Here is a 118,120-nt window from a genome sequence, read left to right on the forward strand (position 1 = left end):
CATCATCATCATCATCATCATCATCATCATCATCATCATCATCATCACCTCCCACTAAATTATAAGCTCTTTGATGACAGGGACTAGCTTTTGCCTCTTTTTTGATCCTCAGCACTTATCACAGTGCCTGGGATATAGTTGGTATTCCATAAATGTTTGTTGATTGATTGACTATATAATAAAACTCGAGTACAGTTGTGAAGAGCTTTAAATCTCAAACACAGGAATTTGTTTTGCCCCTGAGATGTAACAGGGAGCCAATGAACTTTATTGATCAGAGAAGTGGTATGGTCAGAGTTTAGGAATATTAGTTTGGCAACTCTGTGAAGGATGTGTTAGAGTAGGGAGAGATTTGAAATAGGCCAGTTAAGGTGCTATTTCAGACAGATGTGAGGAGGGCCATTTTTTTAGGTATAAGAAACAACACTTGTGCAAGTCATGAAGACGAAAAATGGAACGTTGTAGGAAACAAACATTGTGTTTACTATTGCTGCCTGGTGTCTACAAAAACGCTCAGGTTTCCATTCCTAAAACATGCATACTCAACACAACTCTCTTCTCAAGCTATCATCCCATATCTCTCCTCCTTTTCATAGCCAACCTCCTACAAAAAGCAGCCTACACTCCCTACCTCCACTTTTTTCCCTTCTCTTTTACTCACTTTTCAATTTCTTACAATTTCACTTCTCACTTCATTGCTCAACCATAACTGCTCTCTCCAAAAATATGTCACTTACTTGCCCGATCTAATTGGCCCTTTCGAAATCCATATCCTTCTTTTTCGCTCTGTAGCATCTGACTCTGTTGACCACCCTTTTCTCATGACTGCTCTCTCCTCTTTGGATTTTTATACTACCCCTCTCTTGGTTCTCCTCCTACCAGCCTGCTGGCCCATTCTTTCTCATTCTCCTTTGATGGATCAACAGCCATATCCAATGGTTTGTGGGTGCTGGCTTATTTTGGATCTCTCAAGAGCTAATTGTTAAATTTTTCAGTGTGAGCATTTGTGCCTAGGAAATCAGCAAATGCTACAAATCAGGGCTAGGCTCATCATCTTGTTGATTACCTAGATTTAAGTGATGGGGGAAGTATTAGACATGAAGATTAAACTTAAAAGTGGGTCATGTGTACATTTTTTCCTTGGGGGAGAAGTGTTACATCTTTTCTCTTATCCCACCCCTTAACTGTGAGTATACCCCAAGGCTCTTTCTAGGACTCTCTTCTTTTTTCTCTCTCTATATTCTCTCTTGGTGACCTCATCAGATTGCATAAGTTCAATTATCTCTATATAGATGACTCTCAGATGCATATATCAAGCCCCAGTATCTGTCCTGAGTTCCAGTCCCACATCAGCAACTGCTTACCAAATGTTTCAAACTCAGTTTGTCCAAAAGAAAACTCATCATATGCCCCCCCCAACCTCCATATTTAGCTGAGTTCTGAACTTGCCTGTTTCTGTTGAAGGCACCACCATTGTAGTCATGTAAGTTGGAATCCTTGACTCCCCATTTTCCCTCATCCCATAGAGAATCTCGTTGATTCCACTTCTTCCATATACACTGTCTTCCTTTACTTCAGGTCTTGATCACCTCTCAGTCAGACTATTGTAAATTCAGCTCAAATGCCTCTGGCCTTTCCCTTATCTCCCTCTTAGTGAGTACCTTTACCTTAATGACTTTGTGCATAACACACATATACATTATTTCCCCTCAATACAAGGTAAGCTTCTCAATGGTGGAGAGTTTTGCTTCTCATCTTTGCACTCCCAGGGCCTAAGTCTAGTGAGGCTCATCATTAGGATGACTGCAGGGTGATGAATTTTTTGGCCATAGCAATTCGCAAAGTCTGGTATAGGCTCAGGCATAGAAGGGCTTCGATCTGTGTCAATGGAGACAGAGAGAGGAAACAGCACTGATAAAATCATGGAGTTCTAAAATACTGAAATAAGGCACTACCAAAAAACAAATGAGATAGCTCTTGCCCAGAGGCAATTTTTACAATCCTGGTGATATCAGAGCTACGGCAACTCTTCCTAAGAACCAACAGGCACTGTTTGGTAGACAGAGAAAGAGTTTGTTTTTTACACTTGCCAATGTTTGATCCAGAGGCCATGCCTACCATAACCTGCATTCCCATTTTTAAAAATCTACATGATGTTTAGAATGATTTCAACTTTTCCCATCTGCTTAAGTTTTTCCATAGAACCTTCCCACAGGCTCTCAACTATTTTCTTCTCTTTTGATTCGGTCCTGGGCACATGATAAATGTTAATAGAGATGGGCGCTGGAAGGGAAAAACATTCATTAAGTGCCTACTACCTGCCAGATACAGTGCTAAGTGTTTTACAAATATGATTTTATTTGATATGATGAAGTAGGTGCTATTATTATGCCCACTTTATAGCAGAGAAATTGAGGCAGAGATTAAAACACTTGCCCGGGTTTATACAATTAGTGAGTGTGTGAGGCTAGATTTGAAAATAGGACTTTCTGACTTGAGGTCTGGTGCTCTGAGTGCTCTTTGTAAAGTCATGATGTCATGAAAAAAGCATTGGATTCTGGGGGTTAGAAACCCTGAGTTCTAGTCCCAACCATACCAGTAGGGTAGTTACCCAACCTTTCTAGTCCTGTGGTTTTTGTTTTTTTTTTTTTCACCTAATTTGGAGTTAAAAGACCAAGGTTTTGAAACCCCACTGGGCTCCTTAGCACTATGTCAGTGTAAGCTTTTGTTACTATGAAAGAATACTGACAATTTTTTTTTTGATGATTTTTATTTTTTCCTGGGAGTGGTGGAGACAAAACTTTTGGTACTATCTTTTCATGCTCCATACCCCAACTCTGACCAAGCTCTGCCAACACCCACATCCCAAAAGGCACTCATACACCATCCTGACATATTGTATAAGGACAAAACAGTTCTGTATTTTGTGATCCTTTATTGAAGGATCAAGAAATAACATCACTTAATTTATGTTAAAGTTTCTTCAGTCCTTCATACTCTTCCAATTTTAAATCTGATAATTAAATGTGGAGGGATGAGAAGTTAGGATAATACTAAAAATGATCTTGACATAGCAACAAAAATATCAATTATGTGTTCAGCAAGAATAGAAATCCACTAAAAAAACTCTCTTATCAATTAGGCCAGCATAAGGCCTCATGATCAGGTGATACTTATTCAGACTAACTGTGGCCCAGTTTATCATTTAATACTGAGGAAAGCCTGATTTGTTTAGGAGTAACCAAACAAGGATTCCCAACTGAAAGCCATCTCTCTCTCTTCAAATTCTTGATGATTCCTTTGCCCCTCCCATCATATCTAGGTGTATACACAAGCCATCATTTTTCATGTTTGTGTCTCTATCATCTGGCACAGTGGTTAACACATAGTCGTTGCTCAATGAATATTTGCTTCATTGAATGGAACAGAAATGCCCCCAACATGTTGGAGATTGCATGGGCAGAGACTGTTCCATGGACAAACCACTATCTTCCCAAATGGGAAGTCTCCCTTCAATGTACCTTTGCAATCTGAAGGTTCTAGGCAACTGTTCATGAGCCTTTTACCCAAAGAACACTGGGATACCTGGAATGTTTTTATTGCTGCTTTTCAGGAGAAATGAGAACTTGTTTTAGACACACAGCCAGAAAAAAAAGTGTTTCATACAAATGATAGCAAGTAGGCACAGCACTGACTGAACAAAAGTTTAACTTACCCTGAAATTAGCCAAATATATTTGTGGGCACTTGTGCGTACAGAATCTCACACCAGAGTTTCCTTATAATCGATATTCCTCAAAGGTTAGTTACCATTAACAGAATGGATACTTATATGAAGGCCTTTGAGAAGGAAATGAATGAAAGAAATAGCAGCACCCCTTTGGGGTAAAGGACTTTTTACTCCTCAGCATCTCCCTGGTAAGTGAGTGATACAAACACTGTGATGATGTCATGGCCACTGAAGTTCATGGGAAAATGCTATCCTTTATGGACAGTGGAGATTCAGGTATTGGATCAACAGGACCTCCCATAAAACCCTCCCCATTGACATCAGGTGATGCTGTCACACTCCAGAGGAGGGCAGGTTTATTCTGGAAGGCTCTTCTCCTTGAAATGGCAGAAGGATCTTGATTAGATTCCCCAAACCCCAAGGAAATCCCTTGGGACTCTGTAATTCAGGGATCTGAGCCAGGATCATCCAAGGCACCTGTAGGAGCAGGGGCTAAGAAAATGAAAATGACTCTGAGGATCACCATGGCTTCTTCTTTTGGGAACTGGAGATAGAGGTGGGAAGAAACCCTCAACCTGTCAATGTTCTTTACTCCACAGCCACTACAGCCATAGCAGTTTCAGGCACAGTGAGAAGAGAAATGGTCCTGAATAGCTTAAAATATAATTGGCAGGTTTAAAAGGCTTTAAGAAAAATACAGAAATAGTGTAACTTAATGTTGTGCAAACTAAGCACCTCTATGTTGATGGACCAAGGCAAGGGGTGGGTAGTGTGGGTCTGAGGGGACAGAGTTTTTTTTAGCCTTTTCTGTGTCATGTACCCCTTTGGTAAAGCCTATAGGTCCATTCTCAGAATCATGTTTTTAAATACATAAAATAAAATAAAATACACAGCAGAAGACATCAAGTATACTGAAATAAAGATGGAATTAATTTACTTCTCATTTAAGTTCATTGACCCCCTGAAATCTTCCCGAGTTAATAACCTCTATTCTAGGATTTTCCTAGGGCTCAGGGGGACATAGTGAATGGAAGGCATGGTTGTAGGGGATTCCTGTCTTCACTCCTATGAAATGTCCTAGCAATGCCATGGTTTTCAGAGAAAACAGTGACATTTTCTCCTTCACAAAAGCCATCTAACTCAACACTGTACATGTAGACTTTAAAATAGAAAGAGTCAACACATAGTGTCTCTCGAGGTGTGCTAGAGAAAGCAATCTTTGCAGGTCAACATTGATATTTTCAAAGGGAGAGCATTCAGGGAACTCAGAACCATTCAGGTTGGCTCCTAGGACAGTGGAAGCACTATGTCATTCTACAAACTTTGATTTCCTATGAACTTCTAATGGCATCTGGCAAAATAGCCAGGAACTATGGAAGGCAGAAGCCAGGAAGGTAAGGTCTGAGCCCACCAATCAGCAACACAGAATAAGGTTAAAACAAGCTGACGACAAAGTGCCGGACAGAGATCCCACGCCATCTGCATCCGTGTGCCAGCAGCATCTATCCTTTTTTAGCAACTTCTCCTAAGGAAAGCTGGGTGCTTTCCTTAATGAGGCCTATAAGGGTCTAGCTCCCTTTATGCATATTTTTTGGGGCCCTACAGTCCAAAGAAGATTCTCTGGCTGCTCCTAATACCACAGACTCAGAACAGAACATCATTCCACAGAATGAGAAAGATTTTGGGGGGATGAAAAAACATTGGAGATACTCCTTCAGAACAGACGTGTCAAACATATGGCACAGGGACTACATGCAGCCCACAACCCTCCTGAAGGTGATTTAACAAAATAAATTAAAATACAATAGAACATTTGTTGTTCAGTCATATCTTGATGCTTTGTGACCCCATTTGGGGTTTTCTTGGCAAAGATACTGGAGTAGTTTAGCATTTCCTTCTCCAGCTCATTTTACAGATGAGGAAACTGAGGCAAACAGAGTTAAGTGACTTGCCCAGGGTCACACAGCTAGTAAGTGTCTGAGGTCTAATTTACACTCAGGAAGATGAGTCTTCCTGATTAGAGACCCAGTGCGTCATCCAGTGGGCCACCTAGCTGCATTACATAAGTAATGTTAATATGTGGTTTTCTAAGTCATTATGTGACCCCCCCCCACAGACCCTTTTAAATGATTTAGTGGTCCTCCTTCCAATTTGAGTTTGACACCACTGCTCTACAGGTTCAACCTCCTCATTTGACAAATCAAAAAACTCAGTCCCAGAAATGTCAAATGACTTATCTAAGGTAATACAGCAAAAATGTGAAAAAAGGTACACAATTCCATCATCAATGGAACCAAACCTCTAAACCTTCAGAAAGCTTCTTCTGGTAGGTTAATTTTTATTAAACTCACATCTCTCGGATTAAAGGCACATGTAACTAAGGTAAATCTATACTTAACCTTTGTTTTGGGTCATGGACCCCTTTGGCTATCTGGTGAAGCCTATGGACCCCTTCTCAGAGTCATGTTTTCTTGTCTACATTCATAATGGAAGGAAATGTTAAATTCCATTTAGAGGTTAGTGAAAATAAAGATGCAATTTGTTTTCCATCCAGATTCATAGATCCCCTAGAATCTATCCAAGGACACCTTGGGGGTCCATGGACCCCAAGTTAAGGTTTGGACCTCAGCTGGAAGCTCAAAATTTGAGCTTTTTTTGCTAAAAAATTAAGAGCCTTCAGGCAAATCATTTACTCTCCTGGCACTTTGTCTCTGATACCCACTGGAAATGGAAATACTTATCTGCCTCACAAGGAAGGAATGGTAGCAAGAATAAACATTAAATACTGTTCATTTTTAAATTACAATAAGGGTATACCCATTAGCCCACCAAAATGTTTAGACAAATTCATACTTCTGCCATTAGGTCATATTCAGGCTCCAAACAAAATCTACTTCAAGGCACCCCTAGACTCAACTTCCAGAAATGTCTTCTGTCATTTGGGAGTATACATTGAGTCTCTTTGACTGGGGGTGGGAGAGGGAGGTAGGGTAGTGGTCACAGTTCTGAGCTAATCTCAAGTGCGAGAAAAGTTTGGGATGTTCCTCCAATGAGAATGCCAGAATCTTCTTTGCTGCGGGAATGTCACTTGTATTGTCTTTCTGCCCCAGAGAAGATTTCAGAGTCAAGAGGAGCAGTGTTTACCTTCATCTCATTGCCACTGACTGCTGCCTTCCAGGTTCATGGAAGAATCTGGATGAAGCCAGAGGCCTGAAAGAGGATTGGATGACTATGCAGAGAACCTCAGGTCTTATTTGATCATCTGCGTCTCTTCATCAGCATCATAGAACTCATCTTCATTACTTTCACTTTCAAATGGACTCTCCTTGTCTTCAGACTAAAACAGGAAATAAAAAGAGGAGAGTAGCAAAATAATGAGATGGAGTTTCAGAAATGAAAATTAATATCCAAGCCACCCAACAAATAATATGTTTAATGGCATCCTCACTCACTAACCCAGGAATTGGCCTTGAGAAAGCTAACAAATCATCCGTCATCTTTATTTCCCTGAAAATTCATAGCTCTGAGGGCCCAAATAATATTTCTAGATAATCTATCTCAGTTACAAATAATAGGGTTATAGAATGCTTCTTTTTCAAAGTCTACAATTGCATTTAGTGGACTGAAATTATTAAGAAAAATATTAATATACCTGTTCATGATCCAGTACTTGCAAAGATAATGCTTCATCCCCCAGCCTCCGATATGAATACATCTGGAGATCAGACAGTGTTTCCAGCAAAGGTCTGTTTAGGGTTTCTGGCAACAATAAACTGAGAAGCCCAGAAGACAGGCCAGCCACACCAAATACAATGAAAGGTAAAGACCACTGCACATATCTCTGTAACAGGGAAGAAGAATCCCAGTGTGAATTTCCTTTCTAAGCTATTATTGAGCATTAACACTAATTACCATTTATTTTATTACTCCCCACCATAACCAAGGTTGTGGGATCCTTTTGGCCCTTATGGAAAGCATGGGTAAACTACGTGAGTCTTCTTCAGGCATCCGGAGGTATTATTTAATCAGAAAGATCATGTGAGTGCAATCAGGCAGAAGTAGGAGGTTGTTCAGCATAGCTGTGACACACCTGAGGGCAGTTTGGGGGATTCTGAGTCTGTGGTAGAGATGGACGCCTAAGTGTCCTCCTGACACTTTGGTTACCGTTGCAGGAATGTGGGTCTGATCTCAATGGTAGGAAGCACTTACAAGTGTTTTCTACTGAACTATGTTGGCTAGAAGGTAGGTACTTGAGTAATTATTAACTTCTGGCTGCTGGGATAAGCCAATTGCTCCACCTAAGGATACACCTTAACCACATCCTGCCACAGCCCCACCCCCAACATTCAGCCCTTGACAGGACCACACTGGCTGGGCCGAGTGTCATTTCAGCACTGAGTCAAGACTCAGTTAGTAAAATGTGATATTAGGAAATGGATGGGGCTAGTAATAAGGAGCTGGGAACAACTTGAATTAGATAGGGACTGCAAGTGGGTATTTCAGGTCTCAAATTATTCTCTGGGGGAAAAAAATCCCTCCTCCCAAACAAAAAAAAAAAATGGTTCAAACGTCAAAAAGCATTAGTGGCTAAATCTCTGATGGGCATTTCTGGTAAATAGACTAAACTTCCCTTACACGGTGCTTTAAGACTTTGTTGGTTCTGTCTTTTTGTGTTACATCTAAACCTTCCCATAGATCTCACCATTATTAGCTCAGGTCATCCATTCTGATGACTTTTCCTGATGTTTTCCAATTTGAAGGATTATTCCCTCCAAAAAAACCCCAAAACCTCCCTCTATCACCCAGCACACACACCTCCATAAATATACTCTAAGTGCCTGGTGCCACAAGACTGGTATGAATCTTATTTGGCCAGATCAAGAGAAAGATGTTACAAGTATTTTCTTTCTCCTAAAATCAAAAGAAATAAATAGAAATACACGGGTAGATATTAAAATATTCTAGGATATCCATCCAAAGAGAAAGACAACATTAATCAATAGGTAGCTAGTGTCTGGTCCAGCTTTTGAACAAGACATGGTATTTTATGTTAATTTTGAATGTATTTATTTATTTGTGTACATGAGATGTTTCCTCCACCCCCAGTAAGGCACATAAATAAATGCCTTTCTGAAATCAATTGAATTAGTTATGATTCCTTTATAGGGAGGGTCAAAACATGGAAAAATCCATAATGGAGAAGAATATAATGAATGAGATGGGTTCTTGCTCTAAGTTTTTCTGTATTTGGTAATGCCTCATATAAGTCGTTGTTTTTCAAGCATTTTTTTTTTTTCTGGCAGAAGAAATAAACAGCTGCCTTATCCTTCAGGTCCATGTTACACATTGAGTACATTTTCTAAAAGGGACTCTTTGAATCCCTGTAGTGGAGACCCTAGACATGAGACATACCAAAATTCTATTATACAGATTTTCACTGGAGTTTTACTTTGAGTTAGGAACAGAGAAAGGAGAAGAGAGGAGAGGAGAGAAGAGGAGAGGGAGCACTTATTGTTCTTTTTGGAGTCAGGTATGACCTATCTTCAGGATGAACAGAGACTCTTATGTTTGAGGGTCCCCTGGGCTTTGGGTTACATCTTGGAGGGGCAGCATGGTGCTTGGAGTCCGGAAGACCTGGGTTCAAAATGTGCCTCAAATACTTATTAGTTGTGTAAGTCACTTAACATTTTTGGGACTCAGTTTCCTCATTTGTAAAATGAGGAGGTTTAGATTCATTGTCCTTTAAGATTCTTTCCAGCTGTAAATCATTGATCATATGTACTCAGGGAAAGATGACATAATAAAACCATAAAACCAAAAGATGCTGGATTATTTTATTGACATGACCAAACAAAGGAGTGGTTCAAAGAGGTTGTTTTAGAATTAACTGGATTCATAGGATTCAAATAATCAAACAGAGCTCAGTTAGTACCACTAGGAAAAACACTGAAGCGAAGTGACTAGACTTCCGGCCATAGAACAGTTGGTTAGAAAATAAATCACAGGTAGGAAAGAAGAGAACAGGCTCTGACATGAAATCACTTTTTAGAGTTGAAAGGGATCTGAAAATCCTAGTCTAACTTCCTCATTATGACTCAGAAATTTGGAGATGTAACACAATGCTGTGAACTCACCTCTACTTGCCCTAGCTGAATTGGTCAGTCCACAAGAACAGGAAGAGCTTTTTGGTCTATTTCAGCCAAATCCCCAAGGCTGCTTCCCTATCAAATTCAGGCTGTAAACAGACAGAATTTGGAACTGGAAAAGAAAGTTCTTCCTCCAATCTCCATTTTTTAGAAATGAAACCCAGAGACTTGCTCAGTGTCATGCAGCTAGTGAGTGGTGGAAAGTGGGACACATCTGGGTTTCCAGACTCTCAATTTATATCTCTCTCCTCTATAACAGGAGGCTCCTCATCCTTGTAGAGATAATAGATATGGAGATAAGGAGGCTAGGGTAGGTAAAAGACAGGAAGAGTTCATCATCTTTAAAGCAATCCTGGTCACATAGGATAAAACTACTCACTTTTTAAAATATTTATCAACTTAACACAAAAGTCAAGTAAAGCTGAACATAGTTTATCCAGTGAGCTGAAGATATTTGCTAACAACTTCCTGCTAAACAAACAATAGTGTCAAACAGGTAATGCTGGGGTCACAGGAGGAAGGGATTGACTTGAAATAGATGTGGTCTCAATGGTAAATCCAGAAATAAATATAAAATGGCCGCCTAAGGGAAGAATACCTATGATTTAATGAAAATACTACCAAGCCATCACTGACAGGACACATATGTTTGAATTACTTTTTCTTCATTGATCCACTAACATTCTCTTTGGATTATGGGCTATGAAGCTGGGGAGGGCCTTGGACATCATTTAGTCCAACCCCTTCTTTTTTGAGGTCTAGAAAAGAGAAATGAATTTTTCAAGGTCATAAAGTAGTAAACAAGAGTTAAGATTTGAATCCAGGGCCTTTGACTGTAAACCCAGTGTTCTTTTCAAGAGTGTTGTTCCTCCTCACCTCTGAAGAGGAAAGGCTGGCAGGAATCAGGGGTCCTTTTGGGTGACATGCAACAGAATGAAGATGAAACCCTTGAGGAGAGGGGGTTGGCTAATGGCTGCCATAGCACAGAGCTCACTGGTCCCAGTCACAAAAATTGAACTAAGATTTAAAACAAGTACATAATCAATGCCCCAAAAGAAAAAACAGGTCTGGGGGGACACATGATAGCTCATTTATGTAGATTTATTAAGAGTATCTCTTTAATGACTTCTTCAGGCTCATGGCACAGAGAAAACTACTACTAAAGCAAAAAAATCTGGAAAGAGAAAGCCAAAAGGTACAAACCAACCAGTGAGGGAATGAAGGGAGCGATAATCCCACCAACTCTGGAAAACATCGAACACATACCTAGTCCAACATTCCTGAAATGAAAGACAAAAGATCAATGGCACTTTCAAGGAAAGATTTAGAGAGTTTGTTTGTTTGTTTGTTTTTTTTTAAGCAACACAATAAATACATAGGAGCATCCAAAACCAAGACAAAACCCTTAGAAATTACATTAACCATGGTGTTCACAAATCCTGCAAACTTTATAGCTACTGTCATCTATAATGTTTTGGAAATATTTATCATAGTCAAGAAGTAGATAAGGCAGTAAGAAAAATTGGTACCTAAAAGTCCTGAACAGAAATTTTTTTAAAAAATGAATTGGAAGATGACATGACTTTCAATGATTCAAGGAACAAAGAAAAACCACCAAGATAAAGTAAACCAACTGGAAAACCTTGATCTCTGCATAATTTCTCTTGGTCTAGACAAATAAACCACATTACAAGTGTATTCTTAGCTCCTCAGTGTTCCCTAAATGTTGCCCTACTACCTCCCTACCAGAGATCAGGCCTAGAACTTATTTTCATTGTATTAATACTGATCCTATGCTTACTTGCTGTGTTCTTTCACCACAAACCAAAGGATCCTCCCCATCAGCAACTTTCAGAAATCCTAAAAACTAGAGCTGTCTTACAATGGAATGGGCTACCTTGGAAGGAAGAGCTAACTGAAAACCTCCAAGAAAAGAGCAGTAGATCTACAATCCAAAGAACTGCATTTGAATCCCCACTCTGCCACCGCCTCTGTGATTTTGCTAAGTCATTCAAATAAATCCTCTGGGCCTCAGTTTCATTTGTACAATGGTATGAAAAAACAAAGTGAGACAAGGTTATCCCTATCCCTATGATCCTTTCTTTTTTTTTAAAAAAAAAGTTATTTTTCTCAATTACATGTAAAAACTATTTTTAACATTTGTTTTTTTTTTAATTTTGATTTCCAAATTCTTTCCCTTCTTCTCCTCCTTGAGAAAGTGGACAATTTGATATAGATTATACATGTGCAGTCATGCAAAACATTTTTACATTAGCCACGTGCAAAAGAAAACACAGACCAAAACAAAACACAAAAACCAAGAAAAATAAATAAAGTAAAAAAAGTATACTTTGATCTGCATTCAGACTCCATCATTTCTTTCTCTGGAGGTGGATAGCATCATAAGTACTTCTGAATTGTCTTGTATCATTATATTGCTGAGAATAGCTAAGTCATTCGTAGCTGATCATCATACAAAATTGCTGTTATTGTCTACAGTGATCTCGGTTCTGTTCACCTCACTTTGCATCCATTCATGTAAGTCTCCCAGGTTTTTCTGAAAGCACCCTGCTTGTCATTTCTTATAGCACAATAGTATTCCATCACAATCATTACCACAACTTATTCAGCCATTCCCCAATTGATGAGTATTGTCTCAATTTCAAAAAGAAAAAAATAAAAAATTCACAAAAAAGCTGCTATAAATATTTTTGTACAGATATATCCTTTCCCTTTTTCTTTAATTTCTTTGGGATATAGACCTAGCAGTGCTATTGCTGGATCAAAGGGTAATGCACCGTTTTATAACTCTTTGAGCATAGTTCCAGATTGCTCTCCAGAATGATTGGATCAGTTCACAACTCTACCAACAGTGCATTAGTGTCCCAATTTTCCCATATCCCCTCCAACATTTGTCATTATCTTTTTCTGTCATATTGGCCAATCTGGTACCTCTGAGGTAGTACCTCAGAGTTGTTTTAATTTGCATTCCTCTAATCAATAGTGATTTAGAGCATTTTTTCCTGTGATCTTTTCAAACAAAAGAAAATCCAAGAACCATTTATGAACTAATAAGGTCCTTGGTCACTGGGCCTGTACCCATGATTTTCCTAAATGATGGTAATAGCAGGGCTGTAAGGTTGTCATATACTTTTACTCATTTGATCCCCACAAAAGTTCTGTGACATAGGTAATGTGAATGTTATTATCCTTATTTTAAAAATGGGAAAACTGAGGCATGGAACAGATTGGATAGTTTGCCCATAATCATACAGCAAGTGAAGGTTAAAAGTAGGGTTTGAGCTCAGGGATCTCCTAACTTCTGGTCCAGTTCTATGTCCCCTCCATCATGCTGTTTCTCTTATTGGGACTTCAGGGGCAATATCACCCGCAGCAGGGAAGGTAGAAGTATCTGGTATTATTTATGAGACCACTAGAAGGGACAGAAGACATGCCTGAAGACTGAGAGAGGTAAGGTAATGTATCGTTCATATTTGGAACAGACGATATAATTTTAAAAGGCTAATCCTGAAGAGTGCGGACCAGTCTGTTTGCCTTCACTGACTCGAATAATAGACTTAATTAAAAAAATCAAGAATTCAGTGGTAGCTTGTTGGTGTTGTTCAGTTGTTTTTCAGTTGTGTTCATCTCTTCACGACCCCATTTGGGGTTTGGTTGGCTAAGATGCTGGAGTGGGTTGCCATTTCCTTCTCCAGCTCATTTCACAGATGAGGAAACTGAGGCAAACAGGGTGAAGTGACTTGCCCAGGGTCACACAGCTAGTAAGTGTCTGAGGCTGGACTTGGATTCAGAAAGAGAAGTCTTCCTGACTCCAGGCCGGTGCTCTGTCCACTACACCACCTAGCTGCCCAGTGGCAGCTTAGACATGAGCTACCAAGTGTCGAAAAGAATGGTGGGTCATTGTGGACTACAAAGTGAATACATAACAGTAATGATTTTTAAAAAGTGAATAACATATTTGGGTTTATTAAAATTAGTAGCTACTGAAAAGATTAATAATAATAAACATGTATCTAGTACCTACTATATGCCAGGCACTGGGCTAAATGCTTTTTATAAATATCATCTCATTTTCTCTTCCCAACAACCCTGGGAGGCAGGTGCTGTTACTATCCTCATTTTATAGATGAGAAAATTTAAGTAAACAGAGGTTAAGTGACTTGCCCAGGGTCATACAGCTGGTTAAATATGTGGGGCTAGATTTGAACTCAGATCTTCTTGACTCCAGACCTGTTGCTCTATCCACTGAACCACCTAGATGCCCTCTCTTTTTCTTCTGGTGCTGGATAGGACCTCATTTTAATACTGAGTCTAGATTAGAGCTCTGGACTTTAAGAGGGACATAGAGAAAGCAGAAGAAGACACAGCGGTCATTGGAATGCACTCCGTGCTCACCTCTGCCTCTTGCAATCCCTCGCTTTCCTCAAGGCTCAGCGCAAACATAACTTCCTGCATGAAGTCTTTTTTGACCTCCCCATTTGCTAGTGCTACCCCCACCAACCAACTCACGTTACTTTCGATATATTTTGCATATACTTATATGTATACAAAATTTTTTTTGCCCTGCTAAGATATAAGATCCTTGAAGCTAGGGAATATTTGCTTTTCATCATTGCATTACTAGAACCTAACACTACGTATTTTGCACATAGTAGGTGCTTAATAAAGCTTGTTGAATTGAATCTAATAGGTAAGGCCAGATAGTACAAAGCAAAAAAACAAAAACAAAAACAAACAAACAACCATTCCCTTTTCCCCATTTATATCAGGACACTTAGTCCATAACACCCATGGGATCCAAGCAAAAACTGTTTTCCCCACACCAGTGACAACCTTTTCAAGCCAGTTTTACAGGTTTAAAAATGCTGGAGTGTCAGCTATAAGACAGGGAGGTATTTACCTGAAGCTTAAGGATCTTGAAAGAAGACTTTGCAACCAACACAGACTGCCTAGATAAGGGTTTTTTGATGGTTACGTACCTGATGACTGTTGGATAGAGTTCCGATGTATAGATGTAAACAATGTTAAAAGCAGCACTGATGGTCAGTTTCCCTAATAAAGACAAGGAATGGCTATTCACCACTGCAAACACTCCTGTGTCTGGAAAAGAAAAGGCAGTGCGACGTAGGAGATCATTAGCAGAGATGAAAATCCTTAAGTTACATAGTTACTTAGGAAAAGAATAGGAGGCTTTAAAGGCAATCCCAAAGGGTAGGATGGCTGTAGTCTCTAATTTAGGGAGAAGATTCAGAAATCAAGAGGTGGACATTTGCCTGTCTTCCAGTTACAGGCATCATAGCTTCCCCAGAGCATGACAGTTACTAAATGTGTCCAGCCTCCAGTTCTGACCACCTGCAGTAGCCACCTGCAACCTCCATATATGCAGTCTATCAAGCTAGTCAAGGCCAAAAAGTATTTGATTTAAGGAACTAATCCATACCACCTTTATATCTTGTAGTATACTTAAGAATGGTAAAAGAATTGCAGTCTCACAATTGAAAGGGAAGGAAAAGAATGGGGGAAGGGAGTAAGCATTTACGTAGCACCTACACAGCACTACATAGTGCCTTGTTCAATTGTTCCAGTCGTGTCCAACCCTTCATGACCCCATTTGGGGTTTTCTTGGCAAAGATACTGGAGTGGGTTTGCCAATTCCTTCTCCAGCTCATTTTACAGATGAAGAAACTGAGACAAACAGGTGATTTGCCCAGTATCTGAGGCCAAATTTGAACTCAGGTCTTCCTGACTCCAGGCCTAGTATTTTATCCACTATGCCACCTACCTACCCATATAATGCTGATAAAGCTTCAGGAGGAAGTGTTAATAATCATAATCAGAGCTACTATTTACATAGTACTTACTATGTGCCAAGCCCTGTGCTAAGAGCTTTTAACAAATATTAACTCATTTGATCTTCACAACAATCTGGGGAGGTAGGTACTATTATGACCTCCATTATAGAGTTGAGGAAACTGAGGCAGACAGCAATTAAGTGACTTGTCCAGGGTCATGAATATGGTAAGTGTCTAAGGCAGGATTTGAACACAGTTTTTCCTGACCCCAAGCCCAATGCCCTATCCACTGCACCACTAGCTGCCTCAGGGACTGATTAGTACCACCTCTACCTACCCAAGAAAAATCTCCCCTACAACATCCCCATCCGGTGATCACGCAACTTTTGCTCCATATCAAGACTTCCAGTTGGGGGAGAGGTTTGGGAGACTTACTCCTTCCCAGGATGGCCTATTTTATTGCATTCAGTAGCCACCACTCCTGAAGACCCTGAAAAGGAAGTTTTCCATGCCAAAGTCCTTGGCAGTATCAGATGATTCAATGTCAGAAACAGAGTTTTCTCAGTGAAAATGTCACTTAAGAAGATGCATTACCATCCGCCTTGCTTCTGTATCTTAAGGACCAATGAGCCTTTCCATTTTCCCTGCAGCTGAGGCTTCCTATATAAACTGTCTTCCCGTAGTCAAACGTGAACTTCTTGAGAGTAGAGACTATCTTATTTTTTCTATCTTGGACCCCATCACTTAGCACAGTGCCTAGCACACCATGGACGTTACGTAAATGTTGTTGTTGTTTAGTCGTGCCCAACTCTTCGTAACCTCATTTGGGGTTTTCTTGGCAAAGACACTGGAGGGGTTTGCCATTTCCTTCTCCAGATCATTTTACAGATGAGAAAACTGAGGCAAACAGGGTTAAGTGATTTGTCCAGGGTCACCCAGCTAATGAGTGTCTGAGGCCAAATTTGAACTCATGAAAATGAGTCTTCCTGATTCTAGGCCCAGTTCTAGGGTGCCACCAAGCTGTCTGAGATATTATTAATGCTTCCTCCTAAACTAATTCTGCCCACTGTGATAACTTCTATACACCTATGATCCCATAGGCTCGTATATAACAATTTTCCCTACAGCAAACCATCCCAAATTTTTGGAAAAGAATCCTGGCCCTTGCTTTACATGCCTCGTGAAAAAACAAACAAACAAAAAAACAAAACAAACAAACAAACAAACAAAAACCCACAAAACCCATTATGGGGAATCCACTGAACAAGCACTGACTCATGTCTTTTTTTTTTTTTTTTTTTTTAGGCAATTGGGGTTAAGTGACTTGCCCCAGGGTCACACAGCTAGTAAGTGTCAAGTGTTTCGTCTGAGGCTGGATTTGAACTCAGGTCCTCCTGACTTCAGGGCTGGTGCTCTATCCACTGCACTGCTTAGCTGCCCAGACTCATGTCTTTTAGCCTTTGCTCTCCAGGATATTTGGTTGGGCTTTAAACTGTTTCTTTTTTTCTGAGCTAAAAAGAGAACAAACCAACTTTAACCATTATTCCCCCAAAAAACTAGTGAGTCAGTATAATGAGTTGGGGCAGAAAGGTAGCCCAGAGAGGTGCATTCACCTGCTGGGTTCTGGAAATGATCTTTGGAAATGACGTACAATGAAGTCTTCTAGACAGCACCTGAGTGGAGGTACTGCACATTTTTGGCAGCATGTTAAGGGCTCACCGCCCCATAGTTTGGATTCTTAAGCAAAATCCTTACTGAAAAAATAGCATCAAAACATCCCCAATAGGACCCACATAATGATAGCTAAGTCTGGAAATGGTCACAAATGTCACAAATGACATTTGGGACCATTAAGCTAAAGCCAGGAGCAGACCCCTAGAATTATGATCACAGAGATTTACAGCAGGGAAGGACCTCAGAAGCCATAATGTCCACTCCCCTCATTTTACAGAAGAAGCAATCTCCAGCATTCTTGAACGAATATTATCGGATGTGGTTCTCCCCCTGCCCACAATCTGGGCTTGGCGGTAACATAATGTATGGTCTAGGAGTGCTTTGCATGTCACCCATAGGCTTGCTTCTTTTAATTCCTCTGCTTCATTTCTCACTTGCAAATGAAGTCCTTGCTGTCAGCAGCTCTTACTGGGTGTGTAACTTGTGGCTATTAAATAGTGACCTAGAACTTGATTTCCCAGAAACTATTGCACTCTTCTATGTTGTCACTCTGGGAGGCTTTGCACTTTCAGATCTCTTCTTTGGAAGTTGCCAGCAGAGTCCATTTACAAGCCAAGAACTAAAATAAAGTTCATTGTTTTCTACTTTCAGTTTTTACCTTAACTGCTTCACCAAGGTGATTCCTTACCTTACTCCCTAGACTTGACACTAAATAGCTATTGATTGTTTATATACACACATAAAATTCACCTTGAAAAGCGTGTTAATTTGTTACCAGCGAGAACATTCAAAAGGAAAATGTGCTGAAGGCTCTGAAGGTAATTCCAAAAATGGGCTATAATCATAGAATTAAGTGTTTAACTTCTTAGAGAAATTACTTTGAAGGGAGCAATGCTTGAAAAGCAAGCACTAGAATGTTAAAAATTCAGTCTCATTCTCTTATGGTCACCCCTCACATGCTGGTGTGAGGTCTGACTTGACCGGCAGAGGTTAGGACCCAGCAGAGCAAGTGGGTAAGAAAAGGCCTGGGATGATGATAAAGCTGTTTTGTTTTGTTTTTTTCTAGCTGAGGAACCAGCTTTTTAAGTGGTAGCTACAGGAGGTGAAATTTGGAATAGCAAGGTCTTAATGGTAAGACTGGACATAGGTCTGGCAAAACTCATTTTGAAAATAAGATTCACGTACTTTTAAGCTAGGGAAGGCAAAAGTGAATGTTTTACAGCGGCCCAAATCTTCTGTGGCTAAAGATGGGGGAGTTAAGAGGGAAAGATGGGGGGAAAAGATAGAAAACCCTTAGGAGTGGGAATGTTGGAACCAGACTGGTCCATGAAATGGTAATGGACAGTGCTAAATGAATTACCTTGTTAAATCTGCCACCATTATGAGGCAGCCAGGGAGGGCATAGGCTTCAAAAAAAGGCAGACTAGAGATTTGATAGAACAGAATACAGCCTTAAAGGCATTCTTTATAAAAATGTCTCCTATGCACATATTAAGATCAGATGTTATTCCTTAAAAGATGGGACAATAAAGAATGTTGACAATCCTGATTGTTAATATGAAGCAAGTGGTAAAACAGGGAGATGTACGCTTGCCAAAGGTAACTATCATTGTCAGGTAAATCCAGTTCTGAGTGCACATGGAAGAAACATGGTGAGAGTTTTCTGTTTCAAATAACAACCTGCTGATAAAACCAAGCCTCAAGACGCTGTACAGATTCTAAATGGAATTCATAATCACTCCAAAGAATTTTGCTTAAGAATTTACACAAGAAAAAACAGATGGATAAAGAATGTATATTGTCCAAGTCTATGTTGTTCAGTCATATGGACAACCCTTTAAGCTGGTCCATCAGTACGTATATCTCTTAGCATTTATAGTTTTGAAACACAGAAATAATCTATCTCAGGAACTCATACAATTCTTTGTTTCCCTGGAAATTTTCACATATTGGCCAGATGTCCACTTCTCTGGAGCTGATCTGGTGCCACCCCACTCACTGAGGCACACCAGTGTGGTACGTAAAGATCTATTAGAAAGAATCATCAAACATAGTTGGATGGGATAAGGTAGAACAATGTGATGATACTAAGTGAATCTGTCATCTCTTTCATTCGGAATTTCCCTCCAGCAAAGTAGATCACCACCCACCCATTCCAGCCACACTGTATGAATCCATCTGATGTCTGCCACAGGGGATCTTCTCAATGTGCCAGAAGCCTTCCTTCTTTTCTCCTCACTTCATGAGGTTATCAGTAGAATGCTCTTGCTGTCCAGATGTCCTACTTCACTTCTGCCATATGACCCGTTCGTCTTCTCTTCCTATCATATGTTTCTCTGAGATACCTTTTACTCCTGTTCTTCTTTGAACTTTCTTACTACTTAGATGTTACAGGCTGTAACCTTCACCTTTCCATTGACCTCCATGGGATATTCATTTTTAAATTCTTCAGAGACTGCCATATGTCATGTCTTCCAATCATGCTTCAACATTGGTAGAATGTTGGTATTAAAAAATGTGAACCTTTGTTCCCATAAGAATATTGGGGTCATTAAAGAGCTTTGTAATTTCTTCAAAGCAATCCAGTTTACACTCTTTGTCCTTGTCAATTATGATTCCAATTCACTGTACATTTGTATTCTCTGTCCCAGATAGAGATCTAGTTAGATATCCTGATGGGTAGGGTGTCCATTCAAATATATGTCATAATCTGGGCAACAGACATTCTTCATCCACTTGGTTTTTCCTGTGTAGATGGTCAGGTTAAACTCTCTGAGAGGTTTTAATTTTTTGTTTTGTTTTTGAGGAGGTTCTGTGATGTTCCAGCGCTTTATGTAGCCTGTACCATGTTATCTACATCTGTATATTTTCCATTTTCATTCTTAAATACTCTGGGTATGACACTGTTTAGTTGTACCTCTTTTCAGCATTTTAAAAAATTGTTTTACTCTCCACTGCTACTCTCTGTTGTACGAGACAATGCTGTTCATAATAACCTATTATCCTTCTTCATAAGATTTTACAAATGAGTTTATTTCCTAAAGATTTTGCTTTTGGTCAGTACCTTTCTCCATCTGGTAAAGAAAAAAAATTAAGCACCTGCTGAATAAAGAACATTCTGAGTTCTTTAGTTCTTATTGTGGCAACAGATTTACAACAGTTATATTTTTATAAAATTATTATAATCAGTGTTGATGTAGTTTCTTTTGTTTATTTCCCATTTTTTCATGTGACAAGAAGTGAAAGGGCTCAGGACAACCTCCTGAAATAAATAGAAAATGACAAGGGAGATGATTGTAGGTCTAGATTTGGGGGTGGGAATTTGAATGCATTCTTGGTCTTATTTTTTGAGGCATCACATGGGTAAGTTCAGAAAGGGCCATTGTGTAAAGGTCCCGGTGGTTTGAATCAATCCAATTGTATACCTTAGGAGAAAAGATCTACTAGCGTGGCAAAGAATTTTTCAACACAAAGATTTAATAAGGTAAATAGGAGCTAATAAGAGAGTAAGGGAACATAAATGAAGAGAAGGGACAAAGAGGCTTAAAATTGTAGGGTCTGGACAGGAAGGTCCTGAGAAGTTCAGGAGAATTTAAACAGCCAGGTGATGTGCTTAATAAATATTTGCAGTCTTGATTTGACATAGGGTCAGATTGGGAGGGTTATGTGAACATTTTCATTATGTATTTGATTTAATTCAACAAATACATAAGTGCCCGTTGTATGCTTGGTGCTGGGGGACTGGGGTGAAACCTGGCCAAGGCATTCTGGTTTATTCTGCATTTGTTCAGGGAAGTCTGATATTAATCCAAATTAATCTAAATTTTCAACAGTGAGGGGAAGTGTAAACGAGGAAGGTAGTAGGGCCATCTTCTGATATTTTACTCTCTTTTTTTCCTAACAGTTCCTGGGCACTGGGTGTACAAACAAAAGCTCAAGGAGGAGAGCAATGTCTCTTTTATACCTTTATTTTATAATTGTAAAATCTGCCAAAGAATTGGAAATGTGAAAACCACCTGATGAGATGAATTCTAAGTCCCGTTCTGTTTTTTAAAAATTTAAAAAAAAATAAAGCATTTAATAACAACAAACCTATTATAAATCCCATCCAATGAGTAAGCTGTTCTATAGACATAAGTCAGAAAGCCACTATCATTTTGGTGAGCATCCCATGAATGCATAGTCTCATGTTAGATTCTGTGAGAAGCTGCAAAGGAAGAAGGATACACAGTCTCTGACCTCAAGTAGTTTATAGTTTGGACCCACAGATCCCACTGGACCTGAGGCAATAGTAATTTCCTCCAAAAGGTATCTAATAAAATATTTTCACCTTTTAGTTTTTTGTTGTGCAGCTAGGTGGCGCCATAGTGCACAGAACACAGCCTGGAGTCAGAAAGACCACAGTTCAAATACAGCCTCAAACACTAGCTGTGTGATCCTGGGCAAGTCATTTAACCTATATTTGCTTTAGTTTCCTCATTTGTAAAGTGGGGATAATAATATCGCCTACCTCCCAAAGTTGTTGTTAGGATAAAATGAGATAATATTTGTTAAAAGCACCTAGCACAGTGCCTAGCATATAGTAAACACCATATAAATGTTAGTTATTATTGTTATTTCACCCATGAAGAAAGCACCAGCATTAGGACTGACATCTAAGTTGATCTTCCATAGTGGCTATGGCTTTGCTCTAAATCAGATGCCTAGCACCTATCAGTGTCTGGCACACAGAATAGTATCAGAGAATTAGAGAGGTCAGGAAGTCTAACCTCTTAATTTTTAAAGATGAGGAAACTGAGCCCCAGAGAGATTAAGTGACTTTCCCAGGCTCACAGAGCTAATGTTTAAGGTGGGCTCTGAACCCGTCTTCTTGTCTCCAGGTCCAACACTCTCTCCGCTGTATCACAAATGCTTATTGATTGATAGATCTTGCCTAGGCCTCCTCATAGCCAATACTGTACATTAAGAGTTGGCTGCTTCAGACTAGGGGTATGATCCTACGGCTACAAAACAGAGATTTTCTCTGTGGGAAGCTAACAGGTCTTTATCATGATCCAATTAGTAAACCTGGCCTCACTAGTGTGATGTTTTAGCCACCCAGATGGTAGCTTAATAGCCTGAAAGAATTAATAACGCACTGCTCAAAGTTCATCATTCACTCAAAGAACCGCTGACTCACCGGGAAGGATCTGGTCCATTATGTCCTACACAATTACTAAAGAATATGCTGTCAGAGAAATGAAGCGTGGCATATGGTAGACTGTTCCAGGCTAAGATCTGCCATTATCAAAGTGCTAACAAAAAACCTGGCAAGAAAAATAAAAACAATGCACCTTTTTTTTCAGGAAGAAACATGACAATAAGACAGGCCAGTCCTCCAAGGCACAGAAAAACTGCTAAGGTCCGCTTGCGACCAAACCTAAAGGAATCAAAACAGACGAGACATTCTTATTAATTATCTCCTAAATCCATCTGTTCCTCCCTACCTGGCCTTTTCTTTGGTTTCCTCTGGTTTTGCTGTACGTGTACATATACACACATGTATATCATCTAGATACACACATATGCATGTGCACAGATGTCTGTGCCTTTCTTATTCAATACAATGCTAACTGAAGGTGACCGGGAGTCAACACAAATAGAACAAAATCAAGGAACATTTACTGGATGACAGGCACAAATAATGCCAAGACATTAACGAGCCGGCAGAAGATGTCGCTGGAGCACACACTGTCTTAACTGTTATTGATTTTGGCAATACGCATCACATTGCCAATACTGCTAAGATGGTCAATCGCCATTTTCCCATAGGTGTGCCATTAAACTGGACAGGCACCAGGCTTTCAGAATGACCCCTTAAACACGTCGGAAAAGAGCTATGACATGATTAGCCTACTTAACTGGTGGTATGATCAGTCAATTCTGCCCAAACAAAGGATGGTTTGTGGTTTGATAACCTTTGAGAAAGAGTGGGCTTATTGCCAGTGTAGTGACGCTAAGCCAAGTGTTCTTAACCTGGGGTCTATGGACCCCACAGGGGCTCCATAGATAATTTCAGGAAGTCAGTGAACTTAGATGGGTTAAATATATACATATATATATATTTCACATAAATATATATACACATATATATTTCACTAACCTCTAACTTAAAGTTAGCATTATTAAAAATTACTTAAAAAGTATGACCTGAGAAGTTCTCTGTAGGTTCCATAGACTGCCAAAGGGTTCCATGAGACAAAAAAAAGTTATGAACCTTTGCATTAATCAGAAATAGTCTAAGGATAGAACACAATAAGTCTGATAAAGAAGCTAAAAACATGAGGGGACTTTCAATTAACCTCATAAGACATCCCTAATATGGAGGCAATAATCTCAGGAATAGCTACCTCATGGGGTTGTTATTGTGAGATTGAAATGAGATAATGCATGTCAAGAATTTTACAAAACTATAAAACCCAGTTATTATTATCAGAGTTATTATGTAAAACATTTATCCTAGAAGCAAGTTCTTCATATACAAGTGGAACATTCCCAAGTTAGGGGTTCATTTGACACTGAAGCAAACTCAGAGAAGATTCTACTCCCCTCTTCATGTAGCTATGTTACTTCAACAAAAAAATGAAAACAATCTCTATAATTTAGGCCTAAATGCTATAACAATTTACTTTTCTTTAATTTCAACTTTCCCATACATACAGAACTCAGAAGAAAAAAAGATCTTGTGGAGTAAACATGTCTGTAATCACGCTCACGCAGACATCTGTGGAGTAAGCATGTCTGTAGTAACGCTCATGCAGACACGTTATTTGTAAAAACCCTCACTCAGAGCCTATTGACGCTTTACTTTCCCCACAATTGTAATGATCTGTTTTCCAAGCCCATAGTAAATATGAGTCAGCAAAAAAAAAAAAAAAAAAATAGAAGCAGGGGCTGTTTAAACCAGACACAATGGAAGCAAGCAAGATGTGACTTTTGACAGCAAAGAAAGAGAGGTAACAACAGAGTACCCCAACCCCCAGTATCTGAGCAGCCTGGGGTCATTTAGTACAGGGGGAGGCAGGTGTATACATCTCAACAGTCCCTGAGGGTATCAGCCCAATACAACTGATGATTCTAAAGTCATGCTTGAGCCAGCCTCAAATAAGAAGGCAGGAAGTGTGTGCTATGTTTTAGTGGAGACGGGTTTGCAATCTCATAAAAACGATCAAAACAAAACAAGTTTTGCCTCTTAAAGGACAAAGCTTTGGTCATTAGGAACATCCACTTTTATTGGAAGAGCTCAGTTTCCCAAAGATGCCAGATAAGTAAGGTGTCAGTGTGAGTTCTTAAAAGCAGACTCCCTGGGGAAATAAAAGCGTATCACTATTAACCATCACCACTGGCACTGGTTTTATGGTGTACAGTGACTACCAATCTCTACTAAAGGCCTAATCTGATGTCTCATTTTTGTGGGAAGGGGAGCCTGGAAGGCTGTGCCAGGGAGATGGGGGCAACATCAAGTCCTCCCAAGCTGGAAAGACGTCCTGTACATGCCCAGGGATCGTCTGAAGATCCGTCATCCAAGGACTACTGTTGACAAGGTTGGGGCAGCTCATTAATGGGGAGTTAGTCATTGAACAATAATATTTTTGGGGGGGAATTGGGGGGGGGTAATAGCAACTCAATAAACCAGACAGTAAGGCAGAGCAGGGTTGGTAGAGAAAGCATCTACATGGATGAAATCACCCATGCACAAAAAATTGAAAAAGTGCCGTCTAAAGGCTTGAAAGAAAAGCCACATTTTCTTTTTAAAATACATATTTACCGATATCTTTTACTTTTATATCGCCTAAATGTCCCCCTCCCTTCCTCTCCCTCCCAGAGAACCATCCCAAATAACGGCTTCATATTTTCTAGAGGTCACTTTCATTCATATCGGCCTTCTGCCCTCCTTACTCACACTCACCATAATTCACTTACCAACTCTCTTGTCTTTACTTTTCTCGTTTGTCTATCCATTCACCCTGTCTCTTTTCCACCACTCAAGCCATGGATACTTTCACTGACCTAGCTGCATAAACTTCTGAAAGTATGAAACTCTATGTGCACATCCTTGAGATAAGTCTTGGAACTTCAAGTCAGAAAATGTAGTTTTCTATCCCAGCTCTGTTGTAAACTACCTGTATGGCCTTGAGAAAACTATTGAGTTTCTCTGATCTCACTCCTGACATTTGTGAGATGAAGGGGTTGGACCAGGATTTCTTTCAGCCTTAAATTCTATGATCCAAATTTGAGGCTTAGTCCCTAGGAGGTAATAACAGTATTTCCCATTGATAGATAGCTTTAAGGTTTATGAAATAGTACGAGTATTATTATTATCTCCATTTTACAGATAAGGCAAATGAGGCTCAAAGGACTGGGAGACTTACTTTTCCAGGCTTTTCATGCTTTATTCCCTTCGATATGCTTCATGATCCAGCTACGTAAGCTTATTTGCAGTTTCTCAAATACAACTTACTCCCATCTCTCATCTCTGTACCTTCACACCGGTTCTCCCTCATACCTGGAATGCTCTGTCCCCTTACCACGATTTATTGGCTCCTCCAGGATTTGGTTCACATCTCATCTCCTGCTGGAAGCCTTTCCCAGTCCCCTGTAACTACACATACCTCCCTTTTCAGATCACCTGCACTCTATTCTAAACATATCTTGTATATACTGAGTTACTGACGTGTTGTCTTCCTTATTAGAAGGGTGGGAGCTGTTTTTGCCTTTTTTTGTAATCCCAACACTTAACATAGCCCCTGGTGTATAGGAAGCGCTTTAATAAATGCTTATTAACTAGCTGACTTGCCTCAGGCCAAGTAATTAGTAAATTCTGGAAATGATTTTCAAGTCTTCTGACTCCAAGCCTAGCGATTCTCACAAATGCCTCTAAGCATGAGATATAGACTGACTAAAGGTGACTGGGGGCATACAACCTTAAAAACTGGCTCAAAGTCCATTGATACAGACAACAGATAGCCAGCCCATCCTTAGGACCATCTAATATATGGACTGCAAGCTCCATGAGGTCCCAACCTGTGTCTTATCTATGCATGGTACCTTCTAGGTAAATATTCTGTCAATATTAGATGTTTAATGAGCATTTGTTGAATTGAATTAAATTTCAAGGGCATTTAAGAGCCCCACGGAAGCTCATGCCTCGCTGGGTAATGATCCAATGTAACTCTACTCTTATCAGTAATTCAAGTGAGGATTTTGTCGGTTTGCCGAGACTGTGGGAAGCAAGTATAGGAGGTGGGCTAAGTGGTTTGCGGGGCTGTTTTACTGGGCTGGGTATCTGGCCGACTGCCATTCCCCAGCTCATTAAAGAACACATCCCTGCCTCAAAACAGACATCTGGCAGCGAGAGAATGAACAAATAATCCCACACCCACAGCCAGCCCTGCTGAGACCCCATTCTGTTTCTCCTCTAATTCCTCTGTGTTTTCTGGACCTGGCTCAGCACTTTGGGGGACCAATTTTTGTCTCTTCTCCCTGGTGCTCTTGAAGCATGACTTTCTTCTCTGCTACTACTTCAGACTAAACTCTTTTGGCAAAACACCGGGGCTCAGAGGCCAACCAGGCCCAGGTGTTCTGCCCTGGTTATTGCTGCTACTGCTCAAGCTTGGCTGAGTACCTGACTTTGAAGTGGTTTCTGGCCGGAAAGAACCACGGCTACGCAGTATGCTCATTGGTTCAGAATCCATTCTATGGAAATGGCGAGGCACAGTGGGAAAAGAGCACTGGCTCCTTGAGTCAGAAGACTGCAAAAAACTGAAGTCTTAGCTCCCCCAGTTACTAGCTCTGTGGCCTTAGACAAGGCAGCTAATGTTTCTGAACCTCAGTTCCTTTATCTATAAAATGGAGATTAGAAGATTATCTATCTCAGACTGGAAGGACCCTCAGAAATCACCTAGTCTAACACTTTCGTTTTACACAAGTGGGATCAGATAATACTTGCACTGTCTACCTTATGTGGTGGGTAAAAGATGAAATGAGTGAGGAAACAAAGGTTTGCTCTTCTGAGCCTATTGATTCATTAAGAAATGCATGCCAATTGCTAGGATTCTCATGAGAAAAGTGTTTTATAAGCCATAAAATGTCAGATGGATGCCAATAATAATTATTATTAACCAGAACACTTAAGAAATAAGGAGCTCTACTTAATTTGATTTTTCTGATTAACCAATTTGGAGGTACAAGTCAAATCCCTCTATAAAATTTATATTTTGGGGCTGCTCCTGACAAAAAGTTAAATGGCAGAAGAGATGCATCCCTTTATGACATTCTTGGGTAGGGTGATGGGGGGAAAAGGGAGGGGAAAAGAAGTGTGATGTGTAGCCAAATATTAGGCTTTAAATGATTAGACTTGAGTTTGAGTATAGGCTCTGCAACTTACTTACTTTGTAACCATAGGCAAATTCACTTGAACTCTGTTGTTCTCAGTTTTCTCTTATATAAAGTAGGAATAATAATATCTACACTTCCTACCTCATAGGATTGTGGTGAGAATAACCCTTTGTAACCTCAAAGAGCTACCCAAATGTGAGTTATTATGCAAGGTGTTGGAGAAATTAAAATGCTACTGTGATCAGCCTATACAATATCCATTGGGCATAGGTGGTGGCAACAATCTTTTTGAGATGAAAAAAATTGTCCCTTTTCTCCTTTGTGGTAGACCCTGGGTGTGGAACATTTCATTTATTGACACAGCTGGTGTTTTGGTTAGATGTGGTTAATCGGTTCCCATCTTTACTCTTTTTATAAGGGATGGCTCAATGGGTAAGGAAGAGAGGAGGGATAGATTTAGAAATGAAGGTGATAGAAAAACAAAGAGCTATCAGTGACAATTAAATGAGAAATTAGTCCTCTCATTTTGCGAGTTAGGAAAGGTCTCTGATTCCTTTAATCTTGTGCCTTTTTGGAAGAACTTTCAAATGCTATTAGTTGGGAATGGTAGCTATTACCATTAGGAATGGAAGCCGTATCTATCGAGATGGAATACCAGGCCCATCTAACAGAACTCTTCAACCTACTGTACCATGTTTACTCAAAAATCATCAGACTGTCATTACTGGACTGGAAATATGCAACTAAAACCCTCCAATGTGTCAACAAGAAAAAAAAAACATTAAAAATGAATTCAGACTTTACTATAAAAGAGATTAAGGCTGTTCTGTCAACAAAGACAAATCAGCAAATACTCTGTAAATGTGATGACTGCAATACATAACATACAAATACAAAACAAGGTGGACCCATCTTTTATACTCACCATTTGTGGTTAATCAAATAGATGCAGACAGGATATGAGGGAATCTCTACCAGCCCAGACAGGGCCAGGTTGGCATAAATATTTCCACCCAGATCTCCCGCACTAAGCGTTAGGCCATAATAAACCAAGCTGCACACAAACCTATAAAAGGGGAACAAATCCATGGGTGAGGAAAGAAGGGACAATTGGGAAAAAAATCATGTAAGTAGGCACTCTGTGATGTCACATAAGATTATCAATCAAATATTTTCACAACTCAATCATGAACTTGACCCTTGACATTAACTCTCCTCCCCATACAACAGCCTTCGACTCTAAGGCTCTTGTATGGGGAGGAGAGTTTAGGCTTAGACTCTGGGGTAGGCTTAGGTTTAGACTATGAATAATCGCTGTGGGAAATCAGGTCTGTTTAAGGTACAGTTTTGACGCAAATTAGAGATGGAGAAAATGTACACTTTGGAATAGAGGTGAATCAGACCCCACAGGGTGGACACTGCAGAGAGGAAGATTTGGGCTCAATACCAGGCAGAGGGAAAAAGTGGAACAGGTCATCTCAGGAAGTAGCATCTGCCCCCTTCTTGGAGGTTCTCAAGCTGAGGCTGGATGACTGACCGTTCAAGAAGTAAATGCTATGGGGGAGGGGTGGAGCATCTCCAGTCGTGCTGATCTATATCCCGCCACTGGACCCAGATGGCTCAGGAGGAGTAGGCGAGGCTGGAAACTCTGCACAGCCCTCCCTCACTTAAATCCAATTCACTTGCATGGCATGGCATCATCTTCCTGATGCCATGATCTGCTTCAAGAACTAAGGACAAAAAACAACAACAACAGCTATAGAGGGAATTCTTGTTTCAAAGACTTGGACCAATGGGTTATTTAGGTCTGTTCCTACTCTCAGCCTCCTGTATTTTTGGGGGGAGGAGGCTAGGTAATGGGGTTAAGTGACTTGCCCAGGGTCACACAGCTAGAAAGTATCAAGTGTGTGAGGCCAGATTTGAACTCAGGTCCTCCTGACTCCAGGGCCGGTGCTGTATCTACTGCACCACCTAGCTGTCCCTGTTCCTAATCTCAGAATGTGAGATCTCTTCAATAGGCAATCAGGGAGAAAAGTCTTACAGATACTATCCAGGTGACACACCATTGCCAGTGACACCCTTAATGTCTCCAGAGTTCTCAACACGGAAACATGTTCATTTGTTTCTACCTCTTGTGCAATTCTATCTTTTGGCTCAATTCTGCTTCCTATGTGCCGCAGACTAATAAATGTGGAAACCACGCATTGTTAAGGACATGTGCATGTGGAAATAATATTGGTTCCAGCCCCAGGAAACATACAGGTCTAGTGAGTTGGTCAAGATTACAGAGATTAATTTCAAAATAGCATGGGAGCCAAGTTGTAAGTTCAATGGATATAGTCAGGGAAAATGGTAGAAATAGATATGGCAGAGAAGATGAGGCACAAAACACCCATGTTACCATGGAGCAAGTTTTCTTGAAGGTGATTGGGAGCCATAAATCTACATATAAAAATTGGTTTAATTCTCATCGAGTTCTAGATATGACTAGGGATCTTTATGTAACCTTTAACAGTATTTTCTCAGGCTACCATAGACCCTAAAAACCCACCCTATCTGGCACTTGCTAGATTTGTGATAATAGGAAAGTCACTTAACCTCTGGGTCACAGTTTTTTTTCCTACAAAATGAGGTGTTGAGTTTAGATGGCCTCTGAGGTGTCTTCTAGGTTTCAAGGTATGATCTCATGAAATTTTATATGAGCAGACATTAAAAATTCAGGTTTAATTTTACATCCCACTGTCACACTTAAATGGCACCAAGCCACCCAGAAGAATACCTCAATAAGCTAAAATTCAAATAGAATTTTCAATCTTTTTTTTAAAAAATAAGTATACATGGAATAATATCTTCCCTACTATTTTAAAAGTAAAAGGACACCTTTAGGAGATCAAATCTCTTATTTACTTAAATTACTATTATTTATTTAAATCTGTATTATACATATAATATATAGATTCATATCTATATTATGTATATATTATATCTATATGTAAGAGATACAATCTCCTATTTATTTAAATCTGTATTATATATATTTATATCTATATCATATATGCTATATCCATACATAAGAAAACAAATCTCGTATTTATTTAAATTTATATTATTTATTTAAATCTGTATTATATATAATATATAGATTTATATCTATATTATATATATTATATCTATATGTAAGATACAATCTCTTATTTACTTAAATTAATATTATTTATTTAAATCTGTATTATATATAATATATAGATTTATATCTATATTATATATATTATATCTATATGTAAGATACAATCTCTTATTAGTTAAATTTATATAATTTATTTAAATCTATATTGTACATATAATATATAGATTCATATCTATATTATATATATATTATATCTATATGTAAGAGATAAAATTTCTTATTTATTTAAATCTGTATTATATATTCATATCTATATTTCTACATTATATCCATGCATAAGAGATCAAATCTCTTCATTTAAATTTATATTATTTATGTATTTCTATCTCAGAGAAAAAATTTTACGGCAGGCCTCATAGTGTGATGCAGGTTAAAGAATATTGGAGTCAGAGGCCTCCATTTTGAATCTCACCTCTGACATTTATTACATGTATGACCGTGGACAATTAATTCCCTTAACCTCCCTGGGCCTCACTTCACTCATCTGTAAAATGAGGAGGCTAGATTGTTTCTGACATCCGTCCCAGTTTTTAATCCATGAGTTATGTATGATTCTATGATTCTTACATGCCACATTCAAGGTGCTCCTGCTGAAAATAGCATTGGATTTAGGATTATTACCTTGCTTGGAATTTTGTTTTTTATAGGACCTTTCCGGACCTCAGTTTCTCATCTGTAAAATTAGGGGATGGACTATCAGGGGCGGAGAACCTTTGGCCTTGAGGCTCCATATAACTCTCTAGGTCCTCAAGTTCGGCCCTTTGACTGAATCCAAACTTCACAGAACAGATCCTCTTAATAAAAGGATTTGTTACGTAAAACTTGGACTCAGTCAAAAGGCCGCACCCGAGGACCTAGAAGGCCACATGAGGCCTGGAGGCCGCAGGTTCCCCACCCCTGCAGAAGGTCTCCAAGGTCCATTCCAGTCTAAAGTTCTGACTCTGAACAGATGCTTGTCTCCTCCTTCCCTTCTGTCCCCAGTGTTGATGACACAGGGATTATTGGACAACATACGGTGGTGTAAAACAAGAGGAAAAAGAAGCCAATGTCGCCTTTACTCTGGGGTAGAGCACTGGATTTGGGGTCAGAGGACTGCACTTGTTTCTTCTGCTTGCTCTATTTGAATAGCTATTTAATCCAATAATAGTGCTTTATTAGAGATGTATTGTAATGTACAAAGCACTGTTTGGTGATCTCGACGTGTATTACCTACTCTTCTATCTAGGATCAGCCATAAGTTGATGTCTACATAAAATCACCATCCTCATTCAAACATTGAACATGGGGGCCCCATGGAGCCATCCACAGCAGCCACATTGGAGCCACAGCCAGTCCAATGTGATAGGCCGAGTGACACAGTTAGCAATGGCATGTTCGTGTACTACACCACATCGTGTTTACTGTAGTTCAATAGAATAAAAGGAAGAGCTTTGCAAACCTTTATTTAACTGTGTGCCCTGAGCTACCACTGGCAAAGATGTGTACCTATCATGCATTAGAAGAGCTGCTTACCTCCCACTAATTTGAACCCAAACTGGTACAAGCTGGAACCTTCCCAAGTTACTTTCAGAAATGCCACACTCTCCACCAGGGACAATGTGTCTCATGCTCTAAGGGACAGCCTGGAAAATTAGGGGCTGAGGGTTCTGATTTTTGTTTAAACCCCTAACTTGCCTTGGGCATGCGTTTCAAACTCTTGGGATCTTAATTTGTAAAGTACATAAAATTTAACCCATCAAATGTGGGAAGGAGAAGATAGATGGAATTTCTTGTGAAGTACTAGGCAATTCTGAAGTTCTCTAAAATTCCTTGAGACTATAGGCTTCAGGGGCCGCGGGGTGGCGCAGTGGATGGAGCACCAGCCCTAGAGGCAAATCTGGCTTCACACACTTACTAGCTGTGTGGCAAGCCACTTAACTCTGAATGCCTTAAAAGGTAAAAAAAACAAACAAACAAACAAACAAACAAACAAAAACCAACCAAAGGTGGGGGCGAGAGAGAGACAGAGAGAGAGAGAGAGAGAGAGAGACACAGACAGACAGACAGACAGAGAGACAGAGAGAGAGAGACAGAGACAGAGAGAGACACTGACTATAGATTTTCCCCCGCTAAAGTCCGATTTAAAAGCTTCAGCTAATGGTATCCATTCCTCTTCACTTATAATTGTTAAGAAGATTCACATAGAAATACCTTATTAGGAAAGATATGTCTCTCCCACTATTGTTTACCCAGTCAAGGTCAGAAGGCCTCTGCCTCTAACATGAATTGTGGAGAGAAGACGATGTCAAAAGCAGAGGACAGAGCAACAGAAACCAAGGGACAAGGCTTGTTTCTCATGCAAACATTCCCATGATGATGAATGAGGTAAACATTTTCAGAAATGATGCAGACGGGACAGCTTTTCAACAGACTTCTGGCAACTGGAATTACTGGGCATCAACAGCTTTTTAAAGGCAATACCCCAAACGTGTAAGTACCAGATGAACATCATGATGAGAGTGTGCCCCAAGAGGATCCTGTAGCGGAAGAGGTCCAGGAAACTGCCAGTCTCTTTGGAGATCCCCTCTGCTGGGGGCATCAGTGAAAAAGTGCACTTGAGCTTCCGGTTTCTCTTGGCAATGAGGTAGAGGGCATCTTCTGCTTCCTGTAGTCGGCCCTGGGAGTATAACCATCGGGGGGACTCAGGAATGAATCTGAAACAGATTTGAGAGAGATAGGTATGTATGTGTATATGATAATACAAACTAATATAAATAATAAATAAATAACATAATTAAACATCTGCACAGAACCTTTTTAATTTAATGTAATTGAAATTATTCATCCTACACCTAACTCTGCTCTTTATCTCTTGTTTATTCATAAATGGTGCACCTATCCATAAATCTGATAAGTAATATGTTCCATGTTCTTCTAATTTTCTTGTAATCTCTCTCTTTATATCTAGATCATGTATCCATTTTCACCTTATCTTGGTAAATGGTGTAAGATATTGGTCTATGCCCAGTTTCTGTCACACTGCTTTACAGTTTTCCCAACAACTTCTACCAAATAATGAATTCTTACCCCAAAATCTTAAGTCTTTATACTTGACAAACACAAGTGACCTTGTATCTACTTGGTATATAGTTTTTATATACATATACACACATACATACATGCATACATATATATGCATGTTATTTCCCCCATTAGTGTGTAAACTCTCTGAAGGCAGGGACAGTTTTGCTTTTGTTGCTGTATCTCTGGCAATAACACAGTGTCTGGCACTGAATAAATGCTTGTTGATTGACCATCCCTCAGAGCTTACTAGCTCTGTGTCCCCAGACAAATCACTTCACCCACCTGGTCCTCAGTTTTCTCACTGGTAAAAAGAAAGGGGTTAGAATCTATGACCTCAAAGGTACCTTTCAGTTATAAATCTGTTATATTCTGATTCTATGTCAGGGCTCCACATAAGACATATGAAAATGAAAAAAAAAAATCAGTCCTTTCTATAGATAAGCATTATGTAGTGGGTGAACCCAAAAATCATGTGAATTTATAAAGAGAAATGAGGACTATGTTTCTAAAATTCAAAGAAGTTTTTTAAAAATTAAAAATCAATTTTTTGATGATGATTTTAAAATAAATCTGAAGGTTTTAATGTTTGAAATATGAATTATGGGTTAAGATTAGAAACCTCAAAAACACCCTACTAGTTCCTATTTCAATTTATCATAAAATAAAGAGTCAGACACAAGGCATTAAAGCAATGGTATAGAATGGTATAGAAATAGTATAGCCTGTCTATGTGTCAGATAATAGGGTATTTAAATTCCCAGAGGCCAACTTTAAGAAGTAACTATCTTGACCAACTACATATGTTCCTGTGGAAGGAAGGAAGGAAGGAGGTAGGGAAGGAGGTAGGGAGAGAGGGAGGAAAGGAGAAAGTAAAGAATGAAGGTTATTCATTAAGCAAGATTATCCCTACACTATACAAACCAATGGAATCCTTAAATTTATCATATCTTGGCCACTGTTGGCCATTTTTTTCTTTCTCATTTTAAATGTGTACTTCTAAAAAAAAATCTTAATAACTAGGAACACTGAGTAGAAGCTTCAAAGAGGCAGATTTAGCAGATTTAGGCTTGATATAAAGAAATATTTTCTAATAATTAGAGTCCTGCAAAACCAGAATGGGCTGGAAGTGATGGGTTCCCCCCATCTGGAGGTCACTCAGCAAAGACTGGGTGACCACACGTCAAGTATATTTTAATGGGAAGGCTTTTTCAGGTATGAGTAAGACCTGGTGGTCTCTTTCTACTCTGAAATTATATGATTCTCTGATTCTATTAAAATGAATGTTTTTTTAAATATACTTATTAAGAATAGAATAGAATATTCTCACCAATATCTTGCACTCAACCTGTCAGTGCCTCCAGGTAATTCTCTAGGACTACAGATTACAGTCAGTGCTAATCTGCATTGGTAGATGGAGTTTCCACCCCAGGATTTCCCTATGCCAATGAAGTTCTGGACACCATGCTCCTTACTACCACACCCATCATGATGTCTTAAACACTTCAAATGGTACATCTTTTAGTCTGTACCCAAGAGTACACTTGATGAGACTGTTCAAAGATGAGTTGGGGAAGAGACACAGAAGTATCATAGTTAACTAATCACAATAAGAAAGTACATCTGGATCCCATTTGAAGATGCTATGTCACTTTGGTGGCATATACGTGTCTAGAATCATTTGCATAAAACGAAATTTGGATGGATAGAATTTATCAGAAATTCATCATATCTTTTTAGAAATCTCTGTAGTTTTTAGGAAGGACACCAGAAGGAAAATACTACTACTGAATTTATTGCTGCCCTTCATTCTTGAAGAGGACCATGGCATGCAAGTAAATTGGATTTAAGTGAGGGAGGGCTCTGCAAAGTCACCAGCCTCACTCTCTCCTTCTGAGCTGTCTGGGTCCAGTGGCAAGATATAGATCAGGGCAACTGGAGATGGTCCCACAACTGAATTTGGAAACTTAATCACTTAGTCAATAATCATGTACAAAATATCCACTTTCTGTAAAGATGTACAAGATGCTGCAAGGGAAGACAGTGGAAAAAAAGACCTGCTCCATGCCCTTGAAAAATTTTGCTACTTAGCTCAGAATATTAATTAAAGAGCTTAACAACAACAACAACAACAAACTGGAAATGAAGGAGGAAGGGCAAAAAAGAAGGCTCATAAGATCACAGGATCATTTATCTAGAACTAGAAATGACCTCAGAAACCTTCAAGTCCAACCCCTTTATTTTACAGAGGAAGAAACTGAGACCCAGGGGAGTTAAGTGATTTGCCTAAGATCAAAGAGGCGGTAAGTAGCAAAGGTGACAATTTGAACCCAGGGCCTGTGATTCTAGAACTATACTACACTACCTTCCGGTGGTAGATCTAGGAGTATTGTAGCGTCTCATTAATTGTTCCATGAGTACTGTTTATTATAAAATTGCTGCTCAAGGCAAAGCTCCCAAAAATAGGCATGCCAAAAAGCCCCCTGTGACTAAATTGATTTGTTTGTAGATGAAGCTACCTGTCTTTAATCGGGCCAAGCATCCCTGCCCCAAATGTGCAAAGCACATGAAAGGTTATTTAAGACCAACCAAAAGGTCTAGTCCTCCATGAAGTAAGGTCATCTGCGCTTCCCACAAAGCAATAAGTAAAACAATGAAACATGGAGAACGTTTATAAGGAAATATGAGTGACGATATCATTGTTGAGATGGTAGAACCATTTTTCACCTGTTTCCCTTATCTCAGGGGCAACAGTTTTAATGGCCTGGAGGAAATAAATGAGTGTTTTCTATATTAGTATAGGAACTGTCTCTAAATAATTACCATATGGTAAAAGTGTGACCTAGGGGCAAGTCATGAAACCTCTCTAGGCCTTATTTCCTCATTTGTAAAATGGCTATATTGGACTAGATTTCCCCTAAGGTCACTCTGAGCCATGACTAAGTCATTTTGTTATTATAAGAAGAAATTACAGGATTCTAGAAAACCAGCCATCCGGGAAGCAAAGTCCTGATCAGAGTAGTGAGTCATCTAAGAAAGTTTGTGGGGAGAAAAGTGGGGAAAACGGGTAGCTGAACCCAGAAAACATCAACATGCATTGAACTACCCAGAGAAGTCATCCTGAAATGCTAATGGAGCTCCAAAGGATACTGAGACCAGAAGCAGAGAATGACCATGGAGAAAGGAGGTTAAATAAAGGGGGAAAAATGACAGCAGATTTTCTTGAAGTATGCAGACTCGAGGGCTGGAGTGGGGAACCTGCAGCCTCAAGGCCGAGAAAACCAAGCCAAAATACTGCTTGATGTTACAGATGCTGCGTAGTGTGGTAGAAAGAACCAGGAATATGGAGTGTGATGACCTAGGCCTGAACTGCAGACTTTCTCCATCTCCCCAACCTCACTAAATTACTTCACAAGGCAAATTCCTTAGCCTTACTAAGTCTCAGCTTCATCATTGCCTAGACTTGGGCGTTCTGTGAGACAAGTAAAATAACTGGATTATCTATGTTGCAGAATTGTTCTGGGGAATCAAGTGAGCTAATGTATAAGAAGTGCTTTACAACCTTAAAGCTCAATATAAATGTCAACTACTGTTAGGTTGGGGCAAGAGATGAAGAAGCCGAACCAGCAGAACAAGCCTACCAACCGTGTTACAAATCTGCTGAAGGCAAACTGACCAAGATCTGGAACTGTTTCAAGGGCAAGTGATGAAATTTGAAGAAGACCATGAAAATATTCCATCCATACTGCCAGAGAAGTAAGGATCAGTGGGAGAAGTTCTGAAATTTAGGGTCATCGATATGGAGTTGGAAGAAATGTTATAGGCTGCCAATCTCATCATTTTTACAGATAAGAAAATTAAGGCTCAAGGCTAAGTGACTGGCCTTTGATAAGAAAGGCAGTAAGCATCACAGGTGAGTTCTGAACTCAGGCATCTTAGTCCAGAGCCAAGTTCTTTCCATTATATCAAGGTTGGTGGCCAGATAATACAGGATGAAGATAGAACTTCCAAAGGGATTTGGAGCCATCGGGTGCAAAGGGACTGGCTGCTTGTAAGGTCCTCATAGGATAAGCTAACATCCAAGGAAAGAATTTTTAGATGCTCCATAGAAAAGTAGATGAGTTCCAGAAGACCTGAGAAATCTAGCAGCTCTGCCAAATCAAATTGAGTTAAGCACTGAGAGAGAGCCTGGGTTAACACCCAGACGCAGTGGGTTAGGGTCAGCTGACTCAGAGAAAAAGAGGGGGCCTAGTCAATGGACTGGAGGTTGGGGTGGAGGGGATGAGCAGAAAATAAGACACACCCAGATCTAGCTTTGGTCCCATCTGCATGCACTTAGCACAAGAGAAGACAGTTAGCTTTTAAGACTTTTGCAACTTTATCACTTTTCTTCCATAGTTATGAGAGGGTTAAAAAAAAAACCAATTTCTTAAATAAACCTTAGTGAAAGCAGGATAGAGGAAGGGTGGAGAATAATTTGTAATAATAAAAATAGCTAACATTTATATAGTGCTTGCTATGTGCCAGTCAAGACCCATCAAATAAGAAAGATCAATAAAAGGAAACTTCTATTACTCATAGTAATTGAAAGGGGAAAGATAAGAAAACAAGCATTTATTAAGCACCTACGATGTTCAAAGTACTGTGCTAAGCACTTTATAAATATTAACTCATTTGATCCTCACAAAAAACTTGGGAGGTTGGTGCTATTATTATCCCCCATTTCATAACTGAGGAAACTGAGGCAGAAGTACTTGTGTCCTTAGCCCTTACTATAGGGCTTTACATATGGTAGGTACTTAAAAAAGTTTGATAATTTGAAATGAATCATACAGCCCTCAATGTTTTTCCACATCTGGGCAAAGCTCAACTCTCTTACCTGCAAGTGGGCTGGTTTTAAATCCAGCCTAGCCATAGGACCTTAGTTCCTAACTGGCCTAGCTGCTTCTACCTTCTCTCTCCTCCAATCTATCCTTTATACCCATTGCTAGGATAACCTTTCTGCATAGATCTAGTCATGCTACTCTGCTGAAAAATCTTCAGGGGCTCCTCAGTGTCCATTGATTGAAATGAAAATTCCTTATCCTGGAATTAAAGGCTTTTGTAACCTGGGGTTTTTCTACTTTTCCAGTCCATTCTCATATCATCCAGAACCAATATATAATATATTCTAACCAAACTAAATTATTATTTGTCTTTGAACATACTCTGAACTTGTGGTGTTCATTTTGCCACAAATAACCTTCCTGTTTGTATCTTTGCCTTTAAAGTCCAGCTCAAATCAACCTCCTCTTTGAGGTCTTCAATAATTCCTCCCTGTTGGTAATGACCTTCCACCTGGCATCTTACAGAACTTCATTTTAGAAATGTCCAAATGCATTTATCATTCAATACTGCACTGTCTTGTGTACTTCCGTGAAAGCCTTGTTTTAATGTCTCATCCTGGCCCGGAGGTGACCTTGGGGCCTCCAAGGCTTGTCACTGGAGCATAAGCTTCAATAGGTCCTTCTAAGCAAGGCAAGGCTCCAAGCACAGACCCAGCAATCAAATGTATGTCTCTTCAAGGACTGGCCTAGCTACATTTGGACAGGTTTGTTTCCAGGTAAAGTGTAATGAAAAACAACTCTGTAAGATTATCTTCTGAGGCTAGAAGACTGCTGATCTGTATTGTTAGCTTCCATTTACTCTGTCTCTATCCTGTATGGACTGATTTATGTATATGTTATATCTTCCCCATTCAGATGGGCGTTAAGGGGAAAGCTTGTACTTAATAATAAATACTTAATAAATGTTTGTAGATTGAGTGGAGAAAGGAATACCCATGCTCATGAAATTGAAGATTCTTGAAATAGGGGGCATTATAGTTGTCTGCGTATATGTCTTTGCCCTCTATGAATATATGTGGTCCTTGTCAGTGCACATCTGGGTTTATGTGGTCCCTGCCTGTTCCACTAAGACAAAGATTATGTCTTCTCTAGACTTCATCTTGGGCAGTACCTAGGACAGTGCTCTGTAGAAAGCAAGGGTTTAATAAGTGTTTGTTGGATGGGCTATAATACTGGCCTGTGTGTATGTGGGTGTACATACACACACAGATGCACATGTATACATATATACATAGATACACATGTATGCATTATATATAGATACACATATATGCATATGTGCTTATGTATATATACACATACAATACATATTTATGTATATATTGGGTGTGACTAGAATGTAATTGGATACTTCTTAAAATAAACAAGCCAGAACATAAACAAATGTATATTTCCCCTTTCAAAGTACATGTCAGGTAGCTGTCATGGTGACACATCCTATAATCCCTGCTACCAGGGAGGCTGAGGCTGGTGGATTTCTTGAGCTCTGGAGTTCTATGCTGCATTAGGCTAATAAGCCAATTAGGTGTCTGCACTAAGTCTAGACCCATAGAGATACCAGGAGCAAAGGGCTGCCAGGCTGAGTAAGTGAACGGGCCCAGGTCAGAGACAAAGGGGGTCAAGGTTCTCATGCTGATCCACAGTGGGATTGGGTCCATGAGTGTCTGTTGCACTTCTAGCCTGAGCAAGATGGGGAGACCCAGTTTCCAAATTAAAATAACAACAACAACAATAACAAATGAAGTACAATTGCAGTGATTTGAGGAGGAGATACGCTTATTCTAAAAATACTGCCCCTGGTCACAGTATTTTTTTAGAGCTCTTACTTTGGAATTGCTTTTATACTTTGTTTATGGGACAGTCTTAGTAATTTATTCAGCCTTCATTATGGACCCTAAATAGTACCATACATACACCTTATTCACCAACACTGGTTCTAAATAACCTTTGGCTATTTAAGAAAAAAAAAAGAGTCTAGTTACTCAGAGCTCCAGTCTGCTAAATAAGGGTGGGGGTCAACTGAGCCACTTCAGAGCTTGGCAAAATATAAGGGCTGACTATAAAGCTGGGAAACCATTGGGCTCATAAATTGCCTTTGCAGGCAATTTCAAAAAGAGGAGTTTCAAAAAAATACTTAAGAAATCGGCTGCATTCATTAAATAAGTATATTATCCTCCTCAAGAGACTGTTTTAATGGCCAGGATTTCAGCATAAGTGTTCTGGTACCTTTGCTAAAAACTGATGAAAATATGATTAAATTTCACTAGGAAAGTTAAATATAACCTAGTCTAAAAAATCTTTAGTTTGAGGTGCTTAATATTTTATTTATCTTTTTTTTTTTTTTTTTGGTGTGGTGGTGGTAGGGCGGAGAAGTGTTCAGACCTGTAGGAAACTCCCAGTGTGGGGACTCCCTCCACAGATGCAGATGTATATATCTCTGTATCTTTACTGATGTCCATCACTGAACTGCACCTGACAGCCTTTGACTATTGTTGAGAGGATTATATGAGATACATATGCAAAATGCTTTGTAACTCTTAAGCATCACACAAATGCTAGTTGTTGATGTTATAAACAGAGCAGCTAATAATTTCTTGACTTGCTTTAATGATTGTTTCATCCTTAGAAAGGTGAAAGAACCAACATGAAGAACTAGTTGCTCGGGTGAAAGCAATCAGAACCTTGGTAGGCAGTAAGCATCCCACCAGAGACTTTGTGGTAGAAAAGGAAAGGAAAGTCAATTAAAGTCTCACATAAACCCTAGGTCTTAGATGAACAGATTTCAAGATGTTCATAGAAAGGAAAATAGGATCCCATGGTCTAAAACTCTACAGAAAAGGTCAGACCAGGAGGGACAGAAAATGCTAAAGAACAAAATTCTGGAAACAAACAATTTTGAGGAGGAAGAAAAGGGAGAGTTGTTTAGAACCTAATGAGGATTCACAAAGATCTCATCAACCAATTTAGATCAATGAGAAAACAATTAACATAATCAATGTGTCATTACAGCCATCCTTGACTCCTCATTCGCTGTCACCTCCTATATCCAATCTATTGCCAAGTTCTATCATTCCACCTTCATAGTATCTCTTGTATACACCCCCTTCTTTCCTCTGACCCTGCCATCATCCTACTGCTGGTCCTTATCACCTCACACGTAAGCCTGCTGATTGGTCTCCCTGCCTCAAGTGTCTCCCCACTCCAGTCCATTTTCCACTCAGCTGTCAAAGTGATCTCCTGAACTCTATTCAATAAATTTCAGTAGTTCCCTATTGCTTTGAGGATAAAATAGAAAAGCCTCTCTTGGCATTCAATGCCCATCATAACCTGGCCCCTCTTAATTTTCAAATTTCCTTCACTTTATTCCTACCACATACTTTGGAACCCAGTGACCCCAGCCTCCTTGTTGTTCCTGGCACAAGATGCTCCACTTTCCATCCGCAGGCAATTTTACTGATTGTCCCTCATGCACAGAATTCTCCCACTCTTCACCTCAATCTCCTTGCTTTTAAGTCCCAGATAAAATCCTACCTCCTACAAGAAGCCTCTCTTTGTTGTTCAATAATTTCAGTCATATCTGACTCTTCATTAACCCCATTTTTGGGTTTTCTTGGCAAAGATACTGGAATAATTTGTCATTTTCTTCTCCAGCTCATTTTATGGATGAGGAAACTGAGGCAAACAGGGTTAAGTGACTTGCCCAGGGTTGCACAGCTAGTAAAGTGTCTGAGACCAGATTTGAACTCATGAGAATGAGTCTTTCTGACTTCAGGCCAGGTGCTCTATGTACTATGGCACCACCTAGCTACCCCAGAAGCCTTTCTAGATCCCACTTAATGTTAGTGACTTTTCTCTGAAGACTGTCAATTTATCCCATATATAGCTTACTTATACATAGCTGTTTACATATGATCTCTCCTATTAGACTGTGAGTTCCTTGAGAGCAGAGACTACTTTTTTTTGTCTTTCTTTGTATCCCCAGAGCTTGGCACAATGCCTGGCACATAGTAGATATTTAATAAATTCTTATTGATTTGACTTTACCTCGATTTTAGAAAAGCATTTAGCAAAGTCTCATATTATTTTTGTAAAAAGACAGAGAGATATGGGTGAGAATTCAGGGCTTCTTAAACTTTTTCCACTTGTGACCCCTTCAGTGCTTCTTAAATCCCATATAGGGTTGTACCATAACTCACAGTTTAATAAGCACTGGAGATGACGGTGGATTTAGAATTGGTTGAATGGCTAAAACCAAAGACTAGTGGTGTAATGATTGTATGTGAATTGAAAAGCCCTGCAGTCAAGTATTCCATAGATCTGCACTTGCTTTACACCACTTAATATTTTTATCAGTGTCAAGGATGACAACATAGATGGGCTGCTTCTCAATCTGCAGATGACACAAAGTTGAGAGGGGTAGTTAACATAATGAATACCAGAATTACAACTCAAAAAGATTTTGAGAGGTTAGAATATTGGACCAATTGGACCAGGAATTGACAAAAGATGGAGAATCCAGACTGGAAGAGATCTCTAAGACCATCTAATCTAACTCTGCACCATGTCTTAGGAAAGACAATGATAATCTAGAAAACAGGCAGCAGACATTAACAAAATGGCAAAGGGTAAGTTTCTTTTTCTGTAATGTTTTGTGCTCATCATGTCCTGTTCCTTATGACTGCCTTCTGGAAGAAATTATTCACAATCTCAAGGCATGAAGCTTCTGTCTAGTCTCCAAGGCTCTGACCTTTTTTTTTTTTCGTTTCTCCAACCTGAGCCATATTTTCCAATATACTTTCACTTCCCTATCTTGTGTTGACCTTTGCACGGATGTCTTAGAATATCAAAGTACATGATGACTTGGTTTAGGAGCAGGGTTCTTAACCTTTTTTGTGTCATGGACCCCTTTGGCAATCTGGGGAAGCCTATGTACCCCTTCTCAGAGTACTTTCAAAAATGCATAATATAAAATACATGGGATTAAAAGGGAAACCAATTTTGAGAAACAATTTTTTTAAAAGTTCATGACCCGAGGTTAGGAATCCCTAGTTTAAAGAATGTTGGCAAGTTCTTCATAGAGGTTCTTTAATTTCTCATCCTTTGCAAGAGATCAACAGTAGATTCTTTGAGAAGAATCAAATTAGTATGGAATAGTGGAAAAGGCACCAGACTTGGAATCAAGAAGAATTGGGTTTGAATTCTACTTGTGACAATTACTAGCTATGTGGCCATCATCAAATTATTTAAACTCTCCTGGCCTCAGTTTTTATACTTGTAAAATAGGGATGATAATAGTAATAATAGTGCCTACCTCACAGGTTGTGAGGACCAAATGAAATATTGGACTTAAAGTGCTATATAAGCATTGACTATTATTTTTTATTTCTGCTCCTCATGAACAATGCAAGATGAGATATCTAAGTATTCCATGAAATTATGTTTCATATTGCATAAGTGGGTGGGTGACAAAACATAACTCCATCAGTTCCTTTGTTTGACTTTCCAAAAAGCGTCCAAGAGCCATCCTTCCATTTACCTGCAACTTCCTTTTGTCTTCTGATGATGTCTATCATGGAACTATTGATTGTTAATATAATTAATAAGTTTATTAATAGTTAATATAATTAATAGTTAATATAATTAATAGTTAATTAATCATCATAATATATTTATAGGTTATATTATTATATGTTATATAATTATATTATAATATAATTATAGTAATTAATTAATATAATTAATAGTTATTATAATTAATAAGATTCAATTCCTCAAAAAATATGTCCATTTTTTTTTGTCAATGGACAAAGGTTTCAGATGAATTGGTTACAGTTAAATTAATGATTATGTAAATTATGTGTGATTCTTAGCACTTCTTCTACAACTTGAAAGCACAGGGTCAGGGCCATTTAAATTTTTATTTTCTTTGTTTCATGGATTGCAACGGCCAAAGAATTCATCATTTAGTGGCCAACCTAACAGAGATAAGCCCTTTTGTGCTAGGTTGGCCCTTAGAGATACTATGGCCAAAACAATAAAATACAGTTTCCTTAGCCTAAGAACTTTTAAAAAGATCAAAGGTGATCACAATTGGGTTAAGACAACACTACACAAAAAAACTTGGAAATTTCATAATAACTAAGGTGTTTTATTTATATTTTCTTTCTAAAAAACATCACCTAATAAAAAAAAAAGATATTATATCAAGAAATTTATTGAGGCTATTAAAAAAAAGCACAACCCATTACATGGTATAGAGAGGCTATTATGGTCCAGAGTATAGAGAGTTAGCCTTGGAACCAGGAAGACCTGATATCAGTCGTGTTTCTGACACACAGTGGCAGTGTAATCCCAGGCAAGTCACTTAATCTCTCATGCTCTAAGCAGTTCTCTGATCCTAGTCATTGCAGAGAAGGTATAGACTCACATTGGTAGAAAGAGTTTCATCATCTGGGAGTTTCCTACACCACTGAAATAAATCACTAGCCCAGTCTCTATCCCCTGTCCTACATGTAACATGCAAAACTTCCATTGAAGTTAATCTCATATTTCCTTAACTCAACCTCTGTATTCTAAATTTTAAAAAGTAATGGATTAAAGGAAATCCTTTATTATAAGATCACATTATCATAGATTTAGAATTAACTGCTAGGGATGGAGGAGACATAATAGGGAGGGTCAGTCTCAGTTAGTGAAAGTCTCTTATAGACAAGCACTGGGTAGAGTCAACTAAATTCAACAAGCCTGACTGACTTTACACAGTCAGATAGATGATGGGGATGCAAAGAGAAATATCACACAGATCCTGTCTCAAGTAGTTTACCATCTCAGGATAAGCACACGAACAGAAACAAAGTGTGGGGTAGCTGTAGGGAAGAAAAGGCAAAGAAAGGACTATGAGAAATTGTAGGGGGGAAAAGATCACTTGCATCTAGGTGAGATGGAAGGGGAAGTGAATAAAGGGAGGGACTGTCAGGGAAGGCAGTATTATTAGGAGATGGTACCCAAGTTAGGTCTTGAAGGAAGGAAAGGACTCCAATAGACTGAGGTCCATTCTGGTCATGGGAAAATGATATGAAAAAAGCACAGAGCAAGGGGTGACCAGACCAAGAAATAGAATTGGAGAGAGATCTAGTTTGGCCGAAATTTATGAGTATGTGAAGCAGAACATTTTGAGTTAAGATTGGGAAGGTAGATTGAGCCAGATTGCATAGGGTTTTCCATGCTAAAAGCAGGAGTTTCTGCATTATTTATTAGGCAAAGGGCAGCCACTGAAGTTTTCTGGGTGGATAAATGATGTGATCAAAACATGTATTAGGAAAAGTGACTAGGAAACAGTGTGAAGGGATGGATCGGAGAAAAGAGACTGGAATAAGGAAAACCAGCTAGAAGACCATTCCAAATGAGTTAGGTTATTGACTATCCCAAGTGAGTTATGTTGTCAAACACCAGGCAAGGGGGTCAGGGCAGCTACAGTGTGAGCAGACAGGTGGGGCAAGGGAAGAAGCAAGAGATTGCTAACACAGAGTCTACAGAATTTGGAGTGTGGGGGAGAGGAAAGAAGAGTCCAAGGTAGCATAGAGGTTAATAAAAGCCTGAATAACTTGGAAGATGGTGGTGCTAGAATCAGAAATGGAGAAGCGAGTGAGAAGAGCAGGGTTTGTTTGTTTGTTTGTTTTGGTGGGGGGTTAGGAGTAGAGAAAAAAATTAATTCAACTTTAGATGTATTATCTGAGGGGCTAGGGGTAAAGTTTTAGAGAAAAGTCATGTGTAGGTAAAGATTTGGAAATCCTATGCAAACAGCCAATAAGGAAAGGGATGGGGTTCTTAAAAGAAAAAGGAGGGAGGAAGGAGAAAAGAAGAAGGAGGAGAGAACAGGGAGGAGGGGAAGAAGGAGGAAGGAGGAGAGATGGCAGCTGAGCAAAGAAGCTTCAAGCATACCTTTCCAATACACAATGCAAATTTACAATCCACAAAATATTGCTAAACTTAAGTAAATAAGGATCCTCTTCATTAGCACATTCATTGTATTCAAAGGAATGTTTCTCAAGTGTTTGAAAAGTTCTGTCTTATAGGTTAAATGTTTCACTTTCATTCTTATTCACTTATTATTTAGGTATTTACATACCTCTTTCTCCTCCCTCCAGATTACAGAATTCTAAACTTTAGTCCAGCTCAATTGAAACAGGTAGAGATTCTGAATTAGTAGAATCTGAATTAATGAAGTTTTAATGAACCTCTAGAGAAATATCAGTCATTTTATCAAATGAGTTAATGTATGTAAAGTGGTACTCAAGCCTTAAGGCATTTTATATACATAGATCATTATTACATGTAAAACACTTTCCAGCAAAGTTGGCCACCAAAAAAAAAAAAAACCAAAAAAAATTCCATTTTTGATGTTGACTTTCATTATAAAAAATTCAAGCTCACAGAGCGGAAAAACACTTTCGATGCAGATGGCTTTAAGATGACCAGGTTTATAACATGGTGTATCTGTCAAGCTATGCCTCTGGGAACAGTACAATACAATACTTTGCTGACTCCGTCATCTTCCTTCTACTGCTGCTCTCCCTTTGTTGTTCAGTTGCTTCAGTTGTGTCTGACTCTTCGTGATCTCATTTGGGGTTTTCTTGGCAAAGACACTGGAGTGGTTTACCATTTCCTTCTCCAGCTCATTTTACAGATGAGGAAACTGAGGCAAACAGGGTTAAGTGACTTGCCCAGGATCACACAGCTAGTAAGTTGTCTGAGACCAGATTTGTACTCAGGAAGAGGAGTCTTCCTGACTTCATGCTGGGCACTCTATCTGCTGCACCCCTTAGCTGCTCGTTGCTGCTCTCCCTCCCTCAGACCACATGAATTTCTCCCATGCTTGCAGATTCTGGGGCTTATACATCCCCAAATTTAACTACTACTACAATTTTTGGCCTGAATGATACATCTAAAACTCACATTTCATAAATAGGTGCTACCAGATGACACAATATAACCTAATCTAAAAAATCGCTGGTTTCAGGTACTTTATTTATCTTTTTGGGGGGTGGGGGGTATGTTCAGATCTGAAGGGAACTTCCACTGTGCAGACTCCCTCCACAGATGTAGATTAGCAACTCCCGTAGCTTATAGGAATGGAGAATTGCCTAAGATATCAAGAGGCTAAATGACCTGTCTAGTGTGTGCCCAAGGCAGTACCTGAACCCAGGTTTTCCTGACTCCAGAGCTATGCCCCTGCCCCCTACAGCATGCTGCCTCTCTTGGTTTCAAGTTATATAAAACAAATTAGTTTCCTACTTTCACAATCCTGTAATATAAACTTTTTATCAAGAGCTTTATATCTATCTATCCTATGTATCTATGTATTTGTCGATGTATATATGTATGTTTGTATGTATCTGTCTATGCATTTATCTATCCTTCTATCTATATATCTCTGCCTCTATCCTATCTATCCTTTGATCTATGCATCTCTCTCTCTCTAGCTTTCTTCTATGCATCTATCTTTTTATCCTTCTCTCTCTCTATATATGTCTTTACATATACTCTCTCTATATATACTCTATATATATTTACATCAAGAGCTCATTTTAAACAACAAATATCTGTACAATGCATACATTAATCATCTTTCCAAGAGTTGCAAAGTGTTAGAGAACTGATAAAGAATTACTTCTTCATCAAGCATGCCAAGTTCTCACCAGGCAATAGTATTCCTCTTCTTAAGATACCCCTGTAAAATATTAAGTTAAAATTAAAGAAAAAGAAAATAAACTTACAATGACAAGAGAAAGACCACTGTTCCCTGCAGGTTAACCACAACTGCAAGTGTCCTCCAGGAGCGAATGAAGTATCCTAGTAGGGCATACTGGGCAATTCCCACTGCAAAAAACAGCCCGCCAATGGATCCTAGTTCATGGAGAAGACAATTGTTACTAGAGAAAGAACATTCCACAAGATCATTTCTGATCACAGACTGTGGGAAATCCTTTCCTACTGTAAGGCTGTCAATGAAACTGACAATTAAAGGACAATATAAAAATAGAATGATATGTGCAAATGTCAAGCAATGAGAGCTATAACCTCAAGATGGGGAATCAGTGGGACAAAAGAAGTGAATATGTGAACCATAAGAGTACAGGTACTGTAACAATGGGTTTTAAGAAAGCACTCAAATTATTTTGTTATACTAGAATTTTGTTGTATTGAATAATGATTAAAATAAGTAGGTCAAAAGCTGGAGCTTAGAAATCAGTTAAGGGGTAGCTAGGTAGCACAGTAGATAGAGCATCTGCCCTGGAATCAGGAAGACCTGAGTTCAAATCTGGCCTTAGATATGTACTAGTTGTATGACCTTGGGTAAATCACTTAACCTCAAATGCCTACACACACACACACATACACACACACACACACACACACACACACACAAAGATATCAGTTAAATGGATGTTTGGAAGCGTTTGTTTATTTTTGCTATCATATTAGATTTGACCTATGTTAGGAGGAAACAACTGGGATACCATATGTCTCCTTTGAAAGATAAGGCCAAGACACAGAAATATTAGTGTAATCAGCCACAAAACAGATTCTAAACTTTTTGGAAGCAATAGGAGAGGTACTGACTTAAACTGTCTTTCCAATACACAAAACATGCATCTCCTATACATTACTCTGTCTTTTTTTCCCCACTATAAGCATTTTCACAAGGATGTATTCTATATAAGAAAGTTCTTTCTAGGTTTCATTGTTGTTGGGTCATTTTTCAGTTGTGTCCAACTCTTCATGACCCTATTTGGGGTTTTCTTGGCAAAAATATTGGAGTGGTTTGCCATTACCTTCTCTAGCTCATTTTACAGATGAGGAAACTGAGGCAAACAGGGTTAAATGACTTGCCCAGGGTCACACAGCTAGTAAGTGTCTGAGGCGAGATTTGAACTCAGGAAGATGAGTCTTCCTGACTCCAGGACTGGCACTCTATTCACTGAGCCACCTAGTTGCCCCCCAGGGTTTCATTTCATATCCCCAAATAACAGTACTTTGTGTATCTAAAATATAAGCTCTTCAGCTTGGCATTTAAAACTCTTCACAATGATAACTTGTCCTACCTTTCCAATATTACTTTCCATTATTGACTTTCATGCACCCTACATCCTAGACAAACTGGTCTGCTTTATATTTCCTTAACATAGTGTAACATCTGCTTTCTTAAACTTTCCTATAGAGGCTATAGTTATCTTTAAGAGCCAAATGGAATATTGCAGAAAAGGTAGTTGGGAGTGCCTACTGTAACTCCATCTATAATGTACTTCTCCTAATGGAAACAGAGGAAATGCGTTTTGTCTTTCCCTGTGAGGAATTATTAGATAAACTGTGGAGAATACAGAGAAAAAGAAGGGAGAAAGTCCTTTCTTGCTGAAACTATCTTAATTAATATATCACGAAGAAACATTTTAAAAAGAATTCTATCAAGTGTCTATAAGGAAGTGGCAATCTACAGGTATTCTGGGACGTGTTTCTTGAGTTGCCTGAACAAAGGGTGAAGAAAAAGTACTAACATAACTTATCTCCTGAGAGACTGAATTTAACTCTTATCTTGAGAAATATGAAGAAAATTCTTGAGAGACTAATTGGCATCTGTAGTGGACTGAATGGCAAAATTGTGTTTCTAGAAGTGGAGAAAAGACATCTGCTTTATACTGAGGGTTTGAGATGAATTTAGGTATGGTCTTTCTCATGGCCAAAATATTATAAATTATTATCTGTTTTATTATTGATTTCATTTGTTAATAAAATATATATTCAGTAATTTCAATCAATAGTGCTCCCGAGAAATATGAGCAATTATTTTTTCAAGTTTATTTAATAATTACCTCTTGCCTACACTATTGTAATAGCTTCAAGCCTCTCTCCACTCTGATATATCCTCCACTCAGTTGCCAAAGTAATCTTCTTAAAGCACAGGCCTGACCATGTCACCTCTCTGCTCAGTAAATACCAATGGCTCCCTACTACCTCTACGATTAAATATAAAGTCCTCTGTTTGGCATTCAAAGCTCTGTATAACCTGGTTCCTTCCTACTTTCCAGTCTTCTTAGACATTATTCTTCTCCATACATGCTATGTTCTAGCCACACAGGTCTACTTGCTATTTCTAATACAGGACACTATCTCTCCCGATTGAATTTTCACTGTCTGTCTCCCATGTGAGAAATGATCTGCCCCCTCTCCTTCCACTCCTACCTTCCCTGGCTTCCTTCAGTACTCAGCTTAAATCCAACCAAATGCAAAAGGCCTTTTCTAGTCCCTCCTCGCCCTCATCTTCCACCCCAACAGCTGCTAATGCCTTTCTTTCTGCAATGACCTTCCAACTATATTTCATATATCTTATATGTAACTAGTTATTTGCATATTGTTTCCACTTTGAGGATGTGAGTTCCTTGAGGACAAGACTTGTTTTCACCTTTTTTTGAATCCCCAGAATTTAACATAGTGGCTAGAACACAGTAAGTGCTTCATAAATGCTTTGCTTTACTAATTGAAAAGGAAGAGTGTTCATTAAGGCTGGAAAGGTAACATAGAGATAAATGACAATGGCCTTGAATGCCAGGATAAAGGATTAATATTTTATTTTAGAAGCAATGGCAATTCACTGAGAGTCTGAGAAGGAATGAAATAATCATATGCATCAGAAAGATGACTTTGGCAACTATATGAAGGGTACACATGGAAAGGGTACAGAATGAATGTGGAGAAGTCAGGAAGAGGTGATTAAATTAAATCAGATAAAAGGTAATTGTGAACTAATTTAGGGTGGTGGTAATAGAAGTAGGAAGGAGAAAGAAGATATAAGATAAAGGACAGGCATAGGATAGAAAATATCTGAAACAAAGTAGATCCTGAGGGTAAAAGACAGGAAAGTTGATGCCAGGGTTTTAAGCCTGGTGATGTAATCAACGAAATTTGCTCCCTCAGCAGCAGCCAAATGGGTTCTTTTTTTACAAAAAAAATTTTTTTATGCTGAACTTAAACACTAAGAGTAATAGCAGTGGATACATAAAACGGGAAACCCATATTTCATACTACCTGCTTTTTAAAAAAGCATATGATAAATTCTATATAATCTTCACGACTGTTCTAATGTCCATCTGAACTTCCTCCCGTCTTCTGTACACTTTTAAAATGTTACAATGGTTCTGTTTTATCACTGTTGCTAACCTTGTACACTTCCCCACCTCTCTTCCCCCAATTTAAAACGGAGAGGAAAAAGAAAAAAAAAAACTTATAATAACTAAACACAGTCCAACAAAATGAGTTTACATGGTGATCATGTCCAAAAATGCATGCATCTCCTTCAACCTTGTGTAACATGGTTTATCAGAGATCCTCTGGAGACATAGTCAAACGAAGTACTTAAGTCTCTGAAAGCTGAATTTCTTTTCAATGCTGCTGTCCTGGTCAATGCAGTCTCCTAGTTCTGTTAACTTCATTTCACATTAGTTCATACTACCCAGAAACCTCTAAAATTATCTTTTAGCATTTCTTACAGTACAAGAATATCCCATTACATCTGTATACCTCAGTTTGTTCATTGATTCTCCAGTTATCTAAGAGGTGATCTAAGCCCTACGCCTATAAGTCCCTTCTCTCCTCTCTCCTCCTTTATCCTCTCCTTCCCTTCTATTTCCTTTCTTTCCTTCCTTTTAATCCCTTTTCAGAATCAGAAAGTTTATTTTCCTTGTGACTCTTCCCTCTCTGGCATTATCCTCCTTCTTAACCACCTCACTCATTTGCCTGTCGCATTTTATATATTCCTATATCAAACTATATTGTCTGTGGTCCATATTCCTCTGTCTTTTTCAGATAAGAGTGAAATTCATCTAATGCCTATTCTCCCCACACATGTATGTTTGTATATCCTTCTCACATTTCCGAACTGTAAAAAATAGCAAGTTCTACTAACTTCTTCCTCATTTCTACACCAGTGTATTCTTTTTACCCTCCCTTCTTTTCCCTCTCTTTAGATCCTCAAAGAAGAACCAATTTTCTTTGCACCTCTACGTAGCCCCAGAATCTCTCATTTTTTATTTAACTCCCTTGATACACTTTGAAGATACTAATGTTCTGAAGGGACACTTGTTTCTTCTCTCCCTTTTAGAGTGTTAGCAGTATATCAGTATATAGCTCCCTCCAACTGGTCAAGTAAATTTACCTGCCTGGGTTTGTATTTCCAAATTCCAAATTCATACTACTGGTCAGCCAGAAATACATTTTTTCTTTTTTTTTTCTTTTAAAGCTGTACGTTTAAAAGATACCCAGTGAGAGATTGCATGTCTGCATTCTGACCACCAGTCTAGCTATGTTCTGAGATGCTCAAAATCCCCAGAAGGATGGATGCCAGGGAGAGATTTTTTTATTTTACAGCAACTTATGCAAAGAAGTATTATGATCTGTGTCACTGAAGAGAATACTGTAGAAACTAAATACCTTGAAGCACTGAAGAAGGGAAAACAAAAGCTAAAATGGGGACAAAGTACGTACCTTGGAGTATCAAAGAAGAGAAAAAAAATAACCTAGATTGGAAGGTTTATGTAATTTTCATGAGCCAATAGAAGGACATTCTGGGTCAACTAGAAAAGACTCATTATTTTCATTTAAATAGTGAGAGACAGCATCATTTTGTGGAAAGAATGCTGACTCTAAAATCAAGTAAGATGCCTTAAGTTCAAATCCCTCTTCTGATGTTTACCACCCATGCAACATTGGACAAATCACTCACTTAGCCTCCTTGGTTTCCAATGACCTCATTTGTATAATGATAGGGGCTGGACTAGGTGGTTTCTGAGGTCCTTTCCAGCTCTATGCTTACGACCTATGAACTCTGGAATCAGGAGGATGCATGTTCAAGTCTTGCCTCTGAATAAAACTCGTTGTGTGTTCATGGAATAATTAATTACCCAATCTCTCAGTGCCTCAGTCATTTCTCTAAGACAGGTTGTCAATTTGTATATGTGGAGGGAGTTTCCAGACCAGGAATTCCCCACACTAATGAATCAGAGATCCAAAACAAAAAATAAAATAATATCTATCTGTATCTACCTATATCCATATCTACCTATCTATCTCTAGATCCGTATCTATATCTATCTACCTACCTATTTATAACAAGTGAAAAAATTTGACTGACGACAGAATGGTTATACCTGGCATTTCTTCTGTCACATCCCAAGGCATATGGAACGACTGCCAAATTACACACGCATTTGCGCAAAGGAAGAGCCTCTTCAGACCACTTCTTCCTAGCACCTTTCCAGACCCGGACAATCACTAACTAGTCAATTCTAGGATTATGGCTCTAGAACTGGAAGGAGGCTCAGAGGCCAGGAAAATTAGGCCCAGGGAAGGTGAGTAACTCGGTCACAGTCACACAGGTAGTAAGTGTCAGAGTCAGTATTTGGAACCAGGTCCTTTGACTTTAGAGGCAGTGATCTCTCTTCTAGACCATGCATGCAACAGCAGAATCACCACTGTTTTTTCAGCCCTCTCTGAAAAACATCCTATCACCTATCTCTGTTCTCACCTCCTGCTTTAGCAGCCTTGCTGGCCCTACAACTACCAAACTCGTAACTACCTGATATGAACAGATTCAAAAATAAATGGGGGGGGGGAGCAGAGGAGAGGGAGGGACTCTAGTGCTTAAATATGGATTATTTTATGGCTTTTTATTTCTGATGACCAATAAGAAGGAAAGAAGTCAGGAGGCCTTATTTACTGATCAATTCATGTAAATTTGATAGGAACAGGCCACCACAAATTGAGTGGGAATTAGTTATCTCTCACTAACCTTTTGCAAAAGATTAAGTAAACAAAAACAAATTAAGTCCATTCATAAATCAATATGGAAAACTGGAATTTTTATAGGAAAGTGACAAACTCATGAAAAATATGGAAGATTCTTAATTGAATTTTTGATGGTTAAGATTTTAGTGGTGATTTAAAATTCACCTAGAAGGTCTTCTCTAGTTAAATTTAATAGGGGAAACAAGACTGTTGCCAATTTCTTTGTAAGCCATAGCTAGATTATATTCCGGCAACTGGAATATGCATTTTGAAATGTTCACTATACTGTCTTTCTTATTAAATCATTAATGCCTTTTTTATACAGTCTTAATTTCCTAAGATATCCGTCTTCTCTCCTCTACCATGAGATCCACCCTTGGAACAAAGAATAATAAGAGGGAGAAAAAAAGCAATTCAACAAAATTAACCAACATTTCTGTATAGAAATATTTAGTATTTCACACCCATAGTCCTCCATCTCTGAAAAGAAGGGATAGTACCAGCATAGTACCAGGCACAGTGTAGGTATCTGACAAATGTTTGATTGATTGCTTTTTGAGAAAAAAATGTTTTTTTTTTCTATTTCAAAGTGGAAGATTAAGCTACATCTCTCTTGCTAGTTCTAACTCATGAGTTGGAATGGGTAAAGCAACCCTAGCCAGCATAGTTTGGAAGGTCCCTTGATCCTTTTAGCTCATCCAAAATTCATTTCTTTATGAAGGCAGCAAAGACCAAGAGGCATGGCCAGGGAAGTCAGAGCTGATTTCCAGTTGGCTCAACAGCCCATCTCTAATAACCATACATATTGATCTCATTTTATTTCTCCAGTAGGCTCTGAGAGCTGATTTAGCTGGACCACAGGAGGGGCAAGGATCAGTTCCTCTCAAATTCCCTCCTTTCCTACTCAACTCCTTAAGGTGGTATAGTAGACAAAGTTCTGGGCATGGGATCAAGAAGGCCTGGGTTCACATCCAACTTCTGATACTTCCTAACTATGTGACTATAGGTAAGACACTTAACCTCTCTCTGGGCCTCAATTTCCTCATCTGTAAAATGGGGAAAATAAATACCTTTCTGGGCATCAGTTCCTCAACTGTGAGATGAGGATAATAAATATCTATGGCACCTATTTCAAAGGGTTGTTATGGGGCTCAAAAGAGATAAGCACTATAGTACATACAGGAGTAAATCAGTATGTTATGTATTCATTCATCCTTTACATAGTTTTGTGTTCACTGGAACTCAGATTCAGCAGGTGGATCATAAGTTCTCTGGGCCACATTCTACAATAGAAAAATTCTCTTTTTTTACAATCCTAGAAGCAAAGGGGCTTAGATGGATATTGAAAGCTTTGTAAAGGCCCTCTTCTAGGACAATGTCTTATGCCAGTAAAGTAAAGAATAAAGATGTTGGACATTTAGTCCCATAACTTCCCTGAGCCCCTGTAAGTGAGAGGATAAGACTCGATGATCTCTGAAGTCCTTTCTATCTTTAGTATTGGGTCTGGGGGTCTAAGTGCTAGCAAAGAAGAGAAAGTTAGAGTACCTAGATTCTAACTTTCATTACATCACTAATTTCACTGTGTAACTGGGGTCAACAGAAATTAAGTTTAAAGAAATACCTACACTATATATCACAATATTCTCAAAATAGGTATGTAATTTAAATATAAAATGCCATACACCATAAAAAATTACAAGGGATCAAGATAAAATACCTTTTACAATTATGCTTGGGTGTGTGTGTGTGAGAATTCTTGACAAGAGAGGGAGATCATAAAAGATAATTATGATTGCATAAAATTCTACAACTTTTGTGCAAATAAAATCAATGAGGTAGGATAAGGATAGAAATGGTAAAGTGGGAAAAATATTTGCAACCAATATCAATTATAAAAATCTGATAGCTAAAATGTAGAGGGAATTGACACAAATATATAAAACCAAGAGCCATTCCCCAATAGGTCAGAGAATATGTCAGCAAAATTCAAAAGAAGCATTGAAAACTCTAAGTGATCATATGTTCCAAATCACTAACAGCAAAGTAAAAAAAAAAAAAAGAAAGAGATTTCACCTCCCACCATGCATCCTGGGAAAGGTGACAAAATATGGGAACAATCAGCATTGGAGGGGAACTAACGTGGGAGGCAGACCAATGCATTGTTAATGGAGATGCAGAGTTCCAAGCATTCTGGAAAACAATTTGACCTTATGGGGAAAAATGATTAAATTGTCCATATCCTTTTATCCAGCAATCCCGCTACTGAGCACGTGCCCGAAGGAAGTCGAGGACAGAAACAAAGGTCCACTATATAGCATAATTAATAGAAGCACTATTTGGAAGTAGAGAAGAAATGGAAACAAAGGGAATAGCCATTAAATGAGGAAAGGTTGAAAAAACTATATGGATGTAAGGGAATATTATAGTGCAATAAAAGTAATGAATACAAGGAATTTAGAGAAACATGGGAAGGTTTGTATTAACTGATACAAAGCGAATCCATAGAACTAGGAAAATATAATAACATATAATAATAATTATAACAATAACAGCATTTATATGGTACCTATTATGTGCCAGGCATTATGCTTTACAAATGTTATCCCATTTGATGCTCACAACAATCATTAGAGATGGATGCTTTTTTACACGTTACTGGGGAAAAATAAAAAATTTTTAAAAAAGAGATGTACAGTAAAAAAAGAGAGAGAGAGAGATGGATGTTATTATTATCCTCATTTCACAGATGAGGAAACTGAGGCAAGTAGAGGTTAATTGACTTTCCTAAGGTCATATAGTTAGTAAGTATATGAGCCCAGTTTTAAACTCAAGTCCTTCTGACTCCAGGTCCCTTGGCCACCTAAAGCCATTGCACACAATGGCTTCTATGATTGAAGTCAAAGCACCACTAGAAGAAGCTGAACTTTTAGTAGCTGAAAAATCAATGAAGACCCAGAGGACAATTGACAAAACTTCCCCCTTCCGCTGTGGCAGAGAGGTGGAGGGCTATTAGAAAAGAATATTGTCTATACTTTCAGAAGCCTTCACTGTTTCATCTACTTTGTATGATTTTTTTCTCTTTGACAGAACTTGCTCCTTGGGAGAAAGGACTGGTTTATTTCTGCCTTCTTGTCCCTAGAGGCTAACATAACACCTGGCACAGAACCAGTGCTTAATACTTGGTGACTGATTTGTCCTGAGGAAAAGGTTCAACCTGGAGGGACCCGTTTTTGAAACAGACCGCAAAGAGAAGAGGCCTCAATAAAGTTTCTGTAAAAATATCAATAAATCCAGGGGCTGAATTCAGTGACTTCTAAGCTCCTTTCCACACCTGGTCAGCTGTGATTCTAGGACAAGTTAATAAGTTACCTATCCAAGGTCACATAGAAAAAAAATGGAACTAAATTCAGGAGAGGGAAGCTGTTAGATGACACTCAGACTCCCATACCACTAGGGCTGTAAGGGTCCTCTGAGAACATCCAATTCAACCCCCTCATCTTAAAGATGAGCAAACTGAGCCTCAAAGAAGTGAACTGACCTGTCCTTTAACATAAATGAGAGAGAGCCAGGGTTGAAACTTAGGCATTCCATTGTCTAGGTCAGTGTTGTTTCCATTCCACTATGCTCAACTCCTCATAACCGAACTTGTCTTTCAAAGACTTTGGAGTTAAGCCAGTTCTCATGGTGTCCTTAATAGCATCTACTTAGATCTATCTTGTTGATAAATGAATCTAAAGGTTTACCTGCTAGTGCCCAGTAGGCAGTGCCCAGACATTCATTCAACAAAACAAAAGACACCAGCGACATCCCTCCATTCATCACTCCCACTAGGAATCGAGATATGGCAAAGAACTCATATGAGGGGGAAAATCCATTTGCAATGGCAAACAGGATGTCAAGGGCAAAACCTAAAAAAAGCAAGGAATAACATTCAGTCACTGCAAGGCAAAGTAAAAGGATATTTGATGATAATCATTTATTTTATCTGCCACTTTATGAAGAAAGTCCTTGAAAACATGAATGTTCTTAAGCTACAGTCTTTTAAGTTATATTCCTTTCATATAGTTACTAAGAAAATGCTCCCGGGAAGAACAAAAACTGAAATTTTAACTATTAGGTAGCAAACACCAGTAGCAGTGAATTCTGAATTATCTATACCAGATTACCATTAGTCTGATATTATGGAGACAGAGCCACATTTGGAAGCTGGAGACTTGGGTTCGAAACCTAACTTTCAATTATTACTTGCATATCTCAGAAGAGTCACTTTACTCCTTTGGGCTCTGACTTTTCTTCTCTATAAAATGAGATATTTGGAGTAAGTGATCTCTAAGGTACTTTCCAGTTTTAAATTCGATGATCTTAGAATTCTAGTGAGTATAATTTTTTAAATTTTTTTTTTAAATTTTTAGGCAGTTGGGGTTAAGTGACTTGCCCAGGGTCACACAGCTAGTAAGTGTCCAGTGTTTGGTCTGAGGCCGGATTTGAATTCAGGTCCTCCTGACTCCAAGGCCAGTGCTCTATCCACTGCATCACCTGGCCACCCCTACTGAGTATAATTTAAAACTAAACCATTTATTCCGCTAGTTTCTAGGCACAGGAACTTCCCCATAGCAAGAGAACTTGGCAGGGTTCTTTGTAGTCCATTTGGAAAGAGGCAACCTACAAGGGGGAAAATACAGCTGAAGGATGAATGCAGAATATGTCATTATTCCACTGGCCCCGTGAGAAACTAATTTGGGAAAGTCATTTCACCTTCCTTGAACCTCAGTTTCCTCATCTGTAAAATAAGAGCTATGATGCAACTCTGAGATTCTATGAGATCCTTAGACTAGAATTTAGAAGAGGGCAAATATAATGTTGAAAATTAAGATAATTTGGTCTTGGCAAGTCAAGCTATAAATACCCAGCAAAAATCAAATCTAGTTGTAGTTTGTTTGTCAGACACAACCGATACAAAATTTGACACTTTCTAAACAGTTATTCTCGAAGAGCTTTAAGCAGTACTGTGAAAAAAGCAACACGGGACTCTCCATGAAACTTGGGCTTTATCAGGATAGCAATAACTTACCTGTTAGATAGACTTTTTTCCTCCCCAAACGATCTGAAAGTTGGCCAAATGATATCACTCCCACAAACACGCCACTGAAGAAAAATGAGCTGGCTACACTCACTTTGTATGACTTGTTCGCAATTAAGAACCACTAAAAGAAGGGGAAAAAAGAGGCCTTTAGGCCTAGGGAAAGATGGTTGCATTGAGTCAGTCATTAAAAGGCTGCATGCACAATGATAGCTTGTACACAAGTTTTCCCCCATACATGGCCTACTATTATCCAGACTGCAGTGTAAGGAGTCCATCTCAGATTCTATTCAAGGTTTAGTCAACAAAATACTGAAAAGTTCTTCTTATAATATTATCATAAGAATTTCATAGTCATTCAGTCCCATATAATGAGGTTGGCCCATTTCTCCAGTAAGCTAATGGCTTATACAGCTCTCATCTACTTTTGGACTATAAAAAATAAAAAGGAAGAGAGAAATCTCTATTCTCAAAGAGCCGTCATTATCTAAAACTACTTCCTAAAGAACTGGGAAAGCACAGTCTTGGGGTGAGCAGAGAGCTGAATTCCCCCCATCACCCTTCCTGAAGGAAGCCAAATTGGTTGAGAAAGTTGATCCTTTCCTTTCGAAAGCTCAAGCTCACCTAGCATTCTCTCCTTGTGTCTTCTGTGGCTTGTAGTAGCATACTTAGCACATAGTAGGCACTTAATAAGTGCTTATTTCCTTACTTCCTTCTAGAGAGATGGACAATTAGTCTGCTGTGATCATTTGTGTGGCCCTAGCTTTTCTCTAAAGTTTGTGCTGTCATAATTAAGAAAGGAGGTCAACAAGATTTTAAGTTATGTGATATTTTACTAGAGATCAGACTTTTAGAATTTAGACTTCTGGCAATCTCCAACCAGAAAAGGCCTGCATTCTTGAAATAGCTGCCACAAATTCCCTTAATTGAAACCACACACTTTATTGTTCAATGAAAAAGAAATTGCAGGGGTGGAGACCTACCATTTCTTCCACATAGGCCTTCTGTTGGATGGATCCAATGAGGCAAATTTTGGGAAGGATATGGACAAGAATTACTCAGAATGTGTTGGCACAGATGGAATGTGATTTGCATTGTTGGAGGACCATCCCAAATCACTGAGACCAGACTGTCTAATCCTGCCTGCAGAATAAATCCTTTTCTATGACTACCCTCACAAGGAACCATCTGGTCTCCTCTTGAAGACCATCAGGAAAGGGAAGCTGCCACCTCATGGAGGCCGGGTAACCCATCGCTGGATGGCACTCATTGTTATGGGTCATAAGAATCATCCAGAATCTTTTGATAACTTGGAGAAGGAGAAGGCAAGTAAAAATAGGGCATAAAAACAATAAGACTTTACACATGGAGCAATTCCCAGTTACAAAGCACTTTAGGGACATGTCAAGCACTCTTCTGGGGCAGTCTGTTGTAGGGAAGCCATCAACCAAGTCTTTAAAATAGACAGCCTAACTTCTAGAAATGAAATATGCATTAACATTATGTAAATCAAAGATGCGCTTAAAAATACAATTCAATTGAATCCTCCCAAACTGATGTTCCAAGTCAGGAATTTCAAAAAAATCATTTAAAACAATCTGATATAAACCCAATGTACCTAAGTACATTCATTAAAGGTGGAACTGCAGCCCTTCCTTCTTGGAATGTCAGTGCCCTCAGTCCCCAAGTTTTTATTTTTTGCCTCTGTGCCCAGAAACATGCTTAGCACATATTCTTGTAGATGATTAATAAATAAGGGAAGTTAGTGCATAGAGTGCCAGGCATAGAGTCAGGAAGACTCATCTCTCTGAGATCAAATCTGGCCTCGAGCATTTACTAGCTGGGTGACCCTGGGAAAGTCACGTAACCCTGCTTGCCTCAGTTTCCACATCTGTAAAATGAAGTAGAGAAGGAAATGGCAAACCACTCTGGTGTCTTTGCTAAGAAAACCCCAAATAGGGTCATGAAATGACTCAACAACAACAACAAAATTTAATAAGTGTTTGTTGAATTGAAGTACATCAAAGCATGAGAGCAAGTTAGAAAGGAGAAAAGGCAAAGACTCATAGAAGATTAGAACTGAAAGAGACTAGGAATAACCTTCATCATCCCTCTGAATCTGAAAGGGAAAAACAGGCCTAGAGGATGAAAGAGCTTCCCCCACCCCAAGATACTTGGCTAGTAAGCAGCAGAGCTAAGATTCTAAACAGTCTCCTAGGTTCAGGGATAATTCTCTGTACCTGATATGGCCCTTTGAGATTTGTCAAGTGCTTTACATAAATAATCGTATTTGATCTTCACAATGACCTTGTGAATTATTATTCCCATTTTATAGATGAGGAAACTAAGATTGAGAGGTTAAGTGACTCACCCAGGGTCACATAGCTAGTAAGTGTCTAAGGCAAGATTTGAACTCAAGGCTTCCTGACTCCAAATCTAGCCCTCTATCCACTGTGCCAACTGGCTACCTGATATCACATGACGGTGAAGTGAAGACATTTCCAAAGAAGTATGATTTAGATGCATCATCTGGTATGGAGATGACTGGGGAGCATCTCTAGAAGGCCCTGCCAAGATAGAATGGCATAAAATTCAGTCTGGTGATGTATGGCAGGTATGTTGACAAAGGATTAGCCTTGTAATGTTGAAGAGGTTTGGTTCCAAGGAGATGAACAGCACTAGGTTTTGGGTTTTTGGGTTTGTGGCTCACTGAACCAAACTCACTGAACCACCTACTAGATTATGGACAGGCTGACACCAGGAATCCCCAAAATATTAGAAAAATTTGTGGGATAATGGCAGTGAAATTTTAGGTTCACCAGAATGTAGGCGTATAATCTCTTCATTTACATAGCTTGGACAATCCCAACTTCATTGATGTTTAGTTTCTTAATGCACACTAAATTGTTTAGTTTTTTAATTTTTATTTATAATTATTATTATCATTTTGTAATAATAATAATAACGATAATTTACAGCTAGTAAATGTCTAATGTCTGAGACAGGATTTGAACTCAGGTCCTCCTGACTCCAGGGACAGTGTTCTATCCATTGCGCCACCTAGTTGCCCCTAATTATTTAGGTTTTTTTTAAAGCAAACTAACCTTCCTGGTTCTTTGGCTTGGCATAACATTTGAAATGAGCAGAAATCTACAAAAACAGTCTATAAGCTTGCTAGATTTCAGGCAGAGTCTCTTCTGGGCTAAGGAAATTTGTAATAGGTAATCCACAAACTGTTGCTTCCTTTGAAAAGCCTAGCTAACTATGGCAGGTAGGAAAATAGAGGCTAGGCCACCCATATGAACACTGTCTTTTCTAAAAGACCAGTGTTGGAGAACCCCAGTGGGAGTGCTTACTTGGTACAACTCAGCCATCTTAAAGGCAGAAAGATGGCAGAATTCCTTACCGGGGGCTACAGGTGTACAGCATGATTGTAAAGACCAGGAAAGATGCACGACTGTTGTCCTTACCCATTCAGCCTTTCAGCCTCCTGCCTTATCAAACTGGAAGGCAATGGCCTTGAAAGTATTGCTTCTGAAATAACTGATGAAATCCAAATTGGTACCACATTCAACAACACAGCCTACTCTCAGTCACAGAGCCTGCTTGATTCTTCAGGATGCTAGGCTGGAATGACTAATAGCTTCTCACAAACACAACTGAGCTATTCTCTACTGACCCTTTCTCACTAGTGTACTGGATACCAGCTCTGTTGCAAAGATAGAGAAAAATTCTGAAAATCTTGGCTGAATTGTGGCCCCTTCACCCTATACTGTACTTCCTGCAAAGACATCGGAAACTCACTAGCTACAGGAGGATCTTGCTAAAGGAGGAAATTGGGCAATCAGGGCCTTCTGCAATGAGGGAGTCATTGGACAGGGTATTTCAGGAACAGTTTCATGGTGATTAACTAACTTGCTCCAGCTCTGTGTAGTTGTCATTCTGAATTACCACTTAATGGGTGAAGTGTGCAGGCTATTACAATCAGTAACACAGGCATAAGGAAGCAAGGCATTAAAAAAAATGAGCTTCCAAAGCAATTATTGCAGTGGATTTTTCAAATAGTTTTTATACTCTCTCTTTTGACCCTGGGGTATGGCTTAGGGAAAATATATTAATCTCAAGATAATCATCAGTCCATTTCAGTTCCACATTATCCACAATGATATTAAAGAATCCAACCTTACTCTTTTTTTGGTTGCAAACATTAATTAAGCATGATAATTGTGTGTCTCAGAGATGCTTGGTACTTTCTGAATGAGTCATAGCTCAGGGAATAATTTGAATACAGCAGACAGCAATTTGCTACATAAATTCACCCCAATGGCTATTAGAAGCTCATTTCAGAATAGTCAAGCCTGCCAGTTTATAGTCTCTCCAGCATACAGTATCAAGTTAATCACATCTGCATCCCCTTTTCCTTTGCCCCTTCCTAAAACGCTCCTTAAGAAAAAAATGTTCAATGTCTGACATGGACATAATGTGAGGAAGGGTGGTTTTGATTTTCTGATTACTACTTTTCATGACTTTCATGAGTTTTTGTTCAATCATGTCTGACTCTTCATGACTCCATTTAGGGTTTTCTTGGCAAAGATACTGGAGTGGTTTACCATTTCCTTCTACAGATTATTTTACAGATGAGGAAACTGAGGCAAACAGAGTTAAGTGACTTGCCCAGGGTCAACAGCTAGTAAGTGTCTGAGGCCAGATATGAACTCACAAAGATCAGTCTTCCTGATTCCAGGCCCTGCGCTCTATGCACTATGGTACCATCCAGCCGCAACTTTCTTGAGTAGGACCCGTTTAAATCCAGAAACCTTCTGAAGGGTCTACGCTGACACTCATTCCTTGGGTTTCATGGTAGCTTAGCCACCGGTCCTCTGTACTTTCCTGTACTTTTCACTCCTAGGCAGACAACAGGGTCATTTCTAATTCCACAAACACTGCCTATGTAGCAAATGTTTCACATCACCAATGCACTTGTTACATCTTTTTTCTCAGTTACACACCACATTGGAAGGCTCATATCCCTCACTGCAATGTATATGTTAGGGGATTAAGCTGAGCAGTTCTGTGGGACCACGGAGATAGTCAATAGGGAATCGAGGCTAAAAAAAATCAAGCTCAGTTTCTCATTTGAGACACAGGTTAAAATGAAAAACAAAGAAAAAAGACAGGTGTTGGAAGAGTTGGAATATGATAGCTGTGTTTCAAGTGGAGAGGGAGTAGGGATGTTCTGTTTGGCCCCAGAGGGTAAAGCAGGAGAAGAGGGCTCACGGAGCAAAGGGAAAAACTTCCTAAGGTGGAACTGCTCAAGAGGACCTTGGGTGACCAGTGGGAACGCTGCAGAGAGGATCACTCCAACTTCTCCCCATCTGGTGAAAGTAGTTTCACAGGTTCATACTGAGTTCTTCTCCCTGCCCTTTTGTTATTCCCCTATCAGATAATACACCCCCGGGGCATAAGAGACATCTTTGCAGCCCTCCATAACATCAAATGGAGACACTCCATAAATGTTTGTTGAACAAATTACTCTCGCTCCCTTCCCTGCCTCCGTCTTTCTGGCTCCTCTGTCACAACAGCTAAAGGGGATAATTAGGGATTTGGTTAGGGATTGCTAAGCGGCACAGTGGCTAGAGGACCAGACCTGGAGCTGAGAAGACCTGAATTCAAATCTGACCTTAGACACTGACTAGCTTATGACCCTGGGCAAGCACTTAACCCTGTTTGCCTCAATTTCCTCATCTGTAAAATGAGCTGGAGAAGGAAACGGCAAACCACTCCAGTGTCTGCCAAGAAAACCCCCCATGGGGTCATGGAGAGTCAGACATGACTGAAATGACTCAACAACAAAGGGATTTGGACAAAGTGATCCCTTAAACGTAAGCTACCTTCCTCCTATGCTTTTCCACTATCAGTTCCCCCATTGAACAGTGCTCCCTCTCAGCTAGCCCAGAGGATTACTGCCCATGACCTGAGTATTCCCTCCTCCAACAAAAGTACCTTGGAAGGGAGGCTTCCAGACCCCCACCCTGTGGCATCTGGTACATTCTACTTACTGCCTAAGCTTAGGTCCAGTCTATCTCATGAACCTCATGTTCCATGCACGTAAATATTAATATACTCTAATAGCAGCAGCTAGGAGAGTCGTGAATAGAGGGCTGGACCTGGAATTGGGAAGACCTGAGTTCAAATCTAGCCTCAGACACTTACTAACTGCCTGACCTTAACCTCTCTCAGGCTCAGTTTTCTCATCTGTAAAATGAGGATAATAATAGCACCTGCCTCTCTGGATTCTTGTGAGGATCAAATGAGATAATATTTATAAACCAACAAGCGAATCTTAAAGTGGCATGTAAACGCTATATTAGGATGATAAATATATGCAAGAAATAAAATTGTCATAGTAACGTGTGGGGTAAATTATTATATCTGAAAAGCCTATTCAAGAGATAAAACCAAATTAAAAAAAAGGAATGTGTCAGGCTGTGTGGCGACTTCTGTGTTCTCTCATGTTAGCTTCTTCTATAGGATTTCTGCCCCTCTCTTTCTAGGGAGAAGAGAAAAGAACAAGTTTTTCAATAGCATTTTTTCCATTCCTGTACTGAAATGGACAAGTTTGAAGAAGGCCGTGTTGTTATGGGTATTCCTCAGCTGGTCTTGAAGCCTAGTGAACAGGCCTCTGACTATCTGAGACAGGGCAAATCACTGAACTGCTCAGCACTCTAGGCAACTCCTGCCTGACAAGGGGCTGACTTATACTGGAAGAAACGTCATACGTCCACTGTCAGTGCCTATCCCCACTCTCCAGAGAAGAGCAGCACAGCTTCATTATTATGACCATTATTGATCATGGTTAGGAGGGTCCTTTGAGATTGGTACCTAAAACTCAGACAGGCAAAATTCAAAGAGTAGGTGACTATGGACAAAAAAGCCAATTTATTAAATGACCCAACGTGATCAAAGCTCAAAACAACAGTAAATTATAGTCAAACAAAATTAGGTTGCACGCGCATTTATTTCTCCCAAAACAGTCGATGTTCAACCTAATTTTGTTTGTCTTTCTTAGAACGAACTCTTTCAGGTTGATACCAACCACTCTGTTTTTGCTTCACTTCCTCATCATTTACCTCAGAGGCGATGGAGGTGAAACTGCCGCTGAAATGGACGTGCTTGTGCATCTCACTTCCATTGGCTGTCAGGAACCATTCCCCAAAGGCTTGGTCTTCGGTCCTTGACTGGTTGCTATGGCTTTGATTAGGCAAAAGCTCTGCCAGGTCCCAGTGGTAGGAAGGCGTTGCCCCGATCAGTGCAATGAGGATTGCCTCCGTGGCAACATAAAGCTAGCAATATAAATACACAAAATTAAAACATCCCACAGAAATTTGCCATCCACTTTAATAATCTCTCTCATGAATTTACAATTCTCTTTTGGATGAATTTTCCCGGCCAGAGCAGTTAGTGATGTTGTACAATTCCAACAACACCATCACCACCTTGCATTTCACAGTTTTTCAAAGGGCTTCATGAAAACATTGCCTTGTTTGAGCTTCATGGAAGGCTGGGAAGGTGAGAAGGATGGGTGTGATACTGACCATCACTTTAGAAGTTTGACCTTGCAAAGCTGTCCCTTCCAAGGCTGTTATTTCTTTTTAGATACTACACTCAAAAGTAAGATGCCCCAAATTCAGATAAAATGCCACTAGGTGGTCACTCTTAGGCTGGGCTACAGTCTCAAGGTTCAAACAGTTATGTTTCTCAGGTGAATGGCTAACTTAAGTCCCAGAGAATAGAACACTTTCCTGTTCATTTAAAAAAAATAAAAAAAAAACACTTATAACTTTGTTAAATAGAGCTAAGCATAACATTTACTAGATTTATTCATTATTATATTTAAATATCCTGTACAATATATAGAATAAGATTTAAAGAAATTCAAATACCTAAGTAAATCTAGGTTCTTGGATCATTAACTTTTAACTGTTTGTTATCAATTACTGCTTAATTTATTCCTTATTTCCTTCTTGGTTTAGGAAGATTTAATTTACCTTAAATCTTTTCTTTCCTTCTTTTACCTTAGATCTTTCCTGAATTCTTCAGAGTTGCTAGAGCTTATCCTCAGTTCCAATATCCCTATGTCTGCTTTGCCAAATTCCACCCCTACTTTTTTCCTGCTGCCGATTCCCTCTTCAATATAGCAAGAGGAACCGATTTCCTCTTTATTAGGGGAGAAAGTCTTGTATGACCTTCTAATTTTCAGCTCTCCATCTGCTCTTGACAACCTGACCCCAATTTACCTTCCAAGCCTTTTTACACATCATTCCCTATCACAAACTCCATGGTCCAACTGCATGGACCTTCTGACTATCATTTAACATTGTTCTGCATCTCCCAGCTTCACAGTTTTGCTTTGTATGTCCCTCGTGCCTGGCCTGCACTCTGACCTCATCGCCATCTCTTCAGATCTCTAGTTACCTTCAAAACAAGCAGGATGGCATAATCAACAGAGGGCTGGCTTCTGAGGCAGGAAAAAGTGGGTTAAAATACCACCTCTCTGGCCTGTACTGACCCTGGTTAAGTCACCTACATCAATGTTTTAGTGTCTGAGACAACTTTCTAAGACCAGAAGTGGCAGTGAAGGTACTGACCTGAATCAGTGGGAAGAGTTTCCTATTCCAAGAGTTTACTATACCAATGAACTTAAAGGTGTACTCTCTTCCCCTGTTCTTCTCATCCAATGAAGCAGTTAGGTGGTGCAATGGACAGTTAGAAAGACCTAAGTATAAATTCAGCCTCAGGCACTTACTAGCTATCTGACTCTGGGCAAGTTGATTAATCTGTTTGCCTCAGTTTCCTCAACTGTAAAATGGGGGTAATAACAGCACCTACCTTTGCAGAGTTGTTGTGAGGATGAGGATCAAATGAGATAATAATTGTAAAGCATTTAGCATAGTACCTGGCACACATTAGGCATTCCATAATTGCCTATTCCCTTTCCTTTCCCCCCTTTTTTTTTTGGTGAGATAATTGGGATTAAGTGGTTGCCCAGGGTCACATAGCTAATAAGTGTCAAGTGTCTGGTCTGAGACCAGATTTGAACTCCGGTCCTTCTGACTCTAGGGCCAGTGCTCTATCCACTGTGCCACCTAGCTGCCCCACCTTTCCCTTCTTTTAAGACTCAACTGCATTGCCACCTTCTACATGAAGACTTTGCTCATCCTCCCACCTGTTAGTACAGCCCCCTCCAAAAATCTGTCTTGTATCTATTGCACATACACCTACATACATATATTTATCTCCCTGTTTACCAGGAAGTTCCCTGAAGGAAGGGACTGATTCGGTCTCATCTTTGTATCCCTGATGCTTAATAATAGTAATAATAACAACAATAACCATAATATCTGTCATTCATAGAGTACTGACTATGTGCCAGGCACTGTGCTACGTGCTTTACAATTATCATCCTATTTGATCCTTACAATGACCCTGAGAGGCAGGTGCTATTATTCACATTACTAAAATAGACAGAGGTTAAGTGGCTTACCCAGGGTCACACAGCTGGTACCTTAGACTAGATTCAGACTAAAGTCTTCCTGACTCCAGGCCCAGCACTCTGTCTTCTGTGCCACCTAGCTTCCCTAACACAGTACCTTTCACACCACAGGCACTTAATAAATGCTTGTTGATGGATTCTCTTCCCTGTGGGCTGCAGAGAAGGAAAACACAGGGCGGCAACTTACAAGCCTTTGTGAATACCCAGTGTTCACTCACTCTAATCATAATAAGGTGTTTTGCTGCTGCCTCACTAAGACATTCCTTCAAATCACTTCTCTGGACGAGTACATCCAGTTATTCCTGCCATCAGTGGTTTTATCAATCGGCTCTCAGCACGCATTGGCTTACACTGCACAGAGCCTTCCTTATTTGGATGGAGTCATGTGTCTGCTTGCAGAACTCATCCTTTTCAAACATTTTTCAACAGCATAATTGGATATTGTGAGCCACAGCAGGACCAACAAATTAGTAGGCATTTATAAAGCACTTATTATACAAGCCAGGCTCTGTGCAGCCTTAGGAATACAGATATAAGTAGAAAGATAGTCCCTGCCCCCAAGGAGTTTACATTCTATTGCGGGAAAACAAAACAGAAAAGGATGATGAGAATCTATAGGGGAATGGTAGAGAAAGTTAAGGGAGCCAGAGGTGAAACCTAGAGAGGAGTGAAGATATGGCCGGACTGGGCATCCTCCTCAAAATGGAGAAGAACTAGCCAATCAGAGAATGAGAAAGAAGGAAAAAACAGGCATTTATTAAGTGCCTGCTATGTGATGGGCACTTGCTAAGTGCTTTACAAATATCATCTTATTTGAGGAAGAGGCTTCAGGAGGGGAGGGTACTTCCAGTGTGAGAATTCTAGAGGTGGAGTGAACTTTCAGAGTGAAGAGGTTTCTGGGGCATAGTAGAGAAAAGAAGGAGAGTTAGGAAAATTCATTCGGAGTCAAAGAATATGATATCTCTGCTACCTACTGCAATGTGTGATCATAACCAAATCACGTCCTCCTCTCTGGTCTTCCATTTCCTTGTGTTTAAAACAAGGGAGCTAGACTATGTGATCTTCTAAGGTCTTCTCCAGCTCTGGATTCTGTGATCCTATGGAAGTTTTAAACCAATGGTTGGTTCTTAACTTTTTATTGCATCACGGACTCATTTAGATATCTATAAAACACTCCAACTCTCAGTTCTGGGCATTTTCTCTGGCTTTCACTACTGTCTTTCTTTGCTCTATTAATCTCTTTAGCTTGCTTTAAGTCATAACTAAAATCCCATTTTCTACAGGAAGTCTTATCCAAATCCCCTTAATTCCAGTACCTTTCTGCCTTTAATATATCCTATTTATCCTGGATATAGTTCATTTTGTATATATTTGTTTGCATATTGCCTCCCCTCCCCCCCAGTAGACTGTAAACTTCTGGAGAGTAGGGTGTCTTTTGCTACTTTTTGTATGCCTGGCATACAAAAGTGCTAAATAAATGTTTATTGATTGATTGATGAAACCTCTGGACACTTTTTCAGAATATTTTTTAGTAATTGAAGGAAATGTTTTAGTGAAAATAAAGATGGAATTTTTTTTCCCATCCAAGGTCATAGAACCCCTGAAATCTATCTAGCAGACCCAGGTTAAGAATCCTTGCTTTATAAAGAATTATAATTGGATTTCTGCACAGTAAATATTATCCCAATTTTACTGATGAGAAGAGAGATACAGAAAAGTGATGCTAGCAGCAGGGTCAGAATTTTAAAATGTGGTGTCTTGACACCTGCTCTAAAGACTGTCCACAAAACCAGGTACACAAGTTATTTTTAGCCTTTTTTTTCAAAGCTTAGCCAGCACACATGAACTATTAGACTAGTAATGCCAAACTCTGGACAATGTTTGAGTTCACTTGGCTCTAAGAAAAGACATTCTTTTTCATGAAGCTAATGAAATGGAAATTCACGTAGCTTGTACAATATGACTTTCTAATCAGATGATCCACTTGATAAAATCTGGTCACATCTGAAATTTACCATGTGTTCTGCTATCTAAAGGATAAAAAGTCTATTTTATATGGCAATGATCCAACTGTTAAGTGGAGAAGATTTTTTTTAAAGGCAAAAGAGGAGTTGTTTGTCATATTAAGAGAATGAAACTGCCCTGGAGAAAAAAGAAAAAAAAAGTTATGATGTGAAAAGTAGAATAACATAAGGCTAATGTATATCATGGTAAGAATAATTTTCATATTTAGCAGTAAATCTAGAGGAATGAAAAGTTGATGTAGATCACTCTATGATGGCAATTTATTACGAAGGAAAAGGAAAATGGCTTTCCTCCATCCTGATGCAGGAAACTATAAGAAGCTACAATGTAGGAAGGAGCCATTTCACTGAAATGTACAAAATCAGAAATTACAAGTACAGCAAGATCATATATAATCAATCACTAAACAAATATTTATTAAATGGCTACTACGTGTCAGGCACTGAAGATGAAATGACAAAAACTAAACAAAGCCTTCCCTCAAGGAGCTTACATTCTATCATTGGAAATGTGTACACGGAGAGCTAGACACAAAATCAGCATATACAAAATAAACCCAATGTAATTTTTGGCAGGAGAATATTACTAGGTGGAGGATCAGGACAGACCTCATAGAGGAGGTGACATGAGATGAGCTTTCAAGAAAACGATAGATTTTAGAAAGACAAGATGGGATGGTAATGTATTCTAAGCAAGGGGAAAAAATATGCTGTTGCAAATACAAGGAGACATTGTATTGTACTGCATATTGTACATTGTAACAAAGAGCAAGGCTAATTTGGCTGAGCCCAAAAGTATGTTAAGGGGAAGGACCGATACCATATTTCACTGCATAATCGTTGCAAATTTTATGCCAAATTATTTGCATAAAAGTGGGATGCGACCATTATGTGAAGCTTTAAAAATTGTGCCAGTATTACTTAAAAATAATTTATTACTAAACTGTCTTTGGTGCAAGATTAGGATGCATGAAATATTCATGAATATACGTTTAAACTGAATACTGACAATGTCTGTGCTCTGAGAATTCTAGGCTCACAGCTCCCAATGATCGAGAGACAAATGAGTATCCATACACCACTGGCAAATATATTGCTGCTTTGTCTACCTTTTAAGCAGAAGCATGATGAATTACACCACATGATGATTATATGATGAAAGGTTATAAACAAATTCTTGGACTGGAAAAAAAAAGACTGTGATGATTATGTGGTGAAATAAGGTATCAATAAGACTGGAAATCTAGGTTTGAGCTCAATGTAAAAGGCTTTAAATGTAAAAGGCTTTAGATTGTAAGCTTCCTGAGGCAGGGACTGTCTTTCTTTTTATTAATTGTATTCCCAGCACTTAGCAAAGTACCTAGAACATAGTAACCATTAACGTGGTTAATAAATATTCATTGGATTGGATTGGATTGGAACCATCCTACAGTGGAATTTATATTTGATCCTATTGGTAACAGGAAGCTACTGGAATTTATTGAACAGGAGAATGCCATGGTTGTACCTGTGCCTTAGGATATCACTCTGTATAGGTTAGAGAGGGAATGTGAGACAGTGACACTAATTAAAAGGTGATTGCAATAGCCAGGCAAGATGTGTTAAAAGACTGATTTTAGCAGGCTAGCAGTCCTGTGAATGGAAAAAAAGAAGGAGGTCTGAGAAAATATTCTATGTATAGAAACAGAACTGACAGGACTTAGTGATTGACTGGGAATGAGGGGAGGGTGAGGGAGAATGAAGAGCTGAAGACGATTTTGAGGTCGTGAACCTGGGTGACTGAAAGGACAGCAGTACTTTTGACAGAAACAGCAAAGTTCAGAAGGGAGGACTATAGGAGAAAAGATAATGAACTCTGTTTGGGACATGTTGAGTTTGAGATGTCCAAAGGCATCTGATGATGTGGGGGTGGGAGCATGCGGGAGAAAAGAAGAGAGAGGAAAGGGAGGGGTGGGTAGGAAAGAAGAGGAGAGAGAGACACAGAGAGAAAGAGAGAGACAGAGATCCATCAATCCAGGGAAGAGGCTTGGGGGGAGGAAGGGGAGATGCCCACAGTTAGAAGGAGATGGATGATGATCCAGCAAAGGAGACTGTAGGGAAGTCAGACAATTATGAGAAGAACCAGGAGAGAGCATGATCCCAGTAGTGTCAAATGCTGCAGAGCCCTCAGGAAAGATGCGGGGTGAGAAAAGGCCTAATTTGGCAATTAGGAGGTCACTGGTAATTTAGGGGAGAGCTGCAATTACAAAGCAGTTTCTGCATGTTTGGCATCTTCAGATCTTAACTACAATCTCACACATTGCAGGTGCTATCTAAATGTTTGCTAACTATAACTTAATCTGCTGAAAGTCAACAGAAGGCAGTGGAGAGAGGAGGAAGGGAAAGTAGAAGGAAGGGGCTCAAGGACAAGAATGTTCTGGTAAGAGGGGTGCAGGGGAAAGGGTTTTTCACAGGAGGTGTAACAAAGGAAAGTAGAACAGGCATCCTTCATCTCAGTCAAGTGGTTAATTGACTCAAGTCAATTAACCACAGATGTCTTTCTTTATCTGTTAATTAGAGGGGTTGAACTCTATGACCTCTGAGACTTAGGGAGAACTCACACAAGGCAAGCACTCACATGGTGGTCAGAAGGGATACAAGGACACTCTCAAGATCTCTCTTAAGAACTCTGGAACTGACTGTGAGGCATGGGAGACACTGGCACAGAACCACCCAGCATGGCATGCCCACTATTCTCTATGAGTGAAGGAGAATTGTAGCAGGTCAAAAGAAATGCGAGATGTGCAAATTTAGAGACATCTCCAGCCCAAATATTCACATGGAATAATTGTGCCCGACCTGTGGTAGAGCCGTCAGAGCTCAGATTGGTCCTATCACCACAGTCAGAGACTGTGCCTTGACTCCAACAAAGTGATGTCATTTTGATCACCTTTGAGAATGAAAGACAACAACCTAACCAAAGAGCTGGTCTATATGGACTCTGAGGTCCTTTTGAACTGTAAATCCATGATCCTATGTTCTTTTGAAAGAAGACAGGAAGGTTTGGTGCCCAGAAAAGAGTGTTTTATTAAGTAGTTCCCTCTTTTTCTCCCACAGTCTGTGGGAGTTCAATTTCAATCAGTCCATTTATTAAGAGCCTACGATATGCCAGATACTATGCTACAAACACTGTAGATACCAAGAAAGAGAAAAGTCAGTCTCTGTTCTCAAGGAACTTACAGTCTAACTTCATGTCCCCAGGAAATGAAAAAAAGTTACCCTTTTTCTCTATGATGTCAGCAATATAGGAGAAAGGCTATTTGTCCTTTTGACACAGGAAAAGACTATTGGGTATATCCTGAAGTCCAATATACATATCTATTCTGAACTGGCTGTTCTCTACCTCAATTTATATTCCTAAATCTTAGTGAAGTTAGGAGTCTCCAGATCTTTCCAAACCACAGTGGTAGAGGGAGGTCCTAGGAGGGTGAGAGGAAGGAAGAGAGAGGAAGAAAAGATCCAAACCTGGGCATACTATGCGGACCCAGTAAGACTTTGATGATGTCCCCTAGCATTCTAGACTTAAAGTGAATGAAGGGACTTTAGGGACCATCTAGTCCAATTCCCTCATTTTACAGATGATGAAACTAGAGCACAAAGAATAAGCCCAAAAGACTTGCTAGAGATCATTCAGGTAATAAGTAGCAGAGCCATGATAATTCTAGAGCTTTGACATCTGCAGTGAAGTAAGTAGTATCAGTGGGCTTTAGCAGATTACCTAATCTTGCCCTAAAATCAAACCCATTACAATGAGAGGTATTAGTACAGGTCAGGGCACCCAAAGGCTGCCAAAGTACCCACTGGCACAAGAATTTTGGCTACATGTGACCCTTCTGATTCTTGTCCATTAGACAGCCAACCATAGGAAAAGGTAAATAAACAAAGACTAGATAATAAATAGAGCTAAGTTCCCCACCCCACCCCCATTTAAAATGCCATTTCATAGTCAACTCTATCATTTTCAAAAGGGAGAAAAGAAAAGAAATAGAACAATAAAAAAAATGGCAAGTAATTTGACCAGTCCTGGCTTTGAAATATATTGTATAGTGTTTTTTGCAATAGGGTCTCCTAATTCTGTATTAAGATAATATGAAACATATTAGACTCTCCCCAGTGCTGCCAAAATAGCAGTCTGGACAAAGTATACTGAACAGGTAAGAGAGGGGAGATGGAGAGATTGCCTGGTATTAAAAACTTTCTGTGGAGAACTGAGAGTTGCTAGAGGAGGCAGCCTGATGTTATAAAGAAAACACTAGATTGGAAGTTAGGAGGCTTGGTTCTTGGTTCCTGGCTCTGCCTTAATAGCTATGGGAAAACCATCAATTCACTTCATGTCTTTGGGCTTTGGTTTAATTACCTGGAAAATGAAGGAGCCAGACTTGATGATCTTTCTTGACTCCTGAATTTAAAAAATTATCTAACTGTGTGTGAATCATTCTAAAACTAAGTCAAACACAGAAAGGAAAAAGAGCACCATCCATAGATTATGTGCTAACAGGTATTTCTACTCATGAGGTTTCTGAAATGATACATCATTTTAAACCCAAAGGAAATTTACTACTTAAATTTTAAAAAAATACTTTAAAAATTAAAGGCAACATTGGGAAGTGGTTAGCGAACAGAATTCAGAGTCAGGAATTACTATCTTCGGGTCTTGCCTCTGACCTTGTTGGCTAGGTGACCTTGGACAAATCCCTTCATGCTTCAGTACCCCGGGCAACCCTCTAAGAGTATATTTCTATTAGTGCAGAACAAGTGCTGATCCCCATTTCCAAAGGGAATTTCTTCCCCATGCCAATATAATTACAAATCTGGTTGGTTCAGGAAAAAGGAGGAAAGAAAGCATATTGCTACTGTCAGGACACTTATGCTAGCTTTATGGGTATATTAAAAATAGTATGTGGGAAAACTTTTATATCAAATTTCTCAGATAGATATCAGTTAGATATCTAAGATATATAGAGAGCTAACAAATACATAATACAAAAGCCAGTGTCCACAGTGGGCAAAGGATATGAATAAACAGTTCTCAGAAGAAGAATTGCAAACTATTGACAACTATATGAAAAGACCCTCCAAATTATTAATTATAGGAGAAATGCAAATCAAAATAACCCTGAGGTTTCCCCTAACATCCAGCAAATTGGTAAAGATAACAAAAGGTGGGAAAAATCAATATTAGAAAGGTTATTGAAAGACAGGCATACCACTGCATTGTTGGTGGAGCTGTGAATTAGTATATGCTGGAAAGCAATTTGTAATTATATAAATAAAATGACTAAAATTTCCATGCCCTTTGACCCAAAGATTCCTAGGCAAGGAGTTCATTGATAAAAAGAATGGTTCTATAGATACCCAGATATTTATAGCAGCCCTTTTTTGTGGTGGCAAAAAAGTGGAAACAAAACAGATCCTCATTGATTGAAGAATGACTAAATAAGTTGTGGTATGTGAGTGTAATAAAATTGTACCATGCTGTAAGAAACAGAGAACATGTTGAATTCAGAGAAGCATGGAAAAATTTACTGATGAACTGACATAAAATGAAGAAAATAGAATCAAGAAAACACATGACTATAGCAATGTAAAGGGAAAGAATAACCACCCAAAAAAAAAAACCAATGGAAAGCATAGTGCTATGCCCTTAATACGCACTTAATAAATGCTTGTTGGCTTGAAAATTAATGTTGCAAAGTTACAAAAAAAGAAGAAAAATTATACACTTTCCCTAATTCCTTTGCAGAGGTGTGTGTGTGGGGGGGGGGCTATGGATGTGGAATGTTGCATATATTGCCACATTTTCTTCAGTACATCAATCATTTGTTGAATTCTTTGAGATATAAAAGGGAGAGAGATATGGGGAGAAATTCTAGCAATATAAAAACAAAACACACAAATAAAAAAAATTTTAAAGCATATTTACTCTTTACTTGTTCTTACTATCACTTACACCTAGTTAAAGGAATACCCATTACTACTAATCATATCCCCAGTCTTAAGACACACCTAAAGATTTCATGCAAAGCAACACAAATCATCATGAAAATTAAATAAAAAGTAATAGGATGCAAGAGGCAAGGATAAGACAATATTAATGTACCTGACTATTCTCTTTTTTCCAAACTTGGTGGAGTATATTATCCATCATTTTTTACTTTCTTTACCAGTGCAGCTCATGACATTTTTAAAATTACTCATGAAGGGTGCCAAGTACAGCATGGCCCAAAATTAATCAGCAGGACCAAGGTTTTAATGAATCTTGGCTAAATGATGGCATAGCTAGGACATGGTGGGTTCACTGCATGAGTACTCAACCACAGTCTCCATCTTTAATTTGGCCCACATTTACAGAGATCTTGAGGAACAGTTATATGGGTTAAGTGATGGTTAGGTTGCCTCTCCATCTCTGGGGATGAGAAGTAGGACTGTGGGTGAAAACAGAAAGCGGCCACCTCCAACACACTCAGTAGCTATATGAGTAAATTTCAATCAGTTAACAAGCATTTTACTCCTCTGGGTATTGCTTTCTTTATTCACAAAATAATGAAAATAACATTTATCTTACCTACCTCACAGGTTTGTTAGGAGGAAAGCATTTTGTAAACTTCTGAGCACTACAGAAATATGATTTGAATGCCTTACCACCTGAGTGTGCGTGGGTAAATGCCTACCTTAATAGGCTGCAGTTTTCTCAGTTGTAAAATTAGGCGATTAGAGATGATCATCTCTGAGTTTCCTTTCAATTCTGAATCCTATCAATGGCTATTACCACAAGGTTACCATGACTCTACTCCCAATCTAGAGGGGCAGTGGAGCCTTGCTCCTGACTTTGGATATGAAAACTTCACAACATTCCAACCCAAGCCTTACTCTCTTTTGTTCCCACCAGCTCCCATATACAAATAGATATCTTGAAGGGACAGACAATGGTCTGCCCTTCCTTTAAAACCCATCAACAGATATAAAAAAGCAGAAGCAATGTTTCCTCGGATCAGAGTAGCTGGGTTCAAATCCACCTCTGATACTTACCACCCGTGAGACTTTAGATACCAAGAATAACGTTGGCTAATGCCACACAAATAGCTAAACACATACTTCCTTGTATTGTTCCTTGAGTTCAATTTGACAAGCATGTAAGTGCCCCAAAAGGGGACAAAGCAATAAAACTTGGGGAATGAGGCCCACATGAGCTAGAAAAGTGGAGGGAAGTTTCATGTAAGTCATTTAACCTCCTATGGATTCAGTAGTCTCTCTTGATTCTAAATCTATTATCTTATGACCTGGCTGGTATCTGTCTCATCAATTCTGGAGGCTTTGAGGAGGCCAACAAAATCACATATGATAAGTGGGTTGCTGAGTCTGTGGCTCTGCCAGAGGGACCCAGAGACAGGAAATGTTTGCAAAGCACACACACACACACACACACACACACACACACACACACACACACCCCTTTGGCCAACGCTCTCTTCTCCACATGAAATAACAATGACTCAATGCTGTTTGTTGATGTTACTTATCCCTGACTACATGACTAGTTCCTGGCATCAGTTCAGATAAGTCTTTTCATGTATCTATATTCTTCACTGTCAATCATTTCTTAGGGCACAGTAATATTCCATTACTTAATGAAACTTAAAACAAAGGAGTAGGTCCTGCCTTCCATTTTCCTTCACATTCACACATGTAGATGTTGTACAGAAGTCCAGCTAGACTACTGAATAGTTTCCTGCCTCTGTATGTGTGAACAGGGCCTGGCACACAGTCGATAATTAAATGTTAATTAACTGACTAGCATTGCAACTCACAATCCCTACCAGGAAATAGAGGCAAAAAAAAAAATAGACAAAATGACTCACATGTTAAATATTATAATCAACTTTTATCCAGTTTGGTAATTATAAGTTTGTTTAAAATAAAAAAAGATATCCAGAGAAGTACTCTATACCTGTCTTGGGCATGGTTTCCAAAGGTAGCCTTACTTCACTGTTTCCTACCAAACTAGACTATTCTCTGGTCCTCAAACATGCTTTGTGATTTGCCACTTATCTGCCTTTCCTCATGCTGCTTCCTATGCCTGGAAGTCTCTCCTCCCACTGCTTTTCCTATTGAATTCCTACCCTCAAAGCCCAATTTAAATGTCACCTTTTCCAAGAAGGCTTTCTTGATTCCTCAATGGTGTCAAATTCAAATAGAAGCAGATCCCAGTGATCCCCATACTGCCTTAGAAAACCACAAATGAACATTATGTGTGTTGTGTTATATCTTTGTTTACTTTGTTCATCGTTTCTCAATTATATTTTAATCTGGGTCAGGCCACACTCAGAAGTTCTGCATCTTTGCTCCATCCAGCCAAGGAATTTGACACCTCTGCTCAAGTTAATAACTTTCCCCCACACAGCACTTTGTCTGTATACAGACTTCATTCTATTGTTTTACTGCTATCTCTTGCGTATCAGTCATACTCCCTAGTAAGATCCATGGGGGAAGGGACTCTGTCATCTAAACTTAGCACTAAGCTCTGTATAAAAAAAGGGCTCTTGGGGCAGCTAGGTGGCAAAGTGGATAGAGCATTAGCCTTGAAGTCAGGAGAACCTGAGTTCAAATACGTCCTCAGACCAAACACTTGACACTTGGTAGCTGTGTGACCATGGGCAAGTCACTTAACCCCAATTGTCTAAAAGTAAAATAAATAAATAAAAATTGTCTGTTAAAAAAGGGCTCTTAATAAATCCCGAATTGAATTGAATCTTAGTTTTGGCTACAAACAAGACTGAGCTAGTTTCATTTTAGGAGTACGGCTTGTTTTTGTTTAAAATATAGATATTGAATATAGAGAGAAAAGGGACCACTTGCATGTGAATAGGATCATAGAATGAGAGCTAGAAAAGGTCAGAGAATCATGTATGTGGAGATAGAAGGGATGGACCTCAGATGTCCAACTAGTTTTACAGATGAGAAAACTGAGGCTAGAGAAGTAAGTGGTTGCCATATCAAGGCAAATCCTCTTGATCAGTCAAACTCACCACTACCAGCCCCAACACACAGGGAGTTCCACAGGAACCAGATTAAAATGGAATTGGGAAATATTAAACTAACTAAATAAAATATAATAGGACATACACAACGTTAACATACGGTTTTTCGTCCCCTTCCCCTGCAGAGATCCTTAAGTTTACTTTACTGATCCTTGCTTTGTTTGAGTTTGACATTCCAGCTCTAGGTAGTTCCCCAAGTAGCAATTTGTATGTAAAAACACAGCACCGTCCAAAATGGTCGGACTTTTCTCGGACACTCTTTAAAAGTATAAGATGCTATTAGCAGTGTCAGATTTTACATCCTTGGGCTCAAAGGTCACCGCAGACAGTGACTGTAGCAATGAAATTAAAAGATGCTTATTCCTTGGAAGGAAAGCTATGGCAAATCTGGACAGAATACTAAAAAGCAGAGAAATCACCTTGTTGACCAAGGTCCCTATAGTCAAAGCTATGTGAATAGGTTTTTCCAGTGGCAGTGTATGGCTGTGAGAATTGGACTTATGTAGAAGGCTGGGCTCGGCAGAATCAACACTTTCAAACTGTGATGCTGGAGAAGACTTTTGAGAGTCCTTTGGATATCAAAGAGATCAAATCAGCCAATACTTAAAGAAATTAATTCAGGCTATTCTCTGGAAAGTCAAATACTGAAGCTGAAGCTTAAATACTTGGGCCACAGAATGAGAAGACAGGACTCAGTGGAAAAGACCCCGATGTTGGGAATGATGGAAAGTAGAAGGAGAAGGGGATGGCAGAGAATGAGATGGATGGATAGTGTCGTGGAAACAATGAACATGAACTTGGACAGACTTGAGAGATAGTGGAGGATAGAAGGACCTGTGTGCTATGGTCATGAGGTCACTAAAAGTTAGACATGACTGAACAACAAAACTCTTAACAGTGAAGCTGCACCCACTACAATGCATGTATGTTGGGGAGGGTGGGTAGAGAAGGCAGCTCGAACTAAATGAATGGACAGTCAGATCTGAAGTCACAAACAGCTGAGCTTGATTTCTCCATTAGACTGGGAGTTCCTTGAGGGTAGACACTCTATTTTGTTTTTCTTGGTATCGCCAGCAGTTAGCACAGTGCCCAGTACATAGTAGGTGCTTAATAAATGCTGTCTCAGGGCCTTATTACTATGTGACCCTTGTCAAGACATTTAACCAATCTGAGTCTGTTTTCTTTAACAGGAACAATAACAGTGCCTATGTCCCAGGGTTGTTGTCTGAATCAAATGAGACAATCGATTTAAAGTGCTTTGCAAACCTTAATGATTTAAATAAATGCCAAGTACTATTATTATTTATGCACAAGATGGCGACAGTGATGCTAAAATATGGAGAAAAGTCATTTGACCAATAAGAAATTGGAAAGTATGCCAACTCTGGCTGATTCTCACTAGGTAGTTATGATAACTGAAGAAGGTGGTAAATCCAAGAGTCAGAGGTAGTTGGCTGTGACAAGTGCTTTGTGGCACTTTGATGTTCTGGAAATTAACGTACTAGGCAAAATGGTGAAGTCACAATGGGATGATGGAAATATAATACTATTTTACCAATAGGGAAACTGAGTCTCAGTGAAGAAGCGACTTGCTCAGGGTCACACAAGTGGCTGGATCTGAACCAATGTCCTCTTTCTCCAGCCTTAGCACACTTTGCTAGACAATACTCTCCTCTTGTAGTAGCATAAGCTTTCATAGATTATTTTTTTGCTTGTTTTTTTTTTTGAAGGGGGCACCTGTATATACACTAATTTTCATAGATTATCTAAAGATATTTTCTGAAAGCATTATAGGCTTCTGCAGGGCGACCTTCTCCAAAACCTTTTTGCCATCCTTTCTTCCCTCCTCTCCAGGTATAGTGCCTTGGGGCGCAGTGCTTTTCCATACAGTGATGAATGTCTGCTTAATGAGCAAGATGTGTGCACAAAGTATCCAAACAAACAACTTACAGGATAACTTTAGGAACACAGTTCATTTATATTAGGAATTTCCCATATGGGAAAAGAAAATGGAATTCTCCAAATTTCCTTTCTACTGATGGGCAGTCTGTACCTCAAACAATACATGAAAAGAGAATCATTAATGTTAGCTCCTACTTTTTCAAACTTTCCTGCTGCCTCATCCTCTTACGCAAACCTAACAATCTTGTGGTTATACCACAACTCCTAAACCCATTGGGTGGCACTTTAGAAAGCTGAAGAATGCCCATCAGCCTACACCACATTAGTTAATCTCTTCTTTGATCAGCCTTGAAATGCTTGCTAATAATTCCCAAATCTGTTGTTTTTCCATTGTATCACATAATTTTTAAAGTTGGAAGGGATTTCCTATTGCCTTTCACCTAGTAAAGTGAATCAGTGTTGGCCTTTAGAACACAGCTTGAAACTCATGTTTCTCAGGCTCCTGTTTCCAAATTCATTCATTGCCCAGAATTCTCTGAGCTTTAAAAGATATCCATGAAAAGAAAACTAATAACTACATTTTAATATCATAGCAGTATATGGTCACAATAAATAGACTTTAAAGCTAATTTTTGATAGATTTTTAAAGGCCATGGTAGGAAAAATCAGAATCTTAAAGACCCTTCTCAGGGCAGGATAATTCAGAAGGCCTGTGGAAAGAATACCTAAGTTAGCAGGACCCAGGTTCTAGTTCCAACTCTGTAGCTAACAAGTTGCCAACTTCTGACAAGTCATAGCCTCTCCCTGGGACTTGGTTTCCCTCTATGTGGCATGATGAAAGAATACTAGATCTGGAAGATTAATATCTGGGTCTGAATTCTAGTTCTCCCACTTTCTACCTGCATAATCTCAGGGATAGTTACTTAATTTCTCTGGGTTCATCTGTAAAATGAGCTCCCCAATATATTTTCCTCTCTACTAGTCTATCTCTTGCTGCTAACTGGAGATTTTAAAAAGAGTCTGGACATAAGTTATTCCATAAAATGCATTGAAACATGAAAAAAAACTCTTAAATTCTCTCAAAGGATGATCTGATGAATGGAGGGCCAGACTAAATCAGACAGGCCATAGACCACTTATTTCCTATGCTACCTTGGGTTCAGGCAGGGATGGATGAGCTACATATTATCTGTAGGGGGTCTAGAAAACATGTCCCTCGTACCCAGAAACCAGTGACAGGCACATCTTGCCATTCAGATGAATGAAAACAGGTGTGAGCAGCGGGTAGAAAGCAAGGCAAGGGCAGACGGTGAGACCAATGTATGGATGTGGTGCTGCAAGGCCCTGGGCCACCCAGAGCCCTAGCATTCTTCAGGCCCGAGCCTGAGCCCTCGGAGAAGCCCCTTACCTGGAGAAGAGGGAGGGACGAGCCACGTCCGGGGATCCAGGGACCCTAACCTCCCTCCTCCTGGACAAGCACAGGAACGAGGATCGCGCGGGGCTGGGGCTCCGGCCCCCTGGCTCCTAACCAGTTGCATCCCTGCAGAGGAGGGCGGTGGGATGTGACTGGCACTCACCTGCAGCAGCACGGCCAGCAGGAAGCACAGGTACATCTGGTAGATGCCCATCTCCCCCACTACCTGGAACGCTTCCTCCACCTCCATGGTCCGGCTCCCCGCGCGCTCAGCCCGGCCCAGAGCAGGGGCCCGGAGGCAGAGACCCAGGCCGCACCCCAGCCTTCAAGGACGCACAACTTTGCCCGCGCTGCCCCCCAGGCCGCAGCGCCAGTGCCCCCGAGCCCGCGACCCCCAGCGCGGCGCTCGGCTCATTCAGAGGCTGCCGCGGGAGAGGCGGGAAAGGGTCCAGGGGGGCTGGGGAGCACCGCGTCTGCGTGATGCGGGGTGGAGAGCCCGGGACCGAGGGATAGCGTAGACTTGGGCCCCGGCTGCAGACGGCGTTCCGCCTGCTGACCATCATTGGAGGAAAGCGGAGCAAGGAGTGTGCGCAGGGGCGGGGCCAGAGCCAGAGGGAGGACAGGGAGGGAGCTAGGCAGAGAAACCGAGAGTGGCTGGGTGCGAGGGGTGTGGGCGGGCGAGTGCCTCGGGCGAGGGCGTTTCCTGCAGCACTTGGAGAGCGAGGAGAGGACTGGGACACTCCCTTTTGGCTCACGAAGAAAGTAGGATGTTTTGTGCTTTGGGAAGGCTTATCCTGGGCTTAATAGTTTCAAGGCTCTTGGGAGAAGTGGAATGACTTCCTGCTTTCTTCCATCCAACGCTAACAGCAACTCGTCCTTGCTCTGGGTATCTGACCAAGCTTTGTAGGGTCAAATCAGAAGGCAAGTAAGGCAGCAGGGCAGATGAGCAGTGACAATCTGGACTTGGAAGTCCAGCAACAGTCACTAAGCGCTTACTAATGCCAGGCACTGAGCTCAGCGCAGGAGATAAGAAAGACAAAACACACAGTCCCTGACTTCAAGGGGCTCACATCCTAATGAGAAAGACAACATAAAAATACCTACATACAAAATATATACAGTGCAAATGGAAGGAAGGCAATCCGAAAGAGAAGGCACTAGCAGTGAGGGAGACTTTTCCATATTTGTAGGGAATGCAACAATCCAACAAACATTACTTACTGTACTCGGGACACATATGCAGAACGCTACCCTAGGTGGTAGGGAAGCAAAGAAAGCAAAGAACTTAATCTGTCAGAGTCTCAGTTTCCCCCTCTGTAAAAAGGGGGCTGAACTCAATCATCTGTAAGATACCTTTCTGCTCTAAATCCATATGAATCCAACCCTTACTCTTATGGGACTGGACAGTCACCTAGGCTTGACAGCCTCCTACACAAATAAATGTGCTACAAGGTAGAATGAGATGGGGGTAAAGGAGAGATCCAGAAAAATTGCTCTGGGCCAATCTGAGAAGGGAGAGAGATGTGCTTTCAGCCTGGATATAAGGAAGGCTTCATGAAAGAGTGTCACCTGACCTGGGCTTTGAAGGAAGGAAAGGATTTCACCAAGGAAAAGATGAAGATGAGATGTATTCCAAGCATAGTGTACTGCCTTCAGTAATACATGACAGTGAGAGAGGCAGAAAGAAATCAGGCAACAGCTATTTGGCACAGAGATTTCTCCTGGTAGCTGAGTAGCACAGTGATTAGAGTACAGGCCTAGAGTCAGGAGGACCTGAGTTCAAATCGGGGATGCAGACACATCCTAGCTGTGTGACTCTGGGAAGTCACTTAACCCTGTTTGCTTCATTTTCCTTATCTGTAAAACGAGTTGGAGAAGGAAATGGCAAACTATTCCAGTATGGTTGCCAAGAAAACCCTAAACGGGGTCATGGAGGGTCAGACATGACTGAAATGACAACATCAAAAAGATCTCTCCAGCTTACTTTGTGACCACTCTCCAATTTTAAGTACTAATAGTAATAAAAAATACTAATTTACAGAAATATTTTCTAAAGAGACAGATAACTACTGGACCTATCAAATATTAATGATGGCAGTTTACCACTGGATGGAGCCTATGAAACAGCTAAGAAGGAAGAAGCGAAGTAGATGTTCCACATGAACTCAATTAACAATATGTCAACCAAAGAAGCCTCAAATAAATGTCTGAATTCAATGGATTCTGAAATTGGGGCAGGATGGAGTTCAGGATAGTGATAGTGTAGCAAGTCATCACACCTAAAAACTACAGAAAGTTCGTTGTTAAGAAACTTGGACTTATCAATCTGTGCAAATTCGGAAAACAAATGTTTGAAACTGTGCAATATATGGTTAAAAGTTGCTAAACTTTAATACCTACCAAACACCTAGAAAAATGTGATTCAGTAAGCTAGAATTATTCACTAGAAAGTCACTCTTCTTCAGGTAGTCAACAAGCATTTATTAAGTGTTGGGAACTGTGCAAAGAACTGAACTGGGTATAAAAATAGAAAAGCAAGGAATCCCTGCTTTTAAGGGGCTTATATTCTAAAAAGGGAGATGACAAATATAGCAATTTAGGAGTTTTCGGCTGCAAGCCAGATGGAAAGGTCCAGTGGTCCTTAGGGTACAGCAGCAAAGCAGACAGTACTAATGTATCTTCTTTAGTATCATTTCCATTGATAAAACCACATCCATTTTTGAGATTAAACTATTTGACAATACCAAAGACTTTGGTTGTCAAAAATATTCTTTTCTGTATTTTTAGTAACTGTGGCTGCTAATATGGCAGCACCTGTAGACTCAATTGCCAGGTCATATTCTCACAAGCTTCATCCCATCATTCCCTTGGACCAAGCCATTAGCAGTGTTGGAAGCAGGGTAGTGGTCTGGGAGATGCTGCTATTTCTGAGATTCTAAGCAGAGGGTCCTGGGTTTTCTCCACTAAGGTCTGAGGGCAGGTGGTGCTGCTGGTCTGATCCACCTGACACCTACTGCCTCCTGTCTCTCCTTCAGGGTGCCTTGCTGTTTCAACAAGGCTGATTTGTTTGCCTTATCAGTAGTAGTTGGTTGGCAGGTGTTGTGAGTGGTGACAGGGATGGAAGGACTCTTCTCCAATCCTGAGAGCTGTCCTTAATGATGACTGAGTTGGAAGCAGTTGGTGATCTAGGGTTGGGGTGGTGGTGATGCTGCTGTTTCTGGGGCTTTTGGGCATAGGATCTTGGGTGTCCTCCAGCAGTGAGGAAGCATGGTATAGTGTACAGGGGACTTGAAGTCAGGAAGAACTGGGTTAGGATTCTTCCTCAGACAATATATGACCATGGGCAAATAATTGAACCTCCCTGTGCTTTAGTCTCGACTGTAAAATGAGAGGGTTGGATTCCATGGTCTCTATGGACCTTTCCATCTCTATACCTATGGTCCAGTAATCCTTCCCAATTCTGAGCACCATGTGTTAGGAAGGATGTTCATAAACTGGAAGGCATCCAGAAGAAGATGATTAGAAAGGTGAGGAATCCGAAACCACATCATACAAAAACAATAAATACTTATTAAGTACATATTAAGTGTGCATAAAAGGATTGGTTAAAAGAACTAGGGATGTTTATACTGGAGAAGAGGAAACAGTTTTTTCCCTAAGAGAAATGCCTATTTGAAAAGCTAAAAGTGGAAGAGGGATTATGCTTGTTCTGCTTGATCCCAAAGAGAAGAATTGGGAACAATGGCAGAAGTTACAGAGATATATTTTGACTTGATGTTAAGAAAAAAAAAGAAAAACAAAAACTTCCTAACAGAGCTGTTTGAAAGTAGAATGGGCTACTTCTAGAGATAGTGAGTCCACTATCTTTGAACATCTTCAAGTGGAAGAGGGTGGATGAATATTTGTTGGAGATCTTTTTTTCCTTATTAGAATTTTTCCCCAATTACATGTAAAGATAGTTTTCAGCATTCATTTTTGTAAAATTTTGAGTTCCAAGTTTTTTCTCCCTCCCCTTCCCCCCCTCCCTCTCTTTTCCTCTCCCTCCTTCCCTCTCTTTCCCCTCCCCAAGACAACAAGCAATCTGATATAGGTTATACATGTACAATCATGTTAAGCATATTTCCACGTTAGTTATGTTATAAAAGAAAATCACAACAAAAAGGAAAGACCATGAGAAAGAAAATAAAAACAAAAGGCAAGTGAAAATAGCATGCTTTGATCTGCATTCAGATTCCATAGTTCTTTCTCTGGATGTGGTTAGCATTTTCCATCATAAGTCTTTTGGAATTGTTTTGGATCATTCCATTGCTGAGAAGGGCTAAGTCTATCATAGTTGATCATTGCACAGTGTTGCTGTTACTGTGCACGATGTCATCCTGGTTCTGCTCACTTCACCCAGCATCAGTTCATGTAAGTCTTTCCAGGTTTTTCTGAAATCCACCCACTCATCATTTCTTATCACACAATAGTATTTTGTTACATTCATATATTACAACTTGCTCAGCCATTCCCCTAATTGATGAGCATCCCCTCAATTTCCAATTCTTTGCCACCACAAAAGAGCTGCTATAAATATTTTTGTAATTGTGGGTTCTTTTCCCTTTAGGTGACCTTGGAGATGGATTCTTGCTCTAGTGCAGGTTGGGCCAATCAACTTCTGGGGTCCCTTCTACTTCCAATACTCTATAATCTATGACCTTCTAATCATTAGTTAAATGGAAATTTTTTCCATCTTCCTGTTTCTGGATTTTTCTTTAAAATGTCTTACTCTTTACCACCTCCTCCTTCTAGGTCAGAGGTTCTTGACTTTTTTGTGTGTCATGAATTCCTTTGGAAGTGTGGTGAAGGCTATGGACTCCTCAGAATCATATTTGTTACCTAGATTCACAATCGAAGGAAATGCTAAATTTTAGAGTTCGTTGAAAATAAAGATGTGTTTTTTCCCATCCAGGTTCACAGAGCCTCTGAAATCTATCCACAGACACTTTGGGGGTCCATGGACCAATTGTTAGGAACCCTTGTTCTAAATATTGCCCCCTTGAAAGATCCATAGTTTTTCCTTGTTCTCCTCCTACTTGTTTTTAACTTCTGTCTCTTTTACTGGCAGACATCCTCCTCCTTTTGTCCTTTGGAGGTGGGTGTTCATTAAGGTTCTTGCTTGGATTCTTTTCTATTCCACTCTCTACATCCTCTTACTTGATTATCTCAATATATTCCCATGACATAGACTGTCATCTCTATGTAGGCAACTTCTAAACTTCTAAATCTCTGCCATTAACCTTGATTTGTCTCCCTAGCTCTCAACTTGTTTCTCCAACCTTCTAGGTACTCACTCTGCCTACAGGAAATAATCAACCCATGGCGGTGTTAATAGCATCTCAAACTACATACATCTAAAACTAAACCTTTTCTTCCCACCCAACGCCAACTCATTTCCCTCCTAAATTTTAGTAGTAAGTATACCACTGCTCTCCCATTAAAGTGGCCGGGTCACAAGAAGAGAGAGCATTGGACCTAGAATCAAGAAGAAAGATCTGAGTCCAAATCTAGACTCAGACACTTAACTAGCTGTGTGACCCTGGGCAAGTCATTTAACCATTGTCTGCCTCAGTTTCCTCATCTGTAAAATGAGGATAATGATAGCACCTACCTCCCAAGGTTGTTTTGAGGATCAAATGAAATATTTATAAAACATTTTGCAAAACTTAAAGCACTATATAAATGCTATTATTATTATTATTTACTTGTTGAAAGTCTTGATATTCTCTTTAGTGCTTCCATATCCTTCACCTTGCTTATATATCCACTCAGTTATCAGTTGATACTGCCTCCACAGTATATAGCTCTTCCATCTCTTCCCTCTTTTCACTTCCCACTGTGATCACCTTGTCTATTACCATCTGCCTGGACTATTTTGATAGTCTCCTAAAAGGTCATCTAGACTTCCCTTCAAGCCATCCTTCATCTTACTTTCTCACTAATATTCATTATACACAGACCTAGTCAGGTTCTTCTATTTTAATTCAGTAAATTTATTAAGCATCTATTATTTATTTGCTAGGCATTGTGTTGGGGATACAAAAGTGAGAGTTTCTGCCCTCAAAGAGCTTAAATTCTGTTGGGAGGGGATGATATGTGCATAGATAAGTTTATTGCTCCAGACTGCACTGTCTTTTGGGATACCCTGCATATACATGCAGGATAGGTTCTAAGGCTAATATTCTAGTCCCCTACTCAAAACTGTAAAGTTGGATCTCCAAAGGATCTCCAAAGCTGCTACACTTTCCTTCAAAGTTTGAAAGGTAGCGCTGAGGGATTTAGGGTATGTTTTTATAGCTCAGGAGTCCCCATTGGTATTTTCCCTAATGATTATTAGTTGATATCTTTAAAAACAATTGTAGTCTATAAATCACCCCCCACCACCACCACCACACACACACCAAGAAATACAGAGTCTGGAGAAAGTGAGTTCAAGCTTAGAAAGTATATGTGACAAAGGAGTAACACACAGATCCTTGAAGTCTTTTTTCTAGAATCCTCAAGATATTTCCCTTAGGAATGTTGTAGTTTTTCAAATGAGTTGTTACAGAGTCATGAAGCTGCCTCTCCTCCTCAGCTCCATCAGTATTAGATGGAATGGGAAATCCAAATTCCTCCAATTCTCTGAAGTCTTTCTTTGGTCAATGAATAGGAAAGACATCAACACCAAGGCTGAAGCCTAAGCCAAAGCTCTTGTCTTCCACTCCAAGTGGTTGCTTCACAGGGGCTTGGCTTGAGGCCACTAAGGTGTCATATTCTCAAATCCCAATTCCAAACCAGTTACATATGTTTGATTTTTTTTTTATAAGCTCCATGGAGCATGACCAAGTCCCATAACCAACTGGAGCAGACTTCCAGTTCTGCTAGTTTAAACTCTAGTTAACATGTTATTGCCTGATTCAATGGGAGATGTCCAAGTCTCATTCACACCTTGTTCCTAATTTATTCATACCTTAGATTCATTCATTTTACTGTGTTCTTCCCTGCTAAGGATCTCAAGGTTACATGGATTGGGTGGAATTGATTAATTGACTCAAGCCCCATCCCATCCAAAATAAACACAGAGTAATTTTGTAGGACAACAACTGAGGAAATCAGGAAACACCTCCTGAACAGAGCCTTAAAGGGGATCTAGGAGTTCCAAGAGTCAGAGGTCAATCGCACAGTCTTACTCTCTCCACACAGGTTACATTCCTGTCAAAGTGGATTACTTGCTTTCTTAAGATCCTTCACTTTCTTTCCTCTCTTCCTTTTCTCACACTGTTTCCTATGCCTAAAATTTCCTCTTTTCCCACCTCTCTTCCTGTGCAATCCCCTGTGAAATAATACTGTAAATTCAAATCAAAGGTCACCTTTTCTAGGAAGCCTTCATCTCTCAGTTGGTGATAACCTTTCTTCCTCTTATACATTACTGTGTTTTGCATTTACTTTGTATTATTTTTACTACACTTGTTTTTGTGTATGTATGCTATTACCTTCTAGACAGTGAGTGGATTAGAATCTTATCTAAACTTTCTATCTCCCCTGGAGCCTATCATATGTACACCAGTAGTCACTTAATGAATTATTTTTGTTGCCTTATAATAATAGCTAGCATTTATATTGCACTTACTATGTGCCAGAAACTATACTAAGCACTTTATAATCATTATCACATTTGGTCCTCACAACAACCCTGGGAGGTAGGTGCCATTATCATCCCCATTTTACAGATGAGGAAACTGAGGCAGAAAGTGGTTAAGGGACTTGCTCAGGGTCACACAGCTAGTAAGTGCCAGAGGCTGGATTTGACTCAAGTCTTCCTGACTTCAAGGCCCAGCACTCTTATCCACTGTGCCACCTAACTGCTTTATCCTCTGAGACTATAAATTCTAGGAAGTGAGGTGTTGGACTGAAGAGAGCTTTGGACTTGGAATCTGGAGAATCTTAATTTAAACCTGTTCTCAGTCACTTACTAGCTGTGTGAACCTAAGCAAGTTATTGAACTTGTTATTTTAAGTTATTTATGTTATTTAAGTTCTTTCAAGTTATTTATGTCTGCCTCAGTTTTCTCATCTATAAAATGGAGATAATAAGAGCACCTACCTCCCAGGGATGTTGTGAGGATCAAATGAGATAATATTTTAAAGCATTTTATAAACCTTGTTGTTGTTGTTTGTCCTTCGTTCTGGAAGAGGACCATGAGATCAGGAAGGTGATGCCATGACTTGCAAGTGAATCAGATTTAAGTGAGGAAGGGCTGTGCAAAGTCACCAGCCTCACTCCAGAGCCATCTGGGTCCAGTGGCAAGATATCGATCAGGACAACTGGGTTATTGTTATGTGGACAGAACTTTGTCTTATCAATGAATTAATCAATAAATTTAAAGTACTTTCTATATGCCAGGCCACTGACTGGGTTGGATAAGAAGCCAGGAGATACAAAGCTGAACTTTGTATTTTTCTCACTCACCTAGTGGAGTGCTGGGAAATGTTAAATAAATATGTGTCGAATTGAACTGATCAAAAGGTGATTGTTTGGTGATAATGGCCTCAACTGTCTTCTGCTGCTGGCATTGCATCTTTAAGATCTTTTGCCTTCCATCTCAACCTGTCCTGTCCCTGAGTTAGCTTCATCTCTGAATTTACAGCCTGCCAAGAGAACCTTGGAGCGTGCATCTAAGGCCTGATGCGCTCCCTGCAGTACTGCTATGGTTCAAGGTATCATACCTGTAGCTCTTAGAAAAGTTTCATTTAAAGAGAGCGTTCTTTCCATCTGACCCCTTTTCTCATCTTCTCCCTCTTTATTCTTCCACAATAGTTATATAGGATACTTACCTTCCTCTTATTATATAGGATGAGTGGTATCCTTACTCTCAAAGGCAGTCAGTCAAAAGTGTAAAGTGCATGTTCAGAATAGAATTTTTGTAGAGCATGAACTTGGTGATTGGGTTGACAAAAGAAGGGCCCTCTGCTTTGTATATGACTTAAGAGTTGGATGGTGAACCCTTTAGTTTGTTCCAGTTTCAAACTAATAGTGCAATAATTCACATTTGTAGAGTTTTTTTTTCATTATGAAACAAGCTACATATATCATGATGTGTCCACATACCATAAGAAGGAAACATATAAAGGATGACAATAGAGCTTAGTTCAAGAAGGGCTTAGAAAAATGATGAATGAGAGCTCCCTAACAAGTTATTAAGGAAATACAGAATATAGTCATGCACTGTCATTAAGTTGACATCTAGGATCATATTTAAGTGGGAAATTTACCAATTAGAAAGGTACAAGAATGGGATAGATAGCCTTGGTAAGTAGCATGTTTCTTATCCCTGGATATATTCAAACAAAAGGATGTGGGGAGAATTCCTTCATGGTGTAAGAAATTACACTAGAACTATCAATCAAAAACTATTTATGAAATGGCTATTATGCACCTGGCACCAGGTTAAGCAATGTGGTTATAAACAAACAAGCAAAAAAAGTTCCTTCTTTCAGGTAGTTTAAATTCTATTGGGTGGGTAGGTGGGTGGTGGGGAAATGTTCACGGATATATAAATATAGAATCTATACATAATAAATACAAGGTGATGGGAGAATGGACATTAACAATTGGGGGAATTAGCAAAGGTTTTTTGAAAGAGATGGTTCTTGAGCTGAACCTTAAGTAGAGCTGGATGTTCCAAGAGGCAAGAATGAAGAGGGAGGGTGTTCTGGGCACAGATGACAACTTGTACAAAGAAATGGATATAGAAGAGGGAATAGTATGTGTAGGGAGCAGCAAATAGGCCAGTTTGCCTGAAGCATAGAATGTATCAGAGGAATGATGTGTAATCATCCTGGAAAGATGGGCAGTAGCCAAATTGGAAGGGGCACTAAGTGCCAATCAAAGGAATTTGTATTTATTCTAAAGGCAAAGGGGAGCGAGTCTCTGAGGCCTATTGAGGAGGAAAGCAACATTCTTAGACCTGCTTTAGGAATAACAGTTTGGCTGCCAGGCGGAGGATGGATTGGAGAGAGAAGAGGCTGAGTGCAGGGGTACCCAATTAGAAAGCTATTATAGCAGTCCAGTATAAAGGTAATAAAAGCCCAAATTAGGGTGGTTGTGGTATGAGTAAAGAAAAGGGAACAAAAATGAGAGTTGTGATGGTGGAATCAATCATATTTTGTGACTAAGTGGGTGGATGAGGGCGGGCAGTGTGGGGAATGAGAATGAAACATCCTGGATGACTCTTAGATTGAGAAACTCGGTAACTGGAAGAATGGAGATTCCCTTACGGATACTGGCAAATTAAGAGGAGGAGTGAGTTTAGGGGGAAAGGTAATAGGCTCTGTTTTAGACAGGTTGATAATGATCTCTAAGGTACTTATCAACTTTAAGAGGTTTTATTTCAATGATTTATTTATCTGAAATACATATGTATAGTGTGAATAAGAGACAATTTGGGGTGTGTGTGTTTATTAGATATATAATGGACTGAGATGACAGGAAAGAAAGCGTGTATATTTAGCAGGGAGGTCGTTGGATTAGGATGGGGACTGGGCCTATAATTTCATTGATATAAGGAATTCCAAGTGAAGAATTACTTTTATCAATGCATATTAGAACTTTCTCTTCAACTAGTGGTCTTAGAGAGTTGCCTAAGACCCTTAGAGGTTAAGTGACTCTCTCAGGGTCACACAGCCAGATCATTCTCCCTCTTTTCTCAAGTAGTTCAGCACCTAGCTCACCATTTTCCTGTTATGCCCAACTGCTGCTTTTATAATAGAGGACTTGAATGTTCGTGGAGATGCTCCTTCAAACTACAAGGACACTCTCAAGGTCTCTCTTAAGAACTTTGGAATTGATTGTGTGACATGGGAGACACTGGCACAGGACTGCCCAGCATGGCATGTCCACATCAGAGCAGGTGCTGTCCTCTATGAGCAAAACAGAATGGAAGCAGCTCAAAGGAAACACAGAATGCTCATATTTAGAGAAACCACCCCGAAAGTTCACATGGACTATTTGTGCCCGACCTGTGGTAGAGCATTCCGAGCTTGTATTGGTCTGATCAGCCACGGTTGGACACTCTGTAACTTGACTCTAGCATAGTGATGTCATTTTGGTTCTCTTCAAGAATGAAAGACAACAACCAAGCAAGCTACATATAGGGATGGTCACACTTGAGATCTTGCCTTTACCCACAAGTATTCTGCTTCCCCAATTAGAAACTCTGACACATTTGCCGTATCTGATCGCAACCTTTTATTGTTCCATTTCTTCCTATCCTTCACTCTTCCTATGACTGTCCTTCATACCTCATTGAGACCTCCATTCCCTCTGCCACTTATTCCTTTCTCAGGCTGCTATCTCTATTCTGACTGAATTCACCGCTGTCTCGAACCTCTACTCAACAGTGAGCTATTTCAACTCTATACTGCCTTCTGATCTCTGGGATTACTTTGCTCCCTTGTCCCTCTGCAGCTCTTTTCTTGCCAAACCTCTGCCCTGGATTATTTCCACCAGCTACCTACTCCATGCCTATTAATCAGCAGCTGAATGAAGCTGGAGGAAATCCCACAACTTTTTCGGTCTGGATGAATTTATGTCATACAACCTCAACTAGACCCTCACTGCAGCAAGAAAGCCCTTTTATTCCTCCCTAATTGATTTCCTATCCCATTCACCATGCAAGGTATTCCAAATCATCTCTCTTCCCTTCTCAAGTCTTGCCCCACCCATCTCCTCCTCTCCCTTCTCTCGCAGCTGAGGACTTTGCCTATTACTTTGCTCAAAAATGAGGTATTTTGATGTGAGTTCCCACTGTCAAAACTCCTTAACATCATCTCTCATTGTCTCTTCTTTTCTCTCAGTTCCTGACAAAAAAGTGGCCCTTCTCCTTGCCAAGGCCAACCCTTCTCCATGTACACTTGATCATTTCCCTCTTTCTTTTCCATCAGATTGCTTCCAAAGTGATCACCTCTTTATGACTCTTCAGCCTCTCCCTACTAACTAGTCCCCTCCCTACTGCCTTCAAACACGTCCAAGTCTGCCTTAACAAAATCTTCATCAGGCCCCACCATCCCCTCAAAGCTGGTGTCCTATATTTGTCTTCTATTTCTCAGCCAAATTCTTGAAAAAGTTGTCTATCCTCACTGCCTCCACTTCCTCTCCTCTCACTCCCTCCTCAACCCTTTATCATCTGGTTTTATTCCTAATCACTACATTTAAACTGTTCACTCTAAAGTTACCAATTTATTTTTAATGAACACTCATCCTTCTTGTCCTATCTGCTGCACTCGACACTGTTGACCACCCAGTTCTCTTGGATATTCCTTCTTCCCTGGGTTTTTGTGGCATTGCTCTCTTCTGCCTTCCTCTTACCTATCTGACTGGTCCTCAGTCTCTTTTGATGGCTCATCATTCAAATCATGCCCCCAACTTTGGGTTTTCCACCAAGATTTTGTCCTTTAACCTCTTCTTTAGTTAGGTGACACAGTAGATAGAGTGCCAAGCCTGGAATCCGGAAGACTTGTCTTCCTGAATTCAAATCTGGCCTCAGACATTTGCTAGCTGTGTGACCCTGGGTAAATCACTTAACCTCATTTGCCTCAGTTTCCTTATCTGTCAAATAAGCTGGAAAAGGAAATGGCAAACCACTCCAGGATCTTTGCCAAGAAAACCTCAAATGGGGTCATGAAGAGTCAGACACAATTGAAACAATTGAACAACAACACCCTCTTCTTTTGTCCCCCTGTTCTCATAGTAACCTCATCAGTTCATATGAGTTCGATTATTATCTCCATGCAGATGACTCCAGATCTACATATCCATCTATCTTCCCCCTAGCTTCAGTCTCCTATCACTAATTAGCTATTGGACACGTCAAATGATGTCTGGAGACATCTTAAACTCAATGTAGCTAAAACTAAAACATCTAAAATATCATCTTTCCTTCTAAACTTTCTCCTCTTCTAAACTTCCTTATTTCTGTTGAGGTCACCACCATCTTTCAGTGTCTTGGGTTCATAATCTTGACATTACTGTCAACACTTCACTCAGCCTCATGCCATCTATCCAATCTGTTGTCAAATCTTGCTATTCCTACCTTCACAACTTGCCTCACATAAAGTGGTGAACTACTAAACGTTGAACAACTAGCTCTCGGGGGTGGGGGGAAGTGTTCAAGTTTAATCCATATTATTCCCATTTTCTCCATCACTTTCTTAAGTCTTGATAATTGCTAGATTTAATTAGATTATACAGCTTGCTTATGCCTAGTTGTTTGCATGTCGTCTCCCCCATTAGACTGCAAGCTCCTTGAGGACAGGGACCAGCTTTTGTTTTTATTTGTATCCCAGCACTTGGCACAGTGCCAGGCACATAGTAGGTGCTTAATAAACATTTATCAAATTGAATTGTATGAAGTCTTTGATGGAGGCAGGAATTTGAATGCAGAACTTTTTCCAAGGGCAAATAGAGTGCCAAGCCTGGAATCCGGAAGATTCCAACAAATCAAGCTCTTATTTGTAATGTTTGCTGATTTCTAGTGTGTAACTGCTCACACTGAAAATGAAACGTTAGGCTTTATTGAGGGTAGGTTCAATCTGGCTCTAGTATACTACTGCTCACATCTGTCTCCTTTTCTCTCCTTACGAGGTTACCACCTTAGTTCAAACTCTCATCACATTTCTCCTAAATTATTGTAATATCCTCCTAATTGGTCTCCCTGCTTCAAGTCTCTCACCTTCATTATGCACACTTCTGTCAAAGTGATCATCCTTAAGTGCAAATACGATCATTCAAATCCACTTCTCAACCAACTCTAGTGGCTTCCTGTTACCTCTAAAATAAAATATAAACTCCACTGTTTAGCTTTTAAATCCCTAAATAATAGACCTCCAACTGCTCCTTCCATACTCAATGGATAGTCTTCCCCCACCTGCACCCTACGATGCAGTCAAACTGGCCTTCTCTCTGTTCCTCATGCAAGGTGCTCTATCTCCCACCTCTGGGCTTTTGCACTGGAGAACACTCCCTTCTTATCTCTGCTTCATAGGGTCCCTCTCTTCCTTTAAGAAGCAGGTCAGGCCCCATCTTCTGCATGAATCCTTTCCTGATCATTCGTCCCCACAACTGCTAGTGTTCTTCCTCCCAAACTAATTTGTTCTTAACTATGTACTTTATGCATATAAACACACATTTATGCTGTGTGTATTTTATATGCACTTGTCTCCACCATTAGAATATAAATTCGTTATTATTAGGGATCTTTTTTTGTATTTGCATTCCTAGCACCTAGAGCTGTGCTTGAAAAATAATAGGCATTTAATAGATACTTGACTGATTGTTGTCTCTGAGGCAGGACTTGAAGCCAGGTCTTCCTGGATCCTGAGGTCAGCTCTCATCCTACTGTTGGTATGGTAAGAAGGAAGGAAGGAAGGAAGGAAGGAAGGAAGGAAGGAAGGAAGGAAAGAAGGAAGGAAGGAAGGAAAGAAGAAAAGAAGGAAAGAAAGAAATAAGCATTTATCAATCACTGTTCTAAGCACTTTACAAATATTTCATTTGATCCTCACAACAACACTGGAAGATAGGTACTAATATTATCTCCATTTTACAGTTGAGGAAACTGAGGTTGACTCTCTCAGAAACACAAGCTAGTAAGTGTCTGAGGCTGAATTTGAATTCAAATCTTGCTGATTCCCAGTGATCTATCCTCTGTGCCATCTAGTCAACTCTAAGGGAAAGAGTAGGCAGATTTTTCAGAAATGTTGTCAATAAAAACAGAAGCCGGAGCAACACAGAAGATGGCAGTTAGCAATGAGATGGATGTGTGTCTTTTTCCACCCATACCCTCTCCAAAAGGTTGTTTTTGTTAGATAGGCTTCTGATGAGCCGCTTGCTCTGAAAGGGTTTTAATTTTCAGAGGAAGGAATAAGCTATTTCTTTAACTCCTCCTCAGATGCTTAAATCTTGCTCCCTAGACATTTTATTACCTTTTAGCTATATCCTCCAAGGTTTTACTTCCATTCATTGCTTAAAGGCACCCCTCCTCATTAAGACTTGCACAATCTACTCTTAGTAGGGAAGGATGTCAATTCAGAAAGCAGGGGATAGCATATAATGCATAGTGCCTAGGTGTTCAAAATATAGCAAGTTTGGGAGTTGGTACAGACTAGGACCTGAGGTCACGTTGTTCTGAGCCTGGAGTATTCATCAAAATGAGTGGTCTACTAGTGCACAGGGAAGGTTGAGTTGGAATGAGATTGGGGGGGTTTAGGATGAGGTACAGATCTGACATGTGACAGGATAAGGAGATGACAGAATGAACAGAATAGCCGTGACAGGGTTTAGATGGGCAGGATTTAGCTGTATTTGCTATGTTTCCATTGCATGCATTGGCCTTGGAATCACTGGGCACTATTTCAATATGCAAATTATGATCTAATTAATCTAGCAAGTATTTATTGAGTGCCTGATAGTTCCTCAGATGTCTGTTCTTGATTTTATTTTATTTTTGTCTTTTAAAAAAATGGACAGAGGGAGGGAATAAGCATTTATATAGCACCTATCATGTGCCAGGCACTGAGCTAAGCACTTTATAAATATTGTCTCATTTGATACTTCAACTAACTAGGGAATACCAGTAGTCAAGATGAATGTGGTATATTCAAAAAGCCAATAAATTGACCAGGATGGGGAAAGAAATTTCTAGGAAAAATATCCCCCATCCAATAGCAAATGTCTCCAAGAAAAATCTTTGTCCCCCAAACAAAAATCTCAATACCTTTGATTAAATTGGTCTGCATGACTTTGGTTGTTTTGCTATTATGCAAGGGGAAGTGAGAATGTCTGTAATGATAGGATCCAGAACCAAGCTGGGCTTTGCAGATTAAAAGCAATGGTTTGAATTGCTCACGGGGTGAATGGGAAGTCGGAACAGATTGCAAAGATCAAGTGTCATCCAGTTCATTTAGTTTAATTAAATGAATATTCGTTAAGGATTTATTATGTGCAAGGAAATATGCTAGGCATCATGTAGGATGCAAATATGAATAGGGCTGATTCTGCCCTCAAGGAGCTTACAGTCTGGTAGGGAAGAGTAGGTTCCTGCCACTCTATGTATCAGCCCCAGAGAAGATAAGACATTAATTCCATACCATCTCAAGAGGCACAAGTGTTACTGTATACATTCAAGAACAGTGAGGTGCCCTTGGAAAAAGTTCTGCATTCAAATTCCTGCCTCCATCAAAGACTACATACAATTCAATTTGATAAATGTTTATTAAGCACCTACTATGTGCCTGGCACTGTGCCAAGTGCTGGGATACAAATAAAAACAAAGCTAGTCCCTGTCCTCAAGGAGTTTGCAGTCTAATGGGGGAGACAACATGCAAACAACTAAGTATAAGCAAGCTAAATATAGTACATTGGAAATAATCACCATAGGGAAGGCACTAGAATTAAGGATGACTGGGAAAGGCCCCTCTAGAAGTTGGGATGTTAGTTGGGACTTGATCAGGCAAGTAAGGAGGGGAATATGAAGAGGGAGAGCATTCCAGGCCTGGAGGATAGACTGAGGAAATGTAGGCAATAGGGAGATAGAGTGTCTTGTTGGAGAAACAGCAAAAAGGGAATGTTGCTGGATTACAGAATATGTGGCAGTAGGTAGAAGGTGTCAGAAGACTAGAAAAATGGGGCAGGGATGGTTATAAAGGGCTTTGAATGTCAAATAGAGGATTTATACTTGACCCTGGGGGGAGATAGGGAGCCACTGGAGTTTACTGAGTGGGGGAGGTGATATGATCAGATTTTTGCTTTAGGAAAATTACTTTGGCCATTGAATGGAAAGTGGACTGGAGTGAGGAGAGACTTGTGGCAGGCAGACCCCCGAGCAAGTCATTTCAACAGTTCTGGTGAGGTGATAGGGTCCTGCACCTGGGAGGTGGCAGTGTTAGAGGATTGAAGGATAAATTTAACAGATGTTCAAGGGGGCCATTTGACAGGCCTTGGCAAGAGATTGGACATGGGCAGGTAAGGATTTGAGGGTGACACCTAGGTTTTGAGCCTGAGGGCCTGGGATATTGGAGTTGCCCTCTACAGTAAGAGGGAAGGGAGCAGGTGGGGTGGGTTTAGGGGAAATGATAAAGAATTGTTTTGGACATGTTGAGTTTAAGATGGAAATGCAGACATCATTTGGCTAGCTTGGTTTAATAATAGGGCTGTATTTTATCATTAGTCAACCCTCACTAAGCTTGTTTTTCCTCCTTTTTGTGTATACCTTTTTGTGTAGGAGAGAGAAGGGCCTCATTCCAGGCACTTCCCATATGCGCCTTTCGAAGAACACCTGTGTCTGGCTAGATCACAGAAATCACCCAGCTGCTGCCCCCAACCTGAGGAAGCTCTATTCGCTGCCACCCACCTCCACCCCCTCTATCCCCAAAGCCTCCTGCTCTGCCATTATCTCCTAGTCTCTGCTTGGACTGTGTTTGGAACAAATCACTTATGAACTGAGATATAATTGTTACTAAGATGCTGGCAATTAGAAGAGGGGGAGGAGGTCAGCTTGTACTGCCTTTGTACTTTTACTTAGCCTTTCTGGGTAAGGGGATATGGGATGATAATGGGATGAAAAAAAGAGGCTGCTGATAGTGAATAGCCTCACTGTGCTCTCTAATCATATAATTGGAGAGCCATAGGCATGATTCCTTGATCATGGGCGTCAACTCCAAAGAAAAAAATCCAATCACGTGACTTTTTTTTTAGAATTTCTTGAGTTTTATGTGAAATGTACCATCTTCTCTCAACTATCCCAACTTATATACAAAGAAATTAACATAAGGGAAGGGAATAAGAAATTATATAATGCCTACTATGTGCCAGGCACTACGCTAAGCGCTTTAAAAAAATTATCTCATTTAATCCTCACAACAACTCTGTGAAGGGGGTGCTATTATAATTCCTGTTTTACAGTTGAGAAAATTAAGGCAACCAGAGGTCAAATGACTTGCCCAGGGTTACGCAGCCTGAGGTGGAATTCAAACTCAGGTCTTCCTTTGCCCCAGCCCAATACTTGTTCCACTGCATCTGCTACCTACCTGCCATAATACCAGGTTTATTAGATGATCTTTTTTCAGACCTAGATTACTCTCTAGCTTACTGCCCTATGTTGTTGCTAAGTAATTTTTCAGTCATGTCCTACTCTCTGTGACCTCATTTGGGGTTTTCTTGGCAAAGATACTGGAGGGGTTTGCCATTTCCTTCTCCAGCTCATTTTACGGGTGAGACACACAGGGTTAAGTGACTTGCCTAGGGTCACACAACTAGGATGTGTCTGAGGCCAGATTTGAACTCTTTTAGAAAGAGTCTTCCTGACTCCACACCCAGCATTCTATCCATTGTGCTACCTATCTGCCCCCCTTGCCTGATAGCTCAAGACAAAAGACTATGACAAGCATGGTAGCCAACTATCATGGAATTTTCAGCTTCATTTACCCATATCTATACCTCTGCCCTTGGAGTAGTGTAGCTGTGACCATGAGGTAACTGCTCAGGTGAGGTGGATGGAGGCCAGTGGTGGCTACTAATTCCTTCATGCCTGCACCATACTTCCACCCAAACTTGACCCATGTTGTGGTCATGTTTCTGTAGTCAGTCATAGCTAAAAAATGTTGGAGTAGCAGAGGAGGAAATAAAAAATGTACTGACTGAGCCCATGACAGATTCATGTTACTTAACCTCACCTGGACCCTCACCATGACACAGCAATCCTTTAATTTATATCTTATTAACCCCAACTTCAGTGACCACAGCAACCTTTGCCTCTGATGTTACTGACAAGATACAGGTGACTGGATAAGAGCTCCTTCAGATCTCTTGCTGCACACCTCCAAGGCTTTCTGTCTTCTCATATTGTTCCCTTCATCTCTTCTGTTTCTGAGGAGGAACTAGCTCTCCCTTTTGCCAAGCTATGCCCTTGATCCCATGCCCTTTCTTTTCTTTTTAGATCTCACTTCTTCAATTATCCCCTCTGAAAAGGAATGCATTTCTTTCACCTACTCGGATGTTTACTCCCTGCCTACAAATACTCTCAGTTTGAAAACAATACAATATTTTCCTGTCGTTTGCTCTCCCTTGAAGTCATTTTCCTATCCTCCTCTTCATTTCAACTGTTAGAAAAAAGTAGTGCATTCTTGCTTTCTCCACTTCCTCCTCATCCATGCCTCACTCAAGTCTGCTGTCTGATTTCTCTTTTCACTACTGATTGAAACTGTTCCTTCCAAAGTTACTAATGACCTACTTATTGTCAAATCCAACGACCTTTTTCTCAGTCCTCATTCTATTTGCCCTCTCTGCAGCATGTGACAATGTTGACTAGTCCCTCCTTGAGACAGACAGATAAGAGTGTTTATTAAGCATAGCACTGTGCAAAGAGCGAAGAATACAAATGCAAACAGTAAGCAAGACACTCTTTGTCCTCAAAGAGCTTATATTCTAATGGGGGAAGACAACATATAGCACGGAATTGGAGGGGTGCAAAGCAAAGCCCAGAATGAGTCCAGGGAGTAATGGCCTGGTTTGCAGCAAGCATGGCTGTCGTAGAAGATTCTTCAAATGGAGGTTTGGGGTCTAATTCACCAATCAGAGGAGGAGACTGGAGGAGGGAAATGAGGGGCTGGGGTGCTAATTAATTAGGATGCAGTCAAAATCCAGGCAAGAGGCAATGAGGACCTGAAGTAGAGCGGTTGCTATGTGAATAAAAAAAAAAAAAGGAGACAGGTGTGAGAATTATTTGTGTAGGTAGAGTTGACAAGATTTGGAAACTGATGGGATGACAGAGAAGGAAGACTTTGAGATTGTGAATCTGGTGGATAGTGGGGGCCTCATCAGAAATAGGAATGCTAGAAAGAGGGGTGGATTTTGGAGTGAAGATAATGATTTCCATTTTGGATGTACTGAAATTGAATTGCCTATGGACAGCCAGCTACAGATGTCAGTCTGACAACTGGTAATGTACAATTGGCCCTCAGGTGATAGATGAGTATGGAAATAATATGCATAGAGAGATCACAGATAAATGTATGAAAGCTGATGAGATCAACAAGAGAGAGTATAGAGAGAGAAGAAAAGAAGCTCAGGAACATTCCTAGTATACATCCAGTGGATGGGGAAAGACATGAATGAGAATCCAGGAAGGTAGACTGAAGGAATCATTCAGACAGGTAGAAGGAAAAACAATAGGGGGGGCACTTTATAAATATTATCTCCCCTGATCCTCACAACACCCTTGAGAAGTAGGTGTTAATATTATTCTCATTTTACAATTGAATACACTGAGGTAAGCAGCAGTCAAGTGAGTTGCTCAGGGTCACACTGCTGGGAAATATTTGAGGTTAGATTTGAATTTGGGTCTTCCTGACTCCAAATCTGCATCACCTAGCTGCCTCTAGTAACTTCCTCTCCCTCAAAATTCCTTGTGTTTGCATTTTACCTATTCATATTTGCATGTGTGGTCTCTCCCATGAAAGAAGAGCTCTTTGAAAACAGGGGCTCTTTCCTTTGTATCCTCAGTGCCTCAAACAATGCCCAGCCCAGGGGAGTTTCTTAGTCAATTTTTGGTGATTGATTGGTTTTGTCTGTGGAACTTTTGTAGTCTACAGAGATGCCCTAACAGGTTGCCCTGGGCTGGACTGCCAACATCCGTGGAGCCAACATCCGTAGTCCTGGGATCTCCCGCAGCTCCAGGTTTTGTTCTTTCTTATTTGTCTCTTTTCTTCTCCTGCCTTCCTAGTGGGATGATAATTTCTGTCCCTTACTTCCTTTTTGTGGGGGTTCCCTATGTTCTCTTTTCTTTTCTTCTTTTCTTTTCCTTTCTTTCTTTCTTTCTTTCTTTCTTTCTTTCTTTCTTTCTTTCTTTCTTTCTTTCTTTCTTTCTTCCTTCCTTCCTTCCTTCCTTCCTTCCTTCCTTCCTTCCTTCCTTCCTTTCTTCCTTCCTTCCTTCCTTTCTTTTCCTTTCTTTCTTTCTTTCTCTCTTTCTCTCTTTCTTTCTTTCTTTCTTTCTTTCTTTCTTTCTTTCTTTCTTTCTTTCTTTCTTTCTTCCTTCCTTCCTTCCTTTCTTCCTTCCTTTCTTTCTTCCCTTTTCTTTCTCTCTTTTCTTCTCTCTTCTGTTTCTGAAATCAGTTTCTCAAAAAAGCTTCAATTCCTCTTACAGTTTTACCTCTCACTCCTAATGCTATCAGTTAGGACTCTCAGTCTTCTGGAAGGAATCACTATAACACTTGGTCTCAGAAGGACCAACTCCAGGTCTTCATCTAGGAAACACTTTTCCCCCCTTTTTAGCATAGAAATAACAGGTTCATAAATTTAGAGTCAGAAGGGACCTTAGAAGCCATCTCATTTTATAGAGGAGCAAATTGAGGCTTAGACTCATCTTCCTGAGTTCAAATCTGGCCTCAGATACTTACTAGATGTATGACCCTGGGCAAGTCATTTAACTCTGCCTCAGTTTCTTCATCTGTAAAATGAGCTGGAGAAAGAAATGGCAAATCACTCTAATATCTTTGCCAAGAATGGGGACATGATGAGTCAGACATGACTAAAAATGACTAAACAACACCAAACTGAGGCTGAGAGGGGTTTACTGACTTGCATTGGTAGTCACAGAAATGACAGAGTTAGATTTGGACTCAGGATCTTTTACTTCAAATTCATTATTCATTCCATGACACTAACTTTTTTTTTTAACTTTGGTAAACTTTTTATTTTTAGAGATAATTTTATTGGTATCTTTTTAAAATCAGCATAGTTCCCCCAGAATTCTTCCTCATTTTTCCTCTACCAGAGAGATATCCCATATAACCAATAGTATTTTTAAGACAAAAGAAGGAGGAAAAAAGTCAGCATGACTGACTAATACATTGAAGAAGTCTAAAAATATTTGCAATGTACAACACTTAGTACTTTTTGTGTCATGGGCACTGTTAGCAGTCTGTTGAAGCTATGATTCTTTTCAGAATAGTTTTGCAATACATAACATGAAATACATGGGAGTATAAAGGAAAGCAATTATATTGAAATATAATTATCTATCTATCTATCTATCTATCTATCTATCTATCTATCTATCTATCTATCTATCTATCTATCTATCTATTTTAAACCCAAGATCATGGATCCCAAGTTAAGAATCCCTAAAAATCTTTGCTGCCTGCCAATAATATTTCAACAACTCAATTACATCTAATTCCTCACTATCCTACCAGATGCTATATGTCCTCTGATCTACAGTGATTGAGGGCATAGGGTTTGCTTTTTTCCCCTTTTGGTCACATATGGAATCCTGTGCCCCTCAAGATGCCAGGATGTCCTAATCGGGTATGTAATTACATGGGGATGTGATTGCCTGTTATTAACTCAAACAGAAGAAAGATCACTTTTCTGTTCTCTTTGAAACCTGATGATGGTGTGTGTGTGTATGGCACAGGGCTTCTCTCAGTAAGTTATTCCTGCTTGTACCATAACTCTGCTTCTGACCTGAGAAATTGGACCGCTGTTCTTGTGCTGCTGCAGGCTTATTTCTTATTGGACTATGCAAGCCTAGCATATGGCTAATTACCATTTACACCTTCTAAGTGCTCTAACAACCCACAAAAGGCTGTTTTGTCTCTCTGGTTTACTGTTTGGTGTACTTTTTGCAGACAAAGCAGTAAACAATTCCTTTGGAGATACTTTTTAATTTTAAATGATGATGATGATGATTTTCTGACTAGGTCATTAATGATGTACTCGTAGTCTGGCCGGTTAAATGACTCTGCTTCTAATGATGAGTCATTTTCAGCTTGTAATGTGCATATAGCCAACTTGTTTTTTTTTTCTTTTCGTGTTCCTTCTCCTAATAATTTTTCTCCCGTTTGTAGAAACAGTAGCTATGGTGAGTCTGAAACATTGGCGTCATTCTCAACTCCTTATTCTTCTCCCCTTACATTTATAATTAGTTACCAAACTTGTATCTCTTGCATCCCTTCACTCCACTTATCCCTTATACACCATAGAAAGTCCTCATCACTTCTCCCTGAACTATTTCAGTGGATAATTGTGCTGGGTTTGGTGAGGATGGTAGAGAAAGAATCATAAAAATCTTTGATTTCAATGGGACCGCAGAGGCCAATTTAATGATTAATTCCTTGGCCATTAAGTTGATAAAACTACAAAATGGCCTCAAGTAGCATGTACCTCTCTTCCACTAATAAGTGATGGTTATGATGACTTTAGAATCATTTACATTGCTAAAAGGAATCTAGAACAGACACGTTTGGTTTTATGGCCCCTTCATTTTATAGGTGAGGAAACTGAGCTCCAGAGAGGATAAATGACTTCTCCAAGGTCAAGATGCAAGTGGCAGAGCCAGGATTTGAACCCACATCTTCTGATTTCAGATCCATCAGTCTTTCCTCTGAGCCACCCTGCTCCTCCCTCCCCCACAGACAATAAAATAGTGGGAAAGGAAGCAGACAATTCTAAGAATAAGGCAGGTTTCAGACCATCTAACATCTGGCTGACAAAGTCTAAGAGGACCTGACCCATGTCCATATTGACTTTCTTTCTGTAAACAAAACCAGAGGACATGAATAAGTTTCAACTAAATGAAAAGATAGCCCACTGTTTCTCCTTGGAAAAGCAAATAAGGGAATTGGTAGACTTGCAACCATCATATACCCAAAGGCAATGAGAAACACCATTTCATGGAATATTTGGTTATCTTGCCCAAAAGTGCTCATGGGGAGTATATATAGCAAAAATATATGATAAACACAATTGTTACTAATGTTATAGAGAAATTTTACAAAAAATTGGACGTGATCCTCCAAACCAAGTCAAGACATGCCTTAATGGGTGACTTTACGATGAAGATAGTAACAACGGGGGACTGAAAAAAATTTAATAGAAAAGATGGCCCAAGTTTGAGAAATGAAAGGATCCAAACACTTTTGAATTTCATAACCCTCAAACCTGCATATTACCTGCATATAATGAATAATTTCTTCCAGGGAAAGAACCATAAAATGCTGAATGTATACATATAAAAAAAGATGTAAATTGACTATGTCGTAGACAGAAAATGATTGGTTACAAATGTTAGAGTCCTTTCATAATCAATCAAATCATCAACTGGTGAGAACAAAGGTTTAAATCAATATGAAATTAGAAAAAAATGAGATTACATAGTGTGCACTTATGACAGCTCCATCCTCATAGATAAAAGTAGAGGCACTGATTCTGATTTGTGAGAAATACATATTTCTCTCTGATATTTAATAACCAATTATTATATTAGGACCAAGGTTTTTTTCCCTTTTCTACTTCCTCATCCAGAAATCAACCAGTGTGGGAAATCTCTCTTAGAGATCTAATCAGACAGTAAAAGAAATTCTAAGTTTGGGCTAATGGGTATATTCCTGCTCATTGTATTTGTAGATGCACTCTTTCTGTCTTAACAAGTGATTGATGTCCCTATTAACCAAGATTTGGGTGACACAGGTCATATACCACAAGATTCTCATTTTAATATATAGCCTACCTCCCATTATAAAGCTCACTCTCTTGTTGACCAATCAGAGCCGATTTTCACCCTCAGGTGAAACCCTTTTTCAAAAGACTTTACAAATACCGAAAGTTCAAAGGGTTCACTTTCTTTTTCTACCAAAGAGACAATGAACCTGTTTTGTTGACTGCTTTCTAGCTGTAACCAATAAAACTAATTTTAATTTACCCAGAAACTCCGTCTCTTGGAACTTTTTAATTATCACAGATTATCACCATTTCTGACAGAAATTTAATTGATATAAAATAGTCATCATAATGAGAAAGCCAAAAGAGGCCAGAGACTTCTTTAGCCACAAAAAAACTAAAAGCAGGGCAATCAAGGTTAGTACTTATTTGGAGTATAAATTCATTTAGAAAATATTATAGAGGAGAATGACTGGAGATTGTGAACAGTTTCATCTCACAAAATAATAAAAAGCAGTGGAGAAAGAGAATACATTTGTAGAAAGGGTAGGCATAGGACCCAACTAAGCCAGGTCATCTTGAAAACATTTATTGATGAAACTGAGAGGAAGAAAAGGACAGTATTTCCTAGTGATCTCTTCTCTGATGAAACATAGCTATTGTGTTTCAACTTAAACACCAAAGTACTCAATGACTCAGTTTCCTCATCTGTAAAATGAAGAGGTTGGATTCAATGACCTCCTTATTCATTTATTTGATAATAAATCTGTGTTCCTATGATCCCATGAACAATGCTCCTGTGAGAAGGAGAAATGACAGTTAAAAAAATAAAGTCAGTGAAATCAGTAGGTCTTAACTAGATTTAGACCAATACCTTTACACTTTTGGAAGTAATGTAAAGTGGAGAAAGCAGAGGCAAAAAACTCCCCCAACATAAATAATGATTATGAAAATGTAAATAAAGTCAACACGGAGAGGCAATAAAACCTTGGTCAAATACAATGGTCGATGTTATTACCATCCTATCAAAATTAGAAGGCATAGCCTTCTTTCTTGTTAACTGTTAAATTATTATTAAACTATTATTCTTGTTAAACTATTTGGGGTGAATATATTATTTTTGAAAAGGAGGAGTTACTGAAGGCATTCACTTGGGAAATGCCCTTTGTGTCAAAACAATACATTTACAAGATGGGGAGATCACAAGATTTGTTGATTGTAAAAAGGCATTTTATTCAGTAGAGCAAAATGCAGCATCAAAATCTCTCTTCCAACAAAATGTCTTGCTTGTAAACATTAAGATCATACAAGATGTCTTGATAAATGCAAGCACAGAGATAATTTTGTTCAATAATCCTCTGATTATCAATATCAAACAAAGCATGAAATAGGGAGACATATGTTCACCAAAGATGTTCACTACTGTCATAGATGATGTCTTGCACCAAGTCTAAATGTAAAAGAGATTCTGTATTGATGGTAAGGTTCTCCAGATGCTTGCGTTTGCAGATGGCACTATGTTGATTTCATCAAGCCCTGGAACATTATATTGTCTTTTCAAAGAAATTCACAGTCAATCAAAAGAAAGCAATCTAACAATCACATGGTTTTAAAAAGTGGATAAAAAGGTATACTGCCTAGATTATGACAAGCAGTTGGATGGGGAAACCTGTGTTGAAAGTCATATGGGGCAAAAGTAGAGGTGATAATATTCAAGAGTGTGGCCCCTTCAGTTGTAAATGATGCATTTTACACCTTAGAAGAGGTTCTGACACTTTAGGTAACTCAGTTGCTTATGAAGAGACCAGCAGAGACTATGAATTTGCCCAAGGGCACAAACAACCTTCCTCCTAGTCACTCAGTTGCATAAGACCCAACAATAACATAGAAAATGTGGGGAAATCATCCATCTCTGAAGGAACTATTGAATAGGAAAGACTACACCTCTCCGAGAGTCACCTCCCCGATTCATTGAGGGAATCCAGCTCTGAACTAGAAAAAACTGTTGAATAGGAAAGACTACACCTCTCCCACACCTTTTCTGTGGGCAAGTCTCAAAGATGAGGCCCACTGGAGAGGTTCCTACCCGTCTTAGGCTAAAAATATCTGCCCTTTCTGAAAAAAAAAAGTACAATATACTCCTGTGGAAGACAGCACTGTAATACCCAAGCTAAAAAAGCACAGTAACACTTAGCTGGGCTTGAAGCAGGAGCTGATGGAAACTGCAAGTAAACCTAAGAAATCAAGCCAATTGCCTAGTTTATATTATTTAAAAAATCTTTTTATTAGTGTTTTTTATATTACCTTTATTTTGAAGCTGCATTGCCCTGGGCAAGTCACTTAACATCTCTAAGCCTCAGTTTCCTCAGTTGTAAAATAAGGAGGTTGGATTTAATGGTCTTGAAGGTCTCTTTAGTCAACTACTCAGTTGATTAGCATTTATTAAGCAATAGGTGCTGTCCTAAGCTCTGGGGATATAAAGGAAAGCAAAACCAAATAAAAATCAAATAAATGAGTAAATATAAATAAATAAATAAAATGGATAAATAAATAAGCAGATAAATAAATCCATATTCCCAAGGAGCCCACAGTCTACTGCCAGCATCAAATATATGATCCCATGATCCTCTGACCATGCTGTCTTCTCTTTAGTACTTCCAAGTTTCTATAAGGGTGTAAGACAATACCTGATGTTAATGGAACCTTTGGTAGCATATGAAGAAGGCATTAGTAATGATTTAGTGGTGGTAATGATGTTGATAATGCTTTTGAAATGCATAAAGTTCACTCTGCCTTGGAAGGTTCCCAAAGTGCTTTATAAAATACATGTTAACATGTTGGGGATCATTTCTCCCCTGTCTGAAATATAACCACTTTGGGATCAAATCTAACAGCTGGCTAACAACCTCAAAGTAACAAGCATTACAGTTTGGGGAAAAGATGAAGAATGTCAGAGTATCCGGTTGAAACTGAAGACAGTGGGTGTAATTATGCAGATTGGAAGTTGGGAAAATTTGTTGTTAACATTCTGGATTAAAACATAGATACCAATAAAACTATAGAATTTTGAGTGATAGGAACTAGCATTATGATTTTATTAGTATAGGAAATTCCTAGATGAGGAAATTACCTCTGCTAATGCAGATCCACACCTTCTTTCCAACTGATGGTGTTAAAGACTTGCCCAGAGCTCTGGAAGGTTAGTGACTTGCCCAGGGTCATATGGTCAAATTGTGTCAGCTTGAATGGAGGTCTCCCTCACTTTGAAACCTTATCCACTATGGTCCGCTCTCTTTACTATTGTTCTAAGAAATGTTGAGGGCCAAAGGAAGTCTTTTCTATGTTTCTTAGACTAAGATCCCATTCTCTTTCCTACATTGAAAGCTTGCTTATCCTGTACCTGGGTAGATCTTAAACTTGTCAAGTGGATTCTTTTTGGCAATTTCCCTCTTCCCTCTCCCCTCTTTCACATTATTATAGTGAGGAAAGTGATTTGTATTATAAAGGGTGATATAAATTACCTTTAATAATATAAATCAATTAAGCCTTTAATAATACAGATTATAAAGGGTGATATAAAATTTGCATTCTAAAGAGTGATATCAATCTGAGCTATTATTATCCTATCATCCCCTCTCAGGTGTTTATTTGTATTCAGTCCCTCAGTAAAAACTAATAAACTCATCTCCAATAAGGCGTTAGCGAGTACTAATTTAAAATGTAAACCTCTGTTGTCTTACTTGAATCCAATTCACACAAAAGTCAGGACATCACTCGAAGATGTCATTGATCCTCTTCGAAATCAGAACAACAGATTGGAGAGTATGTAGAAGTCACTCAAGTATAAGAAGACCAGAAAGGTGGGAAGGGATCAGGTTGTGAAAAGTGTCAAAATGCTAAACAGAGAGTTTATATTTGATCCTGGAAGTAATAGGGATGCATTGGAGTTTGCTGAATAGCAGGATTTGGGAGTAACATGATCAGACTCATGTTTTAGGAAATTTCTTCTCCACTGGAGAATGCCAAGGGAAAATTAGAAGCCAACTCACTTTAAATTAAATGATTGACAATGCCTCATTCACTCCTTCAGTTGTCCCCCTGTCACCATGGGGTATTATCAAAAGGTCAGGGCGGAGGGGAAATGTTACTCTATCTGGGTCACCTGGAACCCATGTCAGTGGGAAATGGAGCCAAACTGAAGCGTGATTTTATTCATTTAGACAGCTGACAGAAAATTAAGTGGCATGCTCTGGGAAGAAAGGCATGGTGCAGTGGAAAGATAAATGAATCTGGAGGATCTCATTCTATTGTTTCTTGCCTGTGTGACCTTGGGAAATTAACTCTCTCTCTATGCCTCTGTTTCCTCATCTGTAAAATGAGGAATTTAGACAAAAGGGCTTCTGAGGTCCTTTTTGGCTCCAAATCTGTGCTGTGTCTTTCAGTTTTATTTTCTTATAAATAACCATTTGCTTGACACCTTATTTGGAGGTGAGCATGGCTGGTGTTGGTCCTTCATTCTTGAAGAGGACCATGACATCAGACAGGTGATGCCATGACATGCAAGTGAATTGGATTTAAGCGAGGAAGGGCTGGGCAAAGTCACCAGCCTCCTTCAGAGCCATCTGGGTCCAGTGGCCAGATAGAGAACAGGATGACTGGGATGGGCATGCAGGAACATGTTGAAGCAGGCTTTGAACAGGCTCGTGAGAGCTGGTTGTTGAGTTTTCACTGTGAGCATTCATTTTGGCAACAGAAAGCATTATCAATCAGAGCTTGATTTATTGTTTTGCAGATTATCTAGATGTGAGAAAGTGATGAAGAAAATGTTAATAATGCAGAATAAATTTTAAAAAGTGTCCTGTGTACATTTTTTTGGAGGTGAGAGAACTGGTTGTTAAACATTTATCAGTATCCTCCCTGCACGTTAGGCAGTTTTTCAAATAGCAGAAGCTTATGGAGGGTATATTGTATGGCCAACTGAAGGTACAGGAGAATGAAAGGGGTTGTGGAATTCATTTTTCTGGAAGGAGGAAGAGGAAAGAATTCCATTTTGCTTTTGCTTGTAGGACCTGTGGGAGAACAACTTCCTCAGTTCTTCCTTCATCCACAAAGGGGAGCAGGGGACCTGGGAAAGCCTCCAGCTGAGCAGGAGAATCAAACCTGGCTAATTCCCAGTCTGCCTTTTCACTCTGCAGCTCATGCAGTTCTCATGCCTTCTCTTCCCTGTTACTCCTGTTGCCTGGCTTAAGGCTATTTTATCCTACATGGAAGGAAGAGGAGAGGATAAAAGGGAGGACATGGGGGGAAGGGAAATAAAATGGAAATGAATCAACATCCCTCCTTTTTAGTTGGGCTCTGATCTTTGGCAAAGGATCATCAATCTCAGGCTGGAAAGGGACACGAGGGGTCATCTAATGTAACCCTGTGCAAAGTGGGAGCGCAAGCCTGCCTACTCCAGGACCAGTCCTTTTTCTGCTGTACTAGGTGGCCTCATATTCACTGGCTACATGACCTATGAGCAAATCACTTAAACTCTATGAGCCTCAGTTTCTTCACCAGTAAAAGAGAGATAATAATACCTATAGGACATATCTTGCACAGGAATGACAGGCACTGACAGGTTGAGAGCTTCATTGCTGGAGGTAACTCCTGAATCAATGATATCACACATCCACTTGAGTATTGGCTAACATTTATATAACTTCCTTAGGCGTGCAAAACACTTTACAGATATTATTTTATTTGATTCTGAAAATAATGCTGGGAGGCAGATGCTATTATTATCCTTACTTGTAGGTCACCCCTCAGTCTGCCACTGGACTAGTTCTCATATTTAATCTTAGCATTCCAAGTTCTACTGTAATCCAGGATTATGTTTGGCATTCCTTATTAATTAATATAATTTCAACATCTCTTTCAAACACATAAGGCTATAGCCACCAACCCATTCTTTAAATATTGTTTATTTAATAAAATGGAGGAGCCTCCTTTCCCATGAGTAGTTACTCATTTCTCTCTATGTTAAAACCCCTGGTTTCCTGGATGAATTATTAAAGTTACTCAATATACAATTTTGAAATAATGATATCTATAATAAAAAGACATAATTAGTCATTTTACTTGTGAGAAAGATTATAAGCAGAGTTACCTCAAACCGTCACTGTAACTATAGACAATTTCTTCTCTTCACTTCTGGAAACACAGCTCTATACCATTTAGGTCACTCACAACACCAGATAAAATCACTCTGCAAGAATCCTCTCTATCCTATTCCTAAGATAAAGGTGATGATGATTTTATAAATAAAAATCCCTTCAAATTCTTTCTCTTTTACAACTTATCTCCACCCATGCCAGGAAAATGACACTGTCAGCTTCTTATAAGACCTAACTTAACAGTTTGTAGAATCACTTCTCATAAAATTCTCTCTACAAAGTTTCTTTATAAAATGACAGTTAAGACAGTTCTCTCAAGAAAGAAGTTTTTCCTCATCCTTATTCTCTGTCTTCAAAAATTCTTCAATGGATCTTCATGGATCAAAGTCAAACTTGGGGCTCCACAGGGATGGGAAGCCTATAACTCTTCAAACACCCTTAATTCTTGAAGAGACAGTAACGGTTTCTATAACCTCTGTAAAAGAGACTTTCAAAACAGATTTTGCATATTTTGCACATATATTAAATTAATGTGTATTAGATTGGAAGAAATGCAAATAACTGCATTTGATTAGATAACTGTCATAAGTAGAGGCAGCTGGATGGCACAGTAGATGGAGTATTAGGTGTGGAGTCTACACTTCGTAGCTCTGTGACCCTGGGCAAATCATTTAATGTCTATTTGCCTTAGTTTCCTTATCTGTAAAATGATCTGGAAAAGGAAATGGCAAACCACTCCAAAATCTTTGCCAAGAAAACCCCAAATGGGGTCACAAAAAGTTGGACACAACTGAAAAACAATTGAACAACAACAACCCCAGTAACCAGCTTTCTCTTTTAAAAAGTTAATTATTTTTGTTTGATCAGTTAGCAAGAACTTTTATGCTAGGGTGTGTAGTCAGGCTGTGTTGTTATGCTCATGTAATCTATATGCATCCACAAAGGTCTATCTAGATGAGACTTGAAGGGAGGCAAGAATAGATATCTATAGAGTCTCCTCCTCTCCCCCTTCTCCAAGACAGACTTTGATTCCTGCCAGGAGGAGAACAAGAGAATGGGGCCAGAGGCAGGTCACTCTGCTCTCCTTAGAAAGTGGATACTGGGCTAAAATGATATCTATCTGTTCCCTTAAATATTGTTAGTCTAGAAAAAAGTTAGGTCCAAGATGCTCTCCTGATCTCTATCTCTTACCAGGGACGAGTGCCCCAAGCTGACTATTCAAGGCTTGACTCTGTTTCCATCAGATGCCAGCTCCATGAGTACATATAACAAATGGCAAATAAACCCATTTATCCAAGTCAATAGCAAATAGAAATAAGGAAAAGCATACGTATGAGAACATATATCAGAAAAAAAGAGTGAATGAGCCAATTTTTCCACTGAGAGTGAGATAATGAAGTTCAACCAACAGATAGAGGCTCAGATTTCATGGAAAGGCAAATACCCTGAGGTCTCTGGCATGTTGTTGTTATTTGTCCTTCATTCTTCAAGAGGACCATGATGTCAGAAAGGTGATGCCATGACTTGCAAGTGAATTGGATTTAAGTGAGGGAGCATTGTGCAAAGTCACCAGCCTCACTCTCTCCTCTGGAGCCATCTGGGTCCAGTGGCAAGATATAAATTATGATGACTGGAGATGGCCCCAGATGCAGTGAGTGATGTGGACTTTTTGAGTTAACGTCTTTCCCTGGTCTCAGCATGATTGAGACCTCACTGAGAGTGAGATAATTAAGTTCAACAAAGAGATAGAGCCTCAGATCTCACTAAAAGGCAAATTCCCTGAGGGCCCTGGCAAAGCAAGCTGGGGACAGGGGCATGGTAGAGATTGCTGACTCTTTCTCCACATAACTTTTTCCTGAAATCTTTTTCTCTCTTCAGAGACCTGAAGAGAGGTTGGAACTGCATGTATTCTCTCTTGAAGCTAGGAACCAGAAGACCAGAATCTCTCTTCTCTCAAGCTCTCACCAACTATTCCCCCCCTCAAATTGGCATGGAGCACAGAGCAATCAGTCTCCACCAATGAGGACAGTCCCATGCAAATAACCCTTTGAGTGAAGGGTTACATTTAATTAATCTGTCCTTCTCTCAACCCTTCCCCACTATTGAGCAAATAAAAAAAGAAATTCAGCTCTTTGTTACATAAATGCATAATCTAGGAAAACAATTACCCATATAAGGCATGCCAGAAAACATATGCCTCTTTCTGCATTTTAAGTTCATCACCTCTCTGTCAAGAAGTGAGTGGCATGTTTCACCTTCATTCTTTTTGGATTCATAGTTTATCAACGTGCTGATAAGAGTTCTAAAGTCTTTCAAATTTTTTTATAATGTTATTCTTGTTTAGAGTTTAAATTGGTCTTCTCAGTTTCTTCTGAAATTATCCATTTCATAATCTCTTATGTACAATAATAATTCACTATATTCACATAACACAATTTGTTTACTCATATCCCAATACGACATCCCTGTAATTTTTCATTTTTGGCTACCACAAAGAAAGCTGCTATGAATATCTTTGTATATATAGACTGGGCCTTTTCCTCTTACAAAATTTCTTTGGAGTATAGACTTGGTAACAATATAGCTGCATCAAAGGGAATGCACAATTTGACAACTTTCTGGGAATAGTTCGTTTTCCAGAATGGCTGGGCCAATTCACAGTTCCACCAACAGTACATTATTGTACCTTTTCTCCAACATTTGGCATTTTCTTCATTTGTCATCTTTGCTGATCTGATAGATATGAAGTAGAGCCTCAAAGTTACTTTAATTTTCATTTTTCTAATGATTAGATTTTTTAAATACTTTTTAATTTTTATTTATTTTTTTGTTTTCAACATTTAATTCCACAAGATTTTGAGTTCCAAATTTTCACCCCATCTCACCCCTCCCCCCCAAGATGGCATGCATTCTGAATACCCCTTCCCCTAGTCTGCCTTCCCTTCTATCTCTCCCCCTGCTTCTCTTATCCCCTTCCCCTTCAATTTTCCTGTAGGGCAGGATGGATTTCTGCACCCCATTTCTTGTATTTCTTATTTCCCAGTTGCATGTGAAAACATTTTTTTTAAACATGTGTTTTTAAAACTTTAGGTTCCAAATTTTCTCCCTTCCTTCCTCCCCACCCACCCTCATTGATAAGGCAAGCAACTAAATATAGGTTATATATGTGCAGTTATGCAAAACACTTCCATAGTAGACATGGTATGAAAAACTAACTCTATTTCCCTTAATCCTATCCCATCCCCCATTTATTCTATTCTTTCTTTTGACCCTGACCCTCCTCAGAAGTACTTGCTTCTAATTACACCCTTTCCCAATCTGCCCTCCTCTCTATCATCCCCCTACTCCTTTGTCCCCTTCCCCTCCCCCATTTTCCTATAGGGTGAAACAGATTTCCATACCCAATTGAGTGTGTATGTTATTCCCTCCTTAAGTCAAATTCTATGAGAATAAGATTCACTCATTCCCTCTCACCTTCTCCTGTTTCCCCTCCACTGTAAGAGCTTTTTCTTTTCTGGTTTTTTTTTTTTTTGTGAGATAATTTACTTCATTCTACCTTTCCCTTTCTCTTTCTCCTAGTATAATCCTCTCTCACCCCTTAATTTTATTCTCCAGATATGACCCCTTCATTTTCAATTCACCCTGTGCCATCTATCTATCTATCTATCTATCTATCTATCTATCTATCTATCTATC

At 39.5% G+C, this 118,120-nt stretch overlaps 1 protein-coding gene across 4 annotated transcripts; it reads right to left on the bottom strand.

Annotated features, from left to right (window-relative positions):
- Window positions 1-5,684: 5,684 nt before the first annotated feature.
- SLC22A15 (solute carrier family 22 member 15) lies at window positions 5,685-84,071 on the bottom strand. Of its 4 annotated transcripts, none has more exons than XM_027866675.1 (12): window positions 83,923-84,071; window positions 66,920-67,132; window positions 59,781-59,913; window positions 58,453-58,617; window positions 48,649-48,778; window positions 33,404-33,619; window positions 28,665-28,805; window positions 22,696-22,781; window positions 14,876-14,996; window positions 11,083-11,155; window positions 7,382-7,570; window positions 5,685-7,066 (listed from the first exon to the last, which is right to left on the bottom strand). In XM_027866675.1, the coding sequence occupies exons 1-12, from the start codon at window positions 84,007-84,009 to the stop codon at window positions 6,980-6,982; spliced, it is 1,641 nt and encodes a 546-aa protein (XP_027722476.1). In that variant the 5' UTR covers window positions 84,010-84,071; the 3' UTR covers window positions 5,685-6,979. The 4 variants fall into 4 exon arrangements, 2 of the variants coding, with proteins under 2 accessions (XP_027722476.1, XP_027722477.1); XR_003569503.1 differs by having other exon boundaries at window positions 6,975-7,066; window positions 11,142-11,155; XR_003569502.1 differs by having other exon boundaries at window positions 6,975-7,066; window positions 11,079-11,155.
- Between the last annotated feature and the right edge of the window lie 34,049 nt (window positions 84,072-118,120).

Source organism: Vombatus ursinus, unplaced genomic scaffold (genome assembly GCF_900497805.2).
Source record: "Vombatus ursinus unplaced genomic scaffold, bare-nosed wombat genome assembly UNPS02014782.1, whole genome shotgun sequence".
In the NCBI taxonomy this organism is placed as follows: Eukaryota; Metazoa; Chordata; class Mammalia; order Diprotodontia; family Vombatidae; genus Vombatus; species Vombatus ursinus.

What these genes read in the sequence shown, in the direction of transcription:
- SLC22A15 (XM_027866675.1), bottom strand. Translation starts at nt 84,009, where the DNA reads ATGGAGGTGGAGGAAGCGTTCCAGGTAGTGGGGGAGATGGGCATCTAC. An exon ending in CTCCCTTCATTCCCTCACTG is followed by an intron (nt 7,571 to 11,082) that starts GTTGGTTTGTAC and finishes TCCCTGTTACAG; the next exon opens with AGATATGTGCAGTGGTCTTT. An exon ending in AAGTACTGGATCATGAACAG is followed by an intron (nt 7,067 to 7,381) that starts GTATATTAATAT and finishes TTCCTGTTTTAG; the next exon opens with TCTGAAGACAAGGAGAGTCC.